We start from the raw sequence: 117,281 nt of genomic DNA, 5'->3' as shown, positions 1-117,281 counted from the left end.
TGGTGAAGAAGCAAATGCGGCAGCTTTAGACCCACCTCGGATACAGCATCAGCTGCCACATAATATCACAATGTCTTCACCATGAGTATAAGCATAAACCACACTCGCCACGCTCTTTTTCCGCATATGGTTATTGCTGGTGTTCAGGTAGTATAGACAAACATAGGGCAGGAAAGTGTGCAATGCAGAGTTGCGAGGTCCGCTGAGCAGCTCGTTCATAGTTTGTGAGGTGTGCTCTGAGTGATTCGGGATCTCAAGTTACTGAGTATCATCCGTTCTGGCTTGGAAATACTGCACAGTCTGATCATTTTGGTGCCTGAGAATAAGAGGTACAAGCTACTGGACTAAAAGAAGTTCAGGAGAGTGGGTACAATGAGCAGAAAATGTGGATTTTAGACCATACAAGTGCCATAACTGGGAAAAGGTAAAGCAAACTGAAACAAAATGGAGGGCAGGTGTGGGCAGAAAGCTTGCAGCCAGCATTTTGGCAAACCTGAAAGAGCAATCTGTATGATCAGTAGTGGTTCTTACACAGTGCTAGAAATGGGCTGTGACAATTTGAAAGAAAGGAACGCAGAAGCTTTTTAAACAAGAAGAAAACTTGTATTTTTGAGCACAAGACTTTTCAGTTAGGCATTTACAGGAACTGGCAGCAATGCAGAGAACATGGTAATGGCCATGTGTCTAAGAAACTGCAGAGCTGCTTGCTTATACTTTTTGTTAAACAGCCAGTGTGTTCTGAAAGTTTACTGGGAAAAAGAGAAGGAACAAAGCCAAGTGCAATCAAAACCAGCACTTCAGGCTGAAGCATTAGATGTGCTCAACTCCAGCTACAGTAAATTCCACCTTTGGCCAGAGGCATGGAAGGGCAAGGCTGCCTAGAGAAGCCAGATATACCTATTCTCTGGTGGTCAGCACCAGCAGAAGGGCAGACTGCCCATGGCCTAGGCCTAGGCCGTGGCACAGCCTGCTTCACTGAGCTCTGTCTGGCCTCTGCAGTGCTGCTGGCCTGGACTCCCCATATCCTGAGGCACTTAGGGATATCCCAACCAGAAGTTACAGTGGTGAATGGGGCCTCACTGAGTTTGAGAAGTAATTTTTTCAGTTGTAGATGGGAAATGCAGATATTTCACCCAGTTTCCTTTCTTTCCCTGTATATCTTTTCTTTACATCTGTTTCCAGGCATTGCAGAGCCAGCATACACTGTACCACCGCCACCCTACCCATCAACTAAAATCTGGCCGAAATTTATCAGCAGTTTGGGGTACCTCTGCTTTCAAGGCTCTACAGCGGGAGCATTTCACTTTTTAAGTGAATGCTCTTTAGCTTTACTAATGGGTGCTCACTCATGTTAAAAGAATGTCCTGCTACATCTTACCTCTATGAACCACAGAGTAAGTAATACCCATGGGTCTTTGATAGGCAAGGAAAAATCAGTTGCCTTAGGACATCAGAGAGCTGGTTGTTGGGTTAAACACATCCAGCGTGCATGTAGGGTCCTGATGAACCTGATGTTGGGGTCTCCAGTGATGTATCACACCTACATACACACAATTCTTGGTCAGAAATGAAACATTAAGGCATCTTGATCTTCACCTTTCCAGATCAACCTACCACTGCAAAATGGCCACACAGCACAAGGGTTTTCTAGAGCAGAAAAGGAGAGAGCAGGGGCAGAAGACATTCATCCCTGGTTACAAGAAAAAGCCATCACACAACACAAAAGTATCATTACCAGTGAAACTCTGTCTTTTATTTTAAGTCCTTCCTTAATCTTGAAGAGCAGGTTTTACCATGCACTCTTCTTTCCCTCATCACACCCTCATGGTCCTAGGCCCAGCAAATCAATAGCACTGATTGTCCTTTGAACATCTTGAGATTACCCAGACATACAGAATTGCCTTTAGCTAGTATTTCCCTACATCTTGTAATTTGGCCTTGTTTCTAACCCAGGCTCTCAGCCTGTTAACCCTTGCACTTTCCTCTTGGTTCTGGCTCTATCCAAAGCCTGAATGGCTCCCTTATGTGAAGTCAGCGTTTCTTCTGTCCCCCCTTTAAGAGGGCAGGCATAGAGCACTCCGCTTGTGCCGCTCCCCCGGCTTTAGCCCTCCTTCAGGCGTAACTGTCAGCTAATCAACGTTTTTGTCCCGGTAAATCACCCCCAGGGGAGAGGGCTAACGACTGCCTCGTAGGTTTGCAAAGAGAGGGGGTGGAGGGTTACCCGACTGCAGGGCTGGTAACATGGGAAACGTGCCCTCAGGTACTGTACGCACAGATCACTGCGTCTTCTAGCGAGAAATGGCTAAGGAGGGGGAATGAAGGAAACAGACTGGAAATTACACGCTTCCAAAACTGTACGGCACTCGGCTCTAAGATCGGGATGCAGCAGGAGGAACGGGCAGAGGGAAGAGCTTCCTGCCTCAGAACTCATTGTCCTGGACCCTCTGCTAGAGCAATGGCAGGGCGCCGAGGGTACAGATTCCTGAGGCATTGTTTCCTCTTCGGAAGCGCGCCGCAGCCTCGCCTGTTTTAGAAGAGACACTTCTCTCCTGCGCGGGAGCAAACCCGGGCTCGGCACGTTTCGTGGCTGCACAAGCTGCGGCAGCAAGCACAGCCGGTAGACGGCGCGGGCCTGACCGCGGAGGACCCTGCGGACACATCCTGCCGCACTTAGGTCCGCGTTCTGCAGCCGCAGCGAACAGCCCCCCACTCACCTTCCTTGTCTCATCTGTAAATCAGAGCCGTGATGTGGCCAGGTAGAATAAAGTTGATCTTCACAAACTGCTGGGATACCTGTGGATGAAGAGCTCTGTTTTAAATGGATAAAAATGTCATTAATAACAAGTGCCATGCTGGGCAGGAGGAGACTCGTGGTGTTCTGTTTGGAGACTAACTGCTTGGAGAACAGAATGGAGGGATAAAGTCAGGAAAACCAGCATACCAGTGTTTCTGAGGGAGGCAAACAGAAGGATCACAGGGGAGTTGTACCCCAGGTCCCAATTCCAGCTTCTCCCTCCCAGGGAGCACTGGAAAAAGCAGTATTGTAAGGGACCCAGAGTACCCACTTTTGTGATGTAATTGGATTGGCTTCTGGAGGACGGGATGAGCACAAAACAAGGGGCAGGCACAGGGATAGCAGCCTGTCTTGCCAGCAGTGAGCTGCTCTAGAGCAGCTCTATCATCCATATTGCCCAACTGCACCTCTAAGGTACAAGTGGAACCTTTGAATCTAATATAAATTTGACATTTGTGTTATCTTATGCCACCTCCATTTGCTGAGGAGAAACTTGTGAGAACTGTTTTTCAAGGATCAAGTTAGCAGAATAAAGGTGGGAGTAATGACAGATTTACTTGTAGATGTATCATTACTTCAGAGCTTTGTTTCTTTCAGCTTTGCGGGGCTGGAAGCAGCAGCTTTCTGCCATTTGGAAAGGATGATTCCTAGCTTTCTCATGGGAAGTGTTAGATGTTGGCACATGCTGCCTGTAAAAGATGTGACTTTAATACATTAAAGAAGTCTATTTATGGTTATTTTAAAGAGGCGCTTGCATTCCTGTGCTCTGTAAAGTTGGAACTAAAGCACCTGATACAGATAATTTGTTCCACTGCAATCTAGAAGTGTTCTATTACTAAAATAATCTGGTTTCTGAAATACATTAGTAGTTGTCCAGCTTTTGGCTGGAACAGAATTAATTTTCTTCCTACTAGCTGGTACAGAGCTGTATTTTGGGTTTAGTTTGACAATAATGTTGATGATAACACCGATGGTTTCAGGAGTTTTTAAGTAATGTTTATACAGTCCTTACTTAGTCTTTCAGCTTCGCATGACCTACCAGAAGGCTGGAGTTGCACGAGAAGCTGTGAAAGGACACAGCCATGTCAGGTGACTCCAGCTGGCTACAGGGATATTCCATACTGTGATGTCATGCTCAGTGTTACAAACTGGGGAAAGCTGGCAGAGGCTGCTGCTGCTCAGCAACTTGCTGGGCATCAGTCAGTGAGTGCATCACTTGTTATGTATATGCTAATTCTTCTATCATTATTTTCTTCCTTTTCTGTGCCATTAATCTGCCTTTATTTCAACCCACAAGTTTTCTCACTTTTACTTTTCTGATCCTCTTCCCCATCCCATGGAGGGGAGCGAGCAAGTGGCTGTGTGGTGTTTTGTTGCTGGCTGGAGTTAAACCACGACAGTAGTTCATCCAAGTTTCAGCAATAATGTGTTCCCTAAATAGTCTACCAAGCAAGTCTACATCTGCTAAGCCAGACACCTACCAGACTTGTAGATGCCATTTTCTCACAGGAACACTTTAGATTTCTTTAGACCTTTTGCTCTTCAGCAGAAAGCCAAATACTCTTAAGGAAAACAAGCAAGCACATGTGCTCCCACATTTATATATCTCAAGATAAGTGCTGGAAGAAACTTCTAGATTTCAACTGTTGTGAGCATAAAGGCTGTATTCCCTTCTGTGGTCTATCTGTACCAGTCTTGACATTGAAACTGACACCTGTCAAAACTGAAACTCCCTCTTGGGCCTTTTTCCACCCTTCACAGCTTCTATTTGCCCCAGTCCCTCTCCTTCCCTCTCAAGACTTTGCTACACTTGCTGACCACCAAGCAAGTACTTTATCCATGCTGCTGAACCGCCCCTTGAACCCCCTTGCACCAATTCACAATGCCCTAAAACTACAAATCCCGGACTGGGTTTGTTACAAGTTGAGGTCAGACATGACCAACTTTAGAGTGGCGTGAGCTGTCCTTCATCAAAGCAATTAAGTGTACACAGTTGTAGCTCATTTTACACATCAGGTGAGGTCAAAACAGTAAAGTCCAATGAAAACAGTAGTTTCCATTTCTAACTCTACTGTGTGTTAACAGGGCTGTGCTGCTCTGAAGACTGTGCAAAATTGTTAAGAATTCCTGGTATGACAGTCCTGAGGTTTAGGCTTGAGGTTTTTGTTTTTTTTTTTTTCCCCTAAAGGCAAAAAAAGTCCAACCTGCTACTGATAGTCTGTCCTCTTTAAGACAACAGGAAAAAAAAGGAAGTGTTGACAGCAGGAAACAGGGAGCAGGGGATACCATTCTTCCACCTTCTCCCCCAAGTACATTTTAAAGGCTTAAGTTTTTTTGACATGGAAAAAGCCACAGGGGTAAAAAAAAAAAAAAAAGTCATGTTCACGGTAAGTAAAAATTTGGGCTTTGAAATCCATTACTTCTCCTGGCACCAAAATTAATACACCAAAACAAACAACTCAGAGCTTAGAAACCAGGGACTCAACCTCTCCTTTAAGAAAGCTGTTTAGCTCTTAAAGGTTCCTACCCTTGCCCTTCAAGTAAACATTGAGAAAGCTGCCAAGTTCACATCTATCATAAACAAACCTTTCTGCAGAGAAAGATCAGATTAAATATTCTTAGTACTTGAATGGCTCACCTTTTCCTTGCCTAAACTCCTTTGTGTATCTTAGGGGAACAAAGAGCCACTACTTGCCACCTTGAAAAACATAAAAATGTAAGTGAGAAGTCTGTTTCCATTGTGTGGTGTTGGTTAACACCACACCACACCACCCTGCAATCTGCAGTCCTTAGTTACCTGTTGCTACATTTAGAAACCAGTACTGCAGTTAACTTAGATGCAACTGTGCTGGCAAAGACATTTAAACCACTACTAAACCAGCACAGGTAAGAAACGCCAAAATGGGTGTTTGTACACAAAACCACTGTCAGTTCAATCATACAATTTAAAATAAATTACACCCCCCCGTACTTCTAACCAGTATTAACAGCAACACAACTCTATGGGTAGAGCAGGCTTTAGGTTCAGAAATAAGCTGTATGTATTTAGAGTTGCAATCACACTTATAAACTTTCTTATAACCTCAAGGTATGTGGGGGGGAAGGGAAGGCTGGTTCTTTGGTATACATTCATCTTACTGCTGACTAAATCAACAGAAAATTATGGAAGAGAAATGACATTGTACAAGAAAGAAGAGATCTGCATCAGGTCTGTGTTTAAACAAGTTGCAAGGTAAGCATGCTGTGGTCAGATGCATTCAAGGTCTTCGATAATGCCTTTGCCAATCTCAAAGGTACTAGGTGAGGCAGTGGACATTCTGGGAATTTTTGATAATGTAACAAATATAAAAGCAAGCAACACTGATATTTAACACAGCTGAGCATACCCAACTTTCCCAGCAGTCATATCTAGCAAGATTCCTCTGCAAAGTGAGTTCTGTTTGTTCCTTGTGTACTTTCTGAAGTGCTGGCATATTGAGATCCATCAAGTCAAACATGAAAGAACATGATTAGCATTAACTTGCTCTAGACAGGGATGAACAGAAGTAGTTCAGGCAAGATAAGAACCTCTGGAACCGTATTTCAAAAGTGACAATTTTACCTATAGAAAGACTCCAACAACTACGGCCAATTTGGCTGTTGGTTCTGCTGAACTGGTAGACAGGAAGGTATTGCACAGAACTGTCTGCAAGGAGTGCAGAAAGACTACAATTTGCCATCCATTCAAACAGCCACTGATGGCTATGACAGTAAAATCCCATCCTGTTCTCCTATTAGGCAGCATCCGTTCTGCATCATAACTGGTTTCTAGTTTACATTCTGCTTGCTACCACATGGCTACACCTTCAAATAAATTTTCTTCTCATCATTCTTGCAAGATTTTATGAAGTGAACAACAGCCACAGTAACAGTACTGAACAAAATAGCAGAGTAAGCCAGAAAAAGGTTTTATTTTATTAGGAATGGTACATTTAAACACACGTTAAGACTTTGGGATTAATTTACATAGTTTTCCAAAAATGTTTCCCTTCTTCAACAATACAGAAGCTAAAAAAAAAATTATCTAATTTCAAATTATAAGAACAGTATTTGCAGTGGAAATTTCTATTAATCAGAACAACTCTGCATTCAGGAGATGTAAAGAAATTACCCTCTTTATGCTTTAACACGATTCACTTTTTCTGTCACAACTGACTACAATTTTCCTGGGATTTTTTGCTGCTGTCATTACTAAAAGAACCTTCCTTTCCATCAAGACTAATGCCGGTCATACACACATTATTCAGTATCATACTTTTGGGTATGAAAGCTATGTCACTTTTATAAACATCAAAAACATGGACATGCATATTGACATTTCTGTGCAGTTTTATGGAGTCACCTGTCAAATAAGGCCTCTACATACAATACCACATACTACTGAATTACTGGAAAATTATTATAATGGATTCCCAACAGTCCTGACATCCAGATGGTATGTCTTATTTTAATGGGAAATTCCAGCTTTCATTACTGCTTAACATTGTATTGATTCACTATCCAAATGAGCAACATTCAACTAACCAGTGTGTATTCCTGAACATCTTTGTCAAATTAAACATATTATCAAGGTCATTTAAAAGTTGGAACTTAAAACAGCCTGTTAAGCCAAGCAACGGGGGAAAAAAAAGTGAACTCTAAACTAGATTCAGCTGGTCCATTCATTCTCACACAGAAAAGTAGCCACAGAACCTTAAAGGAATAAAATCTATACTTCCTGTTCTCGGACTTAATACCAAGGACAAAAGCTAACATAGTATTTTGGAAGTCAAAGGCCTTGGAGGTGGAGGGGTGAAGTGGAGAACAAGAAAGGGAGAAAGCAGCATATTGTCTCATCCCATTACCTCAGCATTATGTGTATGTAATATATCTATGATAGAAATGTTTACTAATAGCAGGGAAAAAAAAAAATAAAGGCGACTTCCCACTCCAGACTTCACTGAAAGGAGAAAGCTGAGAGCCCCTCCTCACAGAGATGGCCTATTTGATGACAGGCACTTTGGCAATGTAAGAGGAGGTTACCCTTTCATCATGTTAACTCTTCCCCTCCCAGTTCTCATGTACAATTTGCCTCAAGTCTTCAAGAAACTTGAATCAAATTAAATGCATTAAGAGATCTTTAAAAGCAGGTTAACTACGGCTATGAGCAGAGCTCGACCTAGAACGAGATTTTCTCTTGGAAGCAGAGGGAGATGGGGAAGAAGCTAGCAAGCTGGAGCGGTGGCTTTTCTGGGAGTAACTCTTTTTAGGTGTACGACTGCGAGAACGAGACCGGGATCGAGATCGGGACCGGGATCGAGAGCGAGACCTGGACCTGGACCTTGATCTTGACCTGGACCTGGACCGGCTGTCCGATCTAGAAGATCCTGTAGACCTGGACCTGCTGCGAGATCTTGAGTAACTCCTTGATCGTGATCTGCTTCTGGAGAAACACAATTGAAAGCTGTAGTCTCACCTCCTACTAAATTTAAAATACTCTGTGTTTAAATTCCAAACTACTTTGCATGCACAGCACATCCATCTGAACATCTGAATGCACTAGGCAATGTTCACTTATTTCAATGTGCTGCTAGATTTCTGTTATGCTTCATCACAACTTCTTAGACCAAGGCTAGCCTTAACATTCTCTGCTATCAGGAGCTGCTAGCCTTGACATTCTCTGCTAGCTTGGCAAAGTATGAACTGCCTAATAAAAGATGCCTTCCACCACCCCTAGGGGAGGAACTTCCAGCCATTTATCAAGAAAAGCCCAAAAAAGAAAATTCAAATCTATGGTATTTGTTCTCTCTAGAAACACCCATGTAAATTAGTAAGGGTTTCTTTCAAGATGCTACAAGAAGTCTCTAAAGCATGAAACACCAGCACACTTTAAGGCCTGGGAGTTTAACACCTCTTCTAGCTATGTGTCCCTTTTTCCATCAGAAGAAATGGATTTATTTTTTAATTAAAACAATGAAAGAGCTGCAGCTAACATGGATTTTTAATGACTAAATGGCAGAAGTACTTTGGGAATAATGCAAGCAAGCTCACCACTTTTACTCTCATGAGAAAGCTGGCTTTCACAGTTTGAGAGATGTTTCACAGGACTGTGAAGCAGGTTCCATTAAATTAAAAGGCTTTTGAATACCTTTTTTTTTTTTTCTTCATTTAAATACCAAGTTTTATCTAAAAATCTTGCCCAAGGAAGCTGTGAATGCTCCATCCCTGCCAGTGTTCAAGGCCAGGTTGGACAGTCTTGGGTGACATGGTTTAGTGTGAGGTGTCCCTGCCCATGGTGGGAGGGCTGGAACTAGATGATCTTAAGGTCCTTTCCAACCCTAACCATTCTATGACTTCATGATTCTAAAAAAAAAACAACCCCAAAACAAAAAAACAAAACAATAACAAAACAAACCCCACAAACAAAAACAAAACTCTCCTTACTCTGTTCTCTTTAGCCTGTTTTCAGCAGATTTGTTCTTATTGAAATCTGTTTACAGTACTAGGAAGTGCTCCTGCGCAGTGGTATTTAGCTTGGAGCCACAGAATTAGGTTATAAAACTTTGGCATTGGTACTTCCCAAATCCATGCCCTCAGCAGAATTTTATCAGATCAGGTGACATACCTATGCCTTCTGTGATCTTCAGTCAATTTAATCCTGCGTCCATTCAGCTCAGTGCCATCCAGTTTTTCCAGTGCACTCTTCATATCACTGTAAGATGCAAATTCCACAACCCTGTACACCATCAAGAGAAAAACAAGATGTTTCAGAGAAACTGAAAAAAGCAGAAAGAACAAGTTTGGGCTTTTTTCAATCTGTTGATTCACAGCTTGATGTTTTATCTTCTGAAAGGTAATTTTTAATGTGGTTAACAAGAAAATATGATACAGTCTTAGCCATCCATACCTTTCACATCTCCTTAAACATTACCAGAACCCTCATCTGCAATGAGATGGGAGAAAATCCAGAAAGCTGCACATACCTGCACACCAGCTGAGGAAATAGCTTTCAATCCTCCATTAAACTGCATTCTAAAGCTGTCCAAGAATCAAAATATACTTGCAGGCTCTCCTGCCCTCTTCAGGTTTTTAACAGTGAATAGAAAAATCCATTTGTCTTTTTGTTTTCTCAAAAAAAAACCCAAAACCCAAACAAAAACTATGTAGCATTTGCTTGCAGTAGCTCTAGAGCACTGTTCTTCTAGCACAGACACTAGTTGTAATTCCCTCCTCCTTGCTGCCTTGTCATGCAGGACCTTTAGTCTGCAGAACTAAGAACGGAGAGCAGGGAGCTAGGTATCCCCTATAGAGACTGGTTACACTAATTTCCCATGACTTTGCTGAAACAGTGCAAAGTGGCCACAGACAGGAGGTACTTTAGCCTCAGGAGTTAGATCATAAATGATTATACATAAATAACCCTAAGTTAAAGACAGCAGAACTCAGCTGCTGAAACTGTATTCTTCTCCTTTCCCGTTTTGCTTTGACACAGTGTTCACAGTAGAGACTGAGTTGCATACCACTTCTGAACTCCTGTTTACTGACTGTGCTTTATTTCTGAATTGGAGAAATTTCAGCATCTAAGCCACACCACAGATTTAAGTTTTGTTTGTTTTATATTACAAGGATAATCTTGCCTTTAACAGTTTTGGTTATCATACACATTTAGACACAAAATGAACTTACCCTTCATTCCTGTTGTTTCTGTGAGCATCCACATAGGTCACCTCCCCTGCCTTTCTCATGACATCTTTCAAGTCCTGCAGCAAAAGTTAACTTTTTAGCCATAAACAGGACACAAATGAGTCAGCTAGCAGCAAGTAATACCTCCCTAAAACTTTCCCTTCTAAAACAGGTTAATGCTTATATTATATATATAAATACACACATAATTTAGAAGTTTTTGAAGCAGCATTTTGTAGTAAAATGCAATAAAATAATACAAAATTAGACATTTTGTAATAGCAGCTGCATAAAAGGACCCCTTATTTTTACAACTACAGTGACTAAAACATTGCTTTTAAAATTGTCCTATATCCCAAAACCAGCTGTTCTGAAAACATAATGCAAAACTTAAAATACCAACATATGCATTGAAAACGGAACTATTACAGATGGAAAAATGAGTATTAAATGCAGATTTTCGTGACTAACGCCCCAGTTAAAGGACAATCCAGCATATGTAGACAAGTTCATTCTATACGGTCACCTCCCCCAACGTCACAGCAGAATTCAAAGCAAAAAGTTGTAGTTACTTACTATATAATTAATAATTTTCCAAAGGAGATTTTTCTTATATTTCACTTGAATATCGGTCACACTACAGTGCTATGTCAATAGACACCCTTGTATTTAAATTAATAGAGGCTAAACACACAGACACTGTAAAATTACTTGCTCAGCAACAGGATAAAGTACAAACAAATAATGTAAAAGGTCACTAAAAAGCTAAACATTTGTATAAATTAAAGCAGTACTTTTACCAAACAATATCTGGTATTTTATAATCCCAGACTACTCACCGCAACACACCACAAGTGGCAGATGATATAAGAAGGTACCTTAAGCAAAGAGCTGCTTGTCCAATACCTAGCTGGCCAAGAGGAACTCTCTTACATGAGAAAGGCAGAGTGATGGCTCATAGCAATACGCTTCACGGAGGTACCAGAGGCCCTGAAAGCACTGGACATAGTCTCCAGAAGTGGCTAAAGAACCCGAGGATGATCTGTGCTAGCCAATCGAGATCAAACCCAGGCAAACCAAGATCTAGATCGCCAAAAAACAGGAGTGTCATAGGAACCAAAAGGAAAATTCAGAACAGGCCAAACCCTAGAATTTCAGCCACTAGAAAACCCCCAAATCTTTGGTTCTTTTTCCTCCACACCAGAAAACCGAGGGTTAACCATTTCAAGGTTGTTAGAAGAGGTTCAAAATGCACTTGGTTAGAAATCTGCTTAAGGAAGAAAAGACTACAAAACAAAAAGCCAAGAAAAACTTTAGAACATTTGCTACAGAATATAAGAAGACTTAGTTTTATCTACTCTTTCAAATGAAAATTTGATAGATTTTAAAAACTGACATACACGAACTAGTAGATACTTTGTTTCACATGTGCTTAACAAAAAGAAACCTTAACAGTAAATGGAAAATAGGCCCTACAGCACCATTAAAAGTATTACTTCAACCTTGCTGTATTTGTTTAGAGACGAAGAACAAAATATTGGCTCTGCTCAAGTCAATAAGAGCTTTACTGGACCAGGACTGGTAAGTCAAAAGGAAGTTAGAAAATGTTAATCTACATAATTCTTTTCTAATTCAATAAACAGGCTTTAAAACTGACTTGTCAGACTATACACTGAATCCTAAGGATCATCGTCATGAAATAGCACTTGTACTAATAATGTCAACATGATTAAGACATCAACATTACTGCTCAAAAAAGAGTAAGTCTGCATGTGCTAGAAAAGCTCATACTATTTGTTATTATTAGAGGAATGTTTGAAAGTTACCTGGTTTTACTTAACCAGTGGAACAGTCAACTTTTATCCTAAGTTTACTGTTGTGGTTCACCTTAAACAGCACAGAATGTGCTGTTGTCCTTAGCAGCAAAGGAAAATGAGGTGCAAGACAACCATAAGTAGAAAAAACACATATTAAAAATTACATCTTGATGTAACACAGGTCTGCTCTTCCCAACTGCTTGAAAACTCACAAATATTGAAGAACTAATGAGGGTGGTTGGAAAGCTCCAGACATGCAGAAATGTATGTTTGCTAAAGTAAGGAGAATTCTGACAGTTTGTCTGCTGATCAGATGTAAGAGTATCTGATAACACTACAGACAGCAATCTGATGAAACTGATCTGAATATAAATTTTGTTTGTAGTTTGTTTGTTAAATATCCAAACACAATAACCTTTAAAGGAGATAGAAGTTCTCAAAGAATGGGTAGAACCAAAGATAAAATATGCATGTAGGTTTAAAAGCAAGATTCTGTATCGATTGTGGTTGCTAGAAGCTCAGGGATTAGAAAGGAAGAACAATGCCACTACTGTTAATGTGTTAGCTATTTTAATCTGTTGTGTCAGTACCATAGTTACAAGAAGTACTACAGTCAGTATCAAAGCAGTGCAGCTTCAAAACTAAGTGCAATTTGCATATGGATGTTAGCTTCAATTGATTTCTATTTAGGCAGGTATCAAGAAGTCAAGTCTCTTATGCTAACTGATCATATATTTAAGAGTCATTAAAACATTTCATTAGGATCCTAAAGATTCATCAGTATGAAATCTGAATTGGGTGGGCTTCAGTCTAAAATAGTAAGTACACATAAAGCCATTATAAATATTCACAAGAAAGTTACAGAAATGTTAATTTTCCCCCACCCCAAGTTATGAATTTAACACGAAAAAGCATTATAGGATTTGTTCTCCTTAACACTCCATTCTGGCTTACTTTCTGGTCCCTACTGTTGTTTCCAAGTCCTGTGTTTTATAACAATCTCTTCATATACATCACTGTATAGCACACCCAGAAGTTACACAGATTAAATCCACTTGCTCACCACACCAAAAGTGCTCATCACACCAAAACTCAGAAGTTATTTTTTTTTCTCCAGTTATTCAATAATTAACCCAACTGTACAATTATGAACCTTTTGAACCTGTCATGCAGAAGATAAACAAACCTAGTTCAACCATTTATCTGCATGGACTGTACCCAAGCTCTTACGAAACACATCAGTGGAGCTCCAGGCAAGCCAAACAGCCTCCTCATGTGGATGTAGCTGCAAGACCAAGGCTTTGAACATTTAACATGTTCTACTGCATCTTCCAGTAACCTAATTGAACTCTCTTTAGTCAAAGAATATAAAGGTTAATGAATGAGACTAATATCCACTATTCATTCACCTTCTGTCAATAGCATCTGTTGCTGTGCCTTTAAAAAGTAAGCTTTCTATAGACTGTATACTACTACTCATAACACAACTAAAGGAACTGATTATTACCAGACTCTTAATCATGCATCATGTCACCAAAATATTTTGCAAAGCATAAGACAGTAAGTTTCACTCAAAAACAAAGGCACGCACTTCTAGGTATAATAGTACAAAAGGGTGACATAGTTTGAATGGATGCTATGCTTCAATAGTTTAGAAACAATCTAGAGTCTTGGAAAGTTTTTATCAGCTGGTAAACACAAGTAAGCAAGAATTGGTTCCCAAGTACAAAATATAATTACAGAACTACCTGCATGGCTGTGAAACAAAAGGCTTCTTTAAGTGTTTAAATGATAATTTTTATCAATCACTGGAGCTTTTTTGCACATTTTAAAATTCAGGTTAAATATTTATGATGGCTTTATTAAGAAACTGGGCTGAGAAGAGTCTATTTACAGGATAGGAAAATAAGGTGTAAAAAAAGAAGATAAGATGTTAACTCACCTGCCAGCTGATACGGGATGAAAGGTTTTCAACTATGATCCTGTGTTCAGTACGAACAGGAGGTCCATACCGGCTGCAAGAGTTCAGAGGGAAACAAAAAAGGAAAAAGTCTCCAGTGTAACAAATTCAGAATTTAGGAAGTCTGAGGTCTTCTATAGTTTGTTAAGAGATTTAATTATTTTCCTTGTTGCTGGACTGCAGACCTGATTCTACCTAGTAAAGAATGTAATTACAGTCCACTACAAGAAGAGAGATGCTCCGAAGTGATTGAAAAGGATTTTAATGAAGAACTTATACCAACGTAGTCAATATAGCTGCCATTTTTTCTAGATACGCTAAAGTAAGTGTCTAGTAGAATGTAAACAATGTAGAGAGAATTAGCCTAATTTCACCCATTTTTTAATTTTTTTTTTTTTTTTTTAGTTGGTAGGATTAATTCTGCTTCACATCAGGGAGATGGGAGGCACAATTTAAACACATCTTAGTTCATGCTTCTAAATTCTTGTTAATATCTATAAATGCTACCATGACCTCTATTAGGTATTTCTGTGGATAGAAATACTGTTATTTTAGTAAAATGAGAGCTGGTTGCCCTGAAACAACAGTAGCAGTTTTTAGTTCCTGAATTAAAGCCCATGTTTTTCACTTAACCAAAAATTAAAGACGCTCTCAAAAATAAAAATGTGTCTTGAAAACTTTCATACAGAACAGTAAGGCACCTGGAAAAAATACTGCCCTTGCAAGTCAGTTCTGTTCCCAATCCTGATCATTCTGAATCCAAAGGAACCTGAGAACTATGGGAAAACGTATGCCAGCCTTTTGATAAGTAATGCGGGATTCTAACAATGGCACTACTTTGTATTACTACCAAAAAATTCAAGAATCAAGAACACTGACCTGAGAGAAAATTATTCTCACCTTCTCCTCCCATACAAACATAATCCTGAATTGTGCGTATTGATTTGTACACTGAAGCACAGGCAATTTCACTTCAGGGCATACCTCAAAGTGTCCCCATTTTTTTCAGAACATCCAGATCTTCCAGGCATTTAAACAGAGGTCCCAGAGTCCCAAAACTGGCAGGCTGAGTCTCATTTTTTCCATTATTGCAAACCGCAGTCTTCCTGTCTGGCATCGGCAGTCTGACGTCATGAACATGACTACAACGTCAGATGCCCAGAACCTCCAATCACACTTCCTACTTTAAAAGTCCACTTTTAGCCTGGACCTCGGACCAATTATACCGCATCAAGGTTACTGCCACCAAAGAAAAAACAATCTAATTAGCATACTTGCATATGCAAATTAGAGGCTCCAGACACTGGTTTGTAACTGGCAGCAATTCTCACTTTGAAACAAACACAGAGGTTTATGTCAGTTAAGTCTCTGTCTTCCTTCCAAGCTCTACTCTGCATAGGCCACAGACAGAAATGTTTCTACAGAGTAAATTGTTCCATACATATTTACTTCACACAGATAGATATAAAGCACAAAGATGTACCGTGTAGTTGTTTGGTGGAATATATATGCAAATCTGCAGAACTTTCACCAACTCTGCTGCAAGCTAGTGCGAAGTTCACCACTGGCTCAAATCACTGAATGTGAATAATTTGACAACTATTCTATGTCCACTACAGGTATTCTAGATACGAGCTACGTCCTGATTTTCAGATTCTGTTGTTGGGCAGAGACTTTCCTTCCACAAGGCACCTGCTTGGTCAGAAAAGTTAGTCATCTGGCATTCAAACACTTCTGTGCATGCTGGTACCTTGTGCCTTAGCACTGGTTTCTCAATTACAGTTCCTTTTGTATGCTGTGCTGAAGTAAGCATTTTGATAACCATACAGGTGGAAATATGAAAGTTTGGTTAGGCAGAAAATACCCTGAACTACTGGCTCTACAATTACTCTACCTAGCCTGTAAGCTCAGTTTAATGACAAAAGCATCAAAAGAGAGGCTCTGGCATTTTTCTTGATTCCATGTTAAGGACAGCCAAACCAACTGCAGCATTACTGCTTCACATCATCTACACAACAGCAGGAAGCAAGACCATTGTATTGCCTACAACACAGACAGGGAGCACTTTATACTGAGTTTGTGAATCTCTCTGACAGTTAAATTGCTTTAAAATCCAGATTCTACTCAGCCAGAGGACGTAAATAATAGTAGTGGACCTCCAATGTCTGAGAACATGAAACTCCTCTTGCAAAGCCATACAAGGAAATAGAGCTGGATCCCTAACTCCAACCACAGGAAGAAAACAGTATTTCAGTACAGGTCTTAAGTTACTGTGTTAGTAGGTAACAGAGTCCAGACCACCTACCTAGATCCACTCTGTGACTGGTAATAACTGAACCGTTGTGGAAATCTGCCCCTCCCTCTTCGGGCTCGCGCATGCTCAATTGTAACCCTTAGGAGAGGAATAAAACAAGCAAACAAAAACTGTAACACAAACTTTAGGGATTGGACACTGACTTAAATCTTTCACAGGCACACTATGCACAAACAAGAATTATCTTGCCCTTGCAAGCAATGATTTATAACACAGTCACCGATGTTTCTCAAAGAGCCAGAACAGTGGTATTGTCTTGTCTTACTCATCTCCCTCTGATTTCCATCAAAATTGTCACAGGTCTGTAATTCAGACTGAAAACTGAATTTGCTCAACTGGAGTTGAAGGGTAATCACAGAGGGAAACCAAAAGAAGTACCAAAAGAAGTAATAACAACCTAATGACCTAAACCCATCTTCCACAATCAAAATTACTGTAACATACATTGACTATAATCCACATTGTTGCAAACTGAAGGGCAACATTTTGAATGAGAGGCTATCAACTTATCTTCCAATATCAACAGGCAGATAAACCAATTCATTTTTACTTATATTTATAGTGACAAGACCTTGAGTTAGCTTTGAAGGAGAGATAAGTGCAAGTGGAGAAAACAGTCAGCCGTAGTCCAAACCATCTCTCCTCCAATCCCAAACCATCTCTCCTCCAATCCCAAACTATCTTTGCCTTATGTAAGACTATATACAGCCAAGATCCCAATGAATCTCTTTAGATGAAGTTATGGAAGGTGTATTCCACCACAGAGCCACAAGAAATGGGTGTCAGAGCACAAGCTAATGCACTGTATTTGTATGCAAAGCACTTTTGCTGTTCTAAAGGGAAATTATGGTATTGCACTTACCTTTCATCACACAGCTCTTTGCCATTAAGTTCATAAATTGCATCATCAGCATCCCTGTGGTCTTCGAATTCCTAGAAAGAATAAGGAATAAACCCATATTTTTCCTGCATAGTATATGCAAATGCTACAAAAAAGGTTTTCTTTTTAAATTTTACATTGCTAAAGCAACTATCAGCCAGAACTTTGAACAAAGAAGCAGATTCCTAGTACATTTATCACTGAAAACCAAGATGCTCCCATTCATGACCATTTCTTCTCCCTCCACCCCACAAAGTCCTTTGCCTCCCTCAGTTGTTTCAGTATAGCTACTTGCAGGACCTATACAAAATAAATTAACTGAATGACCCGGCTTATTACAGAAATACCCAAAATACTTTTTGGGAGAGAGGTGTGTGTGGGATCACCTCAAGGCATACAGTTTAAAACAAAGCCCTACATACAAGGGAAATCAATGATCAGCCATGAACTGATCAACTCAAAAAAAAGCAGTGCACTCCCAAAATCCTCTGAAGAGTTCTGAGGCTGATTCAATTCTTACTGAATTGACAGAGTAAATCAGAAAAGAAAAATCAAACCCCAAAACAACCAAACACACCCTTCTGATTTTTCTCTGAGCTAATTAAGCTCACTAGTCTGTGCAAGAAGAGTAAGAAACATAAACCCCTCTTCAGCACTTACCACCTATGGGTCTGGATCAGTTAGAATATGCAATTCCATATACTGTTGCAATGGAATCCGTCACTTCACTTTTGGCAGCAAAGCTACTTCAGACAGCATGAGTAGCCTCTGCCCACTATCCAGCCCACTGGTTCTTGGCAAAGCTGTTTGTACAGCTCTGCAGGAAACTAGGTCAAGAAACCTATCCAGATGAAAAAACAGCACACTTTGTGCAGTAGGTGGGGGGGGAAAGACTGTTATTTTTCTACTAGATCAGCTTCCCAGGTAGATTTGTTATGTGGCTGAACAACAGGGGAATTCCATGTGAGGCAAGGGAAGAAAGGAAAGAAAAGGCAGTGAGAACAAGCAGCTGTTTGAACCAGAAATGTGCATGGAGAAAGAAAACTATGGAAGCACAGCATAAGAGCAACAAACAACAGAGAAGCAGTTCCTCAAGTTGAAGAAAGCATTTGTGTTAACTATTAACAGCCTTTCAGAAGCAATACCGGCTTAAGCAATCTTCCCCCTTCTGCACTGGCATCTGTTTCACTACCAAGTGAAACATCACACACCCTGCATGATGATGCAAAGATTATATTGAGAAAATAAATGTAGGCCCAGCATTTAAGAGTATCAATAGCTAGCACCTACAACTCCCATTTTTTCAGCTATTTTCTAACAAACCGAGTGTCTGCAAATCTATCTTGCTTCACATACTAGTTTTATGGTCTGAAGTTTGAAAACATTCTGTGCTGAAATCTACAAAATCTGAGTAAATGTAATTAGTTTCAAAGATCAAGCAATTATTTCAATTAAGCACAATGAAACATGCTTTAAACACTACCAAAATGTTAAGATCAAAATCCCTGGTTTTTTAAGAGGTTTTATAAATACACATTTTAAATAACCAAACCCAAAGATGAACTGACAGCCCATGACAAGTGAGGTGCTGCAAAGGATAATGCTATTCAATGTATTTATAAATGATCTAGATGATGAGATTGAGTGCACCCTCACCAATTTGTGGCCGACGCTACAGTGGGAGGAGAAATAGACAAAACAGAAGGAAAAAACACTACACAGAGACACCCTGATAGGCTGAAAGATTAGGCCAACAAGAACTGCAAGTTTTAACAAAACATGACGACAGTGAAGTCCTGCACCTGGAAGAGAATAATCAGGCCTGGATCTGAGTGGCTGGAGTGCAGCTCTGCTGTCAAGGACATGAAGAGACAGACCCTCCTTGTGGATAGTCAGCTCAGCACGAGTCAGCAATGTGGCTTTGCTGCAACTAAAGCATACCATATTCTGCCTGGGCTGCACCACCTAGCAGACTAAGGGATGTGATTATTCCACCTCGGCAACTTTTATGCCACACCTGGAACAGTGTCCAGTTCTGGTCCCTCCAGCTCAAGAAATATTGGAGCAAGACCAGCAGAGGGCTACCATAACTGATCACAAGGTTTGAGAAGGAGGAAAGGCTGGTTGAGAGAGCTGTGTTTGCTCAGCTTGAAGAAAAAGCAGCCCAAAGGGGATCCAGTCAGTCTTCCAAAACCTAGAACACAGTCAGAGGTTGATAGAAGGGCTTTACGCAGCTGGATGCACAGTGACAGTATGACATGTAAAGGTCAGGAAGGTTTTGATCACATGTAAGGAAAAGACTCTTCATCATGAGAACAATTAAAATTTTTAGACAGAGTTATGAGACAATTATTCAAGCTTATTAGTGAGCGCTGAACAGAAAATACTTCTGCCTAGGAACTGGAAGAAGAGAGGAAGGAGAGTTGACTGACTCATGTACAGGAGTTGAACACAAGTAGCTCCTGAGTGAATCAACAGTCTTGCCCAAGAAGAAAAGAGGAATGCTCAAGAAAAAGTGATTAAGAAATAGCAGCAATTGGAAATGACACTCTAAATAAACTCAGGCTCACGTCCAGATTAGCCTTTTATCTCTGGACTTCACGAGGCAGGTATTTACCTATTGGCAGTCAACAAGTAGCAGCTGATACTGCAAGGCAATCAGGAACCAGCACATGTAAGAGTCAAGAAGCAATACCTGCATGACACTGAAGTAGGCAAAGCCTGTTGTTTCATTCTTTCCCCACAGCTTCACCCAAGGGATTGATCATGGCAGAACAAACAGCATATAAGCTTACCATAGTGTGAGGGCAGTAGCTGCACTTCCAGTTAGAACTCAGGGCTGCAGAACAACTAATTCTCTGCTCTCAGGAGCCAACAGTTAAGGAACTGGCTGAGCCTGAGTCAACTTGGAAATCTGTAAAGCTATAAAGATTCGGACAACAGTTTAGGAGCATAAAGCTCTAGAAAGCAGTGGTATGATCCAACACAGTATGAACTGTGTATATCATTTAATAGTTTGACAGACACATATGCCCTGTGAACATGGTACTGATGGTGAATATGCCTTACTTCAGCCACACAAGAGTTAAAAACTCTGCTGGTTAAATCCAACAGCAAGCACCTATTACAGCTGTTCACCTGCTGCCATAGCCAACTACTTTGCTTTTATGTCAGGTCATTACTTAGAAATAAAACCAAGCAGACTAGAACTGAGAGAGGAACATAAGTGATTCTGTATAAACTTTTCTCCAGGTCAAGACTTTGTCGAGTTTTGTAATGCTGTAACAGGACATCTATACTGTCTTCTGAAATAAATGCTAAAATTAAAATCCATGGAAGATTATGATCAGACAATGTACTTAATGTAGATAGAATATTATCAAGATTTTGAGGAAAAAAACAGCCAAAACCAGGTAAAACTGTAATCCTAATATCTGAAAAGCAGCCTGAAATGTATATTAATATTTTCCATTTCCCATGGGAAATACTATTCTCTTAAGCATCTTCCCTTCTTTGACATGAGCCTAGCAAGGCTAGTACCTGCAAGCAAGAGAAAGGAAAACAAGGTATTACTTACCACAAATCCAAATCCATTTTTTAGATGGATTTCTCTTATGCGTCCATATCCTTTGAAGAACTTCTCCACATCCCGTTCGCGAGCACGTGAGCTTAAGTGTCCAACAAAGACACGGCAGCCACTCATCTTTAGGCTGATGCTAAAAAAAACCCCAGTACCATTTATCAGATTAACAAACTTAAAATAGGTTGATTAAGATCATGTTTTACATCTCAGAAATCTCAGTTAAGTAGGATTCAATCTTACTGTTCTCCAGGTATATATATTAAATCCCCCGCTTTCTATAGCCAGAGAAGTCATAAAATCCTGTCTTACTGACTTCTAGCAGAACCTATGCAGAACTCTCAGCTTTGTCCTTTCTAGTCATATAAATTTAAGGGTTCTTGTAGCTGAAATAATGGTTTTGTTTGCTCTTAGACTAATAAGGCTTTTGTATCACAGAGCATGAAAACCCCCAATCAATAAGCTCCACAATGAACTTACTGGGCTAGCAGCAGTTAAAAAAAAACAACAAAAAACTAAACTGTTACTCCAGTGATTAGTGTAACATTCTCAAACTTTTGCTTTCACTTGAAAGAACTGCTGCAATAAAAGTTATATTAGCATTCAAAAGATAAAAGGCAGCCATCAAACTATTTTGATTTGCATTAACCATAAAATAACTTAAATAAATTATGAATAACAAATGTTTTATTATTACAAAATTTCAACAATGACAAAACCAAAGGCTATTTTGGACGTTAAAATTATGAAAACTATCAATGCAGGATACATAATTTGAGATACTTTACGGAAGCTCCACTATCTACGCTGAGTATGTCACTTTTTCAGCTTATGCGATTCAGGTTTGTTTTTTTTTTTAGTTCCTGTAACTGGAAAATAGTAATAATTTGGCTCACTCACAGAGCTTGCTGTCATACAAACCCAAAAGAATCCAAGACCTAAGGAGCAAAAATACAACATGACCTTATATTACAATACTGGGCTGTAAAGCAGACAGAGTAAACAGACAACGTGTCACGTTAGCTGTGAAAGTAGTTCAAGACAATCTGGATGCAGTATTTTGAATTAGCGTGATTTCCCTTCCATCTAATTGATTAGATTCTTTACTCGGCTTTACTGTGCCATCAGAGCTGTGCCAGAACTTTGGAAGACACAGTATTGGCCTTCTTATAGGGCAAGGGGTAAATGTGTGTCAGCACACTCCTCGAGTAGCCTAAAATGTCCCCAGATCACGTCCTGAGGTGATAGCTATTTAACTGCTTTCACGTGAGAAGTTTTGTTCTTGCCTTAGAAAAGCCTATGCTGCCCTTTGTAACCATTCCTCCTTTGAGCTCACTTGCATTTTTATGCCCACAGAGAAATCCAGCTCAAAGGACTAATTCAGCTCCCTCACAGAGTTGCTAGTCTTCCAACATATTGTTTCCCTGATGCACCCTGACCACACAAACACTGACAAGGCCAGCAGTGGGTATTAAGGGCAGGACAGGCCTTTGCACAGGAAGGACAGACTTACGTAACTACGTGCTTTAAAACACGGTAAGAAGAGTCACTTTATCAACAAGCACTCATTTTGGGAACGATATAGGTCTGACAGATTATAAAATGACTGCATAACTGCTGTTCAATACTTATAGCTGTCAATTCTAGCAAAACAAGAATCACAGAAAGAAATAAACATGGGGTGGATGGAATTGCCTGAAAAACTGTCGCAGATACAGTATAAGATGTGCAAACGATCTGTCCATGTATTATTTACTCGAACATCAGGGAGCACAATGGATGCGAGATCTCGAGATCCGTACCGATACAATAAAGGTGCAGAGTCTCACGCGTTGTTCCTAACACAATGAAACCGCGTTTGCTCACTGGCTCACAAGATACCACATAGGGACAGAAAAGCAAGGGCCCGCACCGAAAGACCAGCTGCTCGCTCGTCTTTTTGAATTGGGTAGGCCCGGTCGCCTACAAAGGCGGAAAAAAACCGTCCCTGTGTTCACCGGCATAGAAGCGTCCGCCCTCCCCGTGACGATCGCCCCTCCGGCGGACACGAAAGCTTTACACTAGCCTGCAAGCCCCGAAGGCTCCCGGCCATCCCTCCGACCTAACCGACCAGGATCAGCCCTCCCCTCCGCGGCGATGAAGCGCGCCGTCCTCCGCGGCCTAACGCCTCCGCGCCCCGGTTACCCAACGGGCAGCGGCCTAGCGGCGCTGCGCGGCGCCAGCGAGGCCTTCGAGAACAGGATCCCTCCACAAGGAAGGCCGGGCCCATCCCCGCCCCGCAGCAGGGTCCGGCTGCAAGAATCCCGCTCGCAGCCTAGCGTTCGGCCGTCCCCCGGCCCTCCCGCCACCGAGCGAGCCAAACAGGAGCGGGCATTCACCGTTGCCGAGCACTGAGTCGTGAAGGCCGTGAAGAAACCGTCCGCTCCGGGCCGAGGCCGCAATGGCTGCCGCGCTCCTCAGAGAGACCAGCCCCGCCGCGCGCCCCCTGCGGATGTGCGCAACCGCCAACGCCCGACTCCAACCCCCAGCGTGCAGCGCGGCGGTACCGCTCCCGCCCCGCCCCGCCCCGCCCGGGCGGAGGAGGGAGGAGGGGCGGAGAGGCGGCGGCCATGTCAGGGCGAGCGGCGCGGCCGGGGCCTCGTGCGGGCGCCCATCTCGGGCTGCGAGGCGGGGAGCGCCGAGGGGGCACCCTGAGGTAATCGTGCTCCTTTCCCGCTGGAGCGACGCCTGCGCACTGCCCTGCGGCCATTGTGCTGCGTCCTGAACTGCCCGTGGCTTCTGACCGAGACATGGCAAAACGTTTGGCCGCCTGTGCTGAGTTATAAGTGGAGGAGCGAAGACACTGCCAGAGCGTTCCGCCGGAGTGTTGAGCGGTAGCTCAGCAGCCACAGTTCTGCCAGCTGTAGTTCGATGTGGCCCGCCCATAACCTGCTTCCGAGTCCCTGCCACCTTCATGTCTTCAGCACAGGACTTCGGGCCTTTGGATAAACCCGCGATACCGCTGCTATGGCTGACACCAGGGGGAAACCTTGGGTGGGGATAAAGTGGCCAGTGAACATAGAGGCCTGTATGGAGTGCTAGGCAGAAGCAGTTTTTTTCCGTGCGTGTACGTGCAGCACACTACTCCTCTGGGTTGTCAGTGCCCGAGATGGACTCATGGAATTCTTACGGTGTAATTCAAGAGAGTTCACGGTATGATGATGAGGATTAAAATTGCTGTTTCTTAAGTATAACATAGCTTGTTAAATTTTACCATCCAAACATACATCTGAGGTTTGTTTTGCTCATTTCCCCCCATATCTGATAGCATTATGTCTGGATTTCCTGATTTAACCTGGAGCAAAAATCTAAGTTACATTTTATAGCATTGTATCATTCAAATTTTTTGTCCTCTGACTATTCTTCACGATGGAGATAACTTATACATTCAATATCCATAATAAATGGAATCATTTAGGTTGGAAGGGACCCCTTGAGATCCTCTAGTCCAAGCCCCAGTGTTGCCCAGGACCATGTCCAGTCAGCTTTTTAATACCTCCACAGATGGAAGCTCCACAACCTCTCCTGACAACCCAATCCAGTGTTTTACCACCCTTACAGTAAAAACAAGTGTTCAGATGAAATTTCATGGGGTTTAATTGTCAGTGGATGCTACTGAGAAGAGTCTGGCTCCCTCCTCTCCATTCCATCCCATCAGGTATTTACACACATTTAGACTTCTGCAAGCTGAGCAGTCCCAGCATCTCTCCTTGTATAATATGCTCCAGTCCCATACCCATCTTTGTGGCCCTGTGCTGGCCTTGCTCCAGTAAGCCCATAGCTCTTTTGTGCGGGGAGGCCAGTGGAGGACACAAGGTTTCAGGCATGACCTCACCAGTGCTGGGGGGCAGGGTCACCTGCCTTGGCCTCACAGCGGCGTTACAACTTACGCAGCCCAGCATTCTGTCGCTTTGGCTGCGAGGCAACTGGGGTGAACTCTTTTTGGTAAGAAAATGATGTGACAGCATAACAAAGCTGTTGTTGAAACAAAAAAAGTGGGTAGCTGTAACAAGTATGTTTTACCATTTAGAATACAATGTTCTGTTGTTTTACTTCTTTATTTGTAAAGATAAAGATGCTCAAAATGCATCCAGGGTGCTCAAAATGGCAACCCTATGACTCTTACTGTGCAAATTCTGTATAGAAGCAGAGCTGGACTCCTGAAGGAGTAGCACTGGAGTCGCTGTGTGCTTGAATTGCTATGGAAGAAGCTTGGAGAAGAAAACTCTTTAGGTGGCAGTCTTGGAATGGTATTGGTGAAACAGGGATTTGAGTTATTTGCAATAATGAAGATAAGCCATGCTGGAAGCCAAATTAAAGCTTTTTTTGGTTTTATCCTGCATCTCTGCAGCCTCTGGGGTGGTGTCAGTGGGGAAGAATGTGGTTGTGTATCTGGAATGTGGCTCCGGCTGCTCTGGCAGTGCCTGAACTGTGCTGGAGTCCTTTTTTCCCTTTCTTGGTTGTGGACACTCTGCACGGGTGGTAAAAGGCATGAAATATATCATTAGAAGAATCTGCAGCATTGCATCTAGTGTGTGGGTTGTGTTTCTGGAAGCTATCATGTGTAAAATCAACTTTTGTAATAGAGCTGTGGCTTAGTTTGCTCGTTATTTTGGTTGCACAGAAAGATTGGTGTCTCAGAAGACCATCTGACAGCCCACTGGGAACTATTAGCATCCTGACTGCACACCTACAAATGTAAATGAATACTTAGCTGGAATCAGGATACTTAAAAAACACAATATGTTGATTGCTGGGGTAAATGAACTGCTTTCTTGCTTTCCCAAAGAAAACATCTTATTTTCTCTGTAGCAGAAAGCAGGATGTTATGATTCAGTACCACAGGCTAGAGATTGTGCCCTATTCAAGTGAGAAGTAGCAGGAGAGAAATTCTTCTTTAAAGTGATGGCGGTATTGTTTAGATGTGCTTGATAATAAAGAAGGTATAAAATGCTGTCTTAACTCTGCAGTTTAAAGTAATCCTTTTGTTTACAAATCTGTACAACAAAAGCCACAGGGCTCATACTAAAAACCATAACAGCAAGCGAGGAACTGGCAGGAAGGATCTGGAAAGAGGTTTGAGATAGTTGCAGGATGACTACAGCACTTAAAACTGGAATGTGATGGAGCTGGGCTCAGTTCTCTGATCTGCCACTGGTTGCCTTCACTGCAGCACCACAGATGGAATCCAGGACCTAAAGCCAGAATTTGCACAGGATGCAGGGGAAGGTAGACATTTTGGGACCAAAAATGCCCACGTGCTAGCGAGTCAGTGAGGAACTGCTAGGAGGAAGTGGTGAGACTACGTCTTAATATTCTGCCCATGCTCAGTCCAAATGCACCTCCCTGTGGCTGGGAAACCAGAGCCTTGTTCCATTTGGGAGCTCACAGAAAAGTGCCAACATCTGTTTCTAGGGAGGACTAGCTAGGACTTGTTTTTTTCTTTAGCTGCCAGAAGACGTGTTGAGACCAACAGCTATGTTTTATAAAATGGCCTGGTGTTTAAAACACCCGTTGCTCTGGAGGTGTGTGTCCACTGTATTCCTTGGAGTGAAGATTCGGGCTCCCACCTGCCACAGAGTGCTCTAACCACAGTGTGAGGCCATGGTGGTGGAGGAGGAAGGCTCCTCTCACTCAAGCTGTGCCACTGTGGAGCAGACAACTGAGGGAGAGCAAGTATCAGGGCAGACCTAGCGGTTGTGCTCCTGGGAGAGGCATTCTAGGTCCTGTTTCCCACCCTGAAGCTTTGTTCTGTATTTTACCCTTTGTTTAATAGGAAACACCTAAACCCTGCTTCTGTTGGGGGCCTGAAAGACAGGGTTCTTTCTGCAAACTGATTTCCGAAACCATGAGGATCTGGGTTCATAAGCATCCTTCCCTGTGCCAAGATCTAATCATCGAGCTCTATCCTTCACAATGGCTGACTTACTGACTGCAGCACTGAACACATTTTGTTGGTGTGTGCTGGGGAATGTTCTTGTTACCTGTTCGTTCTCAGGATGTGCCCTAGACTTTGTTATCTAGGTTTATTATGTGAAGACTTTCCAGCAGCTTAGAGCTGATGCAGTGCATTTTAAGGGTTTACACAGTAGCAACTCTTTCAGTAGCCAGAGTCACTTTCAGTCACCTCGGCACTTTGATTATTTCAACAGGATTAAGCTTTCTTAGTATTTGGCTACCAGAGGGTGGAAAAAAATCTCTCCTACCCCAGCAACTGTAGTGGAAGTAATCTCATACAAATAATCTTGTTATGGTCTGAAAATCATGCCTGCATTCCAATATCTTAATGAGTAGTTTCAGTTCGAGCTCTTCCTTTTCTCCAGCTGTTACAGTCACCCTCTCTTTAGTCCTCACTCTCTCCATTATTTCCCCGATACAGCCAGTCTGATTCGTCTGGATGGATCCTTCACAGATGTATGAATGCTTCTTTGAAACCAAGTTCATTCAAGGTTGCAGACTAGTTTCCTTTCATTGTCTTCTGAGACTCCTGCCTCTGCTCCTCCCCTCCAAAACCAGATGCTGGCAGCACTGAAGACAAGCAACAGTCACAAGATAGACTCAAGAGGATTTTGGAAATGTGGTTGACATTCTGGCAGGCAAGACAGACCCATGTGGTCTGAGCACTGATGTGTTTTTTGCCCCTATACTGTCAGACAGTCATGCTGGGGCTGGTACTGAGATCTCAGCAGCCAAAGATAGCAGCAGCCATGAAAGCAAAATGTTTAATTTATTGGGAAAGCATTATTTCAATTTCTATGCCTGGAAACAGTGAGTATGGTGGGCTGACAAAAACAGTTTGCCCCTGAACAGGAGATGTGAGCTTGAAGTGGATTCTCTGCTTCTGTTCTTGGCAGAGGAAGGAACAGTCACTGAGCTGCAAACAGCTGCTTCCAGAGACAAATTTTGGAAAGGCTGATGTCAGGACTTGGCTAAGGAACAGCATGTTAGCTGCAAAAAACACAAGCCTGAGACAAAAGGCTCTTCTCAAATTGTAGCAGACTAAGTGCTAGAGACTTAGCCCAAGATATATCTTGTGCTGCATATGAGGAAGGCGAACATGTTGCTAGTGCTCCTGCTCCTCAGGTGGGGTGAGAATGGGGAGGTTTTTACCCACAGCCTGGTGGGAAAGGCCAGGTCAGGGAGGCTGTAGCCAGTTGTCAAAGGCCATGCCACCTAAGCATAAGTACCACCAGTATAGCAGTGTTAGCAATGCTGGAGCCCACACACTGCTACCAGTGTGTGGTGTGAACATGGACAAGCCACTTGTTTTCTGTCTCATAAACCCAGGAATGCTTACACCCAGCTAGAGTTTTGTGTGGAACCTAGTCATAGGGCACACACTACCACAGCTCAGTAAACAAGTTTTGTAAAGACCGCTGGAATCTCCAAGCAGGGACTTGCAGAGCACTGTCACTAGGATCATTTAAACTAATTTGGCTCCATTCTCAGAGTGGTAGCAGACCTAGGCCCAAGGTGATGGCCAGGGTGTACCTATGCTCCTTTACCAGCCCTATTGTGAAATAACATGCTTTTTTTTCTGCAGAGAGTGGTCATTTAACACCCCAACAGATATTCTCCCCACCCCTGGTGTTACTGTTTAAGTAAAATAAAAGCATAAAAAAAAGTGTATCATTACATTTTCTTAGAGTGGGTACAACCACAGAGAACCGTTTGTTTGACAGTGCAACTACTGTGGAAGAGTACACAGGGTTATTAAAGCAAATACAGTATGCAGATACTGCCAGGTTGGGATACATCAGAACACACTGCTGTGATTTTTATTGGCCTGCTCAAGGTCTGCGCCGAACCCCAACCCACCATGTACAACGTCTTCCTCAGGACTTAGCTTTGCACTGGAGAACAGAGGGCAATGCTACTGCAAGTTGCAGGAGCTCCTTGTGAACCTGTGCATGAATTCTCCACTCCTGCAGTTGTTATGTCGAAGTGAAAACTGCCTTTAGGACTAGAGACAGCAGTGTGTGGTTACAGGTAAAAAACACTTGCAACGTATCATGAAGCAGTAATGATGTTTTTTGCTGCTAACTCCATGTTTCCTGAAAAATATTGTGGGAGGCTAGGAAATACACCTGTAGTACCTGCAATGGCTGGGAAGGAATTAGCTGCTTTCCTTTACTGCATTCCAGGCATGCATGCATATGTGTGTATACACTTCATGACTCATTAACGGTCCCAAAGGAGTTGTTCTGAAGACTGGTTTCTTTAGAATGTCAATACAAAGATGATCTTGAGGTCTCTGGAAGAATTTGTAATGTCAGAAGATGTGATATCAAAAGCAGTGAGATATTTAATGCTGAGCATGGAACAGAGGATGAATCTTTTGTAGATGGTTTAAGATACAGCAGTTGTTTGTTTGCACAGGTCTAGTAACTAATTCTGTGCTGTTTTTTAAGGAATAACAAGAATATTGTTCCTAGAGATGTGGGTCTATCAGGGATAGTTAAAAATTATATAAAAGTTGCTAGTTTAAAGTGGTCATAAAGCTCTGAAAATTCCAACATCACTCAACAAGAATAAAAGGGGGGGAGGGGGAATTGTAGTTTCTATTTAAAAAAAAACCATTCATTTTGGATTCTCTTCATCATAATTGTTGTTTTAACTAAATAGGAATGAACAATTTTACTATACAAATGAATAGTCTAGAATTGTTATCACAAGAATTTTTTAATATGGTTTGTGACAAGCAATATCAAAGTTACCAACTCTCAAGCTTCATGTTCTGAAACCAGACAACTCTCAGCAACAAAAAAAGTTGTGCACTGATAAACATAGGAGGCATATTGTATTTTTTAATTAAATATGAAAACGAGCTGTGTACATTATTTTTTCCCTAGAAAACACAGCAATTTCAAAAGTTTATCATAAAATATTTTCATGAAATGAGTGAACCAGCAAACACATGCACTTGTGTGCCTTCCCCCCTCCCAAGATAAACGTGATAAGAGAGACATACGTAAATGTAGAAGTTAACAGAACAAGTGGTGTTTTGTTGTTGTTTGGTTCTTTTTGGAAAGGATGGAATGTAACATTGTGCTTGACTTTCTGTGTCACAACAAAAAATATTTGGTGCAATATTTTAACATTTTCTTTTTAAGTTTCAATCTGGTGGAGAAAAATACCTTTTTCTATAATAAAATATGTCTGTTCTTTTTAAAATGTAACTTTTTTTGCACAAAATAATTTTGTAAACTGTCATTCCAAGGGCAAGGTAGGCTGTGCCATGTCAATGTCCTCCCCCCCACTTAAAAATGTGACCCGTTATCTGAAGCAAAACAGGGAAACACAAAAAGAGCGGAGCAGAGGCTGCTTTGCAAAGAGAAAGAAGGGCGTGTTGGACGGGAGAGGGGGAGGGAGCGTGTGGTGGGACAGAAAAAAGTTAAAGGTCACTTTCACCGTAGAGCGCTGTGGAGAAGGACATGTAATCCAGGGCACCGGGTACAGCATCACGGCCATTGTAGGGTGCCATTCTAGCAATGCAGTATTCAGCCTGATCAGGAGGCAGTTCCCGCCGTAGTTCCTCCACAGTGATGTAGTTCTGCAGTGAGGACAAACGATAAGGAGAGGGTTACTTAAGAAAACTGACCTCTCTCAGAGAGACAACCACCCCCTGCCCCACCAGGGCAGCAGACAAGAGTCAGGGACAGGGCCCCAACAGCTAGACTAGTACTGTACACCCACGCAGGGAGCTCTCTGCACATACACCCTGGGGGGAAATGCAGTTCTTCCCTGCTGTTTGGACAAGAAAATGGTTTTTACAACAGACAGAAAGATTGCTTTTGCAGGAGAGGTACCAGCATACCTATGGAAAAGACCTGGACGTAAGGAAGGTAATTGTCTGTGTAAGACTGTGCCTTCCTGCTGACAGTGGAGGTCCTGCTGAAAGCAAATGGGAGGAAGCAGAAATTTCATTTGGATCCTGTCTCTCACTGGCAGGAGGTAACAGCTGCTTGTGCTGCTAGGGAGCTGCCATTCCCTCTCTTGAGAGCAAGGAAAGGAGCCTTCCCCACTAGCTCTGGCTGGTGGCACCAATGCAGGCAGCAGACAAGCAAACACTTTGTATTGCTTCCACAGTTCCCTCAGCAATGCTTGCCTTTCACAGCAGACATTTTTAATAAGCAAGAGAAACTACTATAAATTCAGCTTCTGGAGACTCGCTGAGCTGAGGTAGCTTGGCTTCTCTCCATGCAGTAGGTAGCAGTAGCTGCATGTTTGCTAACCAGTACATTGTCTTCAGGTAACTGACTCATGGGCATTTGCAGCGGGTCTGAACAGTGGTTCAAGTTTCACACCATCTCTCTCTCTTGAGACTTTTTATTCTCCCCTCTTCCCCCCAGCCCCCACCTTTCAGCTTAATGATTGGAGTAAGAGGTATTTTTCTTCATAACAAAATACTGTCTGATTCATGTTATGGTCACTAGAGCATATTAAACACTGACAAGTATATTTAACTTAGTGTACAGAGTAAAGGAGTTAATAATTTTTATCCAAAAGCACCACACACTCAGTGATTTGCTTATCTGAATAATGTGGATTTTTCAGGTCTTGAAAGAGAAGAGGACTGGCTTCAGTCATGTAGGTGCCTAAAGGACAGTCATTATGGGTTTCTACATTATAGATTATGAAAGTTTGTTAGTGAAAACAGAAACCAGTACTGTATTTAAGGGTAACTCGTTACTATCTGAGAAACGCTATCTGACATTTCAAGTGAGATGAATAAAATCATTAGTAAATACAGAGATATATCAATAGCATATGTACATATTAGTTGTTCAATTACATTAAAAAAAAAATTAGTAGGGATTGTTATATAAGAAAAACAAGGTTACATATTTTTTCTAGCAATTGGTTCCATCCATTTGATGATGCAAATTCAGGAAATTAACACCTTTAGTATCATCCTGTAAGTTTTCCTTCTTTTGACCTATTTCTATGATTAAAAGATGCTCCTCTTGCAGATACAACAATTCTTCAATGAAAATCTACTACTGCTTGTGTAACAACTGATAGTGACACCTGTATGTCTGAGAAAGGTCATCTCAAGTTTGCAACTGTCAGTAATTAATAGTTTTTCAAGACTAATCAAGACCCATCTGTTGGATTTGTTCATACATTTTAAAATAACAAATCACAACCAAACTCTTAATTAAATAAAGCAAGAGTGAGCAGCAAAGTTCTGACTGACAGCTGAACAGGATTTTCAAGTGCTTTGGCAGGCTGCTCTTTAACCCACACTTCAGCCTTGCACTCCTCCAGCACCGCACAGTGTTCCTGTGAAAATACCCTCCATGCTACACAGTGCTTCCCTTGACACTTTGTGACGAGAGAAAAGGGAAGCAGGAACAATGCAGATGCAGGAAAGGAAGGTGTGGAGGCTGACCTTATCTCCAGCCAGGATCTTGAAGGAAGCCATAACCTGGTCAGCAGTATCTGTATCTGCTGTTTCCCGGGACATGAAGTCGATGAAGGCCTGGAACGTCACTACACCCAGACGGTTAGGGTCAACGATGCTCATGATGCGGGCAAACTCTGCCTCCCCCTGGAAAACAGAGTCATGTAAGCCTGGACATTTGGGCAGCGGTGCTATGAAAGTGGGCAGAAACTGTTCAGCAACAGATTTCACAGCTAGAGAAAAGAAACCTAACAGAAATGACTTTTAGGTTTTCTTCTTCTTTTTTTTTTACCAGGATATTCTTTTTTTAACTTGGTGTTGAGTACAAATGCTTGCCACTCATTTTGTCATTTGGATAAAATATTCTCAGCTGTGCCCTAGGATAACACCCAGGCTCCATCTTGCTCGAGGACAATGCTTATTAATCAGGGATCAAAATCACAGAGACTTCAGGGAAGACACGAATTTCCCTGTACCACATGTCATGCTAGATGTCTGTAGCAATATTGGAAGATCTGCATTCCTCAAATCCTTTTACTTTCAATTGCTAAAAAACCCCTGTTACAGTTCTCTTCATCTGCCAGAACAGAAACCATCAGAAGAAACGTCTCTGGGGTCTTTAATAGTGTCTGATCCATACTAACTTGCTTATCTGGAGTGGCCCAGGGAAGCAGCCTTTATAGGAAACTTCCTACAGAGATGTTTGCTACAGAAGCCATTACCTTGCAGTGTAGTTTAATGCCTTTTTTTGTGTGCGTGGTTTTTTTTTTTGTTGTTGTTTTTGCATATAAACAAAGTATCATCTGTTCTTATCTCTGGGACTCCTTCTTCCCCATGTAAGGAGAAGGGGAAAGCAGAGCTGAGTCTTCTGGGAACAGGCTCTTCTAACACATCTAGGACTGTATACTTTTAAGTGTAATTGCAGTATCTAATCAAATGTTACTGCTACTTGGCATGCTACATTGAAGGGTCTGTATTTTTACTGGGCTGATGAGTAAGGTGTATAAACACTGCTTTGCCTGACATCAGAGTAAAAGGCACTAAGAGCACAGGTGAATATTTCTGCACTATGATCTTCTGCCTTTTGATAAGCATCCCTTTTCCTATTTCTGTTAGTTATCGTGCCCCTCAAAGTGCCACATGTTACTGTTCTGAGTATGCAGGTACTCTGGTGAGGGAAAAGGTACAGGGAGGATGACTGGAACTGAAACTTACATGTATAGAGAGATGTGAAATAAATGGTAGGAATGAGTGGAGCAGCATTTGAGTGTATTCAGAAATCAGGTTGTATACTTCCAGATGAGTTCAACTGATACTTAATGCTGGGGAGGTTGTGTGTGCTGTGCAGAGTGCAGGTACTGACACGAGGAATTTTATTGTTTCTTTCACTTGTAGCTACACAGTTTGATAAATACAATTCTTATTTGAAATACACAGGAATTAGACAATGATTTTAATCTTTTTAACTTCTGCTACAGTTGTGAGACAAGAATTTTACATGTACCACTAATGCTAGATACAACATTGCTGATTGCTCTGGAAGATAAATCTGTATATTTACCTAGATTCACTGCACATTCTGTCTATTTTTGAAGGTGCCTATAGGAATCACTTTGAACAGGAGTGACAGAGGGCTCTACATTACCATATTGTAACCCATGGAGATAAGGCAGGCTCGGAAATCTTCACAATCCATCATACCAGTCTTCTTCTACAGGGAATGATGCAAAGATGGAGAAAGCCGAGAAAGAAAGGGAGACCAGTCCAGGGAGAAATGACCCGAAATGAGAGATTACAAAGAATGAGTTTCAGGGGGGAGGAGATGGAAGGAAGGATTTACGGGACATATAAAAAACAGCAGAGAAAAAGTAGTTTGTGAACCATGAAGAAGCAAAGGTGGTTTTGGACATGGAATATTTACACACAGGGAACATATTGATGAAAAAATGAATGAATGAAAATAGCAAACAAGACAGATTGAGGGGTAGACAAGGAAAGGAATGTTAAGTGACCCAAATAAATGGAATAGTTTGAAGACATGAAAGGATTCTCCCAAGACAAACAGAGAATTAAGAAGGTAAAGATACCAAAGTACAGTTAGAGAGGAAGCAGTACAGAGAAGTGATGTGTATATAGTCAGACACAAGAACAGCAATGACAGATGGATTAAGACAAACAAGAAAAGAAAGGGAAAAAACCTGTTATTTTTTCACAGTTTAATATCTGGTTTTGTTCACCACTAGCTTTCAGTACCTGTGCATCGTTTCCAATATCGTAACCCAAGCTGATGAGACAGGCTTTGAATTCCTCAGGGCCAAGTGTGCCGGAGTGGTCCTGGTTATGCGGTGTGCCAGGCAGCAGGACATGCAGTGCCAGTGCGGTGATGGTGTGGAGCAGAAGGAAGGAGACACAGAGATCAAAGGGAGATGGAAGGACAACAAAGAGGTGCACCATGCAGTGGGTGAGGAGAGAGGGAGAAGAAGAATGACATGCAGATAGAAAGACAGGGAAGAAAAATAAAAAGTGCACAACATTAGATATCACAATGACATTTCAGGATGCGCTTAAAAATGCTCTTGGAACAGTTCCTTCTCAGAGAGCTCATCACATCTTGAGAGCATTTGAATGACAAAAACAGTTGATGCTCAGAAGCCTCAAGATCTCTATCTCCCAAGTGAGTTACTTGCATCACTGCTCATTATCCATAGTGTCAGAAGCCCTGTGTTTCACTAGTAACCCAGAGTGCAGGTAAGCAGGCAGAGGCAGTGGGGAAGCATTGCCTTGATCTTCTAGTCAAAAGTCCCACTAAAGGAGTAAGTGAGGGCAGGTATGTTTGGAACATGCCCAAGGAAGCTTAGCTGTCAGGGCATCCCAGGAACAGAAAAGGAAAACCAGCTGAAGCTCAGGGGAGCAATGTTATGGCTGTATTTATGTGGCCTGCACATGAGGTGGAGCTTTGACTGACAAAGCTATTTCAAGTGCTCAGCTCTGCAAACAGCACTACTGTGCAGAGCAGCACAACACGGCTTGGCAGCTGCTCTTCCCTTTGCTCATCCCACGCTCTCCCTGTGCTTGGATGTCCCCATCAAACTATACACAAGCTACCACAGGAGCTGAGAATCACCATCCACCCTGCAGGATTTTAGCTCAGGACAGCTCTCAAGCACTGAAAAGCCCTTGTGTGCCACCACCCTCTCTGGCCCAGATCAAGGAAGCTACAAACAGGCAAACAGGTTGGTGGAGCCAGTTCCAAGTGATTTTCCTCAGAAAATCAGCTTTTAAAGTCAGCTTTAAGCCTCCATAAATTAAATACACAGTTGAATATGGGAAACCAATGTTTTCTTCACTTGATCAGCCAGACTGTTGTGGAGGCAGGGGCAGGCAATAAAATGTAAAATCTACAGGGCTTTAATGGGTCCCTCTCTAAGAAAAGAAGCCACGGTTTTGTTTTTCTCTGGCAGCTAGAGAAGGGCTGAAATAGCCAGTGTTCAGCAATCTCAAAGTGTTGCCAACCTCTGAGGGCAGGCTGCAGCCCTGTTCTCTGGAGACCTTTCTAACATCCTGGTTGGTGCAGCAAGTGGTGGAGAGCAACCTCTGTTTGCATCACTGATTTAGTATCTTTGCAGGCTGCTCTTGGATTTCCAGACAACATTGAAGTGGTTGATAACGGAGCTGTTTTCAGGCTTTGGCTGCTGTCTCTGCTTTCCTGCATGACACCTTTGTGATTTGGGTTGTAGAAGGAAGAGCTGTAGACAAGCTGGCAAATTGAGGGGAAGAGAATTTCCTTTGAGGAATTCCTTACGGACTGCACCCGCTAGTGGCTTGGCATGTACTTCCATGGTAAGGCATGGCAGGTTTTACATCAGGGTTTATCTATGTCATGCAATGCCTGCTGCATATAGATTCTCCTGTTTGCTCCACACAAGAGCAATACTGGTTTCTTTGATACAGATTTATGCTATGTCAGATCGAAGGACAGCTGCTCCAAAGAAATTTACACATTAAGATAATAACCTGCTTTCAGGAGGAGGTGGGGTAAAAGTCTAATTTCCTAAACAAGCCTTCAAACTTTTTCATACTTCAGCTGTATCAGGAAATGTGGCAGTTTCCTGTCAAGACATATTTCTCCCAGACTAATGAATGCTTAACAGTCCTCACAGGAATGACTGCTCCACAGGAGTGGCCTTATTAAGAATGAAATCTCTTCTACTGGTCTAGTTTTATCTTAGTGATAAAACTTATCTTTTTTTTTTTTATTGCACTATGCAGTCTACATGGAAGCTCGTTGCTTACCAAGCAGCAGTCAGCACTGACTTACCCTGTCAAAATGGTTGAAAGAAGCCCGGAACTCATTCATCTGTTCCTGGCTGATTCCTTTGGCGTCGCGGGTCAGAATCTGGTTTTCCACTTCATTGATGGTTCTAGCAATTGTTGTTAGTAACTGCTCCCAGCCCACTCGGATGTGCTGGAAAAGAGGACAGAACAATTTTTAAATTAAAAAGTAGCTTTCCTGCCTCTGAGGCCAGTGGATGGAATGTGCTACTTGCTGCAAATCAAATAATGCTGGTGGACAAGGCAGGAGAAGTCATCTGCCCAGAAAACCTGCAGTGTGAGCCAACCAGATGTTTAAAATCTGAATTTTGACTGAAAAAAGAAACTGAAGAGGCCAATTTGTGATCTGAAGAAAGTCTTAGTCCTACTGTAAAGTTCCTATGCCATGTCAGAGCAACATACTGGGGGCCTTCAACACAAATGAGAATCAAACCCAGTGATTGTAGGACTTAGTTGGGCAGAAAACTTTCCTTAACAAGCAAATAAATAAACCATAGTCTCTGGAAGACACTGGTGCTCCACTGCCTCTGTTGCTTAATAGAGAGCTGGCCAGAAACCAGAAGACAAGTTTCAAAGCCTCTGTGTGTTCTGCTGGACTCATATCAAGCTCAGATTGCCTCCAAGAAGCCTCACGTTGTTAACAGAAAGCCAGACTCCAATTTTAAAAAGCATTTGTTTGAGGTTTTTTTTCTTCTGCCAGCCTGTGGCAGCCCCAAATCACCAGCGCTCCCCTGGTCTTTCTAATCGTAGCTAATAGGCTGCCAAAATCGTGTGGCAGGAGAAATGAAACCAGCTAATTATTCAAACAATACTGTTGATCTCATCCAGGTTATTTCTATTGTCTGTATTTGGAAGTACATTGGAATAGGTTGGCATGAAGTACAGCAAGGCAAAAAGAAATTCAGCAACACATTGTTGCATGCTTGGCCATATTGTCAAGCTCTCCATTTTCTTGAGAACCACAACACATTACCAGAGCTAGATGTGGCTGATGCTAACTGGCCACAGCAGATGAGGCTGGCTGATCTGTTGCCAAAATGTTTACCTCCATGGTGTAGTTGGTGTGCTTGTTGTCGAAGATAAGAGCTTCCTGGATCTGTTGATGGTCTCCTTCCAACTGGTCAATCTTTGGTTTGTAATTCACAATGCTTTTCTCATACTGCCGCAAGTGGTTGAGCTGGTCCTCCAGGGTCCCATGCATCTCTATTGAAATGCGGCCAATCTCCTGCATTAGCAAAGAAAAGGAGTTAGACCTCATTGGAAGGACAAGCCTCAACATGCTTGGCATTTATTGCAGCCATTTCACACTCACACAGGATGATGATTCAAAAAAAAATAGCTCATGGAGCAGTTACTTTAAATGAGACATTGTCAGCAAAAACATTAGCAGAGCCCTGAACACTTTCCAAGTGAAGTGAGTCACAGGAGATGTGTCTAATACAAGGATACAAAAGAAAAGGAAACTGCAGACCATAAGCTATTAATGTGCCAAGCCAAATCTTTTTCTGATGTACTGTCATCCACTAACTTAGTCCGTTCATACAGACGTATTTCTGTAATTGCTCTCTTCTTTACATCTCCTGTCATCAGTAATAGCTTCATATTTTTCCATTTCATTAACTCCAATTACTTTAAGTCAAATCTTAACTAAAGAGAGATCTCCTTTAAAAATACGTCTCCTCTGCTGATGTTTGATGTGATAGCTGTATTTATTTTGTTACGTGTATCAAGACCACTGCTGTGAAAAGTTACACAAACCATGCCTCTGATCTAGGGGTTTTAACTTCCGGCATATAAACACAACTCCATTAAAATACCCAGTCATGTTTTTTATCTCTGTACTAAAGAGTCAGGGGAAGAAAAGTACAAGCACTTCTGTAACTGTTATCCATCTTGGGATTCTCCATATTTTCTATGTAAGTGTCTCTTGCTGCAACCTGAAGGAAGAATAACCATGGCAGTTGTGAAGAAAAAACAAGGATAAGAATATCACTGAAGAGGAAAACAGAGTTTCAAAAGGAGCAAAGCACTACCTCCATCTTAGTCTGGATCCAGGGTCCAATGACATTGGCCTGTGCACCAAACTGTTTACGAAGTCGTTCATTTTGCTGCTGACGGGCATGTTCTTCCATCAGGGCTTGATCTCTTCTGGGAACCAGTTGCCGCACCTACAGCAGATAGTAACAAAGTATGCAGCTTACACATAAAGACACATGTAATAGTAAATGTAGAAATTGCTGGAAGGAAGGGAGGAGTGGGTGTTTGCATGGAAAACAAGGAGTTACGTGGTTTAGGACACAGTGGGCAGGCTCATGGAATGTGAATCCTATCTGCTGTAGGGTGTGTGATACAAACACATCTCAGGCCATGGAAGGCCACAAGAAGCTTCCATTCACTACTTGGGTTTTTGGTGGCTCACATTAACTGAATTGCAGGACCCTGTTCAGATCTCATTTTGGTGATCTTGTTTGATAGTAAGAGCCATCAACACAGCTGATATGGAGAGCAGCATCTTTCATTATAAAAATACAAAGTAAAATGGATCTGACACCCCATTGGCATTTATCAGAAAGATCTTTTCTACTTTCCAAATGTATGGCAAATGAGCTGAAAACAAAGGGCAAAAAAATCAATAAAGCTCAGCAGTGAGCATGCGAGGGTAGCTGAAGAGTAAATAATCCACTTCCTGGGGCCCCCAGTGATTGAGCAGCAGCATCCTCCCACACTAACTTGCAAGGCTGGAAAGAACTCACATGTTCCCATTTGCCATTGATCTCATGTGGAGTGATCGTAGTGTAAGGATTTGTTCCTGCCATGTTGACATGGTATGTCTGGACAATCTTTGAAACTTCATTGTGGATTCCCAGGATGGCCTGTCGCTCCTTGTCGGCATCTGGCAAAGTGGCTTTGAACTGTTCATGAGCTGTGGTCAATCCCTGCAGAAAGAAGATGGCAGCAAAGACCGGGTGAGAACATTAGTTACTGAGTAGCTTCTTGAGCAAATATTTCCTGCAGAAGTGACTGTAAAAGCTTACATATTCCCAGGATACAAAGCAGGCTAGTCTAACACACTTCCCAGGTTCTCTCAGCGTCACTAAACAGGCTGTTTTAAGTAGTTAAATGATGTGAAGTCTCATTTTCCAAGTTCAGCATGAGTCCCTCTGTCTCATGTTGCCCAGTGACAGAGATCACATCCCCCCAAAATGGTGGAATAATTTTGGCTTGTAATTTAGGGGGAACTATTTCTCCAACACTGCTCAGTGACTGCCTGTCAGCCCCTTTGGGAAGTGATCTGACTACCAGCATTACTATAAAGCAGTCTTGTCTCACTAGTGTAAATGCAACATATTTTTATTCTCCCATTAGGTATGCACTAGTTGCACACTTAGCATAACTCCAGATGAGTAATAAGAGTCAGATTCAGTCTGACCACACTCAGAACTAGGTGAAGGTCTTCCAGCCAGCAGCAAACTTGCACAGGCAGCATATGCTCCTGCTGTGGAAAACCAGCTCCTTCCCCCTGAACACGAACACAACAGGCCCTTTCTGCTCCCATCTTGCTGCGGTGCCCAGTGCTTCAAGGACCGATGGTGGGGCATGCTTGCTGGTTGTTTGTGGACAGCTGACAAGCCAGTTGGTCCTGGCTCATCTCCCACTGCTTCTACAGGCCTTTAAGGTACTTCATCCCAGAAGCCTGGAAGACCAAGACTAGGGAGGCAAACACAGGGAAAGAGACAGCAAAAAGAATGGGGGACAGAGAGGCATGTGCAGGGATAATTGAGGGAATAATGTGGATAGAAAAGGGAATGAAAAACGTAAACCACATGATTGAACCGCTCTCTTACAACTCACACACTGTAACTACTTTTGCAAAATTGCTTCCTTACATGGTGACTCATTACTTTGCAGCTGCTGCAGTGGCCATAGAAATATAATGCAAGCCTGGGGGCTGGGAAAGATACTCCAAACAGTCACAAAGGGACCAGGGAAGTGTTTAAATGCTGTTCAGATTTGTTCTGCATTATGAAAGACTTAATGACCCTCTTTGTTCAAGAGGGAAGGGTGGAAGAAAAAAGTAGCAGCTTAGTAACAGAGCTGATACCAGGCTAGGGCTATTGCACTACCCCTCTCAAAGGTCTGAAAATCACCTGCAGAGTTGCTTTTGTAACACCCTTTCAGACGGGACAAAACTGAGATACCCGCTATCTGTCCTACCAAGGAAAGTTGACTTTTGCTTCAAATGGTAACCCAGCACCAAAGTAGACAATTCTGTTTTTTTTTTACGCAGCACTGAAACCCAGGTGGCAGCTCAAGAACTGCCCTCATGGCACATCCTATCGTGAAATGTCATAAAAGTCTCCGTCCCTCCGAGAGCAGGGGGAGGGCAAGAAAAGGGGGGGAAGTGAGCGAACGAATTACCTGACTGGGTTTAAACCACGACACAGGTCATTTGGTCCTACATGGAACACCCTGACCTGCAGAACCCATGAGCAGCACTAAGCTTTGCTCATGTGGGTTAAAAAACCCACAAGGCCCTGAAAGATTCTCTCCATTTTCAGGTTTTCATTAATTCAATTTTCAAACTACACTGAAAAAAATCTGGTTTCAGTTCTTTGTGTCCAGATATGATGGCATGAGCATGCTTTATACCTATTCAGATCCAGGATTTTGGAGGAAATCAAGGGGAAACATACTCTATTTTTTTTTACTACTCCTCATTCACTAGAGCAGAAGCACCAAAATATGACCTAGAAATTCGGCACTGTTAGGAATTCAGGAGACCTCTGACTTCTCTCTTTCTAACCCTAACTGATGCAAATGACTGCTCTGTACCTGGATCTCCTCAATGGTGTGAACAATGAACGTGTCCTGCAGGTCCTCCATGGCCCCTTCCATCCAATTATTGAAAGGGGCAGCTCGTTTGGCATATTCAAGGTACAACTGGTCAATCGTTTCCAGTAGCTTCTCTGTCCTCTGGGCATACACAAAAAAAGAAAGAAAATCAGGAAAGAGGGTTAGAGAAGAATGATCACAGAGAAACGTGGGTTGTCTGAGCTGCTCCTTCCTTTCAGATCTCCTTGGTGCTCCCAGGTCAGTGCTACAATGCAAGTCTCTCTACTGTTAAGAGATTAAGCACAGGATGGATTTCTTCCTTTGAGGGAAAAATCTGAGGTCCTTTAAAATAAAACAAAAGAAGGACAGTCTGTTCAAGCAGAACAATATCACAAACCACAAAAGTAGAAAAAATCAATAGCCCAAGGAAACAAATAGCAGCATAATTGGGCTGGAAAGAGAAAAGCAGGCCAAATATGCTGAAATGTTGCCCTCGTTTACAGTCAAGGCTGTTTTAGGAGTGCACAAAAGAACTGAAATCAGTTGCTTGTGTCCACTGCAGCTTGCTTCCCAGAAGTGACCTACCCATGTAATTCCAAAGGTCCTATTTGTAATATGTCTCACCTCCAAGGCTTCTCTACGTTTCTGGGTTAGGGCACCCAGATTATCCCACTGATCACAGATCTTCTGGCACCTGGCATTGACACTTGGGGAGTCGTAATAGTCCAGCTCACTATAAAGGGTGGGGGAAAAAAGGACAAAAGATCAAATAAAGAATTTTTGGGGAAGAATGAGAAACCCATTAGAAATCTTTATCAGCTTTGAGGACAGACTCAAACAAAGAGCTCATGGTCTCTGCAAGTACAACGAGCCAGGAAGGCAGCAGTGTCTAGTTTTGGAGACACTTGTATGTTATGGTACATCAAACAGCACAGAACAGGAAGAAAAACAACCACCACCCAAGGCCTCAACAAACACTGGTGCTGACTGCCTGGTGGGAATAACTTGGCACTGGGGGAAGGGAGTACAGACTTGTTCAAGCTGTGAATAAGCAGATTATGAGCAGACCAATATGCCCCTGTATTCTGCTTAAGAACATCATGCAGGCTAACTACTTGCACCTTGTACATCAGAATGGGCAGCAAAGATTTTATTATGACTGCAAGGAAATGCTTAAGATCGTTCTGAGGGTTGTATAGTACAGGCAGCAAGGGAATAACTAAATTACACATGCCATTCATTTAGTTAGGACAATCCAGAATTAGTGTAGGTTTCTCTCCTAATATGCCCGACAAAAAGTGCTTTGCTGAGATGTCTATAGGCTGGCACTCATTGAAGGCCGGCTGGTAAGAATATGGCTAGGGAAAGAGCACAGGTGGATGAAACTTGTGGTCTTGTATTGTTTTGTGCACTTGGTTTTGCTCATGGTCAAAGAGGAAGAAACCTGCAGGCAGAGGGAGACCAGCCAAACTGGGATGTGTCAGCATCAAAAGAGAAAGCAGAATAATTCACTGAGCTACTGAGTGACCATGGGCCCTCTGATGCGCATTTCTCTATAGAGTAATGTAGGTTTAACAGTTTCCTCTTGCCTTCCCCAGCCCTGTTTCTTCCCACTATTGTATTGCCCTCCTGAGGCATGTGGTCACAACTGTTAGTGGAGCCTTACGATAAACTAGTCAGGAAACCGATTTGGGCTAAAAATAACTTCTTTGCTGGGTTTTTAATCCAGATCAGTTCCTTGATCTACTTTGCTGCAGAGCCAGCATTGCAGATGAAAGAACTGCTTCTGAAAGCCTGGCCTGTAGTGCACCCATGCTGGACCGCTGCTGCTGGGAGGGGAACATGCTGTGCCCCCAAAAATGCCTGGCATGGGCAGCTGCAGTGGTTTCCTCCAGACCCTCTCCCTCTCCTCGGCAGTCTATCTCTGGGGGAAAAAAGAGCTCAGCCATGTTTTTCAGGGCATGGCTCTTTGCTGAGACAGAAGATGGCTTTTGGAAGGATGGCAGAGCTTGCTGTTCTCAGACTTTGGAAGAAATCACCTCTCCTCCAGCTTAGGGCCCAGCCTTCCCTGTTGTCCTTAGAGCTGCAGCTACTCTGGCTGGCATGTAGTGTGTGCTTTGGAAGTGGCAGGTCAGCTAATGGTTGCTGACTAGCCAGCCTTGGTTTTAATCTTACTGACATGGAGGATTGCCTTGAACCCTCCTCCTGTTCCAAGGTCAATCCTCCAGTGGATAAGGGAGCAATTCTGTAAATCTGTGTTGTTAAAGGAGATAATGATCTTGATCCAATAATCTTGATTTTTTAGATGAAAACAGTCCTTCAGACAAGAGCAGTGACCTTGGCCCAGACACTAACTTGAGACAGGCCAGTATGATATATAAATATTTAAAAAATAGGAAACACAGTCAAAACCAAGTAGTTCAGGCTGCTTTTGCCAAGAAACACGCAGGGTTTCAGAGTCTCTCTCCCTGTGCTGCAGAGGCCAGCTCTTTACCTGCCTCCTGCCCCTAGCCATCAACCTCCTGCTCTGATGAGACCCCATTTTTCCTGGTAACTTGCGTCAGTTTTCACCCCAGTAAAAGGAGCGGAGGTAAAGGTTTCCAAGCTGGGGAGAAGCAGAGACGGAGCTGAGCTGCTGTGAGGATGCCCTGGAGCAAGGGCCAACCAGAGTGCATTTGGGCCAGTATCCCTGGGGCAAAGGATGTGTTGTGGCAGCAGAGACTGTGATGGGCTCAAGCATCAGCAGATATTCTCCTGCTAGGATAAGGAGGACTTTTTTGGATAAAAGAGAACAAGCTGAGAACCTGCTATCCTCTGCTAAATCCTTCTGTTCCCAGAAAAGTACCACAGTGCTATAACTTTGAAACCTAACAGGCGCCAGTGGCAGGTCAGACTCTTTAGGAAAGGGTTCACAGCAACATAACAAGCTGGAAGAGGATGGAAACTTGGCTTGGGAATGTAATTATGCAGACCCCTCATCAGCACCCACGACTCATCCATTTTCTGGCCTGCTCTTCTGGTGTATCTGGATACTGGGAAGCGGTATCCTAGATACTGTTTGGAAACACTGTGACTTCCCAACATTTTTGCATGGGGATGGATTTATGGCTCTCCAGAGGGCAAAGCTGATTAAGCCCCCCTGGCCCCAAGGATGGGACGTGCGCTAGGGTGCCGTACTTGAGCTCTTGTGCAATAGCAGCAATCTGTTCCACGCGGTCCTGGTGTGCAGCCAGGTCGCTCTCAAAAGCCTCGTGTTTCTTCAGCAGGGCCTTTATCTCCGAGAGAGTAGCAGTTTCATAATCCTTCTGCTGCAGCATTGCTTCCTTACCTGCGGAGGGAGCCAAAGGACAGGAGAATAAAGAACAGGCTTCCAGCCAGCTCCCTGCCACCGAGTCAGCCCCAGGAGCCCTCGAAAGGGCGTTTGCCTTACTCTAGACACCGTGCCCAAGGCTTGCCCTCACCTGTGCTGGCCTAGAAATGCACAATCTTCACTTTAAAACCACGGCGTGCAAGTTTGCCATTAACAACAGAGAAGGGCACTAGTGCAGCTCAAGTCAGTGCTCTCACAGTTTATACTGGTCTTGTCTCATAGCCCTCTATGTGCAAACTGGGCTATGCTCGTCCTGTAAAGGCCACCTGTAGCATTACTGTGCAGTAACTTTTCCTCTATAGCTCTCTTGTACTCAAAGTTCCCACTTTGCCACAGTTAGTGAATGCCAATGTGGGTGCATCGTGTAGGAGAACAGAGATCAAGCCAATTTTCACACTTTATTTTCCAATAAAATAAGAAATAAACCTAGCCTTCTCAAGAAGAAAATCTCATGCACAATCCATCTCTTCCTCCCTACATAAGGTACAGCACTATGTCAGGTGATAGGAAGCACACTGGTTGGCATTACCATCTGTCCAGGACTCATGAATGGATGCCTTCTGCCGGAACTTCTCTGCCAAGTGATCCAGCCTCTCTAGCCTTCGGATCTCATTCAACAGCCACTCCTCATAGCCCTTCTCAGCCTGCTCTAGGCCACCCCAGGCATTGTTTATATCCTAGAGACAGGGGCATGAGAAGAAAAGGCAGGTTAGAAGATGGGGGGAAGGTATTCATCAACACCAGTCTCAGTGAGTTACCTCCAATTGGTTGGAGGGAGTGAGTGTGGGCTTTTGATCTCACAGTATTGTGCAGACAGGCCAGGAAGACAAAGGCCAATTTAAGAGACAGGCCTAGCTGTGTCAGGACCTGTCTGCACAGAAGTCCCTCTCTGAACACATGTGAAACTTTAATAAAACCCAACCATTTATGAATCAGAAAGAATAAGAGACACCCAGACATCTCCTCATAAAGGCACGCGGCTTGTGAAGGGCCTGAGTCTGGTTTAGAACAGGGAATCAATGATTGCTCAATCATCTCTCATTCTGGTCTCACTGAGCTGTATTCTTCAGGGTTCCTACTGCAGAGTAGCTCACTCTGAAGGTGGGCATGCTCTGCCCATCCAAAGGCAGAAAAGGACTTCCATTTGTAAGCATGACTGGGGTATATATGAGTGGTTACCCCCACTCACCGAGACCATTTTCCCTTCTGAAGGCATGAAGGCTGGCCTGTTGCTGAGCCGCAGCTTAGTCTGCAAGGTGTTGAAGTTGATCTCAAGTTGGCACTTCTCTTGGACCTTGGGGGGCTTGTGCAGGCGGCGGTAGTCCCGGAAGTCCTCCAGTTTCTGCTGCATGGCTTGCATGGTGTTCTCTGGGGCCCGGTTCTCCAGCCAGGGGATGGTGCGACGGATCCACTCCAGCAGCTGGAAAGAGCAATGACAAAAAGCCTTGAACTGAAAACTGTGTTTAAACCACAGGTGTTGCTTTGATCTCATTAGGGACCATTTACTTTTATGCTTGGTGTCAGAAAGATTCTGCCACCAGCAGGGCTTGTAAAGAAAAGCTTGCCAGCCTTTTTAATGAGCAGCCCATTCCCTACCACACTAAATAGTACTGCTTGTTGCAGCACTGCCAACCCAACATGCTTAAGGCATAACTTTTGCACAATCAGGACCAAACTATGTCCTCAGCTTACACTAAAGCCTTAGGTTTTTGCTGGACTGTTGAATAACTGAAGGATGCTGTAACTCTTGCCTCCAGTTGTGCTTTTCCCACTCTACCTTCCTTGAAATCAGTGTTGCTATTTCAATAGCCCTCCTTAGCAAAGCTACATGGGGAGCTGGCAAAATGCTAATGCAATGAGCAGTCTATAGTGTGAAAGGAGTAATGTCCTATGCTTTTCAGATCAGGCTGAAACCAGGCTCATGGGCTATGCTTGCCTTTCTGTTCTCCCATCTTCTTCTCCCTACTTACTTTCAATAAATACAGTCCAGTCCACGGCTGGTCACTTCTGTAGCTCCATGGCTGTCAGTCTGTCAGCTGTCTTTCTCAGTTAACCAAAGCAGCCTCCAGCTTGTAACTTACACAGATTCTTTCCTACTATCAGCAAATGCACATTTCTTTTCTCAATTACCTCTAACTTCCATTCTCTCCGATCCAGTTTCTGACTTCTGCAGTGCATTAGCATACAATTTGCTCGAAAGATGTTATGAAGTTTTATAGTCCTGAGGAATGCAAGTTCAACCAGCTTGATTTTTTTCTTTAATTTTAGCATTTCTGTGGCTGCTTTTAATAAAATGAGAATCTCAGAGCTGCTCAATGGGAGCTTTCTGCTTTAAAGTAGATTGCCCTTGCCTTTAAGGTAAGTTCAATCTTTACTTTTTCTCAAGCTAGAAAAGGAGGAAAACAATTTTCCAGGGAAACACTGGCCAGTAGCATTCCCCAGGATTAGTTATCAGGGTTAAATGACATTCTTTTCCACACAGCACTGCCCAGAAACCAACACCTACATCACTGGCCAGTTTTTCATAGTCTTCCATGAGCTGCTCGTTTTCTTGGTTGACTGCCAGCACCTTGCAGATACGATTTGCTGCCGTCTCCGCCTGGTGAAGAGAAATAAAATAGAAGAAGGAAAAAGTGTGAAAAAAAATAAAATAAACTAAACCAAAGCTTGTGGCTTAGCTTCCTGCTACGTACCTGTGGGTAAAGCCTCCTACCCTCGGCTCTAGCAGCCTGTCCATGCTTCAAAACATCTGTCCTGACCGCTTTGCTTTCCATCTGACCTGATTTATCTTTCCCTTCTCAGGTGAATACATTCCTTCAGAGATACTGAGCTCTTCTGAGCCCACCCTGTGTGTTACAGAACAAACACATTTCTATGTGCCTTTTCTAAAGCTGCTTCTAGGAGAGAACCTACCAGAAGAAACCTGGATGCCTCTTTACAAAGATAAGGGGTTTCTGCCACCCCCTCCACTCCCCTCAACACATTCAGAGCTGCAACAGCAGTAACAGAGTGGTGTCAGGCTGGTGAGACTTTCTACATGTTTTTACCCCACAAAAGGACTACCTAAACAGAGTTAATCCACAGACTGGACTTTGGAAGTGTCATAATTCTGATGGAAGATGCAGTGGCAGATGCTTCTCTTAACCTTAAATTCTGCCCAGCTTGTCTTCCAGCTTTCCCTGTATTTCTGGCACTCATTACAGGGCTACCTCCTCCAGCACCTTGCTGCATGATACCTACAATGCATTCAGGGTCTCATGATCTAGCTGAGAAGAGGATTTTCTTCTCCTCTTTCTGTGTAATCTTTCTGCTTACTCTTCCAAAACAAGTCTCACTATAAAAGAGCCCGTTGTTACTATATGGTTGGGTTTTTTTTGTTCCGTTGTGGAACTTAGGCCTTGTTCTCTGCAGGGAGCTGAACATGTTAAAACATGAATTTGGAACAAAGTAAGGATCAGAAGAATCCCAGCTGTGAACTCAGGAGCAGACATTCTGCCCTCGAGTGTCATGCATGTGTTTGGCATGGGGAACATACAGCAGGCTGGCCTTTGTACAGCATACATCTATGGATATCAGCCCCTTTTATCATTATCATAGTGGGTGCCATGCCACAGATCTTCAGAGGATGTGTCCCTGTGATGGGTGTCAGGGCATTGCTCAGCACCATCCTACCACAGTACAGCTATGGCCCTGGTGCCTGGGGAAGGTGCTAGTGCTACCCACAGGACCCCTATGGAGTAATCCTTCTTACAGATGCTAAGTGGAAATGAAGGGGAGAGGTTACATGCCAACACTACCACAGACCAATTGTGAATGTTGTGTCCTGCCTTTAAACTACATGTGGGACTGATGCCAAAAGAAGTTTTGCTGAGCTTACACCTGGCAAGTTTCAACCTTTTTCTATTTTTAAAAGGCCTTTTATTATCTGCTTATTCAATCTCAAGGCCATTTGAGAAAAATCCTCTATTTTTTTGCAGCTGATGCAAGGCAGGAAGAATAGCAATAAAGTCATAGGCTATACAGTGATATATGGATTGCTAAGGTCCCAGGGGATCTGGCAATCTTATTCATTTTTAAGAAGCTGTAAGAACATATATTCAGTCATCTGTCCCTTCACTAAAGTGGGCCAGCTAGCAGATGCACAGGTATTAACTAATTTAAAACACATCAGAGAGATCTGTACAGGAGAAAGAGCAATTTCACTTAAAAAAACTTGCAAACAATGCTTACATTTAAGAAAGCTTGTACTTTGTTCTGTTCTTAACCACAGTTTGTAATTTGATGGAGCACTTTTTGATATCCAGAGAAAACTTTATAGACATGGGACCAAACAGTCAAAAACATGTTGCCAGAGCCCCACCATGATGTGTTTAGTCACTGGAGAGAACTGACAGTGCCAAATGTTTATTTCAGTTGTCCCACGAGAGAAGCTCCCTGCACACCCTTAACTTTCTTCTTTTTAGACCCCAGGAGCTCACTGCAGCCAGCTGTGCAGGAGGGACCCCATTTCACAGAGGCATATTTACATGTATCCAACAACAGATTTCCTCCCACTGCCCAAGTGTGTGTGTGCATATATGCGTGTTGAACATCTGTCCAAACACAAAAGCCTCTGAGTGTCAGCATTACGACATTATTTGTATTAACCTAACGGCTGAAGTGTAGAGGCTTTCTCTCCCTACCAGTACTTGCTTCCTAACAGTTCTTGTCTACGGCAGACTGCTCTATGCAAGTATGTTGCTGCTGCTGCAGCAGCAGGAAAAGCTCTGTGGCTGCTATCATCACTAATGTCATGAGCAACACGTTACACTGACTTGCTCTGAAAAAGGTAGGACAAAAGGATCCCTCTGGTTTCAAGGTAAGCTCCACAAATACCTCCTACACTGCTGCTAACGAGCTGATCTGGGGTGATGGCAACCTCAGTGAAACACTTTCAGGTAAAAGAAGAGTAGCACTCTGAAGATGTTTACACGAGGCCAAGGCAGCTCCTCCATGCCTTCATTAGCGGAGTGGAAAAAGTCATTTTGGCTTCCTCACACTGCTAAAGGCAACAATGCATTTAGGATGCTCATGCTGGCTCCAAAAAAGCCAGGCTGCCCACAAGGCATGGAGAGCACTGAGAAGATGCACCATCCTAGGGTTTGGAAGCTGCATACCTGTATTCTCAGGGAACCTGTGTGAGCTGATCAGCTTCAGTGCAGCATTATGCTGGCACATTATACGGCTTGCACTGAGACTGAGAGGAGGGCAAGCCCAGGGCATTCTGCTTGCTACCACACTGCTCTGTGATATGCATGTGCTGTTTGTTGTACTCAAAATGGAAAGCTGAATAGCCAAAGTAATGGTAATTTCTCTGCCTTTTGTCTTTTCTGTACTTCTCAAGCCTGACTTGGACTGCTTAGGATGGAAGTGGAGCTAGCTGTCTCTCTGGCTTATGGATTCAGGTCTCTTTGATGAGAAGGATCATACAGAAAGGCATTCCCACAGTGTGCTGCGTAGGAAGATGCCAGCCAGGTGTTGTCCTCTAGCCTCAGGAGGCTATACTCCAGAATACTGTATGCCAAACACAATCTCTTAATAAAATGGTAAAACATTAGTTAGAAATTTTCAACCCAGAAATCAAAGTTTACAAAATATCAAGCCAACCAGTAGTTGCATGCATTTAGTGTGAAAGTCAGAAGCGGTTAGAAAACAAGCAAATCAACCAAAGCAAGTATACCTACAAATATATATATAAAAATAGCATAAAGAAAAAGCAGCGATCTACACACACATATCAGGCTGGGGACCCTGTACCTTCAAAGGCTCAGTATAAGACAGTGAAAGAAGCAGAAAGCGGCTCATGGGACTTCCCCTTCAGGACTGGTGGCAGTAATGAAAAATCTGAATGAAAAATGGAGCGATATCAGAATAAGTCACCTAACCATGCACGAGGAAGCAACACATTATAATCTGACTGGCACTTGTACTCAGTAATCACTGCGTGTGCCTGGGTGTTTGAGTCTGTGTCACTCAGCAGCTGGCTAACATATGGCCAGGGCAGCTCCAAAAAGGAGTTGTTCACCTCCTCCTGCCAGGGCACAGTTGAGTTGCTGACCCATCAGGACTGCTAAAAAATGAATAAACTATTAAATCTTTAATGTTCCCTGTAAACCAGTTAGACTACGTGGGATTGAAGCTTTCATGACAAAGAAGCTCCATCTCCAGTTCTTGCCCCAGCTACTTGGTTCAGGTCCTGAGGCAGTAAAAGGTTGTTTTCAGTTATTCCAGGAAACCTAGCATCCACCTAAACTGCTGATGAAAGTTTGTGACCTGTAAGTAGGTTTCCAAATCGTGGAATGGGCACATAGAGAAGATGAAGGGATTGGCGAGGGCTGTTCCTGCAGCAGGCCACAACCCTCCTTGCACTGTAGTTTGCCATTTCCTCAATCTGGAGTTCTTCAGATTAAGCAGACAGCATAGAGCAGTCCCTCAGGGGCACCTGGCAAACAGCAGATCTTATCACCAGGCTGGCAAGAGTTCTGAGACTACAGTCTTCCTGAGCAAGTATCAGCTGGCTGGAGCTTGCAGCCTGGTCTGAAGGGTTTCAAACTGTTCACAAAGCAGGATCCTAGTGGAAAAGTCATGACTACACAAACAATGCCAAACAGGCAAGTCTACTGCACTGCTTTGGGACATGTTCCCAGTTCCTTGGAAACAAGACAGTATCATGTAATTTATATGGAACAGGGCAGAGAACAAAAAGCTTGAACTAAAGCTGCTCTTTGGAACCTCCTGCCTGCATTTGCCCTCTGAAAGCCAGCATCAGCATGGTATCTTCAAGGCTGCAACCATCAGCATGGTTTTGTACAAGAGAGATGGACTCTTCCTAAAGCCAAGTTAGCCCTCAAGCTGGACAACACATGGACTGCCTTTCAAATAAAAAAGGCCTAGTGAGAAAAACAAGTTGTATCTTGGGAGAACAGGGAGATTTTACATCTGTTCATAACTTGAAGAATGAAGTCTTGAACTTCAGATTTTATTATTCCAAAGCCTACAACCTGAAATTAGCAGTGATCTTATGGAAAGGCTGCAGCCCAGCCAGGCTATGGTATGGGAAGAAAAGATGAACCTTTGGATTGCAGGGTAATTGCTGTTTTGGAGGAAGTTTGCCCAAAGGCGAACTGTGACGGTTTGGCTCCTCCGAGGACAAATATCCTGATGCCAGGCAAAGAGACTCTGGAGTCAAGAGGAAGCAGGGGAAGGACTGAAGTTATGGGAATGGGCAAAGCAGAGGAAAGAGAAATAAAACATATAGGGAGTTTGAGAAACAGAAGGGAATTACCAGGTGTCCAGCACCAGCTGCTAAGAAGGAGAAAAATAACTGCTACTGCAGGACACCAGTGAGAAGCAAGGAATGGAGAAGCGTGTGAATTCGGGAAAGCTCAAGCCTGGTAGGAGTAGATTTTGTGGCTGGAGCACGAAAGTGCTATGTGACCAGCTCACGGATGATTCAGCCTAGGAAATGACCACTGACGTAGTGGGGGCTGAGTGTGGAAGGCAGGGTGGCAGCTCAAGGAGGACAGGCTGATCTGATTGTGGTAATACTGGAGATGCATTGCCTGGCCAGGATGGCCCACTAGTCAGTGAAATGGTACTGACTGTCAGAGCAAGTATTCATTCATCTTTCAATGCCAGATTTACCAAATGTTTTCTCCACTGCTGGGGTGTGGAACTGGAAGGAAGGAGAAGCTCAAGCCTGTCGGAAGGACATTTACATCACTTCTCCAGCAAGATTACAGATGGCACATCCAAGCACATCACTAGATGCACTGGGCTTCCCTGCAAATGCCCTGGGGCAGATGGGGGCTCTGGTCCATTCCTCGGTGGAGAGGAGTGGTGGGCAGGGCAGGGAGAGGGGAGGGAGTTGTTAGTGGTAAAGTCTCACCTTCTGCGCCCCTGAGAAGGCGTGGTAGTAACATGAGACATAGGTCATTATGGCCTTCTCATCCGGCCTTAGCGTGCCTATAATATCTGTGCAGAGAAGGAAAAGAGGTTGAAAGGATAAAGTAAGAAGCAGCACATAGGATAAAACAAAACAATCATGGGTGGCGTGAGAGAGGGGGAGAAAACTTCCCATCATGCACTGCAGGACAGGCCAAACAGATTTCCATGCGGAGAGCTGGGAATTCGGATCAGAAGGCGGCTAGCAGCGTTGGCTTGTGGCTCAAAGCGGCACCCCTCCCGCCCAACCCCGAGTCCGGGCTCTGTACCTGCACAGCTGCGCTCTGAGGGCCCGGCCCAAGGATGCAAATGGGCTGTTTGGAGGTTTGAACGCCTGTGCTCAGGGCCTTTCTGTATGCCAAGGAGCCAGAGATCAGAGCCTTCCTACACAGTGTGCTTCCTACACGGTATCTGCTCTGTTGCAACACGTACCGCCTGTTCCTACAGCACTGGAGGGCAGGTGGCTGCTTGGGTTTGGAGAGAGATGTTTACAATGTTTTCCTTACATGACTCCATTACCAACAGGAAAATGGCTAAGCCAGACACAGCAAGGACTCAACTGCCCTATTTCCAGCATGGTGAGTGAGAAAAAAGAATTAAAACCCCAAATGAACAAAACCAGGCATTCTTAGACATGATAAGCAATGCACTGTTTGCCAAATCATCATGGATGTACTTGTTAGACATGCTTTGTAAGCCCTGAGTGACTGGGGCTGAATTTGTGGCTCAACTTGAGAAAGCAGCAGGTTCAAGCCTTAAAGCAAGGGTGTGGAAACCTGCAGCATATGTAAGGTAAAAGATAAAGCTTTGGGCATTCTTTGAACCCTTCATAAAACCACTAAAAGTCAGCTCTGCTTCCCTATCTTTGAAAAACAATAGGTATCAGCATTGTTTCCAGTGGGAGCAGGCTGCAGTGTCCTGATGAGCAGAGCATCTATGTGGTGGCCTCCCCATTTGTGAGACCAAGTGTCCTAGCTCAGACTTCCCAGGAACCCGAGGGTGCAGGTCCTCAGCTGTCAGGGCAGCATTTTGAAGAAGGCAGAGCTCCCTCATCCCTCAGATTTGTGTGTGTGTGGCAAGGTGCAGGCATAAGTGAGTGCCACTGGAAGTACCACTGACTACATGGACTCCTGGCTCCCTTGCCCCACGTATTATGTCTGGGGCACCACTTTGAACCAACAGCCAACTCTACCAAGAACATAATAATAAAGATGCCCATAGCTAGAGAGGAGAGAGAGAAAGAAAAAAAGGTTTGGACATTAGCAACGGCACCAGGTGTGCTCTGTGGAGGGAGCTTGGGATCCTGTGATACCTTCTGGGCTCCTGAGAAGGCGTGGTAGAAGCTAGAAACATAGGTCATGATGGCTTTCTCGTCAGGACGGGCAGTTCCAACAATGTCTGTCAAAAAAAACCTCACGTTAAGAGCATAATCAACTGATGGGAGAAAGCAAAGGAGAGAGAGGGAGAACCACAACTGTCCAGGAGGCCTGCTGGGGTATATGCTTGCTTGTCACAGCAATTCCACGGGGCTTCCCAGCATTCCCCTGAAGATGTGTCTCTCTCAGAAGCCAGGATCACCCTCCTGGTTCCCTCCCTCATGACAAAATTACTTCCATGGACTGGCCAGGCTAATGCAGTCGTATGTCAGCATGTCTCATGTCACAGCACTTCCCCATCCTGAGAACATGACTGTGAATGGTGGGTTGAATCAATCCATAGCGGTAGCAGGTAGACATGGCTTTTATAGATGTATTATATTGCAATTCCTCCAAGCAATTCTTCAGGAAAGATCCTTTCTGCCTTCCTTTCCATGTCCTCATCCTCCATTTCCACACAATGATGGCTTGAATTCCAAAAGGCCCTTTCATTAGTTTCAGGGGAAACTCAACACCTCCAGAGATCAGAATTGATGGTGTGGAGGAATACACATTAACTCCACTCCATGAGGGAGGAGAATGATCAGGAAAAAGCAATGGGAGCATCTGCAATGGGCCCTCTTCATCACTGCTAGCTTTGATGAGATCTGAAGCTAGACCTGCTTATTTGGAGGTGGCTTTATTTCCTACAGAATGGCAGGAAGCATTTGAATCTACTCCAGAAACCTCATGATTTTTTGTGACCTCAGCATGATGAAGGCAGGGAAAGCAAGACTCATCCCTGTGGATGGGAAATACTACCTAGGAACATGAACATCTTAGTTACCCCAAACAGGTTCACTGGTTTCAGCTGTCCTTTCTCCACCCTTTCCCCTTGTTCTCCTCACTTCCTTATTTAACAAAAGCCTTTAACTGCTTCTGTTGTCCAAACCAAGCCTGAAATACAGCTTCTACCATTGAAAACAGCTGGCTTCAGGCAAACAGCCAACAACTATTTCAGGCTGTTGTTTGTATTGCAGAGTTACAGTCTTCAAAGTCTATTGCCAAGCTGGTCCTGACAAGGCTCTGAAAAGTAATCCTTGCTGTCCCAGTGGCCTCAGAGAATCAGTCACTGTCAGTAGCAAAAGCACCTTTGAACAACATGGATCTCTGCCTTGGGCTCTCAGTCAGAGAAGGGTCTTCATGCCCAACACTTCTGAATAGTCAAGAAGCAGCAGCTTATATTACTGTCATGCCCCCAGAATGAAGATTGCCAGCAATGTCAGAAAGAACTCAGGAATAAATAATTCTGGAGCAAACGGAACACAGTCCTACACCGTATTTTAATTCAGTATTAAGCCTGATTCCTGAAAGGGAACACTTCCGTCAGCAGTGGACATAGCCAGACGTTACCCATCTCTGCCTAGTGTTCTAACCCCAGGTTAAGATCTCCACACCAGACCGAGAAGGCTGGGTGGCACAGAAAGAAGAGGAGAGCCGAACATTTGATTCATTATTCCATTGTAACTTCTTCCCTATACGTTTATTATGTGGTAATGGAGGCAGCATTTGGAGGTTACTGAATTCTTGTACAGTACGTGTCCACCTAGAAGAAGTAGGGAATTTCTTGAGAAAAAGCAACTTAAAACCCACTGGGTTCTACTTTACCTTCTGCATCCAGCATCTTGGGAATATCCAGATATTTCTCAGCCACATCAAAAGCTGTGTTTAGATTAGTGAGAGGATCATCCTGGGAAAGAAACAGAGCCAGAGTATCAGCATCAACTTGTAACAAAGGACACAGCATTTCTCTCAAAACAGAGCTATTGTTCTTTGTTTGGTTCAGGTAACTGTGCAGTCCAGACAAAACTATGTGTGAATCCTCATGTAGCAGAAAGAAACAATTAGCTTCGCTTTGAAAGCAAAGCCTGGAGACTCATGATATGATAATTAACGTATAATCTATGCACTTGCAACAAAAAGGAACAATACGTTTTGTCTTGAACCTAGTTTAAAGTAAAATTAGCTTCACGCCATACTGATAGCAAATGGCCATATCTCACATTTACATGTCATGCTTGTATTAGGTTTGCAACTTTCATTGTAAAGAGCTACAGAGCAGTGGATCTGTTAGAACATCTAACCAATGCTAAAATAGTAACAACATCTGCAGTGGGTGCTGTCCTTAGCTAGTGTACAGTTTGTTGAACACCAGTTGAGTAGGAGGAAGAGAAATGTTTTAATAAATCTCTAAAAAAATAAATACATATAAAAGTACCCATTTTGTCTTGAGTATTGCTTCTTCTCCTAGGCACTGCACAGGACTTGTCATTTCCTTAGTACATATCTATTCTTCTCTGTATAAACCTTCTGCTGTGACAGGATGCACTTCACATACAGACATCAACACACAATAATCAAATCCTAACTGAAGTCAAATATGACTTATCATCATGAGTCACATTATAAAGGTGACTAGATTTTAAAGAGCCATACAAGAGAATATGAAACGCAGATGTCACTGGAAATGAAAGACCTCTGCAAATTGCTTCCAGCATTCAAGCATGATGATCAGCAGCAAGACACCTACCAACCAGTATGAGACCCTCATACAAGCCTGATTCCTGTATATCCGCTTCATGGATGACGACATATGCACTATCAATTTCTGCTGTTGAGACAAGTGGTTTATGCTGGAGGAAAGGTTGTGAATAAACCGCTAGTGTTTAGTCACCTTGTTTGCTAAATGTCTTTTGGGAGACAGGAAGGATTGGGGTGGCACTCCATACTGTCACTTGTGCCACTCACACTGAGACCCACCTTAAAAATTCAGAAATAATGAGTATAATTATTTCACCTCCTTTCTAGAGCGGCATCCGTGTTCTGTTTCTTTCCTCTTTGAGATCATGTGCTTTTGCTTATTGCACTGACTTGGAAGATTAAGCTGTTCCTGAACTCTAGTTAACATGCAGTTTCCTTTGAAGCTACCCAGCATGAAAGATGAAGCTACGCAGGCTTGGGCAGACAGGGTATGGGCATGCAGGAAAGTTCCTTTATGGCACTGGTCATTATGTAGCCCTTGGATTACAGCCTTCATGAAAGCAGGAAACTGAGCTATTCTGAAAAGTAATTTCCTGCAGCATTTCCCTAGGAATTAATGGATGTATTATGTTAACATCACTTATTAGCATCATATTCTTTTGGCTGAATGTACCTAGTAGTCATTAATATTTCACCTACCAAAGTAAATCACATGCAGATGCCATTAAAACAGTCATGACCAGTGATCCATACTTAGTCCACTGGGACAAGTCAATATTAAGCAAGGAAATATGCTGCATTGGCACACTGTGATGAAACCAGCAGCTGTCACAGATGGTAACAGATCCCCATTTCAATGTCAAATAGTACTTTATTCCTATATAATACACTTCTGATGCTAACTACATCAGATATATCTATATCCACCTCTTCAGAGTTTAGCAGCAGTGCAGGCAGGGGATTTTTATTATCCTCCAGGCACAAGGAACCACCTTATGCCATGGAACTAGGGGCTGATACCATTTCAGCTTCAGCTGACTTGTCTCCTGTGCCTGCTGTGGAGAAACCTCTATGAATCCAAAGTGTAACCAAAAGCCTTATCTGAGGTGAGACCAGCTGGTATATAACATACCATGTTCACTATGCATAGACAGGGACATAGCTCCCTTTAGGAAGGAAGGTGCACGTTCTTTCCCTCAAGCGTAGGAGCATCCAGAAATGCGATGTGGCAGCTCCCTTGCCAGTCCTCCCCTAGCCCATGTGCCACTTTCTACTTCTGTGGAAATGTCACCACTGCATACCAAATTTCAGCCTATGCCGACCACGAACACCAAGGCATTGCTAATGCCCTGGCAGAGTGGTTAGTGTTAACACAGGCCCTTCCTGAGCACAGACTCATCTGAATGAGCTGCCTCACGATCCTGAAGGAAAGGGAGGAGCAAACTCACTGCAGATAGCTTTCCTATCAGTTTGCAAGTAACACCAGGAGCGATGTTGCCAAAGGTTAAAAAGAAATTTTAAGCTGCAGGGTGGGAGAGGTTTCCTGATGGGAAAACTTACTGGGCTTGGGCACTCCCAAAGGAAGGGCTGGAAGTCTTAACATGTGGGAAACTGGAGACTCATCTAGATAAAGCCAGCAGACTTCCACTTCGTATGTAAGACAGATGTGTGATCACACAGTCTCCTGGGGAATGAAGCTAAACACAGTGCTACTAAAAACGAGCTACCTCAGCTCTAGACTAGCTCCGAGATGAGCAGAGAGCTAAACCCAAACTGTTCCCTGTGGGAAAAGCTTCACCCCTCATGGGCGGTGGAACTGCTCATCATAAAGATGATGCTTCTTTGTGTAAGAGATGGGGTTTCCCTGGGGGCTTGTCCAAAATCACAGCAGTTTCTCAAGCCCTACAAAAATCCTCCAAACTCCATCACTTTCAGTTCCATCCCATCTTACACCAGCTAATCATTATTTCAAGTCACCAGTTTCAGTTAATTCCCATGACAAGGGATAAAGTAGTAGAGACTGGTCTAGCAGCTACAAGTCTTGCAGTGCTGTACTGCAGCACCACGGCTGCAGGCGTGCTTTAGGAATCCAAAGGCCGCAGAGCAAACAAAAGCCAAGTCACCTGTGCCCTGATTCCTTCCAAGGCTAAAACACACATCCCAAAAGAGCGCTGACCCAGATGAGATTTTGCAGAGGTGCCTCGGTTCCCCCTCTGCTCATATGAACACAGAACCAGCAGATACATGAAAAGGAGCAGTAACTTGCCATGCTCCAGCTGGGCCAACTGTGAGGAAAGCTATCCGTGGAGGAATTACATTGTTTTAATAGTGGCAGAGAGCAAACCTGCCCTCAGCAGATGCCTACCAGGCACATTCTCCACTTTTGCTGACTAAAGACTGCCGTGGCTCCTCTTTCACCGCAACCCTAACTCACATGGGGAATCTTCTTCTCTACTCCTCCAGCTATTTCCAAATCCTAGCAGCACACAAGGTTGCCATGGCAATTATTGCACTGTGACATAAAAAAATACCTTCTATTAACTAGCAATCAGGAAAGGAGATGGAGGGGGAGGAAAGTCAAGAGAGAGCAAGCATTTACTATATCTGCCAGAGCTGAAGACACTAGGAAAGAAATCCAAGATTCGTATTTTCAGGAATATCTGTAATAAATGCACCCAACATGGCAGCACGCAGACCATGTTTCTATATGGATTGTGGTATATGAGGGGGCGTCTGAACCATCAGTCAACCACTGCACTTGATAAAAAGATCTTATATGTGGCTCACAGTTGAGCTACAATCAGGGGTAAAAGGAGAAAGGGAAACCCCATCTTCTGCATATCCCTCACATGCAGACTGTGACGTAATCCTGAGCTCTTATCCACAGTGAGCTGAACAATAGCAGACAGACCTGCAGTGAATAGAAACCATCTAAACAAATAAGTAGCTATTGTGTCAGGGAATCACTAATACCAGGCTGGGTAGACTTGCTCCTTTTATTCTGAGGCCTGGACTGTACAAGCAACTTCAGCTAGACAATGCATGTAGGCAGAAAAGAATTGCACTTGCTCCACTAATACAGCCAGACTAGGAAAAATATCTAGGAACATAAACTCAATACAAAACCATGCTGATGAAAGAAGTTGCTAACTTTTGGGAAGGAGACATGCTATACTGGCTACCTTTGAAAGGCATATCCATCTTGTGCTGACTCCAGACACTAAAACTGATCAGATAATATAATTGACTGCTCTGCAAGACAGTAAAGATCTAAAAGGTTACTGAAGAGCAGATCAGGCATTGTACAATTCATTGCTTCAAGGATGCAGATAATCTGATTAACTCATTTACATACTATTTGCACAATGGTTCAAGAGGCCAAGTCTATTAGTGACGGGCTTTTATGTTCATGCACCAGTAACAAGACATGAATGATGCTCTTGGTGACATTTCATTCCAAATGTGCACAGATACAGTGAAATCAGATCTCAGCAAACTGCAGGAATGCCGGTAGGATGAGAACCTACTTTGGTCTTCCATCAGCCTGCTGGGTCAAGACACTGCTGGCAGCACAAACCACAGATAGCTTATTTGCATCATCCACTTCACAATCTTGTCTCCAAGACATGCAGGAAGCAAACTTTGGAGCAGCTAGATACCATGATATCAGTGGCAACTTCAAAAGTAAAATTGAGTGTTACGGCAAATGCTTTTCTGGCATGATACCTACATGCTATGAGAAGCTCAGTATTGCAGGTGGCTCAGGGCTAAACTGGAAGCATGTGACAAGTGTCCAGTGAGGGCACACAGGCCCCTCAAGGAGCTTTTGCACTTGAACATGAGGTATCTAATTTCTACCCAACTCTCCACAGAAATGTTAAGTCTGATTTGACTCGCCAGTCTGTGACATTAGCACAGAACTAGTTCCACATTTGGTGTTACTGAATTTGCTAGATTTTGTTCATGAGCTGGGACTGGGGCATGTGTGTCTCATATAAGGCAGCCTGAAAGCAGGGAAAGTCAAGCAGGAAGCTCAAAAAGTTCATGCTTCACTAAGAAGCCTGAATGTACTGATTCATCCCTTCTTCCTTCCCCCAGTCCTGTAACTGCCAGCTTGTGCTGAAGTTCTCCAATTATGTTTATCAAGCTAATTCTTCTCCCTCTCTACTTTCAAGGACCCAAGCATCCAGTCTGACAAACAAATTGAGCATACCTTTCGTAGCTTCCCATAGTCGATGAGCTCTGGACGGTGTCTATGAATTAAAGCGCAGAAACCAAGGCCATCCTTCCAACTACGACAGAGATGGAAGAGAGGACAATGAACAGTGTGCTCAGCCAGGGAGGCAGACAGTAACAGGTATAAGCATGAGGGAAGGCACCAAGATAGCAGGAAGACTAATTCTGGTTTAGTTTCTAGCTAACAGTGCCTCTGTAAGTGCATGTCTTCTACCTGCATGAGACTGCAATAAAAATTCCTTTCAATCCCTACAAAAATCCGATGTGATTAGGACATGCTCTTTGCACTGTCATCTCCTTTTTGCCAGTTCTCTGTGCTGAACTCTCTGGGCATGTCCTGTGGAGCACGGAAGGACAAGTGTAGAGTTCAGGGTTGAAAAAAGGTGTAGATACAAACCATAAAGGAGGAACAAGTTCATTCCTTAGGGAGAAGGCAGACGCTCATAGCTAGCTCCACTACAGTACTGACTAGAGTGGATGGCACTTCAGCTCTCAGAAAAAGCGCTTTACATTTATGTGTTTCATACAGCTCTCCAAGCTATGATGGAAAAAGCACTATTGTGCAGAACCTTCACTGGAACATCTGCCAATTTGAAAATATCAACAGCAGAGCAAGAAAACCTCTCATCCCTTCCCAGCTCTGCCGTAGTACATAGTTTCTGGTGCAGCCCTTATTTCGCTGCTCCTGAAGTGTTTTCATAGAGCAAAAGCTGTCTTACTTAACCTGTAGCACATATGCTGCTTTCAGAGGACTTCATGATTTGAAGAACTTTATGACAGCAGCAATTGGAACCAGAATTGAGGAACTGGGATGTCAGTTCTCTGGGTTATAACCTCAGTCTTTAATTTCCTAGGTGTTTCTCTGAACTACACCATTACTGACCATCTGCATTGCTCAGGGCGGTCTGTCAGGAACATTGCTATCCACACACTGTCATGCACCAAGAGACATATGAAAATAACACAAATTGTATAGCTAAGTTACTGCTTGTAACTCACCTGATATGGAAGTTTTGAATGTTTACATTTTTGTAGGGCGCTGTCTTCCTCTGACACCATAACAAAAGTCCTTCTTTAGCAGATGTCTCTGCAGAAAGAAAGAAAAAGCACCAAATCACTATTTTTCTTAGAAAGCAGGACTCTCTGAAGCATATGCTGGAAAAACATGACCAACTCAATGCCTTGTTTGGAAGAGTCTACTAGGACAATTTTATTATGTTCTTAATGAGGTTCTGTAGTAAGGAGACAGCTTTTTGGGATTAGAGAGGAGAGTTTTGTAGGACTTGTCAGAGATACATCTATTTTCAGTAGTAGTCCCTGAATCCACCTGCAAGAAATGCAATAGATTCCAATATCAGTGTTGGCTTTGAGGTTAGCCATAATTTTGAGCTGCTCTTAAAATCACTTACAGGAAGAGGATGTGAAAAACTTCCCAGTATACCTGAACCTGTCCAGAAATGCCAGTGAAATGACAGGGCAGCTTGCCTAGGATCTTCTAGTGATTCAACTAAGAGCGCATTCCAGGCCTGTTAAGTGGCAAAGCCATTTAGTGACCTCAGTTATTCGTTGTTGAACAGTGGCTGAAAAGAACTAAGATTTACCTTCAACTGAGATATCCTGAATGGCAAAACGAAGGATGATGGTCCAAATCATTCCAAGAGTCATTTTAACATTGCCATCCACAATTTCTAGGGAAAAAAAAAAAAGTGTAGAAAGAGAAGAAATAAAAAGCATCAAGTTTCAAGTGCAAATCCTAGTGAAATAGGAAAATTGGGAAGCTTTCTCTTTTGTAGATGGAAGAACTGGAATTCCAGCTGAAAACTTGAATTCCAATTCTTCCCTGCCTCCCCAGATGCTCTGCTGGTACAGCACAGTCTTGCCCAGCAGTACCCAGTGAGCAGACTGGTTCTCTTGCAGTATAATACCAGCATAAAACAGACACTGCTGATCTAAAAGACCAGGAATAAGGACCATTTTGATTAGTGTAATTCCCCACAGAGGCCTAAAACCACTTTGCTCAGGTTTAATTCCAATCACTTCGAAGCCACAGAAGCCAAAATGGGAAAAAGAAAAGTCTTCCTCTCTTACTCTGATATGCCTACTCTAAGTCACCTATGTAAGAGCCCCAGTGTAATTATACCAGAAGAATCACTGAGACTCCCCACTGCAGATGAGCTCTGACAGCTGATGCTGTCCTGTGAAGAATATATCACAAAAACCCCAAGAAACATCAACATTTTGATTTCAAAATGTTGTTTCAAACATACGCCAGACTGCCTGTATAGGACTTCTTTCAGTCATATAATTACCAAAAGACACAACAGAGCATTCCTCAAAATACATGCTTCCTGCTTAAAAAGGAAGCAAAGACCCATGCTGGCCTGCCTGAGCAGACCGTAACGTAAACTAAGATGTTAAGCAGATTGTGCTTTATTGCTCAGTAGACTCCACAATGTAAATAGGCAAGGGTCAACAACTCATAGTCTTTAGAAAGCAACCACTTGCATGTGTGAGGTGGTGATGTTTATGATGGAGGATCAGGGTTCTGAGGGGAAGTGCTGGGGAGATGCTGGCCCAGAGGGGCTTCTGCCATGTGTACATTAGCACCAAACAGTCCAAACAGGGAGCAGCTGTGCCTCAAGTGCTGATCCTCAGCATGTACAAAACTTCCACACAGACTATATATACACATTACAGATTTTACAGCCTTAACTTTTTTGGGTAATGAAACTAGCTGAGCTGCCTTCTCCTACTCATTCTCTGGCAGGTTCCTGCATGGCAGACGGATCTCTCACAAACAACTTGACAAGTTACTAGGGTATTTTCAGTAACAAGAGGGTTTGAGTTAACCTACTGTTTGGAGGTAGAATAATTCATATCCTAACAAGGCTACCAGAAGCCATTTTTGTACTCCTGTAGACACCTCTGTGTTGCTGCTTCCATAAAGCTGCCCAACGGGAGCACATCATGCTGGGGGGCAAACAGAAATTTGCTGTATAGGCAACTGCCACCTGTCTGAATTCTGTCACAAAAGCAACAATATTTAAAGTCTTCCTTTTCATCCATTAAAAAAAGGTTCTTGTATTATGAAAAATTTTCAAAATGTGAACCCGTGTATTCAAGCCAGCAAGCAGCACACACCCCGAAGACAACAGTTCAAAAACTGTGTCCATCTGGTCCAAACTCTGTGATTTAGTGACACGTACGGTGTAGCTTCCAGTTGTAGATTAGAAGGATAATCTCTGCTGTGCTTTGACATACATTTGCATTAGGGATTTACAGATTTAACAGGCAAAAAATAAGACATGCCACCTTGTTATACTGCAGTAAACGGCTGTGTCCACTCTGCTCTGCACTTGAAGAGTACACACTTGTACTTATCTTGGTGGGGCATCAGTTTGCCCAGAATTAAATAGACAACAACTTTTCACTGCAGTACAAAAGAACTACAGCTATTTGTGCTGGCATGAAAAAAATGTGCTTGCCTGTTGACAGTTTTCTCACAAAATAATTTTTTACAGGTATTTTTGGGTTATCTGCTAGGCTGATGCAAGAAAATATAATGTGATGGCAAGTATATTCGGTTCTGCACTTTTTGCATTCCTCACCCCTTCAATAAAGCACCATAATCAACTTAAAGGAAAATCCTTACTATCATTATAAATACCCAAGATGCTGCAGTTAAAATACAAAAGAAAGCATCCATGTTTTCAGCTTGTTTGTTCTGTTCATTATGTATCTTTGTGGGGATTATAGAAAAGCAAAAACCCCCAATGCTTGTAAAAACCAGAGCAGTTGGCAGGAGGACCCTAGGATATATTTAAGATCTGCAACTAAATTGAGCTCTTTATTTTAATGGACTAGATTAAAATCTGATGGCAATACTTTAATGTTGAAATGTGCTTTATGAACACTAATAAATCAATCAGTGAGCTGGAACAGGTAATTAATGTTCCTGTTCCACAGATTTTAATTTGAAATAAAGGTCAAGATGCTTACAAAAAACCAGATGGTGTTAAGTTGCTAATGTGGCATTAGAAGTCAGCACTATGCTCAGGTCAAGTTCTCAAATTCAAGTTTTATAAAGTTAGCTGGTGGAGTTAAGGTGGAAAGCACCTCATCTCCCCCAGCCCTCTTCACTGCATTATTCATTTAAAAAGGAGGATGTATGCTCCCTGCTCCCATTTCTTATTCTTCCTTAGCAGTGAACCAAAGCAAAACTGCTATGGAAGAAGCCCAGAATATTTCCACCACTTCACTTCTACGTATCATTTTATTTTTTCTTGACATAGAGAAAACCCACCACCTACCAAGCAGATACTGATGTGAGTGAGGTTAGTGAGTGATCCATCCCGGGATGCACACTTAATGAACCACACCATCCCCAGTCCTTTTCTTATTTTTTTTCCTTTTTTAAATAGCTAATGAAACTGTTGTTATCTGTTAGAAGTGGGTAAGCATTTTTCATTTCTAGAGCTAAAAATCTTCTGGCAACCCAGTTACAAAGCCAGCCAGCCTGATCAGAAAGGCCATCACTCATTTGGGTTTCCACCCCTGAATTCCCCAATGCCAACCTCCTTTTCCTTTAGGATTCCTTCAGCTGCTACCAGTGTCTTTCTAATATAGTGGAATATGGCCAAGAAAGAAAAGTGAAAAACATGGTTACAAAACAGGTTTGCATGAAGCTTTCTGCTTCCTGGTGATGAACAGAAAGTGACTCCACAGGACTTGTTAAAAAGTTGAACATAACACTCCAAAGCTAGAAGAACCTAATGCTTAATTAAAGATACTGTGTTTGTTCCCTGCTGATATAAGTAAGGCTCAGTAATGTGAGAGCAATTCAAATATTAAAAGGCTAATATTCAGACAGTATCTTCTGCCTAACTGTGCCTTCCAAATGATCTTGCTAGGCAGGACCTCTGCAAGTCTTGTCTGCACTTACTCCACCACCCGCAGCTGTTTGCTCAACAGCAGCACCAAGTACATGTTATTAACGTGATTTACATTCAGCCTGGGGGTGGATCACTTGCTGGCTAAAGCTAGTGAGGGATCTGCATCCACTGGAAGGAAATTTTTTACAACAGTGAACATGCTTCCACCCAGCTTGCATGACTGTGCCACAGAAACTGTTTTCTCCCTAGCTACTTCTGAGTTGCCCATGAGAGCACAGCCTCTGGTTCCCCCATGGTCAACTGGCAGGATAGCATTATGATCTGGGAATTGGAGACTCAGAGCAACAGTGGTGACACAAAATAAAGGCTGGTCTGCATTTTGTTTATCCTAACAAAAGCCAAATAAAATAGGATAGGCCATCCATGCCCCTGTCTTTAGAAAGCATGTTGGTAATGATGGTGCAACCAGATTTAGGACAGATGGCTGGCATTGTTGATGGGAGTGTTCATCTTGGCTCCCTAATTGTGAGCGGGCAGGCAATAGGGACAAACATGCTATGTTTCACTCACTGACATGGAGAGACCTTCTTTTCCCCTCTTTCCACTGTCAAATGTATGCTTGCTCTGTCTGGTGCTTCAGGAGATGCTTTGCTCAAATGGGACTTCAGCAATTGTTAAAATCTCTAAGCTTTATTTCTCCTTTTCACTTGTGAAGGTGAAAATAGGGATCAGTTAATTCAAAGTTATTTTTATACTCAACTGAGTCACATCTGTCTAAGAAAGCCACAACTTCTCTGTAGATTAGAGGTGCAAATAAAACAGTCTTAGGGTCTTGACCTGTTCAATCTGTTAAATCCCAGGAGCATTTGACACCATAGTATGGAATCTATTAAAGCATAAGAAGCCTTCTGAGGTGTCAGATGACAGTGAGATTTAAAAACAGATGAAAAACGTTTTGGTAGCCTCAACAGCCAAGAGACTTCCTTGATTCAGATTTACACAGATCTGCTGTATGCCACAACTGCTTTGATCCTATGGACTCTGGCTAACAAAGATGTTTAGAGTCATCTTGAATTGTTAACAGTCAAAGACGGTTGTAAAAAGTAGCTCTTATTACTTATTCTGTCTGCTTAGTTCATCCTTCATTGAATGTGGACATGGAATTTGTCCTGCACTCATGCTGTGTGTAGGGAGTCCTTTTCAACTCTGGTTCTCTTTTACTGGGACACATCTGAAGAGCTCCGCTTGTAAACAGCTGAGAGGGATTTTTATTTGATGAAATGCAAGATAAATGCCATGAAAACTTTTTTTGCTGGCTTTAGCTCTGATTAAACACAAGGTTGCACAAGGCTTAAACTAATCTGAGAGTCTCCTTGGGATGCTTTCTGGAGCCTATTTTTTAACAGAAAAACCCAACCAAACAACCCAGGACATTGATGGCCAATGCCATTTGTGTAGCACACACAGAGAACTACAGCTGAGCTGCAGACCCTTCACACACAACCGTGCTTCCCAGCAGATACCCAGGCACAGAGAAAGCCACTTCGAGGCGAGGAGTGTGCTGTCTTAGCCAGTATGACCACACTGCTGCTGGATGGTGGTTTTATCCCCTGGGGGAAAAGCCACCTGGAAAACTTCCTAGATCAGTCCAACGTGCTTGAGACATTTACAGCTCATTTTCTTGGTGTCTCGGTGTATGTCTGTCTCATCTGCTTTTATCTTCTACTTTGCTGCTGCATGATGTTTTCTTACAGTCTGAAAGTAAGATCTTAAAATTCATGCTCCAGGAAGTTTATAATCCCTTCCATGGACAGAGTTACTGCTGTGCTCTTCAAAGTAAAATTCCATTTTTATGGCTGATGTGTAGTTACTGTACACCGAGCACCTGCGCGGACCAGGCAGAAGCCTCTGCAGCAGGTTATGTTTCCTGGTGACAACCTGAGTGGCCTGGGCTTGGTCTGGGTGCACAGGCAGAAGCTGGAGTTGGGGAGCTCTTACTGTGATCTTACATGGCCTGAGCTGTCATTGCAGCATGGGCTCAGGATAAAAATCAAAGCTAACCTTGGTCCGCACTTCACTGCTGTACTACCTTTGCTAGTATAAAGAAACCCATATTGAGCTCACTATGTAGCTGCATGGGCACAATGACATAGGAAAGACAGGAACATTTGGCAGAGGAGGTCAGGCTCACTCTTTGGACTGATAAAAATCACGGCTTCTGTCACAAAATGGCACCTCTCAGCCTGTTTCTGAACAGGGTAACTGCCATGAATACACACTGAACAACTGGGCGCAGGAGATCCTTGGGCACAAACCATTTTACTTGTTAAATGGTTTCTAAGTGCTGTGAGGGTACAGTCACAGCTGATTCAGGAGCAGAGAGCAAAAAACAAAAATCCAGTGGAAGGGGAGGAAAAGGCCAACTAGTGCCAGGGAGAGCAGAACCAGAAAATACAAAAAGGGAATAGAGCAGGCAAGACAGGCCTTACACATGCTCTAGGCTCCCAGAAAAACCTGAATGTCTGCCCAAGATCCAAATGACAGAAGGGATTTTCCTAAGGCAGAAGGCCTCTGGCTACAGATCCAATTTTAAAAGGGTCCCATATAGATAGAGACTACTGCATCAGACATTGCATCAGCCTTTTCTGTAAGGGCACAAAATGACCTCAGATGTGCGTTTGTGCTACATAAACAGTACTCAGAGCCAGGAACACCCTCAGGTTGCTCCTGTGGGAAAAGCTGAGAAAACTGAAGAAAAGTTTTGCATGCAAAATGTCAATATCATTGAGCCACTCATCTCTTGCATTTTGTTCTTAATACCAAATAAAGTAGCATCTGCAATGTCTCTAGACACTAGTTTGAAATTGTTCCCAAGTCCCAGTATGCTGAGGTAAAGGTCTTGGTAAGGCAAACATAAGCACCTGCAGTGGGTGAGGTATTCTGACTGATCTGACACAGAACAAATGGATCACAGGATGGGCACATGTCTTGGAGATGCCTGCAAAAGCATGCCTGAGAGGCCATAAGTGGGAACAGCCAACACTGCTCTGACCTCCTGGGCTAAGAACAAGCAGGGCTCAGCCCTGCAGCCCTGTGACTCCCAGAGGAGAAATGCCCATCCAGGACTGTATCATGGGCTTATTTCCTGGCTCTGACATGAGTTTCCCTGGAGAAACCACATAATTCCATCTGTAAGAAGGAGATAAGAAACCTCCCTCTTTTTCTGTGGTCACTGTAAAGACAAACCTAGAAATACCACAGAAGCAGAGTGTCTCCACAGCAACAGTGACAACAGGAATACATAGGCAGGACTCGCACACAGGTCCAGAGCAGAGGAAAACAAGTGTCATGAAAACACAAACCAGATAAGATGACAAGTTGTTAAGGTTTATAAAAGATCAAACTACCTTAGTAACCTGCAAGCCTTTCTGGATCTCGGGTGACATATCTGCAAAACACCCACCATCTTTGCTAAGAAGACAAAAATCCTACACAACTCCCTGCCATCTGCATGATCCGAAAGTTCACCTCGGGGGCATCCTGGTGCTGCCCACAGTGGTCTCTACACAACGATACCAAGGCTTCCAGACAGAGAGCACCCACCTTTCTGGGGTTCACAAGCCTGGAAGCACTGAAAATTGAAGCCTCTGGAGTCCCTGACTTGTGCTGGGCATTGCACTTAGCTTTGACTCTCGGGATATCCTACCACAACAGGGGGTCTTTCCCAGCAGCTCTCCAACAAGCAGCTGCTATGCTTCAGATGAGATTTTTCTTGATTTGAGAAAGAAACCACTCAGTTTGTTCCTGCCACTGCTCAATGTTTTCCTTAACTCATGAAAACCAGAAGAAAATCAGGAGGACCTGACCAAAAAGCCCATGTGGGAATCAGGTTTGGCAGTTTGGTGTGAAAGTGAGATTTAAATTCAGAGTAAAGGCATAATGTATCCTACATTTCCCTCTGTGGCTTATTCTACAAGGATGTGGTAGAGCTAGGGAGGTACAAAGGGAAATGACATGCAGGTGTGAGAGAAAGGCAACAGCTGAGCACAGGTTGGGCCTAGACAAATCGGCTGGTTTCTTTACCTTCTGCTCCAATAGATACTAGTTTGACTCCTTTGCTGGCAATGAAATCCAAGGCCTTGTTCACATTGGATATTTTGTGCACTCGCATTTTGCCTCTTTCCGGCTTAGCCAAACGTTCACCTAATAAGAGAAAAAATGTAAATTAGAAAACAGTTCTAAACCCTTTCTTCCCTGTTTCCCCATGCCAGTAACTCCTACTGCTCAGCCAGGTAGAGGGTAGACCTCCCTGCATCCTTTCTCAGCAGTGAATGCAGGACAGCACTCACTGTTAGGTAACCCCAGAAAGAATTACATGGAAAAGTATCTTTTTGTTGCATCCCAGATAACTTAATAACAGAGGAACTGTGGGCACCCAGTCCTCTCCACAGCAGGTTTATAGCAGAGGTGAAAAGGTCCTTCAAAACCACACTAAGCTAGACAGTGGAACTAACCTCCATATAATCGATCACAGATAAAGTGAGTGGAAAAGACACAAATTTCCCTCCCCCCAAAGACAGGTTAGGAGCTCCCCTCAGCATTTTACAAAGTAAATCCCTCTCTGGAACTCCCTGTAAATATGAGAGTGATCTTGTATCTTGCTGCTTCTTTTTCCCAGCCAGGATACAGACCTCCTTTCTCTCCAGTCTCTTCACTGAACAGCCACAACTGACTTTATGGGGAAATAAAATCACTTCCTTGCCAAGTGGCTTTATAACTGTAAGAACTGTCATCGCAACTCCTTCCCATTACATCTGATGTATTTCTAACTCTATGCAATGGTCTCTTACAGAGTGGTATGCATTTTAAATGTTTATGAGGCAGAGAGAAGGAAGCGGCGTAGCTCTGAGGTAAGTCTCTGACAGAAATAAGTCTTAGGGCAAACGCCAGCTCCTGCCATGAACAAAGCTGGATGATTTGGAAAAGAGCTTTCTTGACCTTATTCACTGGAAAGAGTTGCATTAAGTATAGTCATGCCCTTCCTGATAGGCTGCCCGTAACTATCCTCACAACCTGCTTTTACTAACACTAACCAACCATGCAGAGTAAGCAAATTAAAGCCTGGACAGACAAACGGACTTTTCAAAGGAACTTCTACTAGAAACATAATCAGGAACCACCTGTGTGTGACACAACACCAAAATATGGACAGAACAGCTGCTTTCAGATCACAAGCTCCAGAATACAAAAAGACCAGAACAAAATGCAAGCAGGTTTTGCACTTTGAAAAGAAGTTATAAGATAATTAAAAAGAGATCAAATGGGCAAGTCCAGGCAAGCAATTACTCACCTGACCTATTCAGTTCTAAAAGTCTCCTGCTTTATCTCAAACCTGAATATTTAAGTCAGTGTGGCCTGACTCAAAACCTTTATTTGAGTTTGAAGGGTGAGAAAGATAATTACTTTTCAAAGAACTCTTTTTCATACTAAAATCACATGGTTTTTTTTCCTAACAAAGGAGTGAGGAAAAGGTAAAGGGGAGAAACCCAGATTATTTCCATAGCCATACCCCAACAAAAGAAAAAATTCTGGAAACAAAAATCCTTTCGAAGTGTTTCAGAGTAGGCTGGTGTCATTAGCTCTCAAGCTTAAGGATAAAACCAGATTCACTTTCAAAATTAAACACTGATGTCTGACAATTTAAGTAGAAAGATTTATTTATGGCAATACCTCCATCGCAGGATTAAAAAATATCTCTTTAGCTTTAATGGAGCCTCCAGTACACGTCATGGCAAGTTGCTTTCTTTTTCCATTAGGATAATGCTAGTCATTCTGCATAAAAGTGGAAGCATTTTCTGTGACAGTGTCATAATGACATCTTTACATGTAGCTTCACAATAGATTTAAGCAGAACTATGCTGCCAAACACCAACAAATGGGCTGAGCCAGCTAAAAAATAACCATTTACTTCAGCTCATGTGACTGTAACTAGCCTTGTAAAAAGAAAAATAAAAACAAGAGATTAGGTTTTGGCTAGAACAGCAAGCTGATACAATTCACCTTGTAGCCACATGCGTGTGGCCAACACAAGGGAGAGCATCTAACTGCTCTCCCTGGGGCTGAGGAGAGCAGGATTTCTCCCTCTGACAAACGCAATCCTCAAGTAATTGACGGTGACTGTAAAACTGCAGTCTCTCTCTCTCACATACCACAATAGGATATTTGTTCTAGAGCATTCTGGGGGGAAACTTAGTCCCAAAACCCAATGGCTAGTTCCTTCAGGCTTAGACTTTGTTACAAATGTAGATTTTCAGAGAAAAAAATCATCTGTTTCCATGCCATACATTTTTAATGATGTAGGCTATTAAAAGGGAAGCCTGCTAGAAACATGTTCTACTTTCAGCTAAGCCAGCTAAGACAATGAGAATGTTCTACTCCCATTCTCCAGTTCTCATGTACTAGCCCAAGGCTGCACTTTAAAAGCCAAACAATGCAAGGACATGTTGGCATAGGAGTTGTTTACTGCAAATTTGTTTAGGAAAAAATTCAGTCATTCCTTCTGCTTGGGGGAGGGGCCTTATAACTTTATTTTGGAAGGACTAAACATGAGCTTAGCCTTTTTTGCCTTGTATATTATTTTTAAAATGGCTTTGTCAGGGGAAGGAAACACATGCAGTAAAAAATGAAAGGGCAGTTTCTAAGGGGAAGCCCACCTGTTACTTCCCACCATGGAGGCCAACAGGAGTGGTCTTGGAATGAAGAAGTCCCAGGACTGTCTGAGGAGCTTTTCCCACTGCACAGCATCTAGGGGACCGAGGGGCTCTGGCTGGGCTGGAAGGGGAGCCATCAGCAGCACAGCTCACCACAAGAAGGCACCAAGCTGAGTAAAACTGAGGCACTCTCCTCTTGCAGGACATAGCTGCTTCCTGTACTTTGGGATGTTGCATGAGATGGGAAAACAGCTTCCTACCTGCCTTAGCTGCCTGGCAGCAATGTGTCCCCAAGAACATGTGGGGCTGTGGGAGACCTGTTTCAGTGCATAGTCCATCTCACACCCCAGGGTCTCCAGCAGCTCCCCTGGTATAGGCTCCATCCTTCCTCCAGCAGCAGCCACTGCTGGAGGGGGGCAGAGGAGGACAGCACTCCCTCAGTCCTGCACACCCCAGCCAGGCAGAGGAGCCAGGCTCCACATGGCCCTCGGCTAGCCTGGCCCAGTGCTTTCGCTGCTGAAGACTCTAATGGCCATCACCTTCTATGCTAAAGGAAAGGATCAGCCTGCTACAGAGCAATCCTGTACACACCAAATTCCCATAAGCAGCTCTGCAGTCCCCTAGCACACAGGAAGAGGAAGGTGTGGAGTGAGCCAAGAGCTGAAAGGAAAAGCCAGAAGCTGGAACTGGAGGGCTAACACCACCCTTTTGGCAGGTGATCAGTAGGAACATACAGGCGAGCCCTTGCCAACCAACAAGAGACTCCTTACCCCCATGCTGCTCCCAGACTGGGCTGCTGCTTCCCCAGTTATGCCCAAAGGGGCTACTAACAGGGCCAGCAGCTGCAAAAAGTATCCATAGGAGCAGCAGGGCTCACAAGTGGAAATGGAACCACCAATTATGGATATGAAATGCAGAAAAAGCAACTATGCAATATTTCTCCTCTTTCATCACTGTACCTAAGGAAAATCATGGTTCTAGCTTCTGCTGGCTCTAAGGAAAGGATGCTCAGCTCTTAGTGCATGAAGGACCATGGCCTCAGGTGGGATGCAGCCCACAACTGCTCCCCATGCCTTTGCCCCCGATCATCTATTGGCTGGCTGCAGGCATGGAGCCGCGCTGCAGCGGATGGGGGAATGCTGTGCCCACACCACCAGTGCAGTTGGAAGCCATTAGCTTCTGCCCAGACTGAGAGGGGTCTAGACAATCCCTGCCAGTGGGCTCACAAAGGGACAATAGGAGAGGAAAAGTGGGAGATGAGGCAAGGAAATCAAGAAGTGTGAAATACGACACCCCCTGCTTTAGGACCAAGCCAAGGAAATGAACTAAGACTCTGGCACTTTGTTTCTTACAAGCACTGCAGAAGCAGTGCATGTGCTGCAAAGCCCTGATAATATTTGGAATTCTGATCCCTCCAAACTACCAGCATGGGCAACCCCCCTGAGGTTTTATCCTGTGTTCACAAATTCTGAAAAACACATATAATGACTGCATCATTGCACGAGCTGACAAAGGGAAAGGGAAGAGAATGAAAGGAAAGGAGGGGCAGAAGGAAGGCAGTCTGAGTGCTTCTATCATGTCAATGTTATTGGAAAATGTACCAAGGTCAGGCATGCAAGTCACTGGATTGCCATTACCAGCTCAAAAGCCATCAAAAGGAAGTCTGTGAGCACACAACCCCTGTTTCATATATACATTCTTATCCCCTCTCGATGCCTCCCACATCGGAGGCATCCCACTTTATTTTATTGCACATCAGTAAGGATTACTGCTTATATGAAATAATCCCTGTAGCTATCAAGCAGTGGGACTAGTGATAGGAAGTGAAAACAAATGTGACTTAACTTATTCATGCCCCTGTTTTTATTATAGACTGGGTTTTGTGCTTTTCTTTGGTTTTTTTTTTCCCCTGAAGGCTTGAGCAATGAGCTCAGAAACTAGAATAGGAAAACTTGAGTCACAGCTGAAATGAATGACACAGAAGATTTACTGGTTTGACTCTCCTCTTCCAATAACTTCTATCCTGTTCCCACTGTCATGTGGCTTTGGTATGATTTGCCAGTGCAACATTCCCACACTTCCCAGAGTTGCTTTGTCAGCCCTGCCAAGCAGTAAGAGCCGTTGCCTGAGCCTTCACAGGAGGCTGCGCATTCCTGACGGGCAGAGGAAAGACGAGAGGCAGGAACAGGAATGCCGTGGGCAGCCGGCACAGCCCATGAGGCTTGGAGTACATTCCAAAAGCACACTAAGGGTCACTGCTGGAGACAAGATATTCGTTAGGGGGAAATTTGTTCTGAATTAGGAAGCAGCTGTTTTTTATATTCCAGCGAAACCTGCAGCATTACAGCTCTTGCTGTCCCCATTCTGCGGGAAAGAGGGAGGACAGATTTCAGAATGGAGATGCTCAGGACACTTGAGAGCACCACACAGAACCTCTCTCACCTGAAATGACTTCCAGAAGCAACATGAGTTTAAGACCATCCCTGAAATCTTCCTCTATGTTCTCAATCTGTGTCCCAGCCTTGCGGAGGTGAGAATTACACCATGCTGTAAACGTCTGAAACACAGGAAAGAGAGGAAAAAAAAAACAGTCAGTAATCTTCCCAGAAGCCAAACAACAGTTCACAACCAAAGCAGTGCTGCTAGGCGCCATGACACAGATTCAAATGCTTGTTCAGTTATCATCTTTCCAGCCCTTGTCCTTGTGGGGCACAAGTGTTAGTACCTAAATATCCCAAGAAGTTGCAGGGTGTTCCTGTGACAGATGGAGTCTGAGAGACACAGTCACTTCATGGCTCCAGCATGTCTGATTTTCTGGAGAACTCCCTACATTTTGTGTTTTGTTCAGAATACCTTGAAACTGATTTTAAGGCATGCTAAGTGCTCAGATTGCTAGGGACTCCAGTGGTGCTAGATGACGCATTTTAACATTATATGAAGGAGAAAGGAAAACAGCATTTCAGAACTCATCTCTAGACAGGTACTTGAACAAAAAAGGACCATTCTTCTATGACCAGCTGTCTCTGTCTACTTCATCCCCAGCAAACACTGCAGCCCTTAGACAGAGAGACAGAGCACTGAGTCTTCAGTCACGTAAACTACATCCCACTAGGGTCTGTCCTGCAGCCTCTGTTCTCACTGACTCACTTCTAAGCAGACCTTTCCCTTTGTGACTGTGCCCACCACGTAGAGAAGTTCATGTTTTCTGGATAACAGTGCTATCACCCACCTTAGCAGAAGTCCAGGTCCTAGAAAGCATGTAAGTAAACCATTACTTAGCAATGCTACACTCTAGTGCAGTCTCAAACTCCTACTGTTCGAGAGCCTCTGGCAGAAAAATCATGGCAACTACCTCAATGACAGAAATCACAGCCACTCTGTAATTAGCGATATTATGCACCACCACCACAATAATAACATGAGTTTGAAGCGCAGGAGGGACTGATGCCCAAACTACAATGCAGCCAGAGGCATTTAGGCTAAACAAAACTTTCTGGAAACTCCCTCTGACCTCAAGTGGTCAGGATAAGAGGATCTCTCATATGAGAGAAATTAATTTCACCACAACTGATGACAAGACACATTTTTTGTGGTTGCAATCCATCAGCTCATGTTATGAACCATGGTCATGTGGGGCACTGACAGGGAAGGGACCATCTCATCCAAGAGATGTGATAGGGATTGTCTCGAAGGAGCACCACATGAACGGGTATGAAAGAGAAAAATAAATGCTACCACATGACAGCCAAAATACAAGAAGCAAATGGCACAGCTTGGCATGGTCTTAAATAGGTGAATCAGAGTCCAACCTGGAGACACAGAAGCTGTTTGACACAAAAGTACTGGTTGAAGGGTAGATGGTAGCAGATAGCTCTTTTAAGGCAGACAGGTTTGTCCAAGTGCTAATGAATGTGTTTCACAATGTTTGAACAGGATACCAAGTGAATCCTTTTCTTTGTACAAACTGATAACCCCTCAATCACTCTTCAGTAGAAGGGTGAGGTTACTCAAGTAATGAGCAGCTTCAAAAGCTCAGTGCTACCACAAGAAAAGGAGGTCTTTTTTCCTCTCCCAGATATGCTCCCAGAGCCAATTCAACTCACTGACCCAGCAAAGAACTGTTTACTTTCTTTGGGTAAGGTTAGTCTTCTGCTCAGCAGTGCATGGAGGCAGTTCAGCAGTGTCTAACAAGCCTCTGCAAAAGAGAATTTGGCATACATGGGCTAAGCAGGAGGGTGGAGTAAACCACAGCACCCATGCCATCTTGGGCTGTTAGAAAACCACAGCACAAAGGACTCAGCTGATACTGAGGGATGGCATGCCAGAAATTTAGAAATGCTTCACCACTGCTTACACCATGCACAGGATTCCAAAAGAGAGATCATTCCAAAGGGCAAAGAGCACCAGGGCTTTTTCTTATTTGTCTGGAAACTAGGCTGCTTCCATTAACCTGCTCGCATTTGTGCTTACGTGACTACAAATAGTGCAGCAGAATCCTTCATTGGAAAAAGCACTGCTCAACAGCTGCTGAGCTTCTCACTGCTGTGCTCTCTCCACTGGGGCTGTGGGACGGAGCAGAATAACAGTGCAGCTGTAAACACTTTCATGGCAATGGCTCTTTGGACGGATACATGTATTGTGAAAGTCTGGGATCTCTTTTTTCAAGATGGCCCAGTTTCCTTCCAGATTTGGATGCTTTTAAAAAAACAGTAAGTCATTAAGCACCATTTATTGCTTTTTATTGTTATTCCCCTGAGAAATAAAAGTGGTGTGGCTTTTTGATTGTGCATTGTTTTGGTTTTTTTTCCCCTCCAAAAAAGAGCAGTTTTATTGGAAACTGGGTCCTGTATCCTGAAGTACATCCTTCTCTTCATTCCACTGCCTCTTCTGTATTATGTGAGAAAAGGTTCATTTGGCTTCTTTCTGCAGCCAGGCTCCTTCACTCCTCCAGAGGACCACATGAGAGCAGAGACGCTTTCAAATGCTACATCAGCACACATCAAAGCATGAGAACAAGTTATGTCAGGAAGGTGGTGAATGCCCATGAACCTGTCATATTTGGAAAGCAGAAAAAGCAGGATATCTAGAGCTAGTGACAGGCCCTGAGTGACATTACGAAATCTGCATTGAATTGAGAAAAAAGCTAAGGGGCTGCACTTTTATTTCTTGTATAACTTCTTTGAAGCCATTTCAGTTTTACTTTCTATCAGCCCAAAACAGATCAGGAAGTTCTGCTTTAAATCATCAATAATGCTGATATAGCTCAACTTGGCATCTCTTTGCACATTTTGAGGGTTGAAGTGGGCAACTGGGTCTACACTTCTAAGAAACACAGGTGAAATCAAAAGCTAACCACAAACTTCTAAACTTTGCATTATTATAAAGCCTGGCAGAACAACCAGATCAGTCAGGTTCTTATTGCTGCAAGAGTCACCTGGGACTTGATGGAAAAGTAAGTCCCAGAGCCAGCATTCCAACTTCTCTGCTGGAGCCATCTTTACCACATGACAGCCCCAGACATGCTGAAGTGAGACAACTCCGCAAAACACTGCCACTAACCACCAGTGGCAGAGCTGATACCTCAGCTCCTCAAGGATAAGATTCCTCAAGGACTCCTCCTTCAAGACCATGAAAGGCTAAGTCATAGAGCACATGTTGCTCCCACTAGACAACTCCCCAGTGTGCAGATATTTTCTCAAGGCACCCTTCAGGTCCTACATAAATTCCAATAAGCATAATACCTTAAGTAGCACAACAGCATATGGGAACAGCAACACCTAGCAACCCAGTGTGGACACATTAGGCCATTCTGCAAAGGAGCAGGATTATAAATGCTTTTAATAACTGCAGTGGGATTCACAAGCTATATGCTTCACAGACCAATCCAAAACAACATCCATCAAAACGTAATGATCAGAAAATAGATTTATGTTGCATTAAGCTGCATACACTGCACAGGAGTAAACCATCTTCTTACTTTAAAGTGCTGAATCAGAAGGAGATTTGACAGACAGGAGAATGCTGGAGAAGTGCAACAGAAAAGTTGGGGGGGATCAACAGAAGAAGGGGGAGCTGAAATTTTTGCTGTCCGCTGGGCCTTGCAATGCTGGCAGTCTTGTTTAGAACCATTTTTACTGCCTTGCCTTCAGCATCTGCACAGGATCCCTTTTGTTATTCTAGGAAACCTACTGAAACCACCCACTCGCCCCACCCACCTTCTGGGCAGCACAGCTGCTCCTCCCCACACCCTGAGTCACTGCTAGCAATGGCAGTTGGCTCAGGGTGCTGTGCTGCCTGTCACCAGCAAGCAAGCTTTCGGCAGTAGAGGGCTGCCAGCTTTCTCGTGCAGGCCCGGCCCTGGAGCGGTCGAAGAAAAAACAAACCCAAAACAAATCACCTGTATTTGCTGGGGTGAGGGTAAGGTGCACCCCAATGCGGAGGGCACAAATGCACTGCCAGGTGGGAAGCACTGTCTCCTCAGCGATGAGCTCAACCCACTCCTCTGAGGCAGCAGATGTGCTCCTTGCTGCCTGCAGACACAGAAGCCTAGAGATTACTCCCCTGCTTACCTCTAACTCCCTGTCCCAAAGAGGAGGAAACAAATGCTCTGTTAATCTTGAGGCTTATGGAAATTTCACAGAGCTGGAAAACTACTTACTGTTAAATAACAGCACAAAATCATACCATCAACTGGATTTTCTTCACACGAGTCTCACACCATTTATTTTCTATGGCAACTTCACAACAGGTGCAAACGGAGCAGTGTTTCTTGGCCCTTGTACCTTTCCATATACTGTAGTCTTAATTTCATTTTTGGACTCAACAGGTTTCCAGGACACCCCTGCAGGTCTGCCTCTTGTTCAGTGCTCACAATGAAGAACAACAATGCAGGAGTGTGTGTGCATTTGTGTGTACAGGCACACCTTTCTCATCATTGCTCTCAGCACCCCCTGATGTGATTTGTAGCTTCTTTTTATTACATCCCAGCTTCATCAGCAAGAACCCTGGCACTGAGATGAGCACTTGCTATTTGTGTGCTGCTGCTGTACAAACAGTAGACCTTCATATTCTACCACAATATAACCTGTCAGATAAAGAGTAACAAACATTACTAAAAGCAAGTAAATATGATTAACTGTTCTGTGGCCTCAGCATGTGGCAGGTTCACTGCTGGGGTAACTTCTACAAGCCTACGTGCATACCTATTTTAACAAACATGCACACCCCTTTCACTGTCATGACATGGGGAGCCCCTGCTTCTTCAGAGTTCACTTTATTAACCTTTGCCCAGACATGAGTTAACTACAAATAACATCCAGGTGACCGCTGGAGGCCCTGTAGCTGAAGCTCTAAATAGATACGATCTTCAGCTAGCTCCTTCCAGCTATCTTCCAGTCCTCCCAACTGCAAACCTATGTTTGGTTCTCCCTGTGTTACACGTGGGCACACAAGTACTCTCTGGTATTCTTTGCGCTTCCCAAACTTTTGCTTTTGTTCCGGAAAGCCAATAACTCTTCCTCTTCACACTGTCCTTTCCAAATTCAGTACCTTTCTGCTAGTACCAAAGTGGCTCAGGCAATGTTCCTGAAACCGGGGGAAGCAAGATAGTACATCGACATTTTTAAGTTCAAAGAATGCTTCTGCCTGGAAAGCAGCAATGCCATGACACCACTCAGGGTTGGTATAGAGAGCTCTTTGCCTCAAGAAAACAGTCATAACACACTTTAGCTGCTGAGCAATTTTAGCAATGTAAATGTCAAAGCTACCACAACCACACAAATGACAGATATTAAAAATAAAGGGGGGGGGGGGGCAATTTTATCTCTTTGTGGCTGAGACAGTGACATTTCAGCTTTATCTGACCTTTACAGATGCTCTTACCTCCTTGCTAAATCACTCTTCCATGCAGCCCTGCTTTCCATGGGTGAGTATAAACTTTCTGACACAGCCGAAAGACTGGTATATTTGTGTAACAGCCCTGAAGAAGCTGTAACTGAGTCTGCAGTGCTGCTTGCCTCCTTTCGGACAGCAGAAAGGTTTGCGCTTAAGCAGCCAAAGAATTCACTGAAGCACAGTCTCTTCAAAACATCACCACTGCACTCAAAGGGAGGCAGTGTCCACAGCAACCAAGGCACTCTCCTTGCTTGCGTGAAAGATTAATTTTGAGCAAGTATTTCAACACGGCTCTGCTGTTCAGATGTATCCACAAAGGTCCGGCTCCTGTTAAGAAGGCGATGGTGCCGCTAGCACACAAATCTCAGACCAGTAGCATAGTTTTATGTTGTTGGCCCATGTGCTCTGTAAAGTGAGGTCTTGAACAGGCTGAAAGCTATAGGTGCTAGCCCAGGCTTTCTTCTAGTGTTGTAGGAGAAGTGACAGGAAGACTCCCTTTCCAGCCACCAGAAAAGAAAGCAGGATAGTCAAACAATACATCATGCACAGCTGGAAAACAAAATCAGTTTACCCAGCTGCAAGTGCTGCTCTCCTGCTAGTTGTGTGTTCGAGGAGTGCGCCTGGGCCTTTGAGTGCATGGCCAGGCTGCGTTCCCTGCATGGCCCGACAGCAAACTCCCCGCAGCGCCTCCTTGCTGCATCGCCATACATTACAAGACTGCTGAGAGTCCCGCTAATTGTTGCAACAAGCTCTATAGCCGATTCCATGCTGCAGGGGATTTTATTTAAATGAAATTATCTGGAACAACGACTGAGGTACTCAGCTAATAACCAATAGTTTATTAAGAGCAGGCAGAAAACTGCTGCACACATGGCTTTTTTCAAGCAACAATTACTAATAAAGCAGTTCCAGCTGCCCCAAAGTGGGATCCTTTCCACCTTGGTAGTCTGGGAACTGAATATACTGTATCAAATAAGGAGGATGCTAACCCACAGCCACCACAAACCTCTCTTGCTCCTTGAACAGACTAGGCCATCATTAGTTTATTAATCAGAAGGTTTTGGAGTGAAAGCCATGAAACAAGTCTCAACCATGCAGTCAAAGTTTCCCTGCACTCAGCACTAATTCATTACCAGCATTAAACCCCAAGGTTTCATGTGATTTTTCCCCTCCTGGTGACAGTTTCTGTGGCACCCGTTCTCCAAATCTTCCTTTCACAACTTAAAACACTTGGAAGAATTGCAGGGGTCTCCTGGGAGGCTGCTCATCACCATCACCACACTCAACACAGACTCAAAAGACAGGCTTGGCTGCAGTTTCTTTTCCTGCCCAAGGCTGTGCTAGAAGCTGACAAGGAGGTTCTCAGTTTATTAGGGAGTAATTACAAAGTAATCCTGGATCCTGTCAACATCTTGGCACAAGAAAGGCCATGGCTGGACGAGACAGATTACACCAAGCCTAGTGAAAGAAAGCTGGGCGCTGAAAGGGCCCTTCATGAAGTGCAATTGTGATGAGATAAGCCAAAACATGGTCCCCTGGCCCAAGGAATAGTTCCTGTGCCCACAGGCTGCAAGTGACAGAAGCTTTATACACATACATATTAGCGGTTTTCAGCCGTGATGGGGGAAGTGCAGCCTTACAGCCCTCACTTCTGTATACTACACCTCTTGGTTTACTCCTTGGTGTACTTGGATGTCTGCTAGGACACCCCAAAATCCTCACAAACAGCTGTCCTTTCCCCACAGAGGAGCTCTAGGGATTAGAGTTCCTCTACTCAGTCCTCATCACAAGTCCAGGGAGCCACCCAAAGTACCTTTTGTTTGAACTTGAATTAAGAGATCAGCCACCATTTGCCATAACCTCCAAATTCATCTTATAACCTGAAATACCTCCACTGCACATTGCTTTGCACTTGAAGCCACCTAACAATTTTGGAAAGAAGAAAAGCATTTCAGCATTCACTCTTCAAGCCCATTCTCCAGGAAATGGGGGTGGTTCAAAGAATTTGGTTTATGTTCAAGAGTTACAGTGTCAGCAGCTGGCCTCTAAAGATTTGCAGGTGTGATGGTCAACAAGATCAGTGCTGCAGAATGAAAAGCTGTGCTTTCTAATAGAGTTGTCCAATTCTCTTAGAAAGGCCAAGGAGTTAAACAGATATTCAGAAGGAATCGTTACAAACACTTACAGCACTATTGAACCAGCTACAAAAAAGGAGTTTAGCACCACTAGCATCAGTGTTAATGTCTTGTTCTGGTTTAATTGCAGCTGTTGAGTTCCAAGTGTGGCTGAAAGACAAAATATAGCCCACACTGCTTCTGAAGCACTGCAGCCTGAAAATGGGAGGTATCATTACACCGTACTACATGTTACCAGCATCCACCTAAAGAACCATTTGTTGTCTGTGTAAGGAATTACTGAGGGTGAAAAGGAAAATTCTAAGTTTACTTGCATTTCACAGCTCCAGAGCACAGCTCCTGAAACCTGGAAACACAGAGCTCACTCACTGCTTCTTAACCACTTCCCATGATCCATCTCAGCAGTTGAGGATAAGAACAACACCATAGCAGTAACAGCCCCAGCCCTAGTTGTAACAGCATAATCCAGGCTGGATCCCAGTGGGAATGTGGAGTTCACTTCCAAAGCCTCCTTGTCCAGAGGAATTAGAAACTGCCGCATAGGAAAATAAATCCTCCTAACAATCAGTGCATCCTTTTGGATGATGGCAGTGAATCAGCACATCACTTGCAAGAATCACAGCTAAATTCAGTGTAGGAGTTTTGATTTTTGTTCAGTAGAACACAGTTCTCAGTGTCTTGCACACTTTTTAGTTTTTCTCTCCTGGAAGACAGGACCACCGGTGTGGTAATATCTGCTTTGGAGTCAAAACAATCTCTTTTATTAGCTAACAACGGGCTAAAGCGGTGAGGGCAGAAATCTCAATCCAGCATACTTCCTGTCCAACACATGGCAAATATTTGTTATTTACATTTGTGCCTCTGGAGCCTTTAACTCCATTTCTGCTACAGAGCTGCACCACTTAAGGAAGAATCTGCCTCTGGCATTTGAAAGCTATTGACTATAAAATCAATGAGTCAACTGTCATTTCAGATCAGCAAAGTGCAAGCTCTCTTTATCCCAGTTACCAGGGAGCACTAATAGCTAGGAACTATCAAGAAGTCTTCAGACATGCAAAAAGCATGCAGAAAAACCCTGTACAAGTAGATCAACCAGCTAGAAGTATAGTCTTTTAGAGCTCATTGTGCAGCTCAGACTAGTGAGACTCTTCATTATGCTCTTCTCTATCCTATGAAATCAGCTCATAAATATCAACTTACTTCAAGCTCTCTCATAGCAAAAATTAAACAGACCTTGTGTCTGCACTTTATATGTTGGGCTTCCCAAATGCTTTATAGCATTTGAAGATATACTGGAAGAAATCATTTTGCTGAGCACTAGAATGCAAGTATTTATGGACTGTAAAGTGGCAACAAACCACTGAAAGTGGTTTGATTCATGGAGGCTGAACTGCTCCGTGCAGGATTGGGCCAGGACAACAGGACGAAAATCTTCCTGAGCACCCTTACACCCCTGATGGCAGGCCTGTACGCTCCATCTCGCCACCCAGTCAAATTCTCAGAGGTTTTATCTAGACCAGTACTGATTTCATGGTAAGGTGTCACTTACTGTGTCCCAGGAAAAGGTTGGAGGGGAAGACAGTGAAGACCTGGAGCTGCAATATGGATCAGGACACATGGATCTGCTCCAGCCTTAGCTTGTCTGAGAGAACAGGACTTCTTTCAACCCAAACCAGGTCAGGGAAGTGCCACCCCTCCAGCAGATTCACACTGCTCCACAGGCAGGCATTAACACAACCTCTCTGCTGAAGATGTGTCTCGTGCTTCTGCTCTCAATGGGCAGGGGGGTGACGACAACAGGGGACAGGGGCTATCAGTCTGTCCTAAGACCACACAGCCAGCAGCACAGGAGCTGATCTGGCTGAAAGCCCTTTTGCTGTATAGGTTCAGAGACATTTGGGACTACCAGGAGCTTTTGTGTCCATCTTGAATAATGCTGTCCTAAGGGGCTGCTTCCTTCAGCTTCCTGGGAGGATTCACAGGTGTTGCTTTTTCTGTGGCTCTTTGGCTGTTTACCTTGCTGATGAAGGGGAAGGGAGGAAGAGGAAGTTACAGCTTAATTTATCAAAGCTTTCTAAATACAGACGTAAGTAAACAGGCTGGGTAATTGAGACAACCTAATATATTTGCCCACTGCTCTGTATGATGCTACAAATTCAGCACAAAGCGTTGCTCTGGGGTTTTCAGGCTGCAGGACTAGAAGGCAGAAAAAACTTGAAATAACCTGGTTTTCTAAAGGATGTTGGCAAGTGTCCTGGCTAAAAGAACTTATAGATGCATTTCAAGTGAGAAAGGGACTCCAAAGCAGTGTTTGGCATGAAGCCCTCAGCAAAGAACAAAGGTACCTGTATCCAACAGTTTCTGAAGGCTACATGGCATGGATGTGCTACACATTTGGCCTTTACTCCCATCACTGGTGACACAAGCTCTTAGCTATAATTTACAGGAAGAAAATAAGACTTTTGAATACATTTGTCCCCTTGGCCATTATCGCTGTCCCTGACTCCATATGTTGTCAGTGCTCAGAGCTCTCAATCTTATTTGCAGCTGTGAAATGCATCACTCCTAGTTCCAGAGATTCACTTTGTAAACAAGGCCTGCAATTATTAAGATCATTCATTTGATACTGGATTTTCCAAAAGTAGGAGAACAGCTCCTGGAACAAGATTACTGTGATGCATGTGTACTACCAAAGAAATACGGGCCCCTGAAGACAGGTAGGGATCTTATTGTATTAGGGACTACACAGGGTGAAAAGCTGCTCTGTGCTCTGAAGCACTTTCAATATGAGACTCAAGAAGTAAGAGTGGAGACACTGCATTCCAGAACAAGGCAGGGTTAGTCAGGGTGCTTGGCAGTGGTCTCAGCACACCCACAACCTACCTGTTGTCACATTCTTTTCCAAGATCATAGTAAACTGAAGAAGGATTTAATTCAAAGAAAGACTGGCCCTGCCCAAACAAAGCAACAAGCAACAAACAGTTCACAATCCCCACAAGCTACACAGCTGCTTCTGAAGAGCAGCCTCCTATGCAAGACCACAGGAACGATCCCCTTGCACTCTCCAGTGTTTGGTGCCCTCACCTTGTTCCCAAAAGCTACATTGCGCTGCCATGATGCAGGTTGCTGTAGCTTGATCCATGCATTTGGTGCTGGCAGCCTAATTGGAGGTAAAACAACAGAACTGTGGTAGTCTACAACAGATTACTCCTAAGCAAGAGAGGCAGCACAAACAAGAGCAAGAAAACATTTGTCTGAAAACATAACAAACAGCCAGTTGGCATCAGGGGCTGGTAGAGGCCAGAGCTGACATCGCACTGCAGAGGGATAAAAATGGGAGAGGCAAAATATGGCCTTGAACACAAAGGCAGGTACCTTATATTTAACAAAGTGAAGAAAGGGATGCTACTGGAGAGATATGAACTGATGGGCATGTTTGTAAGTGATGGGTGACAAAAATTATCGCTGCAGCTCTTTGGGTGAGTGTGATTGGATTGCTTCATGGAAGTCAGAGAAAAAAACATGTTGCTGCTTTTCAGACATAAGATAATTAAGAGCCCGTGTGGGAGCTGAATAGGAGATCCATCAGCCATTCTAAAGGGAAGCGAAATGTCAGATCAGAGCAGGGAATGTCACATCTATTGTTGGGTGAAAGGATTGAACTGAGCTGGGTGTAGGCAAGATATTGAATGTTTACATAAAGGCACTGCAAAAAAGTCCCACTGCTAACCCACATGAGCAGTAAACGTCTTCTAGAAGGCAAAATACGGAACTGAGCCTTGAGAACACTGAACAGGGACCACCATGGTGCCCCTTCTCCCTTCCACCTCCACCCGTGCAATGCAGACCAACAGTGAGACAATGAAAAGGTAGAGCCGCTTCTCTGCCCCTAAGATGTATTCCTTTCATTTACACACACAGAGCAGCAGTTGTAGTCACTTTTTACTGCTGTCACCTCTGTGAAGCCAACACAGATAACTGGGATGGTGCTGAGATCTGCACTTTCTCATGTATGAAGTAGGTCCCTACTTTGGCACAAGCTTACCAGTGTGTCCACTACATGTCCCATTGAACGTGCAGGCCTCCAGCAGTGCACAGAGAAGCAGTGTCAGGATGATCAGGTCCTCAGTGAATTACTGGGAACTGACCACAAGCATCTCTCCTCCCAGGCTGCAACTTTTAGGTGGGCAGACACATTTGCACAGCTATAGGTTCAATAGTTTTCACTTACAGTTTAAATATCCAGCACATGAAATATCCAAGAGCAATACAAATTCATATATATATATATATATCCCAGTGTCTGTGTGTCCTGTGGTTGCAGGGAAAGGTATTTATTGTGACTTATTTTTAATTGTATACCAAAAGTGCTAAAGCTACTGTGGGTGGTGCGATTATGAGGGTGGTCTTTTCTGGGATCTTAAGACATATTCTTTGCAGAGGCATGAATGTGTCATCTCAGGGCTAGGATGAAACAGGATTCAAACTATCTATACTTGCACTATGTAGCAAGCTATTTCTCAGTGCACATCACAGCCCAAGGAGTGGTCTAATTAGTGAGCATCCTCATGGGCCTTAAGGCATCTGCATGCCACTGCAAGTTTAACCCCACCTTACCACCACATGCCCTGCAAGTGATGGGATCTCATATCTTTATGCAGCGTACATAGCCATGACTGGTCCTGAGGTGTGCTTTGACGGATCTGCGCCAAGTCTGCGGGTATACCTGGACAGCACAATGAAAACCACAGTAGAGGTGTCTGAGTACCTGAGCCAAGGTACCAGAAACAGCACTGGCAGGAAAAAACAGCCTGGCAAGGGTTATCCGATGTAGGAGCCATACCAGAGGTGCAGGGCATTAGTAGAGATTAGTACACAGCAAGTGTAGGAACTGAGGCTCAGTACTGCAGTGGAGCAAAGCAGCAGAGGAGGTCAGGTCTTGCCTGCATGTATTCAGAGCATGATGGAGACCTTAAAGCAAGGGGAAAAAATGCAGTTGAAGATTAAAAATTACGATAAGGGGTAATTACAGCAGGAGCTTTGTTCCAGACTGCTGTGGTTCAGTGTTTCAGGCACTCCAGCAAAACAACTGCATTAAGAGAGATGGAGGCAATGCTGGCTCACCCAACACCTGGCTGAGGACAGCACACTTCTCTGCTTCCCCAGTTTACTGCCTGTGCTCCAAATTCATGCTGCTTTACCCTGCCCATGGCCACCAAGACTCCAGACTGATAATCTAAGCAGAATGCAACCTAACTTTAAGGGGATGCAGCCTTTAAAGACTTTCTTGATCTTATTACCAAACCCTCATATATTTACATGGTTTTACCTTAATTATTTGTCTTGAAACTGTTTATGCAGTCTACCAAACTAAGAAACCCTAAAAGAAGTCAGATGTGGGACTGATTATCAAGGATTAAAAAGGAAAGGGAAACATTCAAGCTTGTGGGTTTTTTCTTCCTTTGATCTTTTATTCAACTTGAACCATTAGCAAAGACAGTTTCAGTTCTAGGTAGCATGGCAGCCCTGAGCGAGTGTCTGTTAGTATCATTTGTCATTTAAAAAGATTGTGCTATGGTTTTACAGTTTAATTTTCCAAAACTTTTATGAAAAGGAAAAAGGAAGGGAGGGTTAAAGACATGTGTACCAAGGAACTGCAATACTTTGGAAGGAGATTGAGCCTGTTAGAATAGCTGTTCTAGGTAAAGCCTGGGAAACACAGTCAGAAAACTTTCTGGACTTGACCCAAAGACTACCAAGGAGAATGTTCCCACTGACTGCAGGAGGTTGGGATCAGACTCTGCACTGCAGGGGATAGTGGCAGAACAACAGAAAATGTCTGGTGACTCCAACCAAGTCCAAAGGAGCCGTAAGGAGCTGCTGGGTTATTTAAAAGCAGACACAGAGAACACTTTGCCAGATACTAATGGGAAAAATTTGATCTCTTTTTAAACCTAGCAGCAAGATTTTCACCATCCTGATGACAGGAAAGCCTATGGCAACATAAGGGGAAACACTGCAGAAAGAACTGGAAGGAAAACACAACTACCAACCAGTTCAGCCTATCAGGAAATGCTTGCTGTTTCTAGTTTTCCACCTCAAAGAGCTGGAGGCTTCAAACGATGTTCTCAGAGAAACAGAGCACGAGAGAGTGTCAGGGAAGCAAGTCCAGCATCGATGCCTGCTGCAAACAGATATCCCCACTGACTGGCGAGGAGGACTTGGGGACCAGCCCAGGACCACCTTCTGTGAAAGTCACACTCTACCTCTCTGGAAAGATGTGACAAGCCCAGATGTAACCTGGATTTGTAACACCATGCTACTGTATCTGGCTGGGGAACTAACTTGGCATGTGCGGCAAGCATATGAATAATCTGAAGGCAGGAGCTGTAGCAGCTCCAGTGGCTGAGGACAGAGTGTTATTTAAGCCCTACCCACAGACACGTTCACATTCCTGCTTTTGCTTATTTCTAGGAGATGAGGTCACAGACCTCACCACAAGAGAGGATGGATGATGTAAATGGGATGGTGAGTGCCAGCACTAGGGTTGGGTTTTTTTCACTGTACTCTGCACATACCCAGAGCCTTTCCATTTATAGGAAAGGCCATTGGTACAAAAGGTGCATTCTTCAGCGGGCCAGAGGAGGAGGCATCACAGTGGTTATAAAAATGTTAGTAGTGTTTCCAAAGCTCAGCACTCCCAGTTAAGGGATGAGAGAAAAAATACCCCAGTGTTTTCCCTATCTAAGCAGGAGCTTTCAGCTGGACAGAGGACTAGAAGACAGATTCAAGGTGAAAAAATCATGTATTTTCGTAAAGTAAAATGAGTACACCTCTGGGTTAATGGTGTCTTAGCTACTTTGAATAAAAAGAGCTAGACATCCCCCCTCCCCCTTTTTTTAGCAGATTATGCTGGAAGAAAGAGCATTGGGACACTTCTCATTTGTCATGCCAGATGTCCCAAGATGCAATGCATTAATGCAAATATTATTTTGGGAAAGAGAGAAGATGGAATAACAGTAAAATCCCACCAGAAACAAAGTTAAAATTTTTTAGACATTTCTACTTTAAAGTCATTAGGATTTTCCCTTTCTTTCTGTAGCTCCATTTCAACCCTAACCGCACTCCCAACTATGTTCTTACTGAAGAGTGTGTCCAACCAATAGTTGCAATTTCACCGTTTTTAGAAAAGTGAGCAAGTTTCAGGATAGCTTTTACAATTTGAGGTATTGAATAGGGTGAATCAGACATCTTTTTTTCTGCTCTCTAAAAAAGGGCCTGTTTTCAGCAAGAGCATATATAAGAAGTACTTTGTCAAGGGTTGCAGGATTTTTCTTCAGCAGTGGAGCTGGGATGTCTTTCAGCAAGAGTAGCTCAGATACCTCATGCTCCCACTTTCTTCTTCTGTGCAGGAACTTATCTAAAAGCATCTACCACAATAAGCTACTAAGTAGAACAGTACTTCACAGGAATCTGACAGGTGCAAATCCTGGGAGATGCCATTCCCTTTGGAAACCTCACCACAGATACAACTGAACTACAGGAGCATACCCAAACATATTTTGCACAAGGGAAAATAAATTGGCCAAAATATTGGGATCTCTGGATTTCCAGTATCTGGCACTTTTTGTTAAACAAACAAACACCAAATAATAATAATGATAATAAAAAACCCAAACAACCACCACCAAAAAAACTAAACACACAAAAAAGCAAAACCAATATCACCTCAGTATTGCTTTTTCCCCTTGGAAAACACACTTTTCAATAAAGAAACCCACTAATACTACAGCTAAGAGTATACGCATTTTTAGCCAGAGAACTTTTCTAACAGTTTGAGAAGGACTGGCCCTTTGCAGTAATTGCTGAACATCCCCCTTGGTACCAGTGTTCCCCAAAGCATCACCAAGAGAACAAGGCGTACATACCATGCTGTCAGTTTTGCCATCAACCCTGCAGTTCCCAAGTGCAGAAAAGGTGTTTTCTCCCCCCTGCTAGCAAGCTGTCCCTAGGAGAGCAGTCCCTGAGAAAAGAGTTGTTCAATACAGAAATTCAATAGACCATGGTTGGTTGGAAGAGGATGGCAGAGAGGCAAGGGTAGAGTTTAACTTTTAATTCATCTGTAGGGAGATGTACTCAGTTCTAAAGGATGACTAGTAGTTGAGGGAAACTGATCTGAATGGGATCAGGCAAAGATTAATGATTATTTGCCTTTGCTGCTGTCTAAAGAGAAGGGATGATGAAAATTGCAAGATGAGAATTGTTTCTGACTTGTTCTGGGACAGGGAGAAAAAAAGGGGAAGTGGGGATGAATTCTGTGGGGTTTTCTGGATGGGGGAAACTGCAAAAATAGCTAGGGAAGAGCTTATTTGTGTTGTGAACTTTAATCTCAGTTTGGCAGTGGTGGCAACAGGCTTTGGTCCAGCAGTAGCTGGAGAGAGTGACCATATGAAAAATCTGTATTAGACATGAACATAAATCCAGAATTTTCCATTCCTCTTCCTTCTGCCTGGAAGCATATGGCATCCATTCCCAGAAGTTTCAAATAGCAGACACTGAAACAATCGCCAGCCCTGCGGGCTAGGAATCATTTTTTCATAGCTCTATGTCTAAAAAATTGTATTTTATCCCTGAACATGAAGAAAGCTTGCAATACAATTGTATTATTACTGAACTCAGGAGAATTTTTAACCTCCCTGCCTGCCAAACAGAACACAGGAGCTAGCTGCAGAGTCCACCAACTGAACTTTTACAGCAATATGTGACTGAAGGTACAGTCAATCCTCAAGGAGATACACTACAGGATTCACAAAGTACTGGTGGAAGGGAGTATTTGCATGGGTTACCACAGACTTGTGCAAAGGTCTACTACTTTCTGACAAGTAGCTTGCTCCACTAATACTACTATGTTCAGGTTTCCTTTTGGTGCTTGGCTCTGAAGAAACTCCTCAGAGACCACAAACCACACTTTAATAAGACAAAACACATACACAGAGAAGTTCTACCACAACTAAAACTCAGTCATCCTTCTGCTCTTTCCACCTCCCACACTGAGCTTCAACCTTGCATTTAGAACAAGTCAGAAGTGACCAGCTCTGTTCAAAGCATTAGAGCAGCCAGGACACAGATGCATCAACAGTTTTATAGTCTTTGTAGGTAGCCACCGGTGATATGTCTGCATAAACTGATAATCAGGGGACTACTTGCCTCCTTTTCTAGGCTGAGCAAAATGGAAAGCAGCCAGGACAGCACGCTTTGGATAGCCCTGGAAGATGAAGTGCTGCGCTCAGACACCTCGGGCCCAACAGAGTAACCCTCCTAGCACATCTGGTTCAACAGCCAAGACAGGATTAGTTAAAGAGACCAAAGGGAGAACATGGGGGTAGCTACAAGGCATACCCTGAGCTCAGAGTCCCCCAGAAATGAACAGCTTGAGCAACCCCCTTGCTACACACTGAAAAGCTTCACTGTAAACACACCCTCTACTGAAGCAGAGAGCAGTAATATAAACCAGATGCTGCGGGGAATTTTTTTCCCTCTTCGTCTGCACTAAATTTAAATACTGAGCTCTTTTTTTGCCAACTTGTTCTTAAAGGGCCTGTGTGCTGCTATTCATCTCTATCCCCCTTGTCTGAATTTAACAGAGACCTCAGCAGCCCTCCACGCACAGCGACCACCCCAGGAAACACGTGTTCCTGAAGTGTGAGTGAGAGCTGGCTTTCTAGCTACTGTGCCAGGAGCCCTCACAGCTCCTCTGCCCATTCACCTGGGCATGAAGGGAATTTTGCAGGTGAAATCATTGCATGAAAGCACTGCTTGTTGCTCTGGCGCTACATAAATGCTAATGGATTAATGCAGTGCCATCCATTTGCCCAGGTTCTTCCAAGCTGACAAAGGGAAAGATGCCATGCAAGATACGCTTTAGAAGTTGTGTGTCGCATTGTAGTAGACGCTGCCTACAACAGTACACAGCCTCACATTTCAGCATTGTGCCATGGCTACATCTAAATTTATGTAAGGATTCTTGGGCTCAAACTTTAGCCATAAGAGCAAAAGAATTAAAGGCAAGCTGACATGCGATGGGTTGTTGAACACTGCAGTACACAGGACTAATTGCACACCATCCAGTGCAGCATAAGCACATAAGCAGCAGCATAATTACACACTGGGAAACAATGTTCCCAAAAGCTGTTTTTCCATCCTTAACAAGAGGATAGTCTCAAAAAAAAAAAACTCAGCCACAGTTTTAAAGACAATTCTACCCTGCCCTAATGCTGAACATTGCTAGTCCACTAAGAGGTGCAGCAAGGAGAAACACGTGCCTGAGCTACAGCTGCTCCACCTCTAGGTCCAAAGTCTTCTTTCAAACCAGATATAAGCCCCAGAAAAGTTTCTCAATCCTTGAAGTATATCATGTTCAAATTCTTTATCTTCTGAAGAGATATGTGGCAGACTCAACACAGAAACTGAATTCCCACCTCATGTATGACATGTATGCACTTCACTGTCAAAAACTGTACCAGACCTGATCAACACAAAATTAGTTTAATTGTGGTGCCAAGAGCAATCCACTAGCCTTCCGTGCCAGGTGGCATTTTGATATGAGTATCCCATCACAGGCCTCACTTCCCAGGCAGAGTAATGGAAATCCATTACTCAAGGCCATACAGATCTCATGACAAAGGGCAGCTGAGGACAACACTGTAGGAGTACAGCCCCTCCAGACAAAGGGCTCCACCTTCATTACTACCATCACACTCAAATGGGTTGGCTGCCATAGTACAGCTGAACTGACTGCACCTGTCACAAGCATTAAGTCAACACCATCTTCCTAATGAAAGCTTTAAGTGATCATGGCTAACCATCAAAATGGCATCAAGTTCAAACATCACTGGGGCTTTGTCTCCATCCTCCCTTCCTTTTCCTGGGCTACCAAAGCCCACAGCTACCTTGGTAATCAGTAGGGCTTTATTTCCAGGAAGGTGCCTTAGCCTCCTAGCACCGCTAAACATCAGCTGATCAAGCAAATCACTAGTAATGTAACAGGCAATGTGCCATCCGTGAAAGATGCAAGATAACGGTAGTGTGCCCCTTCCTATGTACTGTTCCTATGTACTGTTGTATTCAATTCCTGATTGGTTTCGGCTTTTCTTGAAAAATCAGTGCCTTAACCCCAAAGTGAAATATTAACCTATTTATTCTTCGGTAACAAGCCATTCAGTAAGCAGCAGTACTAATTAAGTCCGGCTTCCTACACTTCCACAGTGTGTGTTCACTGGTGTCTAATAAAAAACAAACTTATTTGCCTTGTCCCATCCTGCCACACCTCCAGAGAAGAGCATGCCATTTGCACTTTTCTCCTTCATTGCCTGACTTCTGACTTGTTTTCTCCCACTTTGTTGTTATCATAACATCATTGACCCCTCAAAGGTAAATAGTGATTAGGCAAGAGGGTTGTTCTCTTTTGGAATATAAACTTAGCTAGACAACAGAAAATGAAAGCAAAAAGTGGCCAGTTTCTACCATGGAGAGAACTAGAGGGGATTGGTGGTGGGGAAAGCTACACAACATTTCATACAAGCACAAATACTACCTGATATAATTATTAGTGATGAGAGAAAAATAAGATGATCAATAAGCTGAAATCATACTTTGATTTATAAAGCTTAGCTGTGAATAACTAGATTTAATCAAAGGCAAGTGAATAACATAATGACAAATAAAAGTCACTGGTGATAAATCCTCAAGGATTCAGTTGTATTGGAACCAGGAAAGAGCCCTGAACTGCCCACCAACTCATCTGCTTAATGCAGAGCCATACTCTAGAAATGAGACTGCAGGTACAGGTGAGGAATGAATAGGATGAACAATTATGGACATTACAATACCAGCAACAGCGATCTGTGCTACGCCTGCAGGCAGAGCAGAGTGGGGTCCTGCACTTGCACAACAAGAGAGTATTTCTGTAAGCAAACTCCTTAAATCATCAGAGATGTTCCATTTACTTCTGCTTTACAGTTCAGTAGGAAAAAGCAGAACATAATTATGCAGCAATTGCTCCATACATCTACAGCAGATTTTATGTAGAGTTTGACTTAAGTAAAGGTCAAATCAATACTCTGTGGCTGACAGTTGGTTTGTTTAGCTTCTTCAAGGCAATACAAAGTAAATCTCCTCTTTCCTGCCCCTCCCTTGCCACTCCTGAAAAAAGACATTGTCAAGGTACAGAGATAATTGTTCAAATCTAGACTTTCTGTGGACATTGTAGTTGCATATTAACTACCAGTGAAAAATACCACCGACTACAGCAGCTCTATGGGTAGCATGGGGAGGTGCCCTTCTCTCATACGCAGAAGTGAAACCATTTGAAGGATGGGGTGCTTTTTAACTTGTGTATTGTAAGTTTTGAAAGTCTCACACATATTGTAATTTTGGGTGAATAACAGAACTGGGCTGCTTCAGAAAGCCGTGCTTCAACACCCCCTACAATACAGAACATTGAAAAACCTGTGATCACATTATTTGCCTAAACTGAATATGCACACAAGCATATCTCTAATCCATCTCCTTCTTAGCTTTTCTATTTAATATTTTCTCATAATCTCTGACCTCACCTGAAATGTATGTTATTTTAGCTACAAGGTCCCCAACTTGCTTATGCTGCTCTCGAAACACTCAGATGTGGCTCCTGACCACAGGAAACAACCTATGGTCTAGTCTGTTGGGAAGAACAAAGTACAAATACGCCCATTGCTTTATACTTGCACACAGGTAGCTGGAACCACTAATTTTACCTTGAAACTCCCCAGGACATGGGCTCGTCCTGTTTTCTGTGGTGCATGCTACACAAATTAATGGCCAATAAACCTGTGCACTTTATGGTTTTCAAAATAGGGGGCACCCATTAAAAGAATGCAGAGGTGCTCTACAGCAGTGGTCACAAGCTACCACAGAAGTCCCCACCCTGGGTCCCTGGCACAGCAGAATGTTTTTTTTTATCCAGGGACAGTCTCTTTAGCACATGGAACAGGATTTATTCAGCCCAGGAGCATGGCAAAATTCCGGACAGTTGAGATTTCTATGGCAATTTTGGAAAAGCCTATGGACCCTAAGCAATGTACTGGCAGACTGAAGCTTAACTCACTAGAGATGCTCCCTAAGACCAGCAATAGGAAAGGAGTTCCCACAGAACCAGAGCACCATTTCAGGTTTCTATCATCCCACAACCTTTTAAGTCCTTTACTAGTACCTCAATTTAGGCTACATGTGATTTTTCCCAATCCTGGAAAAACCCCTTTGAGGACCCTAGGTAATTTACTGGTGTGATAAGACAAATGAGAGAGCACTGTTTCTGAGCAAGCAGAGGGTGAGCTGTGGTTACTCAGCGCCCCCCTGAAGCACACACAGAAGGATGCCTGCTCAGCAGCCTTAGTTATCAGAGCTGGTCTCCCAACTCTTGCCCCTGCTTCCTGACACAAGCCAGCTGATTTCTTGTATTAGCAGATATACCTGCCATGTTTCCTGGCTCGGTGGACAGAGACAAAGCTGCACTGAGGAAGCCCATATATTCACAGGGTGCAGGCATGACTGGCTTGCTAGCCAGGCAGAGTGCCCTCCCATTGACAGGTAAGGCAGCAGCACAGCCATCCCCCCAGCTTCCAAACAGACCAACACCCAGCACTGCCCCACTGGGGCAATGGGACCAAGACGGACACCCCCCTTGAGAAGGGCACCCTGTGCTGGGCTAACAGGCAAGCACAGAGACCAGAGCTGAAAGAAAGAGAGGAGACACCATTTATTTTCCACTAACCGTGTAGCCTTTGGAAAACCAGGTGAATATAAAGAGCATTTTTTTTTTTTTTAAATAGTTTTTCTCTATTAATTGCAAGGAAGAGCAAGTCAGTAGAAACAGCACAGGCTTCCCCAGTATCTGCCAGCAGCACCTGCCTTCTGCAGCAGCTGTGGAGAATCCCCCAGGGCCTTTTTCATCAGCACAGCTATAAAAGAAAAGCAGAAGGGATTGAGTACAACAGCTAGAACACTACATCTGTACATGCACCTCTTTACGGGCATGCCTGAAACACCATAGGTTCAGCAGAACAAGGAGGCTGGAGAAACTCCTGACATGAAGGATAAAATGAGGTCTCTGCCTAGGGAAAGGCTAGTGATTTACACAAGTCATTTCAGTTGAGGGGAGGATGAAGTAGTAGGGATTTTACCTTTCTATGGGAGCTAATGTGGCATATAACAAAGAGGATTCCTGCTAAAGAACAACACAACACCCATATAGGGCAGCCAGAATGACAGAACTGCAAGTCCAAAGCACAGCAAGTGATACCAGTGCTCATACCAGAGCTTCTGCGACCCACCGCAGTGAGGGATGTCCTCCCTTGTTCTTCCACTGCAAGCGACAAGACTTGCAGAAATGTCTCAGACTCAGGTGGAAGACAGTTTCAGAAAGAGGTAACACCTTTCTGAAAAGGCTTTCCTGCCTGAACCCTTCTGGTTCAAACATGGAGGCTCTCGTCTCAGAGAGCTTCCACCTGAGCTACACTGTCATCCTAGCAAAACACTGATTCCCATCTGCCACATGCTATGTATTTGGGACAGACAAGGAAAAAAGGTTGTAATTAGGAGACAGTGCCCTAGTTCCAGATAAGCCCTGGTGTGGAAGAGCAATGCAAGCACTGTAAACTCTCACTGCAGTGGTGGGATACAGGGAAAACCAAAATCTTCACTCCAAGACTGGGCAAGTAGCCTGGGCATATCACTACTAAGCTGTACCCTGACCCTTACTTTCTAATAATCTTTTTTTTCCACAGAATTTAATAATCAACTAAAAAGAAGTGCTTAAGACATGAGTCAAGCACCCTCTTACAGATAACCCAAGAGAAAGGCTCCCGCACATTCTGAGGTACATCTCATGTACCAGTTCAAGGTAGGTTTCTTTTGCATTTAATTATTTCTCCCATGAATAAGTAACACCTAATGAAAGTGCTCTTACCTTGACAGTATTTGTATTCTGATACCCACTTGCTAGTCGCATGCCTATCCTACAACAGTCCTTTGTTAAGGTTACAGTAGCAAGGGTGGGAGATGTGTGGAAGCTGACACTGCCTAACGTAAGTGCTTAAAGCAGTCATTTAATTTATATCAACTTCTTATTTCAGACTTTAGGCCCAAAACCCACTGAATTAGCCCTCTTCATAGAGTGTCACTCATCATTTTGCCCTTTCTGTCTATGTACTTAAGAGCAGACACACCAGTACCTCATTCACACCCGTGCTTACACCACACTTAACCTTGGCACAGTTTCACAGGAGGGAAATCTCAAACACAGCACCAGTCACAGTCCTCTCAGGTACATGATTCATTTTATGGGCAAGGGACTAGTTTCATGATGAATAATGAATAAACCAACCACTATTCTTGAGTTAACCATGGTTGTTCAAGGACTAGCTGTAGAAGCTGCTACCACATCAACCTCTTTGACCCTCCTGCCTTGCCCTGGAAAGCTGCCTAGAGATACTGCTACACACAGAAACCCAGCAAGAGCATTTGTGAACCTAGGGAAATAGATTGAACTTGTGCTAATGCATATTCATAAATGCTCCTATTCTTACATGTTTGTGTAAGAAAATGCCAAATCATTTAGTCACAGATAATACAGAGTACAGCTCATCTCTTAAGCAATGCCCTCCATACTCACCATTCCCAATTTGGTGTTGCCTGACAATTTTCCTTCACAACAGTTGCTAAGCAAAACATTTGCAATTCAACTTATCACAACAGGTAAGTGGTTCCTAGTGGTTACAACAGTAGCATGCATGGCTGTTGAGTTCATGCTTTGACGTAACCTGGGTTGTGTTTTCTTTCAGATCTTTGATCTCAGGGTATTTTACTCTTTACCTAAGGAATGCCTGAATCATTTCTACTGCAATATATGCATTATGGGTACAATAGGAATAATAAAATTAGCAGATTCCAGCTCCTGCATCGTAATACCTTAGGGGGAAAAAAAACCAAAACCAACCCGAAACCCAAACAAACATAAAGCCCAACCCCAAAGCCCCGTCACTGACAAGAAACACAACCCAAACAGCAGGGCATGCAGTTTGCATGCAGTCTACAAGTCCTCATTGCCATGATGTTTGTCATCCATTTTCTCTACTAAGGAACGATCTAAGTGAGGCAAGGTGCATGCAGATGACATATAGCAGTGTTAGTTACCACATAAAAGTCAAATTACCCCTGGCAGAAACAGCCAGGGAACATTTATTACCACCTGTTTCAGCAGGCAAGGTGCACTCAGATGACAGATAATGTTGGTTACCGCGCACAAGGCAAATTATCCCAGTACAAAACAGACAAGGAATATATATATTGCCACTTGTTTCAGAAGTCCCCAAAGCCTCATTCCAGCAATATCCATGCAAGATCTGTCAATACCTACTGAAACCAATACCTTGCTAGCACCTTAAGACATCTACCACAAGTCTTCTAACTAAAGGAATCTGGGGTAATTTCTGGAAGTTCAAGTAGCTTTCCATTTTTCTTATAACAACCCTGTTTAGTGCAAGACCAATATAAAAAGGTTAATTCAAGACAGAGTCAAACTGCAATATATTTAATATGTGTGGCTAAGGAACTACCATAGGTTTACAGTCACAGATAGCATTCAACAGAATAGAAAGCAGGAACTCATCTCCTTTCCTGCTGAAGTATGAAAGAGTAAACAAAAGTCAACTTCATTGAGAAAAAAAGGAGGGTCCTTCTCACATTAGTAACAAGACAGATGGACAAGCTTATTTCAAGCTTGTGCTTGTCCTATTCCCCTTCAGACCAAGAGCTTCCTAAGCAAATAGACCCCAATAACAACCAGGATGGGTCAAGAGAAGTTCTTTTTCCATTAGCTTTTGCTTCATCACAGGAAGGGGAGGGGGGAGGAGGTGAGATTGCACCTCTCCATCCTTTCTCTTCCACTAATTCATGTAAACTTTATCCATGGATGATCAGAATTTCCAGGTAAGACAGATGAAAAACATGTAGTGATGGAAAAAAAGATCTTTGGAAGCATGGGTGAAAACAGACTTCTGCAATTCCTAAGAGATAATAGGAGTCTTCAGAAACTGCTTTGGAAATTGGCAGCAATGCAGGTTGCTGCCATATGCTGAAGCTCTAAAGAGGACAAGGCAGGTCTTCACAAATGCACTGGTACTGTACTGAAGTGAAAAAGCCCCATGGTGTCTATGTGTATATATGGGCAGAAATGAGTTTGTTAGAGAAAAAACAGAGGAATCTGCCTTGTGCAGGATAAGTGGAAGGAAGGTAAATCACACCCCGCCTTTGGGCCCCTTGGAAGTTTGCTACAGTTATGCCCATGCTGATAGCAATGGTAAGCTATATACCATGCTGCAAAAGTACAAAACCACACCTCAAAATCTAATTTGAATACTATACTTGGCTCTCCAGCACCACAACTGCTTGTATTCAGTACCAGACAGATTGCTGAGTGACACCCATCCACACCCTCATGCCAAGGGGCACAGTCCCACTTTCTAGACTGGTTACTATTGAGCCTGAACAGCTTCATGCACTAATCTCAAACCAGCATTCAGCCAGGATCTACTTTGGTAGGGATCAAGTTATTATGAAATAAATTAATTCCTGACAAAACTTCCCTGGCTTCAAACTTAGACCAATAGTAAATGTAGTTCAGCTGAATCCAGTCTTTGTTCCTAAAACAGTGCATTTTACGTTCTCCCAACAGCTCCCCCAGGGCTGCTGGGATGAGCAGGTCTCTGCTAGTGAGCTTATGGCAGACTGCATAGCTTTACAGGAGTACCAACATGAAACACATTGTTTCAGGGTCTCCAGTTAAGTACTAATCTTCTTCCGGATTTGGATGCCAGCCACGATTATGAGAAGTAAACAGAACTGTGCCATGTGATATGCGTGCTTAACCCCCTTCCTGCTGGCAGTCGGATGGCAGCACAAAGTTGCAATGGGAACAGCAAAAGAGTGTCTACACAGGCTGACTGGCCTTTTGTCTTCAGCTTGCTGCTGTCTTCCTCTGGAAAACCATGACCACACAATAGAAGTTTGAAGAAGGATGAATGTGATTTCCACCACAACCAGTCCCCTGGAAGTCTGCTTTATTCAGTGATCTACTCTACTCTGACCCAAGCATATGCCTGGGCACCAGTGACAGCCACATCCAGCAATACAACCGGTCTACGTGCAGCTTCACAGAGAAAAGGGTATGGGTAATTAAGATCCCACAGTGGGAGGCTCAAGCTAATCTCGTCTGTGGGCCAGGAAGAAATAATCCCACTCCCAACACACTGAATAACCAGCGGATGGCCTTGAAGAGCAAGGGCACAGTTGTCCCAGCCCTTTCCTCAGCAAGCAATCACGCGATTATTACAAACTACAGTAGGTATTGGCCATTACCCAGAGACACCGCGGCTGCTGCACAAGCATCTAGCACAGGGCATCACATGCTGTGCTCCCACTCCAACTGCTGCTACAAGTGTTGTGCAATTATGACCACACAACCCTGCACCAATACCCACCACAGCTTGGGAAGAGGAATTTCAGCCCCTCTTTCCCATGCGATCCTCTTCCCTCCCATGGGATTACATATCCTATCATCAAGGCACGTAGGATCTAACCTTTGCAGAACTCTTCCTTCCTCTTATGCCATCAGATGGCCACAGAGTATTGTGCTTGTAAGGGAAATGTTTTCTTCCTGCACAAATCCGGCAATCCAACTCCAAAAGTGGATTTTCCACAGCGTTAAGTTCAGCCTGCTACTTAGCAAGTCTAGCTACACTTATTAGTGGCCTAGTACCTCCACACGTCCTACCTCCTACATCCTATGCACTGTACTGGCAACTGCCAGAGGAAGTTAGTCATTTCCACGTTAGAGAGCCTCCCATGCCATAAGCCAACCAACCCATTTCTGCATGCAGGTAAGGTATTGTTAAGTGAATTAGAATTTATTTCTTCCCTCCTCAGTTGCCAAAACAACTAAGCCTCTTGCATTACTTAGCAGGCTACTCTCTAGGACTTTTTTTCCTCCTGACTTCCTGATGCTTAAGAACCCAACCCTGATAATTTAGAGCCTGTCCCCAGCTCTGTGTGGTTTCTCTCTATTTAGGACTGCTGTAGGCTGAGCTCTACCCAAGAAGACTCGGCACAGAGCCCTGATATGTTCATGCTGTAGACTTTGAAGTACACTTGAGCAACAGTTGGCAGAGCCAACACGGTCCATATCAACAGTGACCAGGCAGCAAAAGCAGACCAGAGCACTATGCATTGTCAGGGAATAAAGAGCCAGGCACCCATCAGTGGAACCACTGCAGCAGAGCATTCCCCTGCTGATAGGGGATTCCTGCTCAGCTCACTGTAGCAGGAGCCAGTCCTACTGCATTATCCCAACAGGGAAGCACCAGCTCCCAGGCGTGAAGGGGCAACCCACAGCACAGCCTTTTGTTCCCCAAACTCCCTACAGCAGCCTTGCTGCTCTTTAAAGATGGGGATCAGACTACTGGTACCTGTTCATGGAAGAAGTCTGGTATTCTGCAAAGCAGCATGGCAAAGTCCTCGGGTTTTGATCTTTCAGACTTGGAGGGATAAAGACTGCGCTTACTGAGCAGCTTTGTTTCCGCAAAGCTTCAGTAACTGGGCTCGTGTGAACTGCCCTAAACTCTGGCAATCTCTGCAGGGCCTAAGAGGAGGGGGCTAATGTTCCTGCATAGGCAACAGAAGCAGCTTCTTTCCCAGCTCAGCAGCTGCTGCACAGCAGTTTTTTGACTGGCTATTAAGCACTCACATCCAAAAGGCGGGAGACTGCATTGGACTTGAAAATGAGACAGATGCCAAACCCCAGTCCAGGGCCAGCGCCTGGGGACCAGGCAATGCAATGTTCAGAACACAGATCCACCTATCTTTATTTCCACTGCAAAAACAGTTCAGATATATATATTTTTTTTAACTTAGGCTCTCTCCAGCTTTTTCACATTCTCTTGCTGCTCCCTCACTGTGGGGAGCTATCTATGTTCAACTCTTCTACCGTTTTGGTACATTAATTTTAACACCGATTCAGTTCTTTCACATAGCTCACAGTTCATGTCCGCAAGCAGTTATGTTGGAGCAATACAGAGGCTGTGCCTTGCAAGGGAGGGAAGGAGCCACTGAGAATACTTACTTCTCAGGCAGCTACTGCTAGTGCAGCCCTCTTTATCAAGCCATAAACATAGTCTTTCTGCTTTCAACATTACTTACTTGTGGCAGGCAGGTTTCCATTCTCCCACTCCAAATCCCTTCCCCCATAATCTCAAATGTTTTGCATGGCTAGAGGTGGTTTTGAGCTGCATTCCTACCTATGGAGAGTTGGCGGACAGTTTATTCTTTTCACATGCAGACTAGAACTATCACCTGGTCCAAGCTGCAAAAATTCAAGGAATTTGGGCAGGACTTACAAGAAAGTGAGAAAGCATTGCTTTGCTTTCCAACCGAATAAAAGGTATTCAGAAGCCTGGAACACAGCACAAACCTCAAGCTCCTTTTGGCTGCCAGAGCCATATCCCATATGCATTTGCTGCAGCTCCAAAAACCATATTGCTGAGGGGCTGGTTTAACGGCTGGTGTTGACCACTTTATTGACAAGCTGCCGTTAAAGTGGGCAGTCCCACTCTGCACTCACCCTTCAACTTCTCTCACTCTGTCACCCCCTTCTTCTCTTAACCTTAGGCTCAGCAGGATCAACTGTGCTGTCTGGTTGAAAACTCACTTTGCTGACCATGGGCGCATCCAGCTGAGAACAAGTGTCAGATAAGCACAGTCAAACTGGACTGAAGATTGTGAAACTGCATCTGGAATGAGTCTTGCCCCAAGTAAAGGGATGAAGAGAGAACACTCAACACTTGCATAAGCAAAAGTTAAATAAATTAGGTGCAAACCCCAAGATTTTGGCAGGTCTTTGGAATAATTAGGGACTGCCAGTTTGGATATACTTTATGTCACCCTCTGGCAAACTGTCTAGAATACACTTTACAGACTACAATTAAACAATACATTTATTCACTCCTTCAGTATAGCTGCAGAAGTACCGAAGTTCACTACTCAAAAAGCAGCTAAGTGCTATGCAAACTACATCAAGAGCTCTGGAGTGCGCTATCCCACACTATACATATGTAAAAATATTTTACCTACTCGTATCCTCTTGAGAAGGCAAAGCAAGTAGCAAATGGAGGGTAAATTAAGCCCCAGTTAGATAGAAATAGGCATGTTTACCTAATATTTTCATTCTCTTCCACTAAGATTGGAAGAGTGGCTTTTGTTCTGGTGCAAGTAACACCACCAAAGCAGTGTCTACACAAAATAGATTAAAGATAATTATTAAAAACTTACTAACAAAAAGTTTCAAAAGCACCATACTTTCCAGCACCACATCATTTTATTGATGTATCAGACCATGAAAGCCAGCAATTCACCTAAGCAAAACAGCAATCTTCAAAGCATATAAAATCACTGAACCCAATGGCAGAGTAAGATGGGAAAGCAGATTTTCCTTCCCAGTTCCTGTTAATGAAGTTGAGGCAAGGAAAGGAAGATGAGAAGAGGAGGAAGGAGAATTTCAGATAGGAAACTGTAAGCAGAAAAAGATAACAAGGGGCAGCATGGGAGATTTTAAACTCAAAGCAAAATTTAACAAAAAATAGTATGCTCATGATTTTATTCCCTTTGTTTACACCCACATCAGAAACTTACTACCTAATACTGCTGTATTACACTGACAGAGTTGGAAGGGTGTGGAGAAAGGGTCATCTATACCCTCAAGTTTGTAGCAAGAAGTCTGAAAGCAGACATCTGAAGCTAAAGATGCCAGAAATACAGAAGCATCACTCTGAAGTGGTCTATTACTAGATCTCATCCTGAGGACAGGGAAGCACTCAAGCAGGGTGAGCCAACAGCGGCTGTGCCATCACCTGAAACCAACAGCAAGTCAAATGCATGGTACTAGTGTTGAATACAGAATTGAAAACAATTTCATTGAGTCAAGCAATTGAAATTACTAATGGGAAGCAACTTTTACGTGCTATAATTAGCACAACTTGTCTTAAGATAATCAGTTTTAGATACAACTTTTTATGCTACCATCTATTCAGTGCTTGTGGCTTTACAGCACCTGGGAACCATGCTCACAGATCAGAGTTCCGTGGGGCAGGGCAGTATACAAACACAGGCCAGAAAGACTGTCCCTTTCCCCAGTTACCCTGCAGGATGTGAGCACGGTAAGAGACTGCAGGAAGATGCAAATAACTGCTAGGACAGAGTACATGGCAATAGGCAGACTCTGCTCAGGACAGCAAGCAGAGAACTTGGCATGTCACAAGGCCCACCACATCTATCTCTAGCCACTGGAACTCTAGGACTTCTTCACCTTACTGACCACTCTGACCTACATGGCAACAAGTACATTTTCAATCTTTCATGCAAATCAGCGATAGCAATAGATTTCTGGGGCAATAAGGTAACTTTACAGACAGCAGTGGCAAAGGCTGACAGCACACATCTATCCACTTTAAATGTGTTCATACTTTGCTCCTCACCACTGTTCTCTTCCTCCTCAAGAAAGAAGAGCCTGAGTTACAACAAGCTCCATACTGGGAGGTAAAAATGAGGAATCAGAACAATGGCTGAAGAAAAGCACGTTGGTACTGCCCTCCTGTCAGGAAAGCGGTCTCATTTGCACCCAAAAGAAGTGGCTGAAGAATGCAGCAGAGGGATGTGTCTGCTTGGAAACCCCTAGGCCTGCAGAATTAATCTGGAGCTGAAGTCTCTTGGCCTTGACTGCAAAGTTAGTAATTTGGCAGGTGGGAGGACAGCACAGACATTGTGCATAGTGACAAGAGGGTACCCTGACAGCAAAAGGAGACATGTAATAAAACAGATGTCAAGTGCTACTACATCATTACTTCATACCACCAGCTGCCCTGCAAGTTCCACCCAACACTGGTGTCTTCTGACCACAGCTTGCAAAGAGAAGGCTTCTTTCTGACAAAGCGGCAGCAGATCACCATAATCTGGGCACACGAGATCACCTCCATGGGCTTCTGAGCTTCTCCGGGCTGTGGGAGGGCCAAGTAGCACCAGCCAGGGCTTGGCATGACAGACAGACTGGCCTGTGCCAGCCTTGCCCTGTACCCCCTATACCCACCCCTAGGTCATCAGCAGTAATTAACTCTCACAAGACTGCAAGCAAAAGTTGTTCCAAGCTCTGCAAACACAGAGGACATTATGCTTCAAGTGTTTCAGTTACTGTATGCAGTTCACTAATTACAGTAGTAATGATTGGATTATGGCCAGTTAACAGCTTTAAAGAAACAAGACATCACAGGAGGGGGTGGGAAATACTCCTTTGGGTCTAGGATGGAAACAGCTTTCAGCAGTCCACGCTGCAGGAGGCTGTCAATAGCTGGCTGGGTCAGACTGTTTGCAACAGGCTGCAAGCAGCAGTGTAATGTGTCACTAAATGATATGCTGGCACACTAAAATCAGTGTTGGAGGAGGTGTGGTTGCAGGAACAGAAGATCCCGTGTTCGCACGCCGGCTCCGTCAGCTCCAACACCTCCGCGTGACTGGACTCAGAAGACATGCTGCAGACGGGTGTGTGCACGCTAACGTACCTACAGAGTATGATGCTGTGAGACTTTGTTTCAGCATGCAAGGAGATGTAACTACAAGAGTTTTAGAAACATTTTAACAGCTAGCTCCAACCAAACCACCAAATGCAAACACCCACAGACAGTATCAGGAGCCAAAGGTGGCCGCCAGAAAGCTCGAAGTTTCTTTTCATTGCCAATTGGTGCCAGCACTGGAAGGACCACAGTATCAGGCTCTAATCCGTTAGTCCTTCCATTTGCCAAAAGTCCATACAAGGAACATGCAGGGAGAGTCCTGGATTCTCACACATCTTACCCTTCCTCTGCATCTGACTGACCACCTTGCAGAAAAGCAGGTGGGCCAATGGATCCCTGCAAAAAGTCTTATCCCAATGCACTAAGACAGCAACAAGAAGCACTGCCAGCTATGGAAGGTGGCCATGCCTTTTCTGGATGGCAATAGGTCCCAGAGGCACAGCCTCCCCCTTGATGGGCATCTTCTGCCCCACAGCAGCTTCCACAAAAGAAGAAAAGACTATCCTACTTTACAGAAGAAATCTAGTGTGTTGAAACACACTATGAAGGGAACAATACTCATTCTCTGATGACAATCCTGATGGCACTGCCAGCAGTACACCCTTGTGGGTTGGCAGCTCTGCCCAACTAAGGAAGGCCAAACCCCTGCACCCCACCACCCACAACCACCACACCTTGGTGGTGACATCCATTGTGTCTCCTGCACAAACTCTTCAATGAATCCCCTCACCCCCTCCTCAGCGGTATCTTGCTGTGCTTGGCTTCCTTGTTCCCCTCTCCTTTCAGAGGACTTCAGATGACAGCTGGCAGAAACTGAGTTTGGTATCGCTGGCTGGAGGGTGAGGATTTCTGGCAAGAGAGAACCATGGAGCTGGGCACCTTGCCCAGAGTGAGTTCACACTTGGCTCACCACAGCTGGAAATAGCCTCATCCCTGGCCAGAGTTCCCCAACAGCCCAACAAAACCCTCGGGAAACGGCAAGTTTCCACGCGTTAGCCATTTTGAAAGACTGTGTTCATGGACGTACCACCCCTACCAACCTCCTCTGCACAGCACAGCCGCCTGCAAGTGCCACTGCCAAAAGGTGCTCAATGAGCAAGCGCTGACTAAGCACAAGGACTTGCTTTGTGTGTGGAGTCAGGTGTGGTCAAGATAAACGCTTCGCTTCCTCTGGATGTGCTCCTCCCACACAGCAGCACCGGGAGCACAGCTACAGGGAAGACAGAGGCTTGAACAAAGGTAGCCCCATGCTCCTCTTCCCACCACGCCCTTGCACCAAAGCTACTGCCCTCCCCTCCCTCATCGGTGGGAGATCTCCACATCTCCCAAACCAGAAGAAACATGTAAGAAACTCACCTGGAAGCATAAATATGTTTAAAAGCTGGAACTGCTTTTGACTGCAAAGTTTTCCTTAGCAAATTAAGTATTTTCTGTTGTGATAAGCCCTGGCATAGACACGGTCTAAACAGCTTTAAAGGAAGTGTCCTTTCTTTGATACTGTTTAGCAGTTAAGAGCTTGCTCCTTTTTGTTTTTTTTTTTTCTTCACCTGTGGAACCAAATTATAACATTTTCTTGTGGATAATACATCTAAGAGCAGAACTAACTCATCTTCTGAAGGATAGATTTAAATAAACTGAGGGGATCACAGGTAAGTACATTGGGTGGCAAGAGAAACTCAGCTGCCATAGACCCAAGGAATCTGGCCAGGAAACAGGGTTCTGGGATGCACACATCACTTTCCATGATGAAGAAAAGAGCACTCAGCTGGGATACAGAGACCATACATGGTTCTCTTGCTCTCCCTCATCTCTGAGAAGCCTTTATGGGCTAGCTCCCGGAGCAAAGATGTAACAGCACAACTTCCATTTACAGCAGCAGTGAAGTCCATGTGCTTAGCATCATATGCTACAGCAAGGAGTTACAAGTGCCCTGGCTGCCTGATGCAAAGGCTATGGAAAGCACAAGTCCTTCCTCTGCTGCCAACTGGCCTTGGTTCAGAGCCTATGTATTATGGGAGAGCTGTCCTCAGACTCATGAAAGGAAGAATTGATTATTCTGCATGAAACCTCTCCAGCCTCCTGCACCCTGCTCACAGAAGGGGCAGAGCAAGCAGGCTGCCCATCCACACTGCGCTGTGTGGCACAGAGACACAAAATGTCACAAGAGTTATTCTGCAAACGAGGAGCTCACGTTAAGACACAGGAGCAGAGCCCACCTGTCCTATCCTGAAGGGCAGACCCTACACCACAGTAATGCATGGTCACTGCAAAGTCAAGCAGACTGCTAAAGAAGCAACCAGCTGATGCATCAAGTCACCCATGCCTTCCCGTGACCACATAAGCCATCTAAGCAGAAGTGGAAAAAGTTGCTTCTTAAGAAGTCTACCCTTCAGCCTCCTATCAGCTATCCCCACTGGTGTGTTTCTGCAAGATTGCCCAGAAGCCTGGATTGATGGTATTCGGACCTACTTGAAACCACTCCAATCTATCACAGACAGGTGATATATGGAGAATCATATAAGTGGTGTCTGCTGTTGTGAGTGTTAATAGCCAAGACAGCCTTTTCACCTGCCAGCACTTCCATCTTGGCTCCAATACAATGGAAAGGACAGTTTTGCTGCCTTTTCCCACACCACAGGGACAAGTACATTTCCAGGAGACTTTTGGTCTACATAAGTGGAATGACAAATCAAAGATTCAATCTGGATGAGACTCCAAAAGCCCCTACTTATTCATGCACACCCCAGCCCTGCCAATGGGAGCTGTTTCAGTGCACTGAGCATGGAGAAGGTCTCTGCAGAGCCTTGTTCATGTTGTAATGCTCCAAAGCAGCAACGAACTTGGAAGGACAAGAAAGGACAACTGCAAGCAAAAGTCTAAAGTGAGCCAGCTGCGGTACTGGTACAAGGGTTGGCTTGCAAAAGCCTGACCCAGCCCTTACCAAATAAGATACACACATTGCCAGCTAAATGAGAAAGACACAACGACAGGAAATCCACATGAGGAAAAAAAAGCGGTTCTGTCTTACTACCTAATAGGGAGCCAAGAGGTTAAACTGGCCCCAGGCCACACCACAAACATCCTATGACCAACTTCTGCTCTCATGCAGTGGGGGAAATGAGGGCAGGGAATGCAACATTGGGAGGGGAACAGGAAGCAAGCTTTTCTGGTTAATCTTATTAATGCTACTGTTTTTTTCTCACTTAGGTGTCTTTAGGGTTTGCCCAAGAAGTCCCCAGTTCAGTCTCAGGGATCTCGGTGACTCTATTGAAGACCTGTACATCAGTTTCACATGCCAGAGTCAAAGTGAAGTGGTGGCTAGCTCAATAAAACAGAGGCGGGGGGAGGGCGGGAAGGCGTGGAACTAGATGATCTAAAGGTCCTTTCCAACCCTAACTATTCCATGATTCTACAACTGGCACCAGACAGCAGGTCCTGTTGCTGACACGCCTATCTCACCACTCTACACCAACTCATCCCAACAGATCCAAGCTCTGTGTAACATGCTTCAGCCCCAGTGTCCCAGGGTCAGAGCAAATCTTATGCCTCTATGACGAAGTTGTGACTCTGCCTTCCCTGATAATAGCACGTTTCTGCCACCTAAGTTGCCAAGCATGCTTCACATGTTTTTCCCCCTACACACAGAGTTCGCCTATGGCTTTGAGGGAATGAGAGGGTTTTACACAGCTATACAAGATTTGTAGAAGTCACGGTAAGAACATTCCGTATGGTAACCATGCTTCCAATAGCCACAAGTGTCAAGAAAACAGTTTCAGGTTCTTATGTATCCCCCATCCTCCTCAAATATTATTGCTTAGACTGTACAAAATCACCACAATACATCCCTCAAGCCCCTGGGGCAGACACAACACACTAAGGTGAGACCAGTCCACTGTATGTGTCATATTTTAGCAGCTTCAGGACATTTCCCCAGACAGCTTCTCCAGCATCTTTTCTACAGTGACTGGGCCTGCACCTCATTGTAGAAAAAGCACAGCCATGTGCTAGCATAAGTGCACCCAAGAGAACAACCTGAGCATCAGGCACAACAGTGATAATCCACAGGCACCTGGAAATGCTCTCAGTCCCTCCCAGCACATCCGTGCAAGTTTTCACCACCTCTGTCACTGCTGCTTGAAAGCTTACTTGAGACAGCACACAAAAGCACACAGAGTCACAACCTGGCTGGGGAGGCCAACTGAACCCTGCTCCTCCTCCAATTAAAAATGCATGAGATCTGCACTGCTCTCACAGCACACATGAGAAGAGCCTACAGCAAGAGCAGCTGGAAACATACTACTACCATTCATGGTGATCACGTCGGTGCTGGGAAGAGCAAGTACTGTTCACTGGGTCTTCACTGTAACACACATGGCTTCTAAAAACGTGACCCCTGAGTTCATGAACACTTTTACTGAACAGGTTTACCAGCCTACATTCTCACAGCTACTATCCAGTTACACTTGAATTTCACAGCCCGACAACATCATCTCATACAAAAGCATGTGCTTCCTTCTAAAGGGGCAAGTTCTCATCAGACAGCTAAGAAAACTGAAGCTTCCAAACAGCTTCTGCTTAAAGATGCCCTACGTAGCACGCCAGACACCCCAAGCTATAGCACCGAGCACTGCAAGCAGTCAGGGAGGAAAACAATGTTATCCTCTCCAGCCTTTGCACTTATGCGCAGAAAAAAATGTCATTACCAAATCACATGCACAAGAATTTAAACTGGTTGCCTGAAGCAGTCAGCAAGAAATTCCCCAGACAGACACACTTTACATCGCTGGGCTTGTGGCTGGATGCCTTTGAAGTGTTTCATCCTCCCCCAGAGGATTAGGAGAAGGAACAGCTCAATACGGTTTGATCAGTATCATGTTCTTCTCTCAAGTTGATCCTTGGGATCTGTTATAGAGCGCCCCACCAAAACCAAAGAATGTGCAGTCTCTTTTTTAACCCAAGCCTGCTTTCTCCTTAGTTTCTCCCCTTAAATAGGATGCAGGATATGTCACTGCAAAGTGCACATGCCTCATTCATCACTAAGAAGTTACAATGAATGATAATGTTCTTGCCAAGAACCCCCAAGGCACACACTTCCTGACAAAACCTGATCATAGAAAAGTATGAGGCAGCTCCCAAATTCAAGGATAAATAACTGATTTACAAAGCCAGTTATTTCCAGAGCCCTAGCTCTGAAGTTTTGAGTTTAACGTTTGGAAGAGCAAGCATCTGGCAATAAGCTACATATGTTAAACAACAAAAGCTTGATCTGAAAGATAAAGAGATATCTGGTGATCTATATTGCCTGCCTGACCGTAAAAAAAAACAGCTGAGCAAGCAGTCTTATGAATTTCACCATTCTGCTTCTGTATTGACACTGGTTGGTGCAAAATAAGACACACAAGGACTATCCCTCTCTATGGCCAGTCAAGTACTACACAGTGTCACTCACAGTGGGAGCAAAGGAACCCAATATGGTGCTATACATTCACCAACACACATTCATTTACCTCATTGCTGAATCTATGATTGTACTGAAAGAAACTTTAGCAAACTACAGATTAGGTGTGGTATCACACCTCTGCGTGGGTTCACTTCAGCCTTCTGGAAATCTAGATACCCTTCCCAAAATAGACTCTGTCTGACAAGAGGTCACTCAATCCAAGAGAAAAGGAAGCCGTGACTGTCAGAGATGCTAGTCACACTCATACCACCCGATCTGAGCATGCTACCAGCAGGCTTGGAGGTGGGGCATTTCCATAAGGGACCTGGGCTCCATTTATCCCCAAAACTCAAATCCTAACAAGAGCAGCAAGATCTGTTGCATGCAGACACAGCAGAGCCATGAGACCCATGGCTTTTTAGGTCATTGTGTTTATGCGTATCTTCACTTGCAGGGCATGGCATAGAGTGGTGAGAGGAGATACAGGAGACTCCCATGTCTAACAGGGAATTTCTGTAAGTTCATGAATAACTGTACTTTGTAAGTACTTGTTTAGGGCAGAAAAGGTGTTCCCAAAGTTTGCATTATCACTGCTTCAGCAGCACTGTAAATTCTCTCAGCCAGTGATATCACTTACTGCCACATTGCCACAGAAATGTCAACCTGGTGAAGCAGAGCAGCACTGGATAAAGGCAAGGCACGTTTAGTTCAGCGATCTGATTTTTTAATTATTACTATTTTATTTAATAAAAAACATTACTATCATTCCTTACAGCATTTAATTTGTATATGGCTGTCTTCCATACGCTGTAAATGAAAACTGCTTCCTAATGACATTGCCAAGATGGCAGCTGTCAGGTCAGAAAGCAATTCAGCACTTAACAACCTCCCCCAGCTCAACAGCTGGGACAAGTTGCTTCAGGTCAGATTTTAAAACAGACCCCAAATGAGGTGCACCTTGAACAACCAGCTCGTGAAACTAGAGTGGCCAAGAGGAGATCCTGCTGCAGGCAGGGCCTGAGGACTCACCCACACCCCAAAACAGCACCAGCTTCCTCACAGCATCATTTTTGTCCTCCCTGGGACACTCAGCAGGCCATGGCAGAAAGTTTTCCCTTTCACCCTTCCCTTCCCCTCAACTGTGAAGATGAGCCAGGTGTGCTGAATGCCAAGACCCACCTCCCAGTCCCTCAACTCCAAATCCAGCTCCTTCACCAAAAGCCCCCAGGTGACTCAGGAAAAGTTTGAACACTGCAGCTGGCCATTTGCCATCAGAAGAAAAGATGTCCTTGTGGGCACAAGTGACAAACTCTCGGCGAGTAAATACCTAGGTACATGCTTTTTACATGGCAAACTATCTGAAAAGCTAGGTGAAACTGTTGCAGTGGGTTTCAGCGTTCTTCTCCTGACTCCAGACAGAAAAGAAGAGAGAAGGGAGAGGAAAAAAAATTGCTATTAGAATAAATTAGTGAGATGAATTCAGCAGTGCAAAAGGGAAAGTATTTTAATCTCAAGAAGAGACCCCCTGCTCCTACACAAAAGGCTGTGCACAGGCTTATATCAAGTGAGAAGCAGCTGAATTTGTTCTGCACGCTATTTTTTTACTACTTATGAATAGCTATGCTATGACAAGTCCTTTAAAACCTCTTATAATCTCTTTTGATAGACATGAAAAGTAGGCTTCCCATGGAAAGCCACTTTCCTCCCAGGAACTGTCACTTTATCCCCGCATTGTAAAACAGTAACTTCCCAGGAAGGGGCAGGTGGGAAGAGGCACGAGACCAGTGTCTCTTCTCTGTATCACGTTAAAGAAGCTTCACCCTCCAAACATGAATTTCCACTCTGCAACTCACCTATTTACCCACCTCAAAGCAGCTCATGGGATCATATCTCAAGCACCATGCCAGACAGCAAAGACTGTGTGTATCTGTGCCTCAGCACAGGTAGGAAAACTGAACCACCCCCCAAAAACTCAGCAAGCTTCTTACCTTTACAGTGCGTCTGTTGAGCCTGCTACTAAAAACCCGGCAGATCTTCCTGCTTCTGATGCCTGCCATGAGCTCTGCTGAGCCCATGCAGACAGGAGAATGGGAGCTGGATTCAATTCATCTTTGAGCAATATCTCCAGACTGTTTCTTCCCAAGACTCAATTAGTCCCAGCTGCACAAAGCTGTGGAGGACAGCACTGAGGCACAGCTATTGCCAGCCTGCAGGGCCTTACTGAGCTACAACACGAGGGGCTGGGTTGGAAATAGCCAGCAGGACATGGCCGCTTCTTGCCCTGACATTTGCTGAGTGAATTCACTGGCCATGCCACTGCTTTAGACATGCTGTCTCCCCTCCTAGAGGGGGCCTGAGCATGGAAGTTTCAAGTCAACCTCTCTGGCTGGCTTCAGTGCCATAAATAATAATGGAAATAATTCAGTAATACTTAAGTCAGATTTAGTAATAAATCAGACAGATTTCCTTTGTCAGAAATTTTCTAGGTGTTCCTTAGGTGAAGAAAAACCTAAAACATGTGAGTCAACTAGGAAAGATTAAGCCTGAAGAGAGTCTACAGCAATATTTGAGAGGCACAAATCTCTCCTGTTCACCTCAGCAGGCTATTAACTAATGTGTACGGTAATGAATATTTATACTATTGCAATGATTTCATTTCAGAGGTAAGAAGGGGTGACAGCTTTACTACACCACACATGTGAAGTTTATGGTTGGTGGATACACTTATCTTCCCACCTGCAAAGGAAGCAAGCCCAAGACCCCAACAGGGCTTTTGGACACATTCAGCTGCAAGGTGGGGAACAAGACTGTCCCTCAATACCTGCAGAGCCTGCTCACATTGATCCCTCTGAGGGGACATTAGCCTGACAGGCTCAACTGGGAAGAGCCATCTCTCCCAGACCTGATCTTCCTACCTACAGACAACAGAGGGGTGCATCACAATAGAACTATGAGCTTGCACCCACTGCAGAAGGTAGCAGATTCAGCTGTCCATCAGCAGGAAGAGAAACAACCAAGTGACCCCACCACCAAAGGACACTTAAACTATGTAGAGCCATCCTGTCCAGCAAGCTGGAGAGAGACACCCAGCATGTCAAATCAGCTGGATGACCATCAAAAGAAATTGGCTTGATTATTTTGAAGTAGATATGTTAATTCCTTAAAACTTCCTCTTAGATTCTCCCCTCCTCTGCACAAGTAACCCAAGTTAAGAGAGTAGCTCTCTGTCCCCCTCTTGTGATAGGACCAAGAGGAATTAAAATCTCCTGGAAGGAGGTAATATTAAAAGAATATTAAAATACGCCCTTTACAGCACATATCACAACTTGGTGCTTGAGACTACTTATTAATCCAAAGGTTTAGCTCCTTCTTCTGACAACCAAGTTAGTGTCCCACTACATATAAAATATTTGCCTCACCCTGCACCCCCACAGCATGACAACCATTTTCCCTGACAGTGAGCAATACTGGCCATCTCACTCCGAGTCCCTCTGGCTGTTTCTAGATGTATGGGCCAGATAGAGGCATGCAACTGGAGATACAGATCTGAGCCAAACAGATCTTCTGAAGAGGAGGAAACTTCCCTCCTCAAAGAAGTAGAACCCAGTTTTCTGATAAGCCATCCAGCACTCACACCCCAGACCAAGACTGCGTTCCTCTCTTTCTCCTTTGTTGAAATGTTAGCTCACACACCATCACCTCTGTCTCCATTAAATGCCTTGGTTTGTGTGCTTTAATTCTCCTGCTGTCTACTCTCACCACCAAAGTCCCTCCAAGAGAGTAAACCGCTGAGAGCAGCTCTATAGCTACCACCTTCAACTAACTCATCAGACTCCAAGGCAAAGACTTCTCAGCAGCACCATTTCAAAGAGCTGCGAACAGGAGAACCTAGAAACCCTTCATCTGGAAGCAGAGGAGGTGGGAAAGGAGATGGGCTGAAGAGGAGTCTTCTCACTGGTGTGCCCTCCTTCTCAGTTGCTCACAGCTTCTTACAGGAAGCCCCATACCATGGGCTACATTATATATAGTAATGTATCATCTAAGCACAAATAAGCAACAGCCTCCCCTCTAGCACGGAAGCTTTGAGGATCCTCCTGCTTGCTCATAGCTCAGGCAGAGCCAGGCACGATCCAAAACGTGAGCCCGGAACAAACAAGTGCCTGGCTGGGAAAGAGGTGGGAGACGCGCACTCCGAGGTGCCCCTGCCATGTTAGCATGAGTGTTTGCTTCAAATTCTGCCTTATTGTTGCTCGATGAAGTGACTAAAACGGAAATGTTCCGGGGATTAGGATTCCCGAGTGATCTCATACAGGATGCTTTTGGGTCTAAAGGGGGAGGGAAAAAAGAATACCTAACTAGCGAGCGGCGAGGCTGGCGCTGCTCCTCTGAGCTCCCCTCCCCACCGCCACCCTTTCGGCTTAAAAAAAAAGGGGCCGAATGTTACCATTTTTGGACATGAGTCCTCGCAAGCCATGCCCTAAACCACACCATTCAAACGAGAAGCCAGTCACCGTCCCGCTGCCAGGACGGCGGGGCCGGGGCGCGGGCAGCGGGCGGCCGGCGGGGCTACGGAGGGGGCGCGGGGGTGGGGGGACCCGCCACCGCTCCCCGCTGCCCCCCGGGGTCCCCGCTCCACCCGCGCCCACCTGCGGGCCCTGCTGCCGGTGACAGGGCGTACATCTGTTGCTGCGGTGAGATCCGCCGCCGCACCTCCCTCCCCTCCGCGCCCTGCCATCACCCGCCCACCCCACCCGCTCCGCCGCGCCAGCCTCGGCCAGGAGCGCACCGGCCCCGCCGCAGCCGGTGGGGGTGGCGAGGCCGGGTTCCGGCGGCCCCGCGGTGCGTGTGTGTGAGGAAGAGGAGAGCGGCGCTCTCACCTTCCTCTGCTGCTTCTCCCAGGCCGGGTCGAGGAGCAGGTCCCGGTCCCAATCCTCCTCCGGCTGCATGTAGTCGTTGGTCTGCTGCTGGTCGTAGTGATCCATGGCTGCTGATGCTACGGCCCGTCTCTGTCCCGTCCGTCAGCCCCGTCCTCCCGTGTCCCGCCCGCCGCGGTGGCTGCCCGCTGTGACCGGCCCCGCGGCCGCTCAGCCCGAGCAGGCGGCGGCAGCGCCCGCTCCCACCTCAGCCTCAGCCGCGCGCAGCAAGGCGGGGGCGGGACACACCCCCACCCCCCCGCCCGCAATACTGCCCCCGCGCCTCCCATTGGCAGGACACCCGCCACAGAGGCGGCAGCTCCCGGGCACAGCGCCTCGCTCATTGGTGACGCAGCACGTCCGTCAGGGCACCCAGCCTTCGTGATAGGCGGGCTGCGCCCGCTGCGTCCCGCCCCCAGCCCCGCCCCACACGTCTCCTGCGGCGGTG

General features: G+C 44.1%; 2 protein-coding genes and 3 long non-coding RNA genes across 11 annotated transcripts; 2 read left to right on the top strand and 3 right to left on the bottom strand.

Annotated features, from left to right (window-relative positions):
• Positions 1-6,725: 6,725 nt before the first annotated feature.
• Positions 6,726-23,580, bottom strand: LOC134163940 (serine/arginine-rich splicing factor 5-like). 2 transcript variants are annotated; one of them, XM_062619203.1, is made up of 8 exons: positions 23,425-23,579; positions 21,044-21,182; positions 17,449-17,519; positions 16,578-16,664; positions 14,255-14,327; positions 10,499-10,572; positions 9,438-9,548; positions 6,726-8,255 (listed from the first exon to the last, which is right to left on the bottom strand). In XM_062619203.1, exons 2-8 carry the CDS (start codon positions 21,167-21,169, stop codon positions 7,964-7,966), a joined length of 834 nt encoding a protein of 277 aa, XP_062475187.1. In that variant the 5' UTR covers positions 21,170-21,182; positions 23,425-23,579; the 3' UTR covers positions 6,726-7,963. The 2 variants fall into 2 exon arrangements, 1 of the variants encoding a protein (XP_062475187.1); XR_009964919.1 differs by lacking the exons at positions 6,726-8,255; positions 9,438-9,548 and adding an exon at positions 11,335-11,578 and having other exon boundaries at positions 23,425-23,580.
• On the bottom strand, positions 14,519-15,250 carry LOC134163941 (uncharacterized). The gene is made up of 2 exons (XR_009964920.1): positions 14,974-15,250; positions 14,519-14,922 (listed from the first exon to the last, which is right to left on the bottom strand). It is a non-coding gene; the product is annotated as an uncharacterized LOC134163941 (long non-coding RNA).
• Positions 23,581-29,748: 6,168 nt separating the features above from the next.
• Positions 29,749-117,068, bottom strand: ACTN1 (actinin alpha 1). 6 transcript variants are annotated; one of them, XM_062619207.1, is made up of 22 exons: positions 116,798-117,068; positions 75,187-75,301; positions 70,118-70,237; positions 62,744-62,830; positions 62,142-62,229; positions 61,120-61,198; positions 56,034-56,115; positions 52,955-53,040; positions 47,534-47,626; positions 46,217-46,447; positions 45,557-45,704; positions 44,835-44,985; positions 42,282-42,390; positions 41,658-41,798; positions 39,578-39,760; positions 38,858-38,992; positions 37,870-38,049; positions 36,811-36,957; positions 34,746-34,826; positions 34,138-34,203; positions 32,481-32,639; positions 29,749-30,638 (listed from the first exon to the last, which is right to left on the bottom strand). In XM_062619207.1, exons 1-22 carry the CDS (start codon positions 116,900-116,902, stop codon positions 30,480-30,482), a joined length of 2,745 nt encoding a protein of 914 aa, XP_062475191.1. In that variant the 5' UTR covers positions 116,903-117,068; the 3' UTR covers positions 29,749-30,479. The 6 variants fall into 6 exon arrangements, with proteins under 6 accessions (XP_062475191.1, XP_062475190.1, XP_062475195.1 ...); XM_062619206.1 differs by lacking the exon at positions 52,955-53,040 and adding an exon at positions 54,323-54,408 and having other exon boundaries at positions 116,798-117,067; XM_062619211.1 differs by lacking the exon at positions 34,746-34,826.
• Positions 30,571-47,595, top strand: LOC134163953 (uncharacterized). Its single transcript, XR_009964931.1, has 3 exons — positions 30,571-30,921; positions 47,296-47,385; positions 47,510-47,595. It is a non-coding gene; the product is annotated as an uncharacterized LOC134163953 (long non-coding RNA).
• Positions 101,632-103,743, top strand: LOC134163939 (uncharacterized). Its single transcript, XR_009964918.1, has 2 exons — positions 101,632-101,746; positions 103,530-103,743. It is a non-coding gene; the product is annotated as an uncharacterized LOC134163939 (long non-coding RNA).
• Positions 117,069-117,281: the final 213 nt, after the last annotated feature.

The sequence above is a fragment of the Pezoporus occidentalis genome, unplaced genomic scaffold (assembly GCF_034315485.1).
Source record: "Pezoporus occidentalis ecotype Australia unplaced genomic scaffold, CSIRO_AGI_Poc_V1 ctg21, whole genome shotgun sequence".
Classification (NCBI taxonomy): Eukaryota; Metazoa; Chordata; class Aves; order Psittaciformes; family Psittacidae; genus Pezoporus; species Pezoporus occidentalis.
The sequence above is the reverse complement of the archived record's forward strand: the minus strand, read 5'-3'. Positions and strand labels throughout refer to the sequence as shown.

Bases quoted from the DNA above. Each gene is read 5' to 3' on its own strand.
- LOC134163940 (XM_062619203.1), bottom strand. From the start codon at position 21,169: ATGAGTGGCTGCCGTGTCTTTGTTGGACACTTAAGCTCACGTGCTCGC. The intron at 14,328-16,577 runs GTAGGTGGTCTG...GAACTCTTGCAG, and splicing joins CAGTCACAGAGTGGATCTAG to CCGGTATGGACCTCCTGTTC. The intron at 10,573-14,254 runs GTGAGTTAACAT...CTTTTGCTGCAG, and splicing joins CATCCCGTATCAGCTGGCAG to GACTTGAAAGATGTCATGAG.
- ACTN1 (XM_062619207.1), bottom strand. From the start codon at position 116,902: ATGGATCACTACGACCAGCAGCAGACCAACGACTACATGCAGCCGGAG. The intron at 42,391-44,834 runs GTACGGCACCCT...CACCCTTTATAG, and splicing joins GCTATTGCACAAGAGCTCAA to TGAGCTGGACTATTACGACT. The intron at 39,761-41,657 runs GTACAGAGCAGT...TTCTTTCTGCAG, and splicing joins ACACCATTGAGGAGATCCAG to GGATTGACCACAGCTCATGA.